Raw genomic sequence first — 144,179 nt, 5'->3', positions numbered from 1 at the left:
TTGCTTGCCACTGTAAACTTGGGGGTTATGGCTTCACTGCAGGCAAAGGAGAAAACATTCTCTATAATAGGCCTAAAAATTAAAAAAAAATTAAAAAAAATTTTTTTTAAAAATTCCTTTCTTAAAAACTGAATGCCTCTAATAATTGGGGATTGTATGATGAGGAGGCGCATGAAAGGTAAAATGGATGTTGTTTAAATGTGGCGTCATTTAAAGAGTATCCTGGTGTTTGAGCTCCTTATTACCATACAGGTAGGCAAGCTCTGGAGGCAATTAAGCTGGCAAGGACATAACTCAGCCCTCTGGGGGACCGGGAAGGGGTCGTGAGGTTTCATTCAGCTGCTGCCACTGGGGGTAACAGTCACCATTTTCTTTTTAAATTTTGATGGTCCTCTTCTCTTCGATTCTACTGAAATAAAAAGAGATGGGGGAGGGGACACAAAGAAGGTTTGAAAGGTTCTTATTAGCCCTAATGGTTCACCTAGGACTTTGGGAGAACTGACTTGTCTCCAGCCTCCATGGATGTTTGGGGCGGAGTGGGAGAACCCTCTTCTCCCCCAGGGCCCTGTATTCAATAGCAATAGGCCCCAACTCTTGGTCTCCATGGACATTGTGGACTGCTGGGAGACAGAGAGGCCCCCCCCCCCCCAAATAAAACACATCTATCCTCCATGTTCTGGGGCTGCTTCCTACCAAGGATTTGTGTCAAAGCAGTCAACAGGGGTCCCTGTACATGGATTCCTTGCACCATCTTGGAAGCCACTCCGCTCTCCTTCCAAGACACAGAGCAAGGCCAACACTGGTCTGGGGATGCAGGGAGGCAGAACAGCCCAGTGCCCTAGAGGCCAGCAGAGCTAAGGGGCCAGACCACAGGCCTGGCCAGCTTTCTGCCTCTCTGCTCCATTGGCTTTGAGATCAAAGCCCCTAAACTCATTAACTAAAAACTTTTGCCCAGATAACTCTACACTAAGAGATGTCGGAAGTGGTATCTCTCTCATTAAAGCATCCTCCAACCGGGAGAGCCCACTGCCAGGGACAATGGGCACTTGGCCACTGCTAGTCTGGAATGAGACTAGAAGGGGAAAAAACCCATGGCAACCGGGTAAAAGCACAAAATTTAAAGCCAGCAGACGTGGACCAACAGACGCATCTTCCATGCTAGGTGTCACTTTAAGCTTTTTTTAAAAAAAGCAGTTTTTAAAAATTGTCCTTCCTGTTGATAATTTTGGGAACACAGGCCCCAAGCCTCCTGCCAATGGCCCTAGGTCCCCTTGCATTAGGGTACAGATATCATTATGTAATAAACTACAGTGGGTACAACTCAATTGTGCCCTTGATGAGACTCAAAGAGGCATCTGGGGACAGAAAAAATGGAGCCTTGGGCCATGTAAAAGGGTAAAACTGATGAACAGTTCTGGGGAACAGAGATCCCTGGAGCCCAGGCCCACAGATCCTTGCTCAGTCGCAGCTAAAACTGACACCTTCACAAGACACTGAGATGGCTGGGGCAGAGACACATATGGTGGCAGCCACCCCAATGGCTATTCCTGAGATAAACATTGCATGTCCTGAGTGGAAACAAGGACTCCTTGGTTTCAGATGCAATTGTAAGCAGGGGCTCCCCAAAAGGCTTAGCTGAAGCAGCACCAGAGGCTCTTGGGTTTTGGGCTTAGTGGGCAAAGCTGTGGATCCCCTACAATATTCGACTGAGCCCTGAAGGTTGGTTCCCTTCTTTTAGTCACTTAACAGGTTGTTCCCACAGGCCTTGAGACATCAGGGAAGAGCCCATGACTTTGGTGATGAGACCTTAGTGGAAAAGTGCAGAGTCAAATGCTGAAACCAAAATTTCCCAATAATATATAGATCCTAGAGTTCTTTCTCATCTTGAGCTCTTGCAGCAGAGCAGTCCAGTGGGAAGAGGAATGGCTTTGTACCAGAGGACTGAGGTTCAAAACCCACTTTCTACCCTTGTGGATCTTAGGTTCATCATCTGTGAAATAAATCCTCGGTTCTTCACCTTTTCGGGGGGGGGCCTTCAACAATCTCGTAGAACCTGTGCACCCCTTCTCAGAACTTTGTTGTTGAATTGTTTCAGTCATGTTCAACTCTCCATGAGCCCATTTTGCTTTTCTTGGCAGAGATACTGGAGTGGCGTACCCCTTCCTTCTTCAGCTCACTTTATAGATGAGGAAACTGAGGCAAAGAGGGTGAAGTGACTTGACTAAGATCACACAGTTAGTAGATGTCCTGAACTCAGGAAGGTGTTCCTGATTCCAAGCTTCATAGTCCATCCAAAGTGCCACCTAGTGATCCCCCTTCTCAGAATAATGTTTTTAAATGCATAAAATAAAATCAAAAGGAAACCAAATACATTAAAATGCATTAAAATTCATATTTTCAAAAGTTCCTAGATCCCATGTTAAGAACCTGAAAAAGAGACTCTCTGAATACCCTTTCTGCTCTGAATCCTAATCTGCATGAGCACAAAGGTCATCCAGTCTAACCTTCCAACCAGTACATGAATCTCTTCCACAATATTCTTCACAGTCAACCATCTTATGCTTGAATATTTCTAGAGACAAGACACTCATTGCTTTGCAAAGTAGCACAATCTCCCGTCAGATGACTCAAACTGTTTGGAAGTTTTTCTTTATTTTGAGAAGATGCTTGCATGTAACTTCTGCTCTTAAGAAAAAGGGACTTGAGAGATCTCTACTGATTTCACAGAGTAGGGGAAACTGAGGTCTAGAATGGTGAAATGATTTGCCCCCAAATCACACTGGTCATAAACAAGAGAATTGGGATTCAGATTCAGGTTCTCACTCCAAATCTGATGGTCTTTCTGTAATATTATATCTACACTTTCCTTGAGCTGCCTAAAGAACAAGATGACATCTTTCTAAGTCCCCAAAGCTTCCCTGTTCTAGTCAGTGTGATGCCACCTAAAGCTATAATAAGAATGAATAAATTCAGTTCCCACCATGAACAAAGATATTGTTGACTCTACTTCCTCTGTTCTCCAGGGGTGGCAAATTAGAGAAAAGGGAGGCAAAGAAAGGAGAGAGGGGGAACTCCTATTCTGTACTCAAAGGGATCAGCTAGGTTTTAACTTGTTCTATGCTGTTTTAAAAAAGAAAGGGGAAGGAAGGGAAAAAGAAAGAGACAGAGAGAGATTTAGAGAAAGAGAAAGAAAGAACACGATGAGTTCTTCTGCAATGTCAAGTATCATATTTTATCGGACATGTGCAGAACGATCCAACTGTTGACCGTCTCCATGATAATAGACACAAACCTTCTCTCAGAGACTACCCCTGGAGGTACTGAAAAGAGCAGCTCATGTTCCTGGCCCAGTTATTTTTCTAGAATCACCTCTTCTGTGCTTCCTAATTCTGGTTCACCCAGAAAAGGAAAAAGATGACAATGATAACAATCCTTTATATTAGCACTGTGCTTTATAGCCTTCAAAAGGTTTCCAAACACAACAGCTCATCTGATCCTTCCGATAAGACTGGGGCTCCCTGGGGCTGATCCATTTGTAGAGTAAGTTAGGGCAGGGTAGAACAGGATTTATTATTATCCCCATTTGACAGATGAGGAAAATGAGAGAAGGTCAGACAACTTTCTGAAGCAGTGGGTAGCAAGCCAGAGCAAACAAAAATCTATTTTCCTCACCTTCTGCCCCAACCCTCAACTAAAGGGGAAACAACAAAAGTTTTCAACAAATAAGCATAATTAATCAAAACAAATTCCCTTATTAGCCAGGTTTTCCAAAAATATGTCTTGTTTTTCAACTTGCTTAAGTCCACCATCAAGATGTGGGGAGCACCCTTCTTCCATTTTCCATCTGGAATCAAGGTTGGCAATTGCACTGATCAGAATTCTCAAGTTTTTCAGAACTCGTCGTTTTTTTAATTTAAATCTTCTGGCTCAACTATTTGTTGTTGCTGTTATAGTATAGTATAAACTCTATGCATCCGGTCCTACAAATCTTCCTGGGTGAGTCTCAAACTGTTCCTTTGATCTTTTCCTTACAGCACAATAGAATCCCATCACATTCATGTATCATTGTTTCGTTTGGTATGGGCACCCCCTTTAATTCCCAATTTTTGTCATGACAAAAAGAGCCTCTAGAAATATTCTTTTGGACTCGTAGCTCCTTTTCCTCTTTCTTTGATCTCTCTGGAGTGATGGGAATGCCAGGTTAAAGGGCACAGTCTGGGGGCACAGTCGAACTCAGATCTTCTGGTCTTTAGAGATGAATGAAGCCCTCAAGTATGTTTTGTAAACTGAGCTAAATGCTGGAGATAACACACACATACACATACACATGGAAACAAGACATCTTTGTCCTTAAGAATTCTACATTCTAGGGGGCGGCTAGGTGGCGGAATGGATAAAGCACCGGCCTTGGAGTCAGGAGTACCTGGGTTCAAATCCTGTCTCAGACACTTAATAATTACCTAGCTGTGTGGCCTTGGGCAAGCCACTTAACCCCATTTGCCTTGCAAAAAAAACCTAAAAAAAAAAAGAATTCTACATTCTAACGGGGTGACACTGTGTGTTTGTGTGTGTGTGTGTGTGTGCAGAAAGAGGGACAGACAGAGTGAAGGAGGAAGATAGAAAAACAGAGAGGACAGAAAACAGAGAGATAGACATGGGGTGGGGGAAGAGAGAGAGAGAGAGAAGGAGAGAGGGAGAGAGAGAGAAAGAGAGAGAGAGACACACACACACACACAAAGAGGGTGAAGTGACTTGACTAAGATCACATAGCTAGTAGATGCCCTGAACTCAGGAAGGTGTTCCTGATTCCAAGCTCCATAGTCCATCCAAAGTGCCACCTAGTGACCCCCTTCTCAGAATAATGTTTTTAAATGCATAAAATAAAATCCAAAGACAGAGAGAGACAGAGAGAGAAAAAAGTAGGAGAGGATACAATATTTATTATGCATCAGATACTGTGGTGATGCTTGTCCTTCATTCTCAAAAAGGATCATGACATCAGAGAGGTGATATCACGATAAGCATGTGAATTGGATTTGAGTGAGGGGGCCTATGCTAAGTCACCAACCTCATTTTTCTCCTTCAGAACCAACTGGGTTCAGTGATCAGATATGAACCAGGATGACTCTGGATGTGAGGCAATCAGGGTGAAGTGACTTGCCCAAGGCCACACAGCTTGTAAGTGTTAAACACCTGAGAATGGATTCAAACTCTCATCCTCCTGACTCCGAGGCCAGTGCTCTATCCACCTCTGGATTAGTCTCACATATACACATACACACACACACACACACACACACACACACACACACACACACACACACTGTCTGTCTGTCTGTCTGTCTGTCTCTCTCTCTCTCTCTCTCTCCGGATTAGTCAGGCCTCTTCCCCAGGGTTTTGACTTTCACAGCCACTAGTGTGGCCATTGACTCCCATGCCAAACACCACCCCAATGATAAAGGGAACTTGGGGAAAGGGAGAGAGAAAGGATTGAAAGAAGAGGCCCAAGAAGGTTCTAGGAGAGTTTGGGGCTCACTTATTTCATGATGGAAGATGAGCTGGAGTCCTGACACCGGCTGCCCCCAGGGGACAACAGAGAGCAGGGAGCCTGGCCAGCCCTGGCAAAGTGGAGGGTGTCGGTGTTCTTCCCTCAGCTTGGTGTCCTTCCCTTCGGCAGGGCCTTGTCCTAGGGTGCAGGAGTTTGCCCTCAGCAACGATCAAGGCAGTTCTTCCCTCTGGTGTGCCCATGGCCAAAACCGAATACAGATACAAGCGTTCCTCTGAGGTCATTATCTGCTGATGAATTAAGGTAACAGCTAAACCATGAAAGAAAAAGGGCACCAGGCTCGACTCTGCCACTCGGCTTGCAAGTAAATACTTCAGGGACTGCCTCACTCATTAGTCAAATACCAACAGTAGCTCTGAAATACAGACTTGCAGCAATCACAGCTCTTCAGAATGAACGAACAGGTCTGTCCTTCCTTATGAAAGACAGGTAAGCATTTGTCTTACACAAAAAACAAAACCAATAACAACCTAAACCATCAACCACAACAAAAAATACGACCTTGCAATTAAAGAGAAATCAGGCTGTAGAAATGCTTAGAAATAAAAATAACAGTACCAAAAGTTCAAATGACCCAATAATTAGCTGGCTGCTAGTACCCAGCCAACTCCAAAGCAAAGTGAATTTAAAAAAAGCATCTTCTTCTCTTCTCTGAAGCCTGAGAAAGGCTTCTACATCCAACATTTTACATTCGACATAATCATTCCCTAAACTTAGAATGTCTGGATTTTTTGGGGTGGGGAGGGAAAGAAACTACTGTGCTCCTATGTAAAGGAAGAATCTGTGCTGCAAAGTCAAAGTTGGGTTTGGATTTTTGTTGGGGGTTTTTTTTTTTTGATGTCGTCATTACGGTAATGAAAGCTTTGAAGTCACCACAAAAAGGAAGATAGGTTTTTTAAAAAAGCTGAACCAAGTTATTATAGCAACTGAGTCCTAAAAGGAATTTTCAAGTGAAAATATAGTATCATGTTAAGTTGTTATGGCAACTGACATTTTAAAGTAACTGGATTTGAGCAAGTTTCTTCTTCCACCCTCTCTGCAAATCTTTGCAGAAACTTCAGGCTAAAATTATGCTTTAATTTTAATTAGCCAAATAGGTCATAAATATAGCTTATCCCCCAAATCCTTATGAATTCAACCCCGTGCTGTCTGCACGCAACTGATCCACTAATGAGAAAATATATCTACGAAGGCCCACTTACTATTAAAAAACCCCATCCAATATTTTTCTAATATCATTTATCAATTTAAACACATTGCATAATGTGATATTCTGTAGCATTCCATTAAGATGATAAATAGCAGCCTGGAAAAACAAGAGATTAAATATATTGCAAGGCAATGTAAGTGTATTTAAATAACCCGGAACATTGTAGTGGGAGACATACTGTATTCCAGTGTGGGAACGGTGTAAAATCAGCTGTATATCCCTGAATGGAAGGTATTAATAGGATAGAAGAAAGGGGGCAATAAGAAATGACAGTCAACTTCAGAGGAAATAAAATTTCTATTAGGTTTTGTTATAAGATTACATCAAAGTACTTCATGTGTTTTAATCTGGGGAGAGAGAAGCAGCTACTTGGGGTTTGCGCCTGGGGGATGTCTCTGTGTACAGGAGCCAGAGTTTGCATAATGAACAGTTTTCATTCAATCAGAATCCTGGGCAGATAGATAGCTCCCTCTCCATGGTTCTGGGTCCAGGCCTGGGCTCCGGAAAGTTCCTATTCTCTTAGCCCCCTCTGCTGGACAAGCATCACGAACACCAGTCAACAAACAAGAGTCCACTCCAGGCCTGACTCCAATCCCCAGGCCCTCAGAGGTACCCGGGAAGGACCGAACTCATTAATACTACTTACGACATTTCTCAAGAGGTCTCCGAGTAAGCGCTCCCCCCTTCACCCCCCAGATGCTATGCTACTGTTTACTTAATTAAGAATATTTTTCACTGGGTATTTATTCTCTCTGATAAACCTGAGGGAGGCTGATGCTGAGCTCCAACAGTCAAGGCTACGTACGTGATGGTGGGCAGAGATGGCAGAGATGGGAGAAGATCTGATCTTTTCTTTTCTTTTTTTTTAAACATCCAATGCAGTTCTTACCAGCCTAAATCATCTGTCAAATTTCCCAGCTGTCAAACTCTAATAAAATAAAATTTAAAAAGCCACCTAAATGGAATGCATTTTCATGCACAATGTAAAATTTAAAAGCTGAACAAATCATCTGTGGCTCTGAGGAAGGTGAGCGGCTGCAGTCTAATCTACCCTGATACAGAGAGGGTTGGAGCAGTCGGGGAGATAGGACTGCTCAGCTCCACATCTCCATCCAGACCCAGGCCATGCTGGCTGCTTCACCGAGGGAAGGAGGAGGGGGGAGAAGAAAGAAAAGCATCCAACCTAGTGATAGGAAACTATTTAGGAAAACCTAGGATGATCATTTGAATGTTTAAAATATGCACATGGTAATTCAAAACTAATTACCCCAAGCACATCTGAAACATTTATGCCATAGTTTCTGGATTCTGCCTATTGATTGTACGGCGCAGTTACACTCTGGCGTTTCTATAAACTGCTTCAGTGATTTTAACTTCCAGGCTAAATCAAATGGCAGCAGGAGCTGCCTCCCACCCCCTTGGTGGAGGGACCCCTTCCCCTGACTTCCTGGAGTGGAGGCTGCTCGAGGCTTCTCTGGAGAGCCATCTGTCATGCTCATGGAGCCTCGGTACTGCAGGATCACCAACCGCTTGCTGTTTATGTTTATCATTGCCCTTACCTAATTTAGGTTAAGAGTGCACCTCTCAAAAAAAAAAAGAGTGCACCTCTCTTCTCTCCAACAGAAGTACATGACCCCCCCCACCTCCCAATTTCTTCAATGATCCATGAGAGGTTGCATATTCTGAAGCCCCTCCCTACTCCCACTCCCCCTGGTCCTCCTGTGAGTGAATCTGGCACATTCTTTGGGAGGAAGAAGGGAGAACGGGGTACCAAGGAGTCAACAGAGCTTGTCATCCACTATCTTGAGAACCAGAGGGAAATAGGGCAATTTGAATACCGCAGCAGCTATTACCAAGCATATGCTATCCTAGCAGAGGGGGTGGATGGGGAGAAACGAAAAGCGAACCCTGCTTGGGCCATTCCAATTAGTCCCAGGCAAGTCTTGAAGCAACCTCATTTCCTCCCTCATTCTGTGTTTCCAGAACAAAATGATGAATCTGCCTCCTTTGGGGGGGTGGGGAGCTCAAACCCACATGCCAGGAAAGCTCACCCAGCGGAGGAGAGGTGATGTCACTGCTCCAAATCACAAATTTGGCTTCCAGTTCATCCAAATAGATTAACCTCAGGCCCAAGAACTGAAATGTAAAGAGGCATCATCCTGTAGCCATCACGAGTCTGGAGCAGGAATGGGACACCGAAGTTATAAATGTGCTTCAGGATACTGACTGGAGTTGGCTGGTTCCTCGGTAGACCTTTAAAGATGGCGGTGCCAAGCTCACCAATTTTAGGGACACAAAACTAGGTTAGCTTGCCACAGCCTGCCGAAGTTTGGATAGAGCAATATTACTGGCTTTAACTAGAGCCATTAAGAGACTCTTCATTATCCCCACACCGGCAACACCAAAGTTATCACATGAGCCATAATGTGAGGGAGAATTTTCATTCCATCAACAAGAGAGGGAGCCAGTCTGTCTTTGTCCAAAGAAAATGAGCGGCCCAGCATGAAGCTTGTGAGGAATTGAGTGGATGACATTCCAATAACATCCCCTGCAGGATTTCCTGGGCTGTTTAGTTGGCCAAGCAGAGTCGGCGTGCAGAGGAGCAGCCCGCCCTCCCTACCTGGCTTGCAACTATTGGCAACCGAAAGGTTATTAAAGACAAGGGATGGCGGCTAAGACCCGCGTTCCACAAAGCCATGACATTTGGCTCTGCGGTGCTCCAGAGGGGTCGTTTTCTGCCCCATCCCTCACATGTCACCAACCTCATTTCTTCCGACACCTCTGCAGGGACTCCACTCTGACTTGGCACTGCCTAAGTGAAATCTGTTGTTCTCACCCCCCTCCGAAGTCATTCCCTCTCCCCTCTGCCAATGCATGCCACTCCAGTCCTGTTCAGACAAACTCCTCCCGGACACCTTCCCTGGTGTGTGCTATCGAGATGCTGCTTGCTCTTCTATCAGTGACCCCAAGGTCACTGAGTGGGGCTACTTTGTCCTTATTAATGCATTTTAAAAAGGTTGATAGAATTAGAGACACCTCCTCCAAGCTCCTAGAAAAGTTTTCTATCTGCTGAATGTGATAGATATGTGATAGTCAAGAGACAGACGACTCCTCCTAAGATCAGAGGCCATCTATAGTGATAATTATTTAACATTTATGTAGCTCTTCCTATTTACCCAGCCTTGGACTGAGCTCTTGACAAGTATGAACAGCCCTATTAGCCAACCCATTTTAGAGCTGAGGAAACTGAGGTAGGAAGAAGTGTCTTGCCCAGGGTCAAGTATCTGAGGCTGAATTTGAACTCAACCACTTTGTCACAAGCTGTTGTCATCAACTGAGTCATCTAGAATGCTGTATCTATTCTAATCTGAATGTCTCTGGAATATAATTAAGGATTGTCACATCTGGAAAGACCTAGATTATCTAGTCCAATTCCTTCATTTTATAGGGTTGGCTAAGAGACGCAGAGAGAAATGGACTCCCCAGAGGTCACACAGATAGTACAGAGAGATTTGAACCCAGGCCTGGACCCACAAACACCGCCTGTCCATGGCCAAGCATCAAAGTCTACCACCATGCACATTCTCTCAGAGTCTCATTCAGAAGCTAAAATTTGGCAGGAGATCAAGTCAGATGTGGAGGATAGTGCTGGGGTGGGGGAGGAGGGCGCCAGTAGGAGTGGATGTCACGGAGGGCGGGGTTCAAGCATATAATTGAAGCTCAAAACCCACCCGCTCAATATTTAACCTAACTTGTAATTTGCTGTGACAATTATGTCGCGAACAACACACTATGACTATTCGGAAACGTCTCCCTCTAATTAAGAGGGCTCTGCCTTTTTTTTTCCCCCAGTCCACACACACACACACACACACACACACACACCATGTGAGCCCTGACTCTGGGAGCTCCAGGTTTCTATTAAAGGCGTGTACAGCGTGGCTGTGGCATGTACATCTGTCTGTAAAATGATGCTCTCCCAGTAAGCCTGCCTAAACACCTCCAATTCTCCCTCAAATGGAGAAGGGAATAGAGCCATTCAGACCGGCTCACAACAGGAGATCCATTTGACTGACAGATGAAAACCTGCACGTGCTTTCACTGTAAAGAGTCGGCCTTCCTGATGGCAGCAAACTCTTCCTCCAGGGAGGGTCTGATTTGTTGTTGGGGGGGGGCAGGGTGGGTAGGGAAGATGAGGAGTTCTTTTAAATAAGATGTACAATACTGAATGAGAGAGAAAAATGGAAATGTAGACAAGGAAGGCTTCATCTTGGTTTGGTTGATGAAGGGGGGGAGTGGGGAAGAGAACGACAAACAGCTGGTAGAGAGAATCCACTCTGATAGGAGATTATTAAAAATCATAGCTATAAAGAGGGATGTTGCTATCTCCTAAATTGACTGCTAGATTCAGAGGAAGTCGCTAGGCAAGACAAACCATTTTCTGTTTAATTAGAGGCTCCTTTATGGAAAGCTTGAAGCCTGGTGAGAGAAGCCCATTAGAAGACATGAGCTCATTAATAAGGATGCACCTTGTAAAGCTATTCAAATTTTAAATAAACAGCAAAGGAGGCAGTTGAGGGGGAATTATGGGAAGGCAAGAACAAGTTTGGGGTTAAAAGCTCAAAAAAGACCTGAAAGGATTGTTTTTTTAAAGTGGCAAACACATAAGCCTCTGAAATTTTAGGCCAACGGAAATGACCTTTGTACTGTGGCTGACTGAAGATATAAATAAATGTTAACATGAACAGCAGTGTCAACTGGAGAGAGAGACAGGGAGAAGAGAGTCCAATTGTGGTTTTTTGGGTTTTGTCTCTCATTTTTTTTTTTAAGTCTCTTGTTCTAGCTCAATCTCAGGGTAGGGTATTCATGAGAAGTTGCCACTACCTGCCGTGTGCTCTCCCACTTCAGTAAGCGCAGGCCCTGGGTTACCTAACCAATGAAAAGAAGTTGTACCACATACAAGTTAAATATAGGTTAGGTTATCTGCATTTTACAAGCACCAAGGATGTTATCTGAGAAATCTGTCATTTTTAATGACAGCACAAGCTCCAATTACCAAATGGGTAATACCCTTGGGAGCTGGGAGAATTTTATAAGAATAGCTTACAGTTATTAAAAAAAGTTTACATGATCACTTTTGAATTGGATATAAATAATCTCACCTGGCCTGTAAGGAACAATCTCTACACATGGTATATTCAAGCCTAAAAAAAAAAAAAGATTCCATTTTCTAGAAAATTATACATTCTGAAAATTATCAATAGGTAGTCCATGGGGGATTGCAAGGTAAAGGAAACAAGAGCCCCCGCAAATTTGAAAAAGCTGCAAATGTGGCCTGGTGGTTTCAAGTCCCAATTACACCCACCAGTTCACTGGAAAGTGATGTGGCATACTCTCTTTATGTGAGAAGACCTCTGGTATTCTCTGGGACAAATTCCCCATTGAATCATATATGACTCTTTATGGAGAGAATATTGTTCTGATTCCTATCTTCTACCACAACATACTTGGTATTCTCATGGCTGCATCTGTCAATCATCTAATCAGCATCATTCAGTGTCCATCAATATGGCGGACAGTCTCCCTGGAGCTGCAAGATTTATATACAACTGCATGGACCCCAGGGCCTGTGACTTTGAGAAAATGATGATCAAAGTCCACCTCCAAGCTCTGCCTTCCTCTGTGAACTCTTATGACTTCTCTTTCCTTTAAGCTCCTATTATTCTTATGGTTTTATAGCATATTCTTATGGCATACCATTCATTATTAGTTGTCTGTTGCTTTGATTCCCCAAACATTTCATGCTTCTCATTTGTCCAGCTTGATAGTAAGCTTCTGGCGTAATGTTCTGAATACAGGTTGCCCACTCCCTATATTCAGCTTATAATTGTGCTTGGCTGATTTCTCACTTGTAGACAGAGAACGTTGTGGGTTCCAACTTACAGTTGCAAAGGAAGTTCATCATGGAAGAATACTGGAGAGATCTGGGCTTGAATTCTGCCTTTGATGTTGGATGTGTGTCCTTAACTTAAACCTCCTTTTCCTCATCTATGACATGGGGAGAATATCTAAAAAACCAACCCCAGAGGATCATCTTTGGAGGGTCAAATGAGCTTAGCAAACCTTAAAAAGTCCCGGATAGATGCAGATAAATACCAGTGGAAGGCAAGAGAATAGAATGGAAAAGGAGGTGGAGAAGAAGGGATGGAAGTTAGAGTTCATAAATTTCAGGTTTACAAATGACCAAGAAGGTCCATTAAGAGTGAGATAGAAAGGGAGTAGAATAGGGAAAGGAACAAACTAAAGTGACCCCATTTAGGTTTGCTCTCACCAGAGCCTCAGAAGCTCCTTTAAGTTCTGGTATTTGTGTACAGGGTCTCCAAAAGGGGGTCATGGTTAAGAACCTGGGTCCCAGTGCAATCAGGAAAGTCACAGGATGCAGGCCAAATGCAGTGGAATGGAACAAGAGATTTGTATTTATTATATTTTATTGGGGTTGGGGAAGTGGGAAGGAAGAGAAGAACATATGTAAATAGGTAAGTACAAATATGATGACTGGAGGAGGGGGAAAAGGACCAGAGACTAGGGGTATCAGAAAAGGCTTCCCACAGACGACAGTGCAGAAGCTATTGTAGAAGCCATGGGGGATGGAATGCCAACTTGGGGAACAGCAGGTAGGCTGGTTTGTCTGGAATATCAAATATGGAAAACTGAATACTGTGAAATGAGCCTGGAAAGACAGGCTGGAGTCAGAAGATGAAGGGCTTGAAATGCCAAGGTTTGTAGGAGGCCAATGAAGAGGCCTCTTGCGCAGATGGAAGAGGTGGTTAGATTTGTACTTTAGGAAGATTGTTTTGGCAGCTGTTGAAGGATGGATTAGGAGGGCGAAACTGGAAGCTGCAGGTCTAATTAGGAGGCTGTTGTGATAGTCTAAGCAAGGGGGAATGAAGGCATGAACTAGGGTGCCATACTGGGTAGGCAGAATTGACAAGACTTGGCCAGTGACAAAATATCAGGGATGAAAGAGAAGGAAAAGTCCAGGATAATTCTAGGCCTGGAGAAGGGCTGGGAGAGATGAGTTCCATGTCAGACACGCTTTGGAAACATCTTTTATATGTCATCTGGATAAACTATTCTTGAGGTGGAGACATCAAAGGCTTAGAAATTAGATGCAGAAAAAAAAAATTGAAGAAAAATGGCTAATGAAGGGTCCTGGTAAACATGGCAGAGTAGAGGGAAGCAAATGTATCTTTTGAGTTCCCATCCACAGTGCCTCCAAACAGATCTATAAAATGCACCAGACCAAATCCTGGAAATGGAGAAATCCAGAAAACTACACATGCATCTTTTGTCTGGCCTAGGTCAGCAGCAGAATAGGGAAAGGAACAAACTGTTCCATGGCAGATCCATGGTTCCATAAGGGCAGTGCCATAGGACGGATGTCAACCAGCAGTTTCATCACCCTTTACTCAACCCTGGGTCACAGTTCCAGAATAGAGTGAGAAGGGGACGCATGCATGGGCACCCTGGGCAGTGTACCAAGAAAGGGAGATTAGAGGTCAGCAGGGCAGTAGTGGCAACAGTGCAGTTCAGATCTCAAAGCTCAGAACAGTCTCACTTCCAGCATCTAGAACAACCTACAGAGGAATAATCAAAGCCAGAAAGTCAGACCAAAGGGGAATCAATGATTCTGCCACTTGGCACCCAATAGAATTTTCCAGCTGGCTAATAAGGAGTGTAGCAGAACTCTATGCTTGTACAGATCTAAACCCAGATCAAAAACTTGCAGAGCAATCAGACTCTGCCCTGGATCAAACCCCTTAGGGAATATTGAAAGCTTGCAAGTCCTGAGATTCCTGGATAACACAATACTTAATATCTAAGAAAGCAGCAAAATACCAGCCCAGACCAGAGTGCTGCAGAGCCTAACCCTAACATCAATTCTGAAGTCAGGAAGTACAAGGGATGAAAGGACCACACTATAATATAAACCATAAGAGAAATCAAGACACAAATGCCAAAGTAAAGAATGACTCCAAAAAATCTATAAGCAAAGCCTTAGAGAAAAACATACTTTGGGCACAACTCAATTAGAATTTCTGGAAGACCTGAAGCAAGAACTAAAAAAATCTTTTTATAAATGGAATGAGAAAGCTTGAGGAAAACATTGGAAAATAAATGAGAGCTATGGAAAAAAGAACTGGAAAAGGAGTTAACAGCTTGGCATGAGATATTCAAAACCCTGTCCAAGTAACAAACTCCCTGAAAATTCAATTGGACTAACAGAAGTCAATGACTTCATGAGGCAACAAGAAATATTAAAATGAAATCAAAAGACCAGGGGAAAAGGGAAGAAAAATCTAAGTCTTTCTTAGCAAAAAACAAGTGACAGAAAAGAAGATTGAGGAGTAATAATTTAAGAATCACTGAACTGCCTCAAAGCTATGAGCAAAGAAAGAGCCTAGACATACAACTTCAAGAAATCTTAAAAGAAGGTCTCTTAGAAGAAGAGAGCTAAGTGGAAACAGAAAGAATCCACCACCCTCTACTGAAACAAAATCCAAAGTGAAAAGTCCTAGGAACATGATAGCCACTATCCAGAGCTTCCAGGTCAAATTAAAAATACTGCAAGTAGCCAAAAAGAAAGGATTCAAAGACCCAAGGAACCACCACCTAGATCAATCATGATTCGTCAATCATTACTATAAGGGGACAATGAACTTAGGAGGAAAATGGGAATTTTAATGCAGGAGAGGATTTCCAAGCATTTCTGATGAAAAGACCAGAGCTGCTGAGAAACTTAGAAGCTCAAACACAGATTTGAAGAGAAACATAATAAGTTAACATGAATGAATAATGAATGATAAAGGATTAAAAAAAAGATAAACTGGTTTCATTCTAATATGTGGAAATGACAAGTATGTCCCCTATGAACCTGTTTTCATCAAGGTCCAAAGAGTGAGTCCAATTAGACAAGGCCTGGGAGTGGTTCTGTTATGTCTTGATGATCTTAAGAAAAGAGTAAAAAGAAAGGGGAAAAATAAACTACAGAGAAAGAGGAAATTATCCTATATAATGAGGGTGCCTAATTGAACATTTTATGCTAAAAAGATGAAGGGTAAGGGGAGAGGAGGTGACATTTGAACCATTACTTTAAGAAGGAAGAAAATACACACACACACACACACACACACACACACACACACACACAGAAACGTGCACATGTATTGGGCTCCGAAGAAATGAACTTCACTCAGAAGGAAAATAAAAGGGAAAATCAAGAAGAGGGCAGAGGAATTAGAGGAAGATTAAGGGAGAAAACAGTTCTAAGCAAAACAAACTCTAAGTATGTACAAAAACATGTCTTTTTGAGACAGCAAAGGAGGGGAATCTACAAGAGGGTTCATAAATTGAGGAATGGATGAACAAGTTATGGTATGTAAATGTAAAGAAATACTAATGTGCTGAACATTTATCAGTGTGTTGACCAATCACAATTCCAGAGGCCTAATCACAGAATATACTATCTATACAGAATATACTCCTGATACAGAGGTTAAAATCTCAATGCAGATTGAGACAAGTTTTTGTTTCTGAATATGCCCAATGTGGGCATTTTTGATTTGGCTATATATGATTGCAATAGTTTGTACTGTGTTTTTGTCTTCTCATGATCTTATTTGTGGATGAGGGGAAGGTGAGAAGTAGATCTTGGTAGATAAAACAAATTTTTAAAAAGGGATAGGGGGGCAGCTAAGTGGCTCAGTGGAAGGGCAGCTAAGTGGCTCAGTGGATAGAGCATCGGCCTTGGAGTCAGGCGTACCTGGGTTCAAATCTGGTCTCAAACACTTAATAATTACCTAGCTGTGTGGCCTTGGGCAAGCCACTTAACCCCATTGCCTTGCAAAAAAAAAACCTAAAAAAAAAAAGGGATGGGGCCCTGATTTTACAAAGTAAAATAAATTGCTCTCTGTCCTTGTGACCCACAAACTTCTCTCTTCATCCGGTTTGACCCTATCCTGTCTTAATCCCCCTCTTGTCATCCTTTCACTGGGCCTTCTGAAACCCTTGCTCTTGTTTAACAAACTCTCTCTCACACCCGATCCTACCTTTTATGATCTTTCTGTGTCCCAGAACTAACTAAAACCTGGCATTCCCTCTGCAGAGCTGGCAGGCTCTCCTCTTGTGCCCTCTTCCAGACCCTGCCTCTGCCATCACCATTCCATCACTGCTGGGAATTCAAGCCATCTGGTCACGTCACTGATATTGAAATCTTTGAGACCCAGACTTGTGGTTTGTTTTCCAAATGTCTCATCAGCCAGCTTCCAGCACATTCTCCCAACTTCTTCAATGTCTTAAGTCACTTCGTTCCCAAATGATGCCATTACCCCTGGTGACTTCCAAATTGAGAATCAGGATTCCCACACTTTGGAACAGGTCAGTTTATCCACTCTCACAATTCCCACCACCTCTATTTTCACTCCACATTGATTCTCCGATAGGGTTAGTCATTAATCATGCTTGCTCTAGACCTCCATAATCTTGTGTTCTCTCTCAATTCACAACTTCTGTTCTTCTATCTTCCCCGTCGTTTCAGTCGGGTGGCACAGAGCATCAGATCTGCAGTTAGGAAGACCTGAGTTCAAAACCAACCTCAGTTACTTAATAGCTGTGTGACTCTGGGTAAGTCACTTCACTTGTTTGTCTTAGTTTCCTCTCTGTAAAATGAGTGTGAAAAAAAGCTACCTCCCAGGATTCTTATGAGGATCAAATAAGATGATAATTCTAGTGCTATATATTAATATTTAGGATGATGATAATGGTGATGAATCTGTTCACCAAAATTTTTCTCTTCAAGCCCTCCCTTTTTTCCTAGCTTATTATTCCCCTTGTTCCTGATTCTCTTCCTTCCCTTCAGTTTAGACCATGTGGATGAGGTATTGCATCAGAAACACTGCAGTCCAAGAATCTCATGCTCCTTTGTCTTTTCTGGCCTGCCACTCCCTACCCCCCCGGGTCATCTCCATCAGCCACCTTCTCCATCTCATGAAGTAGTGCTGAGAAACTAGGAAGCTTGCTGTGTTCCCAACAAAACCATGGACTCTAATCACAGCCATCCTTTTCTTCCTCTATGAGTCCCTATCACAGTCCCAACAGCAGCTAGACTAAATCTTTTTCTTTTTAAGCTTTCCCAGTTCACCCCTGGCCCCCTTTAAACAGATGACTATGAACCTCTCATTTTACTGAGAAGGTGTGAATGACCTTTTCCAATCCCTTCAGAACCTGCTCATTTGTGCTCCTTTGCTCTGGCCTCGGGTAACAAGGTGAAAAGTCCTGGCCAAAGTTAACTATTTCCATCACCTGTGCCCTTGATCCCCTCCCCTTCCATTTCTTCTGAGACCTTATTTCTTCTTCTGTTGTAGAGTACAAAAACTAGAGATTTGGCATCAGAGGACTTGGGTTTTCCATTTATTCTTCATGCGGCCTCATTAGGTCACCTCTCACCTTTAGGCTCCAATTTTCTCATCTCTAAAATGAGTGGTTGAATCAAATTACTGTTAAGATCCTTTCCAGTGCTAGTCCTTTGGTCCTACTGGTCTCTTCCCTTCTGCCTACAAACATGCTAAGGAAGCTGACCCATGTTTGGGGGCAAACAAATCAAAACATACACACCCAGACCTTCCCCAACCTTAATTTCCCTTCAAGATCTTTCCCTAATTTTTTAAAGCTCTACCAGTATCTAGGAAAAGTAGTTTTACACTTGCTGTACTCCCTTTTTTTCTATCTTCTCAAAACATGGAAATCTGGACTTCATTCACACCAGTCTACTAAAATTGTTACAAGATAACTCAGTTGCCAAATACAATGGTCTTTTCTTGGTTCTCATGTTCCTACCCTTTAAATAGCCACTAACTTGCTCTGATCACCCCCATACAGCCTCTGATGCTGCTGATCACTTTCTCCTTGTTCTTCTTTTGCTCAGCTGCTAACATTCTTTATCTTATATGACTACATATTCTTGGTATCTTTGGTTAATTTGCCTTCTTTTCCTAAACCCTAAGAGTGGGTTGTCTCTCATAACCCACAGTTCTATATTTATAGAATCACAGTATTTAAGAGTAAGGATCAATCCCCACACAAAAGGAATCCCCATGTTCCAAAATGGTCATCCATTGAAGACTTCCAAGGAAGGGCAGCCCACCCTACTTTGGGACATCTCTTAAGCATCAGAAACTTATTTTCTAATATCAAATGTAAATTTTCCACTTTATAGTTTCCACTCATTGCTCCTGGTTCTGCCCTAGACTAAGTCTGTATCTCCTCCATTTTACATCCCATCCCTTCATGTATTTGAAAGCAGCTCTCCTCCTCCCCATCTCTTCTTCAACCTAAACACATCCAGATCCTTCAACAGTCTCCCATGACATGACCTCAAAAGGCCTCCATCAAGTTGGTCCCCCTCCTGTTTATCAATGTGCTTCTTAAGATGTGGTGCCCATAAGGGGGCTCCAATCCTCCAGATGAGGTCTAAGGAGGGCAGAGTGTGGCAAGACCATTGCTTCACACCTTCCAATGTAGCCCAAGATCATAACATTTTACTGGGCTGCCCCATGATACTGATATTTCCTGCTGAACCTGCAATCACTGAAGCCTCCAGATCTTTCTTATAACTGCTGTTTAACCATCTCCCTCCCTCCGGAGTTTGTACTTAGAATACTGATTTTTTGGGTACCCACTTTAAGATTGTCTATCTATCCTAATAAAATTACATCTTAATACAGCTCAGATCTTTTTGCATCCTGTGGTCTATTTTGATGTCACATGTGTGTTGGATGAATAGCCTTCTCTAAGTGTTCATCAAAGTTACTAACAAGGACCCTGACCAGCAGAGCTTGCCATTCCCTGGGGGGGGGGGGGGGGGGGGATGGCAACGCCACTGAACCATCAACAAGCAGTTCCAGCCACGTCGTCGATCCAGTGCTGAATCAAGCTAATATTATTATCCAGTTCACCACTCTACAGCTTCTCTATAAGAATGAAAAACTTTGTCAAAGGCTTACTAAAATCTACATAAACTATATCAATAGTATTCTTCTCATTTTCTTTTTTTAAAGGAAGATTTATTTTCAGTTTTACAACTTTTCCCCTTATCTTGCTTCCCTCCCCCCCCCTCACCCCCCAGAAGGCCGTCTGTTAGGCTTTACATTGTTTCCATGGTCTTCTCATTTTCTATACTAGGGTTTTAGTAACTTGTAAAAACACAACCATCCAACAACAGTAAATGAGGGTCATTCCCTATATCTTTCTTGCTCTGCAATTACTCCCTCAATGATTCCCTCTACTCCCAAAGCTTTCAATGACAGCACAGTATAGTGGGCACACAACTGGATCTCAAAATTAGTAAGATCTTGGGTTCATGTCCCAACCCCAACATCAACACTGGCTGTGTAACCCCTGGACAAGTGACTTGAGCTATCATTGCTCCTCGAGCCCTATGTTGATCAACATTCCTCACCAGGAACACCCAATACAAATGATATCACAGGTCCGGGCCCCCGACCCATATGGATGACTACCCTGGGTTGCAAGACCCTAATGATACAAGGACAAAGAATCTGATGCTGTCTCAGGTGCTTATGTTCTGATGGGAGAGACATGAAGTTCTCAGATAAATAGATACAGCATAAATAGAAAGCAAAAAATACAAAGTAGTTCAATACAAGATAATTTAGAGAGGAGGGAGGAAAAGTTGTGCCTGAACTGATTTTTTTTTGGGGGTGGATCACATTCTTTATGGTAAGTCTATCGCAAAAGTAGCTTCCATATTTTTCCAACATTGCCATTGCTGATTGCAACTCCCTCCTTTCTTATTTCTCCACTACCATGTACTATATTTTCTCCCTCCTTTCACTCTGACTCTGCTGTAGGGTCGCTGAGTGGCTCAGCAGACAGATCCCTGGTCCTGGGGCAAAGAAGCCCTGAGCCCCCATACCACCCCTTAGGCCCAGAATCCACCTGGCCCTATGGTCCTGGGCAGGCCTTCCAATCCCAGCCCCTTGCAAAAAGTAAAAAAGAAAATGTGTTATATCTGACCACTGTCCCCCCATGGTCCATCCTCTCCTCCTTTATTCACATCCTCACCCCTTCCCCCTGACCCCCTCCTTCTTACTCCAGATGTCTATACCCCATTGAGTATATATGCTGCTTCCTCTCCTAGCCATCTCTGATGAGAGCAAAGGTTCCCTCATTCCCCCTTGCCTACCCCCTTCCATATCATTGCAATAGCTCATTGTAATCAAAAAAAAATCTTATTATATGAAATATCTTGGCCTATTCCCCTCTCCTTTTTCTTTCTCCCATTTCCCTTTTTTTCTATTGACTCCATTTTTACACCATATTTTATCTTCGAATTCAGCTTTCTCCTGTGCTTCAACTATAAAAGCTCCCTCTACCTGCTCTATTAACTGAGAAGGTTCATATGAATATTATCAGTATCATTTTTCTATACATGCAGTTCATCCTCATTAAGTCCCTCATATTTCCCCCCTCTCCTCCAATCTCCATGCTTCACCTGAGTCCTGTATCTGAAGATCAAACTTTCTGTTCAGCTCTGGCCATTCCAAAAGGAACATTTGAAATTCCCCTGGTTCATTGAAAGTCCATCTTTTTCCCTGGGAGAGGACATTCAGCCTTGCTGGGTAGTTCATTCTTGGCTGCATTCTAAGCTCTTTTGCCTTCTGGTATATTGTATTCCAAGCTCTCTGTGCTTCCAATGTAGTTGCTGCTAAGTCCTGTGTGATCCTGACTGCAGCTCCACGATATTTGAACTGTGTCCTTCTGGCTGCTTGTAATATTTTCTCTTTGACTTGGGAGTTCTGGAACTTGACTATAATATTCCTGGGGGTTGGTTTTTTGGGATCTCTTTCTCAGGGGGATTGGTGGATTCTCTCCATTTCTATTTTGCCCTCTGCTTCTAGAATATCAGGGCAATTTTCCTGTAGTAATTCTTTGAAAACGATGTCAAGGCTCTTTTCCTGATCATGACTTTCAGGTATTCCAATAATTTTCAAATTATCTTTCCTAAGTCTGTTTTCCATATCAGTTGTTTTTTCAATATTTCACATTTTCTTCTAATTTTTCATTTTTTGGTTTTGAAGTATTGATTCCTGATTTCTGGTAAATTCATCAATCTCCCTGAATTCTATTCTTTGTCTTAAGGATTTCTTCTCCTCAGAGTTTTTTCTTATCTCTTTTTCCATCTGGCCAATTCTGCTTTTTAAAGCATTCTTCTCCTCAATAATTTTTTGAACTGTTTTATCTATTTGACCTAAGCTGGTTTTTAGCATGCTATTTTCTTCAGCATTTTTTTGGATTTCCTTGACTAGGCTGCTGACTTCATTTTCATGTTTTTCCTGCATCTCTCTCCTTTCTTTTCCCAGTTTTTCTTCCAACTCCCTCATTTGATTTTCAAAGTCTTTTTTGAGCTCTGTCATAGCCTGAGCCCAATTTCTGTTTTTCTTGGGAGTCTTTAGATGCAGGAGCTTGTGCTTCCTCATCTTCAGGCTGAGTATTTTGATCCTTCTTGGGCTCATATGCAAAATATTTCTCGATGGTATTCCTCTTGTTTCTCAGCTTGCTCATTTTCCCAGCCTGAGCCTGGTTTTGGGGTGCTTCCTGAGCTCTTGGGACACTCCCACAAGGGTCTCAGTGTGTGAGGCTCTGTCCTCCCTCCTGGTCTGTGAATGACCAGAAGCGCCCCCCTCTGGCACAGGGCTGAGTTGGGGGGGAGCCCTGCTGTTCTATGGGGGGGCCTAGACTGGGATCAGGATCTGAATATGTTCAGAGCCCCAGAGTCCTGTTCCAGGGGCAGACCAAGCTTGCAGTTTCTCTTCACTCCCCTCCCTCAGCTCAATGGGCTCATGCCCTGGAGGCTCCTGCTTACTGGCTCTGCCTGCTTCTGTTTCTGGATCAGGGCTGGGGAAAGACCACACTGCTCTCTGTGTGCCCTGAGGGCTGGGCTCCATGTGCTTGCTCTGGCAGAGGTCCCCCGCTGTTCCCCCACTTTGTGCCCAGTGCTCCCCGGGGTGCAGCTCAGAAGACTCCCCCACTGCTGTGAGCGGTGGCTCCCAGCGCCCTGGGGCTGCCTCCAGGAGGCTGATGTCTGGCGGGCCACCCCTCCGACCCCAGGGAGCAGAGCCTTTCTGCTCTTTTCCAGGTTACCTTGAGTAGGAGAACTGCCTCACTGGGTCCCTCTGTGGGTTCTGTCTCTCAAAAGTTTAGCTAGAGTCCTTAGTTTCAAGTTTTATCAGAGAGCTCCTAAGACTTGATCCCTTCTTGTCACCATCTTGGCTCTGCCCCCCTGAGCTGATTCTTAAAGGGAGAAAGGGGCCCTGTGAAGTAGATCTAAGGAGGGCAGCATTCCAGTGGGGGAGGACATGGAGACAGGAGAGGAAGGATTGTACACGAGGAACAGAAGGTCTGGGGATGGATAAGTAAGGCTTTAAAAGTTAGGAGCTTTCCTTTTCTCCTATAGGTAATTGAGAATGACATGGGCTTTTTTTTTTTTGCAAGGCAATGAGGTTAAGTGGCTTGCCCAAGGCCACACAGCTAGGTAAGTGTCTGAGGCTGGATTTGAACTCAGGTCCTCCTGACTCCAGGGCTGGTGCTCTATCCACTGCAACACCTAGCCTCCCTAATGACATGGTCTTATTGAGCAGAGGGGAGACATGGTGACTTCTGCGCTTTCCAAAGATCAGTTTGGCAGCTAGGTGGAGGACTTAAGAGGAAAATGAAGAAACTTGAGGCAAGAAAATTAATGAGAAGCTAAGAGGTGAGACCTAGACGGCTCCATTGTAAAGTCCTAACTAGTACCTCAACCTCAGTATATCAAAAACTCAATTTCTCTTTTCTAGGCTTTGCCCTCTCCCAACATTATTCTTCTTCCAGATAGAAGCACCATGTCCCAGTCACCCAAGTTCATGACTTTGGAGTTACTAACAATCTCTTAATAACCAAATGCAATTTTCTCTATTTTTCTTCCCCTGGAGCTCTCCACAGCTGTTGACCCTGTCCATCCCCTTTTCTGAGACTCTCTTCTATTGAGACCCTGCTGTCTATCTCCTCGTTCTCTTCCTGCATCTGAACCTTCATCCTCATCAAGTCTGGTAACCCTGGGAGTGCCCCCAGGTTCTGTCCTGGGTCATTTTCTCTTCTCTCACTAAATCGTTTCCTTTGGGGAACTCATCAGTTCCTCTGGTTCAATGATCATCTCTATGCAGATAAGAAAAGCTGACAGGAGTAATTTCTGACTTCTTTTTCTTAATCCCCTAGAGTACCTCAACAATAACCTCATGTCCACCTCCCCATCTCTGTTTCCAGGACCAATGTCTCTGTTTGTTACTGCTCAGCTGCACTATCAGTAATAGTCTTCTCACTGGCACTCCTTCACATCAATGCCAAAATAATCTTCCTAATGCACAGGCCTGGTCATGTCGCTGCCAGGCTCAAAAACTTTCAGGGATTTCTCATTACCTAGAGGATAAAACCGAAGTCCTCAGCTCAGTCCTTAACGCACTTCAGTCTGTCTCCCTCCAGCCTTTCTCACCAAATGTATTTCATTCTACTTTCCTTTAAAAAATTCTGTATTCCACCAAAATGGACCATTTCCTGATTTTGCCTTGTGCCCACTCCCCTCCACATTCTTGCACCAACCACTCCCCAGGCTGGGAATGCACTCACTTCCTTATGGCCATTTGTGGAAATTATTTTCTTTTCTTTTTTTGCAAGGTAATGGGGTTAAATGACTTGCCCAAGATCACACAGCTAGGTAATTATTACTTGTCTGAGGCTAGATTTGAACTCAGATCCTCTTATCTCTAGGGCTGGTGCTCTAACCACTGTGCAACCTAGATGCCCCAAATTCTCTTTTTAAGACTTGGCACAGGTTGTAAGACCATGATAGCTTCCTCAATCATCCCTGCTCAAAATGACGCTTCTCATTTCAAATTTCTTACACCACTTTGTCCCTCTGATCTATGCAGGTATGGAGGGCTAGTTCTGGGTAGGTAGACAAAAACCCTTTCCATTCAATGCAGTGTCCTGGAGAGCCCTGGTTTTGTAGTTAGGAGGACCTGGGTTCAAATCATGATGGTTTCCTCCTAAGTAACATAAAGAAAATGAACTTAATGGTCTCAGGGATTTCTTATAACTATCTAAGATTCTATTTAAAAAATTCCTCTTTGGTTATATTTTCCTCTGTGAGTAGTATGTGAAAATGTGCCTAATACATGTTTGTTAAATAAATAAAATATAGAAAAAATTAACAGGTTCCTCTCTCAACTAGGTTTCCATTTGTCTATACAAAATCTAGTGTAATTTTTTTTTCTTCTGAGTAGTCTATCTATTTATTTCCTTTTAAAGGGATGCTGGTTCAGGGGCATGGCCTCTTCCTTGAACAGTACAGCAGGGTTTCCTTGTGTCCTCCACAAGACCTAACAAGCTTTGTGAACATCCTCATGAACGAGGAGCAACAAATACTCATGAATAAGGAAAAACAAATGATTTCACTGCAGACTTTCTGAAAGAAGCACAGATCTGCATGACCTCCCTCAAAGGGTGAGTGAGAGGACCAGATAAGATCATCTACAGAATGAACTACATCAAATGAATTAGCACGAGGTGACAGGGCCATTTGGCCACCATAAGCTTTCTTTTTTTTTAATTTAATTTTATTTAAGGCAATGGGTTTAAATGACTTGCCCAAGGTCACATAGTCAGGCAATTATTGTCTGAGGTCGGATTTGAACTCAGGTACTCCTGACTCCAAGGCTGGTGCTCTATCCACTGTGCCACCTAGCTGCCCCCACCATCTTTCAGCAGAGATGACAAGGCTGTCTCAGGAGAGCATGTCAGTCCAGTACCTCAGCAGCCCCTGCCTGATCTGGACCCAACCAGAGCCCAGAAAGCGTTGGCCCAAGCCACAGCAGGGAGAGAGTGCTAGAGCAGTGCAACACCTGGGATTCACAAGAGGCCTACAACTGACTTCTCAGGTCACAGGGATAAACCACTCTGGATTCAGGACAATGCTAGAAGGAGGAGACAGAGTTGAGTCACCAGGAAACTGGGATGAAATGGAGGAATTCCCAAAGAAGGTGGAAACTAGTCTGTCATCACATCTAACAGGACCTGTTCATACTATCCCAGAATGGGGCACCATGGGAGGGAACATAAAGACCAAACAAGAACCTGAGGTGGGAGATATGTATCAGTAGAAGAAAATGCTATAAAAGAAATACTATAGACTGAGAACAGCCCAAAGAGCATCACTCCACAAGATCAAGGAGAGCCATGGAGAAATTTGGCCTCAGACACTTAATAATTACTTAGCTGTGTGACCCTGGACAAGTCACTTAATCCTATTGCCTTGCAAAAAATAAAAAAATTACCAGAGTCTCAAACCATTATCATACAAAACCAACAAATGCAAATCCACAAACTTCCTGAAAGGCCAACTCTGTCTGCGTGAGCATAAAATAGGAGTTCCGAAACTTCTCCTAAGCTCAGACCCAAGGCCTGGATCATGGACAGCCAGTGACTAGTCCCGTGATGGTGCATAACCAAGTTTGAGGGTGATTTGGAGAAATACAAGAACAAAAAAAAAAGAGCCCAATGGTCAGAAAGATGTGTATGCATGATTACCATGCTCGAGCACATCAACAGTTCTGTCAAAAGAGAATGATTGAGAAATTGCCCTCTTCCTAGAATGGTTTGGAAGAGTACCTTCTTCAAACTGCTGGGTTTTTTTCTTTGACATTACCAAACTTGCATCAGCTTAATTAATAAGTCAAGTGAAATGGATTCTCAGGGACAAAGTTTTCTTTGCAGGAGATCAATAATGATTAGAACTGCCACCTAAACAGAATGTTCCTTCAGAAGAGCTCTGGTCTTTTTTTCAAATGTGTTTACAAAAGAAAATTATCAGTCAAGTAGCTCATGAGGCTAAGAGTCGGCAAGCCTGGCAGAGAAGCCATTAAAAAGAAAAAAAAAGATGAAATTCTCCCACTAAGAGGAAACCTTATGAGAGAATAGCTTTCTAAACAAGTGAAAAGTAGAAAAGAGGGCTGAACTGAATTGCTACCTGAGGAGCAACCTGTTTCATTTTCTATAAATAATCCCAGAAGGCATATTGCCAAAGAAATGCAAGTCAATATAACCTTTCTATAGCATGCTGCCAAATTTCACTTTCAGACAGTATATTAATTACGTAGTCAATAACCGTGGGTTTCATTAGTGTATTAAATACCACGATCGATAATATTTATTCTTTTCAAAGACAGGCCACTCAGAAAACAAGGCGAGGGATTTTGACCCTGCAGTTCAAAAAGTCAGCACAACACACCAGAGACAAGCAGGGCTTTAATGGAAAGCATAAAACACTGGAAATATAGACAGAAATCGGATTATTACGCTTCTGTTTTTTCCCCCCACCACTCACAATGATACTGAAGGGAATTCAAGAACCATTTAAAATAAAGGGAAAATGATTAGATTTTTTTCCTAATTGCTTAACACTGATGTCATGGTAGACGTGACAGAGACATTGATCTATAAGTGAAAGATGTGAGACAGAACAACAGGAACAGCCCTTTGATTGAGACTAAAGCCAAGAGAATTATAAGGACTGTGGGCCAGAATCTATTTAGGAGATCCTTAGGGACTTTAAGCTCTTAAAAGCAAACTAGTGGAGCCAGTTTCTGATGTTTCTCCATTGGTGATCTGATTTCCAGTAGGGAAATCAGCTAAAAATCCTCCCCGGAGGAAGCCTCTTGCAAGAATGCCTCCCCAAATCACAACACAGAAATCACTGGTCTGGTCACATGGTGCAGCAATAGGGACGAGACTCAGATACACACTGGGTTCAATGCTCAGGTATCCATCACAAACACCTGGGTGAGGGAGGAAATCTTTCTCCTCTAGAAGAGTGTAGAGGAGTGTGTGTGTGGGGGGGGGGGGGAGGCAGGGAGGAGCAAATAAAAAGGACTAGTTCCAGGACGGAAAGATAGATCATCCCTTCTAACCCACAATTTGTCAATCCAGAAAGGTGCTGAAGACTATCATTTTCTAGTTGATGCTTTATAAGCAAGGTCACAAAGAACAAGCCTTCTACATTAAAAATCCAGAGGCCTCAGCAAGAGAAGCCAGTGCAACTCTGTTACCACCTTCGGAGACAGAGGCAATTTAAAGAAGGATTCTGGCCAGGCAATTAATGATCCTGAGAAGAAAAAAATGCCCTTCGAGTCCTTTCTCAGAAGTGGAAGCCATTCACCCACAGCTCGTGGACTCTAAAAACAAAGAGGACGCCTCAGGAAACCACAAAGACTGAGCCACGGGCTCAAGAAAGAGCCTCCTTGCTGCCATTTCCATAAATTAAAATCCAGTTCCAAGGGCTGCAGTAGGTCTGCAACACTGCCTGGATAGTCAGGGAGATGTGCAGCAAATGCCAAGCTGCGAGCTGCAGCCAACGGACGCATAATTAATGTGATTAGGAGCATAGAGAGCAAGCGTGCTCCACTGACTGAAAAGCCCAGTAGCATAATTACTGTTTTCTATACTAGCTCACTGTCTGTACAAATTTCAAAGCCTGGTTGGTTTTAGACTGCTGTGTAAACGTCAATAAAATCCCCAAAGTGCCAGATCATCAGCATTCTTGGGCACAAAACATTTTTTTTTCTTTTAAAGATGCATTTCTGGGCTGCAAACATCAGGAATAGAGATCTTGATGCCTCAGTCTAATCTTAGAGTTCGGAATAAGTTAACATCTCCCCCAAGTGAACATTTATTATGAAGGCTAATTAATTGCTTTCCAGTAAGTAGAACCTTTTGAGTTCAAAGAAAGTAGGATTCACAGAAATCTAAATATACTATTTATTGAAACAAAGCAATAGAAACAGAGGGCTCCCGTTCCCCCCCTTTATAATTCTCTACTTATTTAAAAGCAGTTTCAACCAAAATTGAAGAAGTGAAACAGACAAATGCAAGAACTATATACAGGTAGGAAACGTGTACAATCATCAATTCAAAACGTGATGTTAATTGAAGTGAAAACTCGAGCAACGCTTTGTAGGCGCCTAGATTTCCCGAGGGGACAGTGAGTCAATGCTTATCAGCCTTCCTCAGAAGAGACAATTTTGATTAATATCAGACCCATCTGACTCAGTCTATTAAACCCTGAAGGAAGGATATTCTTCAGATATAAGAGATACGTCTTTGATTAATAATTCCGCCGTCTTGCCATTCCAGGCATTCCGGCGACGTGGCACCTCCGGGAGGAGAAAGCCTTTGAATTCCAGGAGTAAACACTTGTGAGAACACGCGGGTCTTTCTCTGACTGCTCTGTAGCCACTGCTTTTCCAATTCCTTCCCTACAACATTCCAGAAGTGTCACCAATTGGAGAAATGAAACCTCAGGTATACCATTTATTTGGCTGTCTGGAGATTGAGGGCTAATTACTTTGAACAGGACTCCAGCCTCAAGATAATGACATCTTAATAAAATCGACAAACGCCCGGAGCTAATGGCAGTGACAACTGGGATGACCCTGTCTGAGATAGCCCCTGAGGTCTGACATGGTTTAAGGGTCACAATATCTGAGCACACTCCTATTTACCTACCAAGGGGTTCCTGGGTTCACTCGACAAAGGAAATTGCTTAGTCCACCATAAAGGGCAGCTCTGCCCACTGCAGCTAAAGCTTAATTGTCACACGGGGATGGGAAGCCATCAACTTCACATCAGCTCTTGGGTTATTCTGGGTAGTTTCAAACTTGCAACCAATGGCCAACGCTCTTCTTACATCTGCCGAGCAGCAGCATTCTTCCTGATGTTCATGATGAGCCTCTTGCCATATTCTCTGTAGTCTACAGGCTTCACGTCTACTACAGAAGCCTTGATTCGAGACTCATCCTGGGAAAGAGAAGAGCAGTTAGTGAGGGGTTCAGGAAGCCATGCCAACCCTTCTACTCCCCAGTTTGGAATCATTAAGTTAACTGTTCCACTGAGGAAAGACCTTGAGAAAAAGTAACACAGGACCTAAGGGGAAGCTCCCATTGACATGCCTCTTGGCCCCGTGCCACCCCTTCTCCCTATTTCTCTTGACTCTATAGTCAAAATGCAGAAGATCATCCTGTCTGAGTTTAAGAGAACCACAGATTTTCCCTGGAAGACACATGTAGTCCAATGTCTTCACTTTACAGAAAAGGAAACTGAGGTCCACAGGTGGGCAATGACTTGCCCAAGGTTGCCCAGTGGTCAGGCAAGGTCTTTGGTAGACCTAAAATTCTAGGAACATGTGATGTCACCTCCTCCCATAATATTTAGTCTGCACAAATGCAGAGAAAATAAGATCAGACTTATTTTGTTTGTTTTGGGGCTTGTTTGTTTTTGGCAAGGCAATGGGGATTAAGTGTCTTGCCCAAGGTCACAGAGCTAAGCGTCTGAGGTCAGATATGAACTCAGGTCCTCCTGACTCTAGAGCCAGTGCTCTATCCACTGTGCCACCTAGTTGCCCTGATCAGACTCATTTTGATAAACAAATTAACTTCCCAGTGCCTCTCTCCTGTTTCCCAGGTGAGTTAAACTTACATTGTAAGTCTCTAGTTTGACTCTTATTCTGAATGTGTAGGAACGAAAGTTGGCATTCTGGAAGACTTCCTCAAATGCCTGCTCATTCTGTAAAGGCAAACACACAGACTGAGATACTGGCAGGAGCAGGATCACATAATTGAAACACAATTCACATGTTCAAAATCAGCTTAACTTTTGAAGTATTTTTCTTTTGACAAGATTTTCACTCCCAAGGCTGATAGAAATTAGTTGCCACAGACAATTAACCTACAGGTAAAATCCCATTACAACAAATTTCATACAAGACTTAAAAGTATTTGGGGTTTAAGTTTTATTAAAATCAACACTTCTAGTAGTCACATTCCAACCAGACTAGGAGATCTAGAGAGTAATTAATTTGTTCAAGACTTTGACAAGTACGTACAAATGGATACTCTTTCTAGGCTCTCTCCCTATCTATCTGAATGTCAATCTCCTTTACCAGATCTTCATCCATGTCACTCCGACAGAGCACATGTCCACCAAAGCTCTATCCTCTTCTTTAATTTGGAGATCTTATCAGCTGCCATTGGCTTAATGATCATCTATCTCTACCTGGACAATTACCAAATCTATATATCCAACCCTAGCCTCTCTCCTGAGCTTTAGTATTGAGTCACCATCGAAATTTTATAGACATATCAAAATGGCCTCTGAACTCAGCGTGTCCCAAATAGAGCCCATTATATTCTCTTTCCTTTCAAACCTTCCTGTCTTCCCATTGCTGTTGAAAGCACTATCATCTTCCCAATGACTAAGCTCAAAACTATCTGACTCCTCACTTGCACTCGCCTCATATATTCAATCTGTTGTCAAATCCCATTTCCACCTTCATCTCTCATACTTATTTCCTTTCCACTCACAAAGCTACCACACTAGAAGTATGGGGCCTGGTCATCTCTTTCCTCAACTGCTGCACTAACTTTGGTTTCCCAACAGATGGGCAGCTCCTTAGCTTTTAATTCTCTGCCACCAAAAAAGAGCTGTTATATTTTTGTACATCTTTCAGATTGTTTTACGTAGTACTCTTAACCTTCTCTCATTCTCCTTTTCCCCTTCCACTTGTCCGTTTAGTGAACTGTATTTTTGTAACAGACTGTATGCATATGCCCCATCCTTTGATCAGTTCAGATAAGATTGAGTTCAAATGTCACTCACCCCCCCCCTTCCGCACTTGTTTTGTTTTTCCTCCCCCCCTTCCCAATCTCCTTTTAAGATGACTAAGACCTAACAGAAAACACTCAGACCCTCTAACTGGACTCCTCTATGACCTCTAGTGATGAAAGGGTCCAGAGGGAACATGTATCATCTCCCCATATGAAAATGTAAACAGTTATCCTTATTTAATCTGTTAGGATTGTTTGCTCATGATTACCCTTTTGGGTTTCTCTCTACTTCTGGGTCTGCACTTCAAAGTTTTTATGCAGTTCTGGTCTTTTCCTAAGCTATGCTTGGGAATCTGTTACATTAAAAACATTTTAAACTCTTGCCTCAGAATTTGTGCCCAAGTTCTTTTCTCAGAGGCTTTGCCTAGAGATATTTTGGAGTATTTTTCTTCTAGGCTTGTGTCTCGAGTATACTTGTCACCATAACCTTTTCATGGTGGGATTTTGGTTGGCACATCCTTCTGGCTTCCCTCCTGATTTCTGACTTTTACGTTAGGGATGGCTCTGTGCACTTCTAGAGGGGAACGTCTGGGCTGATCTTGCTGCTACTTTCTTGGGGTAATAAGTGTTGTTATTTCAGGATCCAAGGACAGTTCAGCCTGGAGATCTACAAGATTTCAGAGCTACCAAAGTGATCTGTTCCAGGGACAATGTGTCACAGCAGCCTCTCTGTTCTGAGCACTGCAAGGGCTGAACAAGGTTTTCTCTGTTATTATCTTTTAAGGCAGCATATATGCTTTTTGGGGGGCAAGGCAGTGAGGTTAAATGACTTGTCCAAGGTCACACAGCTTGGTAATTATTGAGTGTCTAAGGCCTGGGGCAGCTAGGTGGCGCAATGGATAGAGTAACAGCCCTGGAGTCAGGAGTACCCGAGTTCAAATCCAGCCTCACTTAATAATTGCCTAGCTGTGTGGCTTTGGGCAAGCCACTTAACCCCATTGCCTTGCAAAAACCTCAAAAAAAAAAGTGTCCAAGGCCAGATCTGAACTCAGGGACCCCAGCACTGGTGCTCTATCCATTGCACCACCTAGCTGCCCAGCATATATACTTCTGATATACAAATGGGGGCACTTGGTTGGAAAAAAGCATGTAAGGTAGAATTTTGTTCTACCAAATAAAAAATAAATTTTTAGTGACAAGGAACAGTAAGTGAAATAGAATCTTGTACTCTATTTTTACCATTATGTGATGATCGTTTTTTTATACCACTGAAGTCCTTTCTCAACCTAAATTGTCTAGCATTCCAATATTACTACAGAAAGTGCAACCACAATGGACTGGACATGTTAGAATGCCAGACAGAGGCTTCCCAAAAAACTATTCTATGGAGAACTCACACCAGGCAAGTACTCAAGAGGGATCAGAAGAAGTGATACCAGGACACCCTTGAAGAGCTCTTTTTTTTTTGCAAGGCAATGGGGTTAAGTGGCTTGCCCAAGGCCACACAGCTAGGTAATTATTAAGTGTTCTGAGACCAAATTTGAACCCGGGTACTCCTGACTCCAGGGCCGGTGCTCTATCCACTGCACCACCTAGCCACCCCCTGAAGACCTCTCTTAAGAACATTAGAATTGATTTTACAGCATGGGAGACCCTGGCACAGGACCACTCAGCATGGTGTGCCCTCATCAGTGAGGGTGCTGGACTCCATAAGGAAGGCAGAATGGAAGCAGCTCAAAGGAAACATACCCACTCCAGGTGTTCACGCTGACTATTTGTGCCTGACCTGTAGCAGAGCATTCCGAGTTCATGTTGATTTGATCAGTCACAGTCAGACACACTGTCATTTGTCTCAAACATAGTGATGTCATTTTGTTCTTCAAAACAAAAGGACAAGAACCATGTGATGGCAAAGATGTGGTCTGCTGTGGAACATCACTTGTGAAAGTTTGTATATTCCCTTTAATACTTTCAGAAGGGAATTACTATTGCACAGGTACATTTTCTTTAAAATTCTGTATATGATGCAAAGTGAGGATATATTTTGGTAGTGATTAGTTTTTTAACTCTAATCTTTTTCAGTTGTTGTTAATTTGTCCTTCATTTCAAAGAGAACTAACAACACCATGAAATGATATCTTGACTCATGTCTGGGACAGAATTGCACAAAGTCTTCGGCCTCACCCTCTTTTCCAGAGTCAACAAAGTCTACTGTCAAAATAAAAATCAGGACAACTGGCAATGGCCTGGTTTTTGATGTGTGACCAAGCTCTTGAGTGCTCCACAGAACCTACTTCAGCCTTCTTCATGGCCTTTGGAACAAACTCTTCACATCTACCCATTGTGCTGGAGGAAGTCTTCACATGCTTGGAGTAGATACCCAATTACCTCAACAACAGATTTGAGGCTCAATTTGATTACCTTCAACCTATGGTAACCCATCTGCCAGGTTGAGGCCACTGGCAGACTCCTGCTTCTTGGAGTCACAAGTAAGAGTTGGATAAATCATGTGGTCACCAAAGGTAGATGAGCAGCCCTGAAAAGGCTTGGTAAGCCCTCTCATCAGAGATGCTAGTTCTCCTTAAACACCCCATAAATTCCCCTTTTAGTAAGAAGTTCTAAAAGTTTTCTTCTCCTACCCTAAATATCTTGTAAATCAGTCCCTAAATGCCCTCACCTCTAACACACACCACCTCTGTATATATTTAGTCCAACCAACTGGCTTTTCTTATCCAGTCCTTTTTAGTACCATTCCACTAAGTATGTTTGTCCTTCATTTTCATCCACTTTTTTGGGGGGGAGGGGCAGACTTTTTTTTTTTTGCAAGGCAATAGTATTAAGTGACTTGCTCAAGGTCACACAGCTAGGTAATTATTAAGTGTCTGAAGTAGGATTTGAACTTGGGTCCTCCTGATTCTAGGGCTGGTGCTCTATCTACTGTGCCACTAGCTGCCCCAGTCCTTAATTCTTGAAGAGGACCATGACATCAGGAAGGTAGCACCATAACAAGCATGTGAACTGGATTTTAACAAGAGGAAGCTGTGCTAAGCCACCAGCCTCATTTTCTCCTCCAGAGCCATCTGAGTCCAGTGACCAGAAAGGAATCAGGATGACTGGAGAGGGCCCTGGATGAGAGGTGGTCAGCATGAAGTGACTTGTCCAAGGTCACACAGCTGGTAGGCATCAAGTTAAGACAGTCTAGGGCCCCATTCGAACTCCAGTCTTCTTGACTCCAAGGCCAGTGCTCCAACTGTGCCACCTAGTTGCCCTAAGTACAGTGAAAATGAATCCAATAGTGGTGACACAATTAATCTTTTTTTTAACTTTTTTTGCAAGGCAAATGGGGTTAAGTGGCTTGCCCAAGGCCACACAGCTACATAATTATTATTAACTGTCTGAGGCCAGATTTGAACCCAGGTACTCCTGACTCTAAGGCCAGTGCTCTATCCACTGCACCACCTAGCCGCCCCCACAATTAATCTTAATTATGAAAAATTTATTACAAAAAAAAATCCCTGCAGATCTTTTCCATCTTTTATCTATTTACTGTCCTTTTAGTTTCATTATTAAATGCCCTTGGGATGACTTTCTTAACAATCTTTTTTTTGAGGGCGGCTAGGTTGCGCTGTGGATAGAGCACCGGCCAGGAGTCAAGAGTACCAGGGTTCAAATCCGACTTCAGACCCTTAATAATTACCTAGCCATGTGGCCTTTGGCAAGCCACTTAACCCCATTGCCTTGAAAAATCTAAAAAAACCAAACAATCTTTTTTTGGGGTGGGGTGGGGGGAAGGCTGGTTTTTGCAAGGCAATGGGGTTAAGTGACTTGCCCAAAGTCACAACAATCTTTCTTTAAATTGGTTTTCCCTTCCACTCTTTTTTTTTAACTTCATAAAGTAATGCTACTTATATTCTTCCACTAAACTACTCTATAATATTTCACAAACGAATTTATATTTTAAGCCAGTGTTGTTCTGGGTTGCTGTCTGTATTTGGCAAGTGTTTGTTGACAGGTGGTTTCTAGGCTCTTTTAGGCACTTTTAAATGAAATTGTTATAATCAGTGTGAACAGACTTTTCTAAGGATATAATCCCTCTTTTCATCATCAGCAAATTGTTGAAATGGGTCAGGATGGGCTGGTTGCTATCTGCTTTTATCTTTCCCTCATTCTTATTCTTCTAGTTTTGAATTAATAGTGATCTCTGCACTAATAAGTCAGTGGTCTAACTATAAAGAGACAGTGTAGGAATGTCAACATCAGGAACAAATTAATTCCTGTATATTAAAAATTAGTTTCTTTTTTTTTCTATGTCATGCTCACCATGTCCTGTACCTTTCAATTCTTTCCTCAAAGAAAATATTCCCAATGTATGGCTGTCAGGCTTCTATGAAGTCTATAACACACTGTCCTTTATCATTCCTCCTTCCTCATATGCCTTATATATTCTAATATATTTTTTGCCATCGTCACTTATACCCACCTTTGAATTAAAGTGTCAAGTATAAAATAAATGTTGATGTAATTTACAGAGATTTACTTAACTCTTCATAGAATTTCTCTACCTCTTCATCTTTTGAAATATCAATTAGCTGTTTCTGACAAAGGACTCATTTCTAAACTGTACAGAGAACTGAGTCAAATTAAAAAAAAGCCATTCTCCAATTGATAAATGGTCAAAGGATTGCAAAGGTAATTTATAGATGAAGAAATCAAAGCAATCCATAGTCATATGAAAAATTGCTCTAAATCATTACTTATTAGAGAAATGCAAATAAAAGCTTCTCTGAGGTACCACCTCACACCTCTCAGATTGGCCAATATGACCAGAAAGGACAATGATCATTTTTGGAAGGGTTGTGGGAGATCTGGGACACTAATACATTGTTGATGGAGCTGTGAACTCATCCAGCCTTTCTGGAGAGCAATTTGGAACTACACCCAAAGGGCAACAAAAATCTCTATATCCATCCCCAGTCTTTCTCCTGAGATGCAGTAGCCAAAATCAACAAAAAATTTGATCCAGCAATACCACTACTGGGTCCATACTCTGAAGAGATGATGAAAAAGGGTAAAAACATCACTTGTACAAAAATATTCATAGCAGCCCTGTTTGTGGTGGTAAAGAATTGGAAATCAAGTAAATGTCCTTCAATTAGGGAATGGCTTAGCAAACTGTAGTATAAGTATGTCACAGAACACTACTGTCTATTAGAAACCAGGGGGGACAGGAATTCAGGGAAGCCTGGATGGATTTTCACTCCTCAGCTGAGGGGCCTGCCCCTCAGTTCTCAGCAAACAGAAACATACCTGTCACTAGTGCCTTCTCATCATGGTAGAACCTGCCAGAACCTGAACAGTCATCAAGAGCCTAGGATCCTCTCCATGGTGCGTTGAAATGACTGAAAAGACTGAGTATAGAGAGACAAAAACAAAACAGCCCCTGTCCGCAAGGAGTACCTTCCCCAGCTAACACTCAGACAAGAATCAGGAAGCCCTGGGTGCAGATCTGGCCTAGACACCTATTTCTGTGGCCTTGGACGAGTCACTAAATTAGAATAATAAAAGTCCTTCCCTCAAGTGAATGTTTGGGGAGAAGCAAGCACCATTTATTGAGTAACTTCAGGCTAAGTGCTTTCCACACATCAACTCCCGGGTCCTGACAACAGTAGTAGCAGGGGGCTACAATTACCCTAATTTTACAAATGAGGAAACAGAGGCAGATGGCGGCTAAGTGACTGGCCCAGCATACCCAGAAAGTAGAATGTTTGAGGCCAGATCTGTCCTCAGGGCTTCCTGACTCCAAGTCTGGGGCTCTTTCCTTGAGCTGTTTGTAAACTGACCCACAGAGCTTTAAGGGCGGGAGGAGAGGAGAGCACTAGCAATGAAGAGGTGGGAAAAGGCAGGAGAGAGGAGGCCCACTGTGGCCATGCAAGAAGAGAGACAGCTGTCGTGTGGAGCTCAGGGACAGCAGAAGAGGAGTGAGCCAGGGGAAGGCCAGCCTGGAGCCCCCATCCTCAAGGCTTCAGGAGCAAGTGAAGATGTCTGAGCAATGAGGACAAAGACCTGCTCTGGGAAGGAGGGGAATCCAGAAGCTCAGAGACCTATCAGAACGGCTGTCTAGAGCACAGAGGAGGCTGAGTGTCTGACTTGAGGAGGGGGACTGTGTGGGGAGACAGCAGAAACAGGAAAAACAAACCTGAGGGATCAGAAAGCCAGTGCTACCTTCTACAGGGAGAGATCCAAGTATGAAGGAATCCTCCTTAGCCTTGCTTGACCTCTGCACAGGATTTCCTCTGGTGTTTATGTCTCTTCTGATGCTAATTATGGGGGGGGGGTGGAGGGAGCATTCCTTGAACAAGGTTCTTTATGTTAAACCTGTCAAGGAATCTTGTATCCAGCAGGTATGTGGGGGACACCTTGCTTGAAAATATAACCTTTAAGTCAGAATTTTGTTAGACTAAGCAACAAACACCATCCACTGCAGAATCTTGGATTGGACTGGAGAAGGAAGGGAAAATGGAGGTAAATAGAATGAATTCTGAGTTGTTTTGCAGATGCTGAGGGGGGCCTAGAGCTCACGAGACATGAAGCAAATTTGTAAGTTAGGAGAGATCATCAATGAACTATTCTCACCCTTCTACTACATTTGACACTACATGGTACATGTACATAGTACAATCCCCCTCCCCACACACTCTGGATTTTCCTAAGACTGCTCTTGGCTGGCTGGCTCACTGTGACAGCCCCCCAAGTTGGGATATTACATGAGCTTGAATCCTAGACCTTCTCTTTTCCTGGCCCTCTCTCTCAATATAAATTCTCCTGTTTAGCTTTTAAAGCCCAACACAACCTGAACCTTTGCAAAGTAGCATTCAAGACTGAGAAGAGGAAGGAAAAGGAACGAGTCTTTACTGAGTGTCTACTTCATAACAAGCACTATGCTGAGCGCCGGACAAATATTATCTTGTTATACTCTTCACAGTCTAGAGATGAGGACACTGAGGCAGGCTGGTTACCCAGCTAGTAACCCCAGGAGGTCTTCTGGGGCTCAGGGCTTCCTAGCTCCAGATCCCCAGTTCTGTCCTCTGCACCACAAGCTTCCATATGACTCCTCACTTTGGACTCTTGGATCCAACCCTATACCTGCCACACCCCACACTACCTTGCCTTGATCCCGAAGAGTTCCTGTCCTTTAACCAAAAAGTACAGAGCTTAGGTGCCAACTTCTGCAAGAAGACCTCCTGAGTTATCCCCCTGCCCATCCCTCCCTTAAATGACCCATCTTTATTTGCTCTGTACATTCACTTTAGAGCTCTGCCACAGACAATTTGAGTCCTTGCCATCTTTCACTCCTGGTCCTCAGATCCCCAGCATTGAGCAGGGCCTGGTGTGTACCTGGTGCCTAATCAATACTCAGGGGTGGATTCTGGGGTAAGAATCTGACAAGTGGGGAAATGGAGGAGTTCAGAGGAGGCAATGGAATTGGCTGTGAAAGGGAGGAGAGATAGAGGACCAGAGCCTGAGGAAGTAGAAGCAAATGAAGGCTTTAAAAAAAAAAAAGTAAATATGTGCTAATCTTTTGTTTTCATATCATCCACATTTCCCAATGTATATCCTTTCTAAATCCATCCCTCATAACAAGGAATATAAAAAAGCCCAGCAAAACTATCCAACACACCCACCATCATGAAGCCCACCATGATCCACAGCCACACCCAGTTTCCCCAGTCTTAAAAGGAAGAGGGGTGTAGGTCTGTAAGTGAAGGTGGAGAGGAGCCAGGCAGATTTGCAGGCAACAAGAAGTCTTGGAGATTGGACCGACTGAAGATTAAAGGAACATGGAATAAAAGTGCCGAGGAAACAGGAAGAGAGGCTCAAGTGTATAAGTCAAAAGGCTGGACTTGGTGAGAAGAAAAGCCATTTCTCTGTGACATACTGAAACCATGGAGAAAAACCAAGATATTATATAGGACTTTGAAGTTTAGGGAAGAGGAGATCATGACAGAATCTCTGTAGAGGAGGAGACAAGGTCAGTAGAAGAAGGGAGTAAAGGAGGCTAGAAGAGAGAAAATGTTTGGAAGAACTGTCAGGGAAGCACCATAGTTAGGCCACCATTAGAACCCAGAACAGGGTTAGGAAGAATAGATCAAAGGAGGTTGTGACTTGAGAAAGGAATTTCAGAATCTTGAAAATGTGACCTTTTGGGAGAGGAAAGGAGAAGGATACACCATGATACATAGGTGATATCAAAACAGATATGTTCAATGAAAGAAACAGTGATAGGGCAGCTAGGTGGTACAATGGATACAGCACCGGCCCTGGAGTCAGGAGTACCTGAGTTCAAATCTGGCCTCAGACACTTAATAATTACCTAGCTGTGTGGCCTTGGACAAGTCACTTAACGCCATTTGCCTTGCAAAATTCTTAAAAAAAAGCAACGATAAATTTTAAAAAATGATTACAAAAGTGTGGCAGTGCCATGAGAATGGTGATGAGAAATGCCAAAATTCAAAATGAGCTAAGGAGGAAGAAGTTTGGGAGAAAAGAAGAAGACTAATAGAAGGCAGATTGCTTAGGGTGAGTGAAACAAGGATGAAGGAAAACAAAGAAATGGTCTGGTTTCTCAAGTCACAATTTCCTTTTAAGGACAATAAATAGTTTTTAAATTTTTTTACTTCCATTGGTGCAATCATTTAGTGCATTGTTGTCCAGGCTCAGCTTACTTCACTCTGCATCAGTTCCAGAAGTCTTCGCATTCTTTTCTACATTCACATTTATTGTTTCTTTCAGAGTAGTAATATTGAATTTCATTCACACACCAAACTATTTTAGACAAAGTACTCCTCAATCAATGGACACTCACTTTGTTTACAATTTTTGGCTAACTCAAAAACTGCTGCTATAATCTCTTTTTTCTTTCTAATCAATGACCTTCTTGAGGGTATACATCTAAGCAGTGGAATCTTCAGGTCAAAGGATATGGATCTTTTTATCACTGTCTTCTTCTAAACTACTTTCCAGAGTGGTTAGACCAATTTGCAATTCCTCCAACAGAGCATTAATGTGTCCATCTTTCCACAAATCCCTCTACCACTAACTATTCCCATCTTATTATCTTTGCCAGTTTGTTGGGTATGAATAAAACCTCAGAGTTGTTTTGCTTTGCATTTCTATTATTAATTATTTAGATGTGTTCTTTCATATATTAGCTTGCAATTATCTTCTGAACATGTCTTTTTTAAAAACTAAATTGGTTGATGAGTTCTTTGGATATCCACATCTTTTTTTTTATTTGACAGCTCTTAATCCCAATTATTTCTTTTGTGTCTTTAGAATTGAGAACTTGCGATTCATCCAGGATGCTTCCTCTATAGAATTTTAGGCCACAAGAGCCTGCATCCTTTCATAAACATTTTAAAATCTGTTCCTGTAGTATCTAGGGGGCAGGTCTGACTATGTCCATCATGCCTCTCCTCAATCACAAATAAGATCAGAATAGATACTTCCCTGTCGGGTTCCTATGTCGCCACCATTGTTACTGAGACTCAGAATGGAAGCTGCCCTTTCTAGTAAGAATACTTGCTTCATAATATGAAAAAAACACTCCAAATCACTAATAATAAGAGTAATACAAATCAAAACAACTCTGAGGTTTTACCTCACATCTTCCAAACTGGCAAAAATGACAACAGTCAATGCTGAAGGAGTTGTGGAAAGACAAGCATATTAATACACTGTTGGAATAGCTGTGAAATAATACAATCACAATGGAAAACAGTTTTGAATAATGCAAGTGAAATGACTAGACATACCCTCTGACCTAGATTTATACTCCAAGGAAGTCACTGGTAAGAAAAAAGTTCCTCTGTATTTCAAAATAGCAGTACTTTTTATGATACCTAAGAATTAGAAACAAAAGTAGATACCTATTGGTTGGGGAATGGCTTACCAAATTGTGGTATATGAACATAATGCAATGTGACTATGTGTAAAAAATGATAAATGTGATGAATAAAGAGAAAAATAGAACAATCTACATGAACTAATGCAGAGTAAAATAAGCAGATCCAAGAAAATAATAATTACAGCGAATACAACTAAGTAAATGGGAAGAACTATATGTGCAAAAAACAAAAGCAAATGCAACAAAATTATAAAGATTAAGCAAAATGAATGAACAGAAGACTCCTCACCCTATACCTTATAAATAGTTCATAGGTATCACACAGCACAGGTTTTCTGATTTTTTTCCCCTCTCTAAAAAATATCTGTCATATGGGATGGGCTTTCAAGAAGGGGAGGCCTAGATGTGATACTGTGGTAATGTAAGAAAAAGAAAATATCAATAAAGACTTATAAAAACATGTTCAGAGAACACAGTAAGTGCTTCAGCTAAATGCTTTTTGATTGAATTGCTAAGATAAGTAAAGAAACGGTAGTTCTTCTTTGGGCAAGGGAGACCATGCCAAGAAATGTCCAGATAATTGAAATTCCCCATCACTCCCTCCATGCCAGGACTGTATTCTACATCTCAAAGTTCACCACTCTTTCTTCTTTCTATGAAGGACTCTACTCTACCAGTACTCTACTTCGATGACAGAACATATTCTGTTTGCTGCCTCAACAATACTTTCTCCCTTTCTAGTTCCTGGAATTCCTCACACAAGTCTAATGTTTTCATCTAAAATACTGTCTTGCTCCACCCTCCCACATCCCACTCTTTCATCTATTCCATTCCATCTGAGTATGGTATATTCTTTTCAGAAGCAAATCCTAGCCCTGAGCTTCATCTCAAGACTGTTATATGAAGTCAAATTTGCCTCATCATATTAGGATCATTAAATTACCTTGCCCATATTATCCCTGCTTTTTACATAATTATCTGAGGTCACAGTCTCCTCTGCTGGCATTTTTCTTGGACTTTTTTTTCCTCTTGTGAATTTCTGGTTTTCTTGACTACTATCCTTCTTTCTACACTGTAGTTTACTCTCTATGATATTTAGCTTTACAGATCTATAAAGACAGTTTTCTACTTTATTTCAGTCAGATCAAACTCTTCTGATAATTTATTCACATTTCTCTCTTAGTTACCTTCTTACAAAAAGAATAAAGTTTACATAAAGCATTTGAAACTTTTGAAACACTATTGGGTAGATGAAGGGATGGGAAGCACATGGGTGGCACCAAAGTAGAACTGGGTCTAAGAAATATGGGAGATGAAAGATGGATGATTCTCTCTCTCCCTGCTTGCTCATTTATAAAGGCCCTGGCTATTATGTGTGAAATAGGTTGTTGTCTGGAGGTTGTGACCAACCAAACTAAAAAAATGAGCTCTAGTAGAAGTGTATAGAATTCCTTCACTTAGCTAAGTGGAAGTTAAATTTGAAACCTAAGTAGGATCACTTAAAATACCAGCATAGTCCAACCATTCCAATGGTTGGATCTCTCTGGCAAGAGTTATTTGTTTATTATTCTCAGGGGAACAGGAATATAAAAAAGATTTGTTCTTGTTGGTCTATTCTTTAAAAGTTATTTTTTAGGGAAAAGCTATGAATATGTAAACTGAACAGTCAAAAGTACAAAAATTAAATCATTTTCTATCTCCTTTTAAGATTAAGGTAAGTGTCAGGCTGACACTGCAAGCATCTGATGGCTCCTATGGGGAGGGGTTTCTATATGTCCTCATTCAGCAGCAGTGAAGGCAGTTAAATTTAATAAGCTAATAAAAAATCCTGAAAGGCCTGCATTGAGTCTTACAATCTGTTATGAAAACAGAGGGCCAAGAAGAACAGACAATGAGGATAACACTACACTTTAAAGCACATTTTAGATGTTACTGGTAAAGAGATGTAACAGAATATTTTCAGAAAGCTAGCAGACAATTTTAGAAATGGGGTAGAGGGATGGGACAAAATGGACAGAACTAAAGAGGAGGACAAGAAAAAGAATGTGCCAAATAAACAGCAGATAGACTAAGATCACTAGAAAGGATCACAACCTACTTTAAGCCTGCTTTGGGTGAAGGAAAAAAAAAATCAATTTATCAATGCTCTTCTTTGTATGCTTCAAGAATACCAAATTCTCCTTGGGCTTGTTCTGATACTGCCTGTCAAGTTCACAATCATTAATAAACCTTTGTGGAAAGTGTATCACATTAGAATAAAATAGAACTTGGCAACTGGTAGATCTAATCTAAAAGGCTAACTTCTGGTGTATTCCACTTTAGTTATCAAATATAATTTGAAATCCAAATTTTCAATCAAAAACATAATAAAATATGAGACTGATTATTTACTTTGTAAAAGAAATATTCATTCTACAAGATCTTAACAAAGGACCTCTCTGCCCACTTAAAAGTGGTTCTGCGCCCTGAAGGTCTATTCAAATGTCCTTCCCTCCAAACAGTAGTCTTTGTTGATCTCTGTTGCCCTGACCAGTAGCAGTCTCTTTTCTTTTTGGTCTTAACTTGATTTACACTTTGCTTTTTTTTACATTTTTTTTTTTTTGGTGCCTCATTCTCCCTACTAAATTGTAACAGTGGATTTAATCTTCTATCTTTTACCTATCCCAAAACATAGTCCAGTACAAATAATAGGAGTTTAACAAATATTTGGTTAAATTGAATTTCCTTGAAAAAAAAATGCCATTTACGCACTGAAAATGTGATTTGAGAATATCTTAAATAACCAGAGAAATATTCAAAGTTCAATGGCTGGACTGAGCTATATAACAAAAATAGAAACATCATCAAAGTTACTTTACAGATTTAATGCTGTACCAAAGGGATACTTTAAAGCTAGATAAAATAAGAGCAAAATTCATTTGCAAGAGCAAAAGATCTAGAATATCAAGGTAAATACTAATAATAAAAGCAATAATAGGGGAATGCCAGTCCTCAAACTATATTATAAACTAATAATCACCCAAATCTTATGGTTAACAGTTTTAAAAAACGATCAAAGGAACAAACAGACCAGATGATGAAAGTGGAAATAACTGAACACAATAGTTCAGTGTTTGATAAAACTTGAAAATATAAATGATCAAGCAGAGAACACTTTTATTTGACAAGAACTTGTGGGGGAAAAAAGAGAGTAGTTTGGCAGAAATCAGGCTTGGGCCAATATCTTACACTGTGTTCCACAATGAAATTCAAAATGGATGTGACCTGAATATCAGAGATCATACATACCATAAAAAAATGAAGAGTAGATATTTATTTATCTTTTGAAACTATTAGTCAATGACTTTTTAATGAAGAGAAAGATGAAGGCAGTAGATAATTTTGCTTACATGAAATTGAAACATTTCTACACACGTGAAGGATAAAAAACAAATCAAGAACCATTTATTAAGTGCTTATGATGTAGAGGCCCTGGGTACAAAGATAGCCCCAGCTTTCCAGGAGCTTAGCAGGATGGAGGAAGCAGTAGGCAGACAGCTGTGTACAGACCAAGCTAGAGTTAACTGGAGGTAAGCAACAGAGGGAGAACACTGACATTAAAGGAGATTAGAAAAGACTTCTCAGAGAAGGCAGAATTGTAGCTCAGCTGTGAAAGAAGTCAAAGAAACCAGGAGGCAGAGGGGAGGAGGAAGAGAATTCCAGGAATAATTGGGTACCACCAGTGGAAATGCATAGTCAGGAGATAGGAATGTTTTGTGCAATGAAAAGCAAAGAGGCCACTGTCACTAGAAAATGGAAAGGTAGAAAGGGCCAGGATAAAAAGGGCTTTGAACACCAAATATAAGATTTCATAGTTTTTCTTGAATGCAATAGGGAAACACAGAAGTTTGAGGGAGGGAGGGAGAGGGAGGGAGAGAGGGGGGGGGAGGGAGGGAGGGAGGGAGGGGGAGAGAGGGGGGGGGGGGGGGAGGGAGGGAGGGAGGGAGGGGGAGAGAGGGGGAGGGGGGAGAGAGAGAGAGAGAGAGAGAGAGAGAGAGAGAGAGAGAGAGAGAGAGAGAGAGAGTGAGTTGTCAGTCAGTCAGATCTTTGCTTTTGGAATATTAACACCTCATTGCTGAATGGAGAGTGGGTAGAACTCAATGCAGGAAGGCCAATCAAAAAGTTACTGCAATTGTTCAAGTAAGGAACTGTACCAGGGTGGTGGCAGTGTCAGAGTATTACAAAGAAAAAATCAAAAGGACTTAGCAAAAGTTTCAATTTGGGGTGGGGAGGAGTGAGGAGTTCCAGCACTTTGGTTTGATGCTTGGGTGACTTGTAGGCTAGTAGTGTCCAAATTCAGAAGGGGGAGAGGGTTTGGAGAGAAAGATATTGATTTCATCAAGATGTCCAAGAGGCAGATGAAGATTTGAGTCTCGAGGTCAGGACAGAGGTTAGAGTTGGAGAAGGAGATTTCAGAATCATCTCCATAGAGAAGATCACTGAATCCATGGGAGCAGATGAGATCAACAAGGGAAATAGTTTAAAGGGTACTAGGAGAAGAGGAGAAGGAAGGAAAGGGAAAGGAAGTTAAGGGAAAGGGGTTTCTGATAGAGCCCTGAGAATTAATCACTATTTTTTAAAAAAATCTATGTAAGTAACATCTCTACAAGGCACAGATAGACAAGACAAACAGACAACCAAATGAAATAATACTAAAAGACACTCTGAATCAGAGAAGTAATCAAAGGGGCTAAATAATTCTCAAAAGAAGTATAAGCTGCTAATAACATGAAAGACTATTGCAAATCATTAATAAGAGAAATACAAATCAAAACAACCCTGAAGTTCCCCTTTACATCTAGCAAACTGGCAAAGGTAACAAAGGATGGAAGAGTCAAAGTGGAGGGATTTAGAAAGACAGGCTCACTGGTGCATTGTTAGTGGAGCTGTAAACTGGTACAACCACTCTGGAAAGCTTTATGACTATGCTGCATCAAAAAATGAAAATGATAAATTCAGAGAAACCTGGGAAGGCAGATAAATGGAAAGTAAAGGAAATAGAGCCATAAAAACAATTACACCATGACTGAAACAATGTGAAAGGTGTTCACTTTTTGCAACCCTAACAGAACTGAATGTTGCTAAAGAATAAAGACTAAGTTTAGTCCCAAAGTAGAGATACAGGAAAACATTCCCCTTACTCCTCTGCAGAAGGTAAGGTCACAATGTAGATCACTGCATAAAATATCAGAAATTTTTGATATGTTGATTAGTTTTGTTATTTTCTCAACTTTCTTTTTAAAATAAAAATCCTTTAATAAGGGTTAGCTATCTGGGAAAGAATTCAGGAAAAATTAGATGCAATGTAAAAACAAGATACCAATGAAATCGATGATTAAAAAGTGATTTGATTTTCTAACCAGTTTTTTGGGTGTCAGCTGTGTAAAACCAGGTTATGCTCATTCATTAGATGATCTTAGAATCGATGTTGAACTGAGTTACCCTGGCATCAAAAGCACAGAACTTGTGCAAGAATCAATCTATTACATTTATACAGTGCTTTTTACCTGATTACCATAATCGGATCTCTTCCAGGGCATCCAGGGTCAGACAGAAGCTGGGCATCAAAGTGAATTGGACTGGTAAATAGGACACAAACAGAGGAAACAGTCTAAAGAGGTGGAAATCATCTCTTAGAAATGAATGGTGCAGGGGCAGCTAGGTGGCGCAGTGGATAAGCACCGGCCCTGGAGTCAGGAGTATCTGGGTTCAAATCCGGTCTTGGACACTTAATAATTACCTAGCTGGGTGGCCTTGGGCAAGCCACTTAACCCCATTTGTCTTGCAAAAAAAACAAAAAAAAAACCCTAAAAAAAAATGAATGGTGCCCACCCAGAAGGCCTCTGGGAAATCTGTATCCTTCAAATCATGAAGTTGACTGACCTTGTCTTTTAATTCCCCAAGATACGCAGCGTTCTGCCCAAGAATGGCCTCTGCAGATTCCTGGAAACAAGTCACCCATTGATTCTCCTGGAAATCTGCAATATTGACCTGAAAAAACACAACTCAAGTTATTTCCCTCAGAGAAAATAAACAGAAAACACAAAGGTGCTTTGGTGATTTCAAACCCTGTCTATTAAGGCTGTAATTGTTTTATTAAGACACCATTACAGGGCGGCTAGGTAGCACAGTGGATAAAGCACCGGCCCTGGAGTCAGGAGTACCTGGGTTCAAATCCGGTCTCAGACACTTAATAATGACCTAGCTGTGTGGCCTTGGGCAAGCCACTTAACCCCGTTTGCCTTGCAAAATCCTAAAAAAAAAAAAAAAAAAAAAAAAAAAAAAACCAACCAAACACTATTACTATTTTTTTTGTTTTGGTTTTTTGCAAGGCATTGGGGTTAAATGACTTGTCCAAGGTCACACAGCTAGTTCAGTATTATGTGTGTCTAGGGCCAGATTTGAACTCAGGTCCTCCTGAGGCCAGGGCTGGTGCTCTATTCACTGCACCACCTAGCTGCCCCTTAAGACACACTTATTAGACACCCATAGCCATGTCATAAGAAGAGTCTGTTTTAAGTCTAAAATCTAGATGAAAAAGAGAACCTGGTGCTATGTAGAAAGATGTGAAGATATGCACTCTCACATCCCCTAACCCAGAGAACTCAAGTTTTCCTATATCCATCTGCCACTAACCTTGAATCCTAAGCCTCCCTTTTACAACATGAGAGTTTATGCCTTTGGCTTTTTATTTCAGTAGGATTGCATGCTCCATGGGTGATACAGAGAGCTGCACCCAAGGTTCTTAATTGGCGGAATGGGGGGCAGGGGTGTTGCCAGAAGGATGGACAAGACGTAAATGTGAGTTGAGAGGTTTAGTCTGGACTTAAAATCCTCTCAATTGTGAGGCTGCCAGAAAATTTACATTCAAACCTAAGTGAGCAAATGAGATGAGAACAAAGCGTTCCCAACTTGGACAGAGTACAGGAAGCTTGAATCAGCAACAGCATCACCACAAGTAAGCGAGGGTGGGTGGAAGGGTGGGGATGGAGGAGCAGGCTGCAAATATCAGCCTCAAAAGTAAAGTAAGAAAGGGGAGAGGAGCCAAGGATAAGATGGGAGAAAAGGCCTGACCTTCCAAGGAGGAAAGGGACTGCCATTCTATCTTGGCAACCAATGACATGAGTTGACCACAGACATGTCACCCTCCCTCTCTGAGGCTCAGGTCCCTCATCATTATATTCGATGACTTATTGGCATGTGACTAATCCTGGGGGTTCTGGAGGGTTTATAAGAAGAGTTCATTGTGTTACTGACATGACATGAGAGGTGAAATCTGGTGAATACCTCTTTGTACAATAACCATAAATCACAGAGAGCTTGTCTACCTGACTCCACATGCAGGAGCTTACCCAGTTTCTAGGAGTGGAAAAAAGAATGGCAATGGTGTTGGTTGAACATAAAGGTCCAGGGGACATAAGTGACCATGCATGAGAATTCTGCCATTTTAAAATTTAACAAAAAGGCTTTTGTGAATGAAAACTGTCTACAAAACAATTTGTTATCTCAGTTCTGCAAAAAGTGCAGGATAAAAAACTTAAAATAATAAACTGACAGTAGAAAGAGCTTTTCTGCTAAGATTCTGCATGGCAACTTAGGGTAGCTAATACCCTTAATTTGTAAAAGGTTTTTAAAATGGAAAGAAGCTCAATTCTAGCAGAAGACACCACCATCTCAACATCACTCAGAAACGTTTTTCCTCTGAGGCAGGCTCCATTAAGGCCTGAGAAACAGAACATTACCTACAAGAAAATGAACTAAATATAGGGATCAGCTGTACAAGTGCAATTACTGCTCTCCAGAAATGCCATTTCAAATTAATTTATCTTCATAACTGTTAGCAGGCAAGGGCCACCGATGCTCTAATTGCACTGCAGGCCATGCTTGTGGATGAGAAGCAGGAAGGGTCACCAAACTCAAATTTCTAGCAAGAAGGACTTTTAGTATGAACAAAGTATGCCACTGAGTTCATCGAAAGCCTCCTCGCATTCTCTCCTCCTTTCTCATTTCCAGGACCTTGGAAAAAACTGTTTAATGCTTGCCCATCCCTGAGGTTTCTAGCTGCTTCATCCCACCAGACACTGGTCGGTATCAGGGTTGGGCCCCTGTGGAAAGTAAGAAACCACTGGTTGCCCCAGGTTTGAATCAGGAAGCCTGGGTTCATATTCTCCCACTTATTAGCTGTAGGACTGAAGAGAAAGACTATTGAGTATCCTGAGCAGAGAGAGAGAGACAGAGACCTTGTGGCCAAACATCTCACCCCCTTCAGAGAATATCACAACACTCCAAATACAGTAGATGCTTAATAAATTTCTGAATGACCTTCACCTCAGGACCTATAAATTGGGTTACTCACAAAGTAAACCATCACACAAGGCTATCATAAACAAAATGCTCCTCAATTATAAAAGGATCTATATGTGAATGAGCCTCAGCATCTTACCGACAGGATCATTCGGTACTTAAAGCTGGGGAATTCCCGATCACACTTCTCGCAGCGGTAGAGCCCATTCTGCTGGTCGATCACTTTCTTATTGCAATCCTGAGAGGGGCAAGCCTGGTACATACAGCTCTCCTTGCGAAGGTACACCACCGTTGCCACACAACTAAAGTAATCCGCCTTTGAGAGGGAGAGAAGGACAAGTCATTGGTTCAGCAAACCTACCTTCCAGACTATAATCACAAGCAACTAGAGTGCTTCAGTGACAGACTATCATGTAGCACATTGAACTATTCAAAGTCTTAAAGATCCCAGGGCACAGAGGGAAAGATTTCTTCTCGGGTGCTGGAGTTCCAACATACCAGTGCAAAGTCAACACCAACCCCACTTCCTATAAATATAAATTTAATATAGGCAAACCAGGTTCTAAGGAAAATCACTTCATAACACAAAAACTGCACCAATGTCTCTAATGGATTATGCTGGAAGCATTGAAGAGATGTTCTCTCTCCTTTCTTCCACTTGAAGACTGAACAAAAGTCACAATCCACAGTTTTCTCTTTCAAAAGACAAAGATTTCTGTCCTTTGCCTTCTTTGGAGAGTGATGAATCACCAGTTAGCAGACTACTGAAATAAGAGTGCTGCAGACTATAAAATCGAGTAAAGCTACAGTCAGCCAGTCTTCAAGACAATTTGTTTGGGGGTGTGGGGGGAGGACAATGAATCCTGGGGTCCAGTGTAACCTTTGTCTTTAATTCAGCAGACGTGAGAAGAGAGAAGCCAGCTCTCACTCCTGAGTCTCTCAAGTCCTTCCTCCCTAATTCCCATGAGAGTTCCAAAGGAAGAAAACAGAGTCTGTAATTAGCAAAGACCAAGATCCAAGGTTTAGCCCCAATACTTCCAAACCCTGAACCTCAGTTGTCTCACTTATCAAATGATATAAAAGCAGAGATAACTACCTACTTCAGAGGGTAATGAGAAAAAAAAGCACTTTATAAACCTTAAAACTTGATACAAATGTGATCTACTACTACAATCAACCTTGAGGATCTCTAAGGTCTCTTCAAATTCACATTTTGAGAGGAAGAGGATAATCTAATAGAATATAAAATTAACAGGAAAGAATGATGACATATTCTCTAAGTCCTAGTAAAATGCTAGGAAATCAGTGCCATGTAAATCACTATGAACTAAAAACCTGTGGGGCTTCAACACCACAAAGTGAAGCTTGGTGTCCATTTAATTGTGGGTGTGTCAGCCAAGAGGGCCTTTCACACCACATCCTGAATTCTGAGAAATCTCTTAGAAGTCAGGGACTATTTAGGACTGAATATTTTTGTTTTTCCTTTGTCACAAAGCTGTATGTGTATGCACACAAAATGGCTGTATGAAAAAACAAAAAGCCATCAATAAAATGTATTTTTAAAAATATGCTTAAATTTAAGAAAATGTTTAAAAACACAAAGAATTTTGGCCAGCTTTGGGGTGAGTTTAGGCCTGGGACAACCACATGAAAGCTCTAGCCTTCCTGGGGTTGTCTGCTCTAGATCCAAGTTAACTTCTAAGATCCTAGAAAGGGACATTGCATCCAACCCTCTCCAATCCCTAGTCACACACAATGTTCTTCCTTTTCCATCTGAGCCAAGTCCAGAGCATATCCTGGAGGAGAGTTCTTATTCTGTACCAGGGCATAAATGGGCTCACAGGGTGGCTGCCGTGAGGGGCGAAGAGGCAAAGGGAAGTAGTTGCTAGGTGACAAAACAATCTGTCTAATGCTTGATCCTCAAAATCAACACATGTTGATGCAGACAATGGTGACAATAAAGACAGGTAAGGGAATGCAATGAATGGAGTCAGATAGTAGAGAAAAGAAAGCAGTAGGGGCTGGAGCTTGTGATCTACCGGTCTGGAGCAGATCTTCCCAAGCCACAAAGCCTGAGGGACAAGAGAATTATTCTTTTTATTTATTTTTTTTATTTTTTTATTTCTTTTTTTAGTTTTTACAAGACAGTGGGGTTAAGTGACTTGTCCAAGGCCACACAGCTAGGCAATTATGTATCTGAGACCACATTTGAACTCAGGTCCCCCTGACTCCAAGGGCCAGTGTTCTATCCACTGCCCCACCTAGTTGCCCCTGAATTCTTCTAAAAAAGCAGGAAAAAGTCATCTGGAAAACCAAGCTCCATTCTGGAGACATCCCCCTTAGTAGGCGATGTGAATGGCTACTCTAAGGCTAACAGCTGATAGCACCTGGCCAAGGTATTAACTTCAAAAGCCCCCAAATGTTCAGTGTAAATAAAAACATCAGAATCTACCTACTTGAGGAGAGAACACTTAAAGGTTCAAGATCGATCATATTAAAGAACCCCATGGAATCAAAGGCATTGTCATCCCTATTTCAGCCTTTGCTTGATCTAAGTTCGAAGCCAACAGGAGAGTTCTTGAAGTTAATGTCTGATGTCACTTCTTTGACATCTGAAACAATTGCTCTGTTGAAACTTAATGGTGACACAAACTCCCTAGGTTATGGAGTGAAAATCAATAAAAGGGAGAGGAAAGCAGAGGGAAGGAGAGGAGAAGAGGCTGAATCCTCCAATCCCCTATCTGCTGCTGTCCACTTCTAGGACTGACAGACAGTGAGGAGTCTAGCTTACCTTGTCACCTTGTCCCAGGTTCTCAGATTTAACATCATACAGAGTTTTCCAGTTGACATTATTCCCTCCAGTTCCTCCACCCCTAGCATCAGAGATCGAAACAGCTTCTAGGGCTTGTCCTTCTGAGTCAAACCTGAAGAACCAAGAGAACTAGAATAAAGTAACAGCCCTGAAAATGAAATCAATGTCAGCTTTTCCAAAACCTGACTTGTTCCCTGAGGCTAGATAGTGGATCTTTATTTTCCCTCTTCACAGAGTTTTACAAGCAACAGACATTTGTATATAGGATAATCACTCAAACCACATTTGGGAAAAAGTTAGTTCCATTTTGATTGTACTTTGAGGGCTATTAACAGCAGTTGTAAATGACCTCAACACTCTTATCTCAATCATTCTGATGCCACCCAGTGGTCAAGGAACACACTGCAAAGTCCTAAGTGTCCTGGAGCCACTTCCCACGAACCTAACAACACAGGTTTTTAGGGGCCTAAGCCCTAAAAATAATAATCCTCTGAAACAGCAAGATTCAATTAAAGCAAAAAAATTCTGAAGCTCTGCTAAGAACAAATAAACTCCCACACACGTGGCCCCAAAGGTATAAAGTTCCTCCTTCAATGCTAACCTCCATCAGACTACGAATACTCAGGTGGCAGACCAGCACCACCAATACCATGAATAAGTGCATCGATATATGGCAAAAATCCTCTTACATCAAAATATTTTTTAAAAAGTTGAGATGGAGAGTCAAAATAGCAGACGATTACATGCTTACATTAAATTTTAAAATGAATTGCACCCTTCCCTCCCATCACAGACTTAGTTCTTTCCTAAATGAGGCCTTTATGTTATTATAAAAATTAATTTGTGTTCCCTAAGCAATATGAAAAAGACAGAAACACTGCTTCATGGAACCTGCCAAGCAACAAGGAAATGCCAATCTGAGATTAAAAACATCGAGAAAGTGGCTAACAGAGAGTTGACCCCCCCCCCCCAATTGCCCACTCATGGCAGGCTACCTTGCAGGCTGGCTGCAGACAAATGCCTTCTTGTTCAATCAGGTAAGTTATGAAATCCCTCACCCAGAAGCATCAGTCCATAAATCTGTCTCGGCACCACCAGCAATACGAGTTTACTGTCTCAAAAGCTCCAAGGAGACATTTCCCACCATAGACAGCTCATCAGGAGTCAGCAGAGCAAGGAGAGAACAGCCCCTCTTACAATAAAAACTCCACGATGTTAGAGCTGAGAACTAAACACACCCCTCTCCATCTTAGCCGTTCAACTTCAGGCCAACTCATTGGATGGACAAGAATTTCCTAGCTGACCCCTATCATCTATTTAATTCTAATGGCTTTCATGTTGACTGAGATCAGACCCCTCAAAAAATTAAGGGAAAATGACTTAGTGTGGCTATGCCAAATGGAGGTGGTTCATAAGCTCCTGAAAATAGTACTCACAGCCCTAGGCCTTTTGGGTTCAGGTGAACTAAGATATATTATTAAGTGTAGGGTGGTGGTAAACTTTTTTTAGAAGTTATCTATAAAGCTTTAAAAGGCATGAAAATTAACGTATAAAAAGTTTCATTTATCTCTTTTTTCTAGCCATTTCTCACTGTGTCTGTCTCTCCCTCTCTCACACATACACACACACATACACACACTGCCTTTGCTAATGTCTACTAATGATTTCCTAGTTAATAATAAAACATTTTCTTTAAACCTTGGTGGGGCAGCTAGGAGACTTAGTGAATAGAGCACTGGCCCTGGAATCAGAGGACATGAGTTCAAATTTGACCTTGGACACATCACTTAACTCTGTTGCCTTGTAAAAAATCCTAAATGAATGAATGAATGAATTGACCTTGGCCAGGAGTGGATGAGAGGGAGGCTGAGAGTCCCTGTCTTAGAATCATTCTCACTTTAACCTCTTAGGGCTTGCTGCCCCTCCTTCTGACAGGGGGCTGATTGATGCACCCAAGGTGTGGGATGAGGTATATTTGAATTTAACTATGCCTCTTTTAACAGGGACTGTTTTTCTTCTTGTATTGAAGGATTTATCAAAATAGTAGACAATCCCCAAATAACATTAAATTTTAAAATGCATTGATAGTACTATCCAAAAAAAGAAAGAAAAGAGGGTCATCACAGAAGCATTTTTTTAAAATGCAGAAGAGCCCTGAAGAAACACAGTCAAGAAAGGACAGACTTCAAAGGAATATGTAAACAAGCTGTATACAAATAACATTTTCACACATTATTTTTTCTTTCAGTTCCCCCCTTTTAAGGTTTTTTTTTGCAAGGCAATGGGATTAAGTGACTTGCCCAAGGCCACACAGCTAGGTAATTATTAAGTGGCTGAGGCCGGATTTGAACTCAGGTACTCCTGACTCCAGGGCTGGTGCTCTATCCACTGTGCCACCTAGCCACCCTTCAGTTCCCCTTTCTAAGAAAATGTTTTGGGGAGGTTCTTTTTGGGGGGGAGGAATGTCATCAAATTCAGAATTGTAAAAAAATCTTTTAAAAAGGTTATCTGGATCAGACCCTTCATTATTTACTGGGGGTAGGGGAAACCCCTAAAGCTCATCCAGGAAAGATGACTTGTCCCAGATCACAAAGCAGTGTAGCATAGCAGATAATGGACTGGATTCCAAGTCAGTAAAAAGCTGAGCTGAGAAACAGCTTCAGACACTTCCTGGGTGCTATGGGATCATGGCTAATCCTCTACTTCTCTAACTTAATTCACTTCCTTGGCATTACCTGCCTCACATAGCTGCCTAGAGGCTCAGACAAGCTTTGCCCATCTCAGAAGGCCACATAAACATCAGCCATCATTGCTGGTGACAGAACTATTCCCTCTCACTCTCCCCTGGTACCCTGCAGTAAAGACTTAGAACCCACAAGATTTCATCTACAATCAGAGTGAAATGCTTCTTTATTTAAAAAACCCTATGGCACAATCTCAAAGTCATGCACTTCTCCCCTTCAACCACAGCCACATAATTTAAACTAAAGCTAGTTAAAATGTTTTCTTTAACCAAACCAATTCTCACAAATCATGTTTCAATTGGAGGTGTTCTTTGAATGTGGAATTCTAACTTTCTGAAAAAGAAGATATATTGCAGAGACCTTAGCAGGCTTTCCTCCTCCCCAGAGTGCCTCAGGAACGTCAATGGCCTGCTGATAAAAGCCCATTGTTCTCACTGTATTTTATCTCGGAGTCCAATGAAAACACCAAAGAAGAAGATGTACTCCAACACTGAATGTTTCAAGGAGTCAGAAAGCATTCCCTTCCCCCACACCCCTAAAAACCTTAAGAGACCCATAACACGGATCAAATCTCAGGAAGAAAAATGTTCTCTCCACTAAAGCTCCTCAAAGCAGAATTGCTAAAGTCTACTGTGTCTGCTTTGGGAGGATCTGGGTCAGCTGGCAATACTTTCACTTTAATTGCCTCCCTCCGACTCTTCAAGGTTTGTCATGGGATTACAGGTTTGTCAGTTTAAGAAGCTGAAAGCCGCCCTCTCAGAGGACATAATGCCTCCCAGAAATAGAGAAACAAGCCCCCTGCTCAGCCGGCAGGTCACAGGCCTGATACAAGAACCACAAAGAGAACCCAGTTCCCTACTAGGAGAGGAAAAAGGGGCCCTCTTTGTTGATTTCCACAAAAACCTACCATCCACGTAGTTTAAAGGCCTCTGGAATATCGGGGTTCACAAGAACAGTGCTTGAAGAGAGCACTGATAGGCTCCTCCCACCAAAATCAGAGACTCGGGCTCCTTTGATGGCCAACACAGGCTGTCGAGACCCGTCAAATCTGTCAGCCTGCAATCATCAACAAAGGCACATACACACACAGTTATTAGGGCTGTAGGACATACTCTGCACTCCCACAAAGTCGTCTTGCCCAACTCAACCACACCCTAGAAGCACCCACTATGCTGAGATACTCTCAGAATCTTTACAGGCTCAAGATCACCCCAGACACCATGAGGGAAAGCTTTCAAGAGCAAGATGATTCCATAGAAAAGCATTTTCAAACTGATTCCTAAGACAATCCCCCATTCTGCACACAGACCCAGTATCTATAAATCAAGAGTTTGGAATATTGTTTTTTAATCACATCCCATGGGATGCATCTGTTGAGACTCCTGAGCAGCAACTTACATCTTCTCCCCACAGAGTGGTTGTCACCACCTTCCCAGAAGTGTCCATCAAATGGATGTTCCTTTTGGAAACTTCTCTATTGGAAGACTTCACAACAACTTTGCCAGCATCTTCAAAGCTCTTACAGACTCCAATGATGTCTGAAATGGAGGCACCATATTTTAGTGAGGGATGCTTACAAATCTCAACTGAAGAATATCACTCTCAAAGATGAAACCTAAAGGTCCCCAGCCTTGCATCCCCCTGTCTTCCTCACATATTTGCATAATGACAGCCCAGTATCACAGCTTTTTTTTTTTTAATAATCATATGCACTTACCTACAAGTGAATCTTTAGCCTTGTTCTCCAGGTCACCAATCTCCGTGAAGTCAAACTGAACTGTAGGTAAGTGATGAGCATCTTCACAAAGCACCACAGAGGTCTCATTATTGAAGGTCATTTCATAGTCATTCTTAACAGCTGTGAACTGCTTATTAGCAATCTTCAGGGTGCCTTTGGAGAAGTAATACACCTACATAGAAAGAGATGTCAAGCCATGAGATCTCAAACTAGGGCTGTGAACAACTTTAACAATCATCAAACTCATTCTACCATTTAACTAATTTCTATGTGAAAGTGCGACTATAGCTCGATACTTCAGTTCCAAGACCATACCTTATTCACATCGATGAGGGGAAAGAACTTGTCTACTTGATCATTGAAAGCAGTAGCTCTGATCTCACCCTGCAAAAAAATATAAGAAACAGAATTAGCCGGTTCTATGCAGTCTTGCCAGAGCAGTCACCACAAGTCAAGGAATTTCACTAGTGAGCTTGAAACAGGCAGCCAAGACCCAAATGTATATCAATTCAGTTCGAAGTAGGGAAAAACTCCCTCACAATTACTCTGTGGAAAAATGGAATGGGTAGTCCCATAAGGCTATACCCTTCGTCAAGAACTCTTCAAGTAAAAGCTGCCCAGAACCCTTGATGAGCAGGTTGCAGAAAGGATGTGGTTTTTAGACAGGGATGGAGAAGATCAAGTACAAGGTGCTTCTAATGCTGAAATTCAGGGTTTCTGAACAATTTACAGTTTTTCAGTTATTCAACTAGAAGATATTATCTCCAAGTTTTACTGATTTGGGGTGAGGAATAACACCTGAATAGAAATAGTTAAAACTAGTCCAATGCTCCTTACCCTTCACTCCCATAAAAAAACTCTTGGGAAATTAGAGATTAAAGATTCTGCTGCAAATAAAGCTTATTTACTTTATATCTGCCAAATATGGTGTGACAACTCATTCTTAAATACATAGCATCTAATGCCAGATCAATAAATTGATTTTCAAAGTTGCTAGCAGCATAGTTTTTACTTTCCCTGTCAGTTAAAATGCTGCTGATAGGTCAAAAAAAGGAAATAAATGGCTGAAACATTCCACAAAAATAGACTGGAAACATAAACATTGGAGCTGAAAAAGACCTAAGAGTTCATCTATTCTCATCAGTTATTCACTCAAAGAGCTAAGGAGGAGAGCTTCAGTGACTTGCCTAAGGTATAAATATCTTGTCTCATGAAATCCCCATGTGAAACTAAACTGTGATGCTCCCAGAGGTCAGAGTGACATATTCCTTAATGTCTGACTTAGTCCCCAGGTAGTTTCTGGCAGAGCTGGGATTAGAACTCAAGTCTTTAGATTCCAAGGTCAATGTCCACTCTAATGTCCTCAAAGAGCCACTGTTGGACTGCCACAAGACCTACAGTCTGACATCTCTGACAGAAGTCTTTGCTCCTGGCCCAAACTAGGCCAGAACTTCTCATTCCACTAACACACCAATTGTTTGGACAAACCATCTGAAACCACAGGCTGAAGTCCTTTCACTAGCAAGAGGGCTGTGGTCCACCCAAGGGACCCTGGGTGCAGCCCAAGCATTGCAGTGTTCCTCTGCTCTACCAAGCAGAAAGCATTCCAGCAAGGCCACTTTGCTTGCCAAGAGCCAGACGATGCTTCTTGTTTCTTCTACCCAAGGGACCCTTTCATGCATTCAGAAGGTTAGTTCCAACTGTTCTAAATGCTCTCATTTAAGACTAAGCTGCAAAGTCTTATTTATGACTCTCAACCAAAGGCAGTACCAATATACCACAGAATGGGTCAAAAGAACCTCAGCTATCACATTTTCTTTGGCCTATACTAGCTTTTCACTGTACAGATAGGAGAGAAATGAGTCTTCTGTTGGTCAAGGGCTCAACTGCTTCTGTTTCCCCAAATGACAGACACAACTTACACTTTCATCAACCATTTCTATAGAGAAAAGCTTTCCTTCCCCTCGGGAGTTGCTCCAGGTGCGGATCTGACTTTTATTAGTAACACGAGCACAAATAGTCCACCTGGAAAATAAATTGGTATCAAAAATTCAGAGAATCCTTTTTTGAAGAAAACGTGGCAGCTCCCCCTCAACCCCAAAATGGCCTCCCTGACCCAGGTCATCCCTGCCCATTGGACAGACATTTTGAGCAAAATATACAAGGTTGTCAATGTTCAGAAAAAGCAAAAAACAAAGACAAGATGATAAAATAGTAACACTTGTGGTTTATCAACTCTTTTTAATTCCTTGAACTGTTACAAATGATGTAAAATTCAGGTCCTGCCTCTGATGCATGGCGAAGTAAGGTCTATGGAATCAGTCACACATCTATCAAAATACCCAAAGGACCTCATGGGATAGATCTGATTTTTAGATCTAGCCCAGTCTTCTAAATAGGATCTTGATAATGACAGCAATAATAATAATAATAGTTATGATGAAAATTTATACAGTGCTTTAAGGTTTATAAACAAACTCTCATGTTCTCTTGAGTGAAGACACTAACTTGCAAGGAAGGCCTCTGACAATCCTTACAGTTTCCTACCTCAAAGGGAATTGTAAAAATAAAATATCATCCAAAAAAGGGCCTTGAGAAAAAAGGTCTTCTTTTATATATAGCTCAGGTTAATCTAATTTAACAGATTAATCTAGATGAACAAGACTTCACTGAAGTCTACAAGACACAGGCAATTTTAACCAAGACCATCATCATTATCTACATTAAGAATAACAATCTCCCACTGCTAATGGGTATCCAGAAGCGAAACACTGTCAATGGATAGCAATGGTCATTATTGGTTTTATATAGGTCTGAACATAGGCTGTAATTTTCACCTACTTTAGTTTATATGAAATCCAAATTTATTCATAATATTTGTGTTACACACTGGAAACTAAATTTTTTCCTTTCAAGGAGACTTCATTTAGGAATGGGGCATATCATCCATATCCAGACAAAAAACTATGGAAACCAAATGTAGACCATGCACACTACTCTCACTTTTTAAAACTTGCATGTTTTTTTTCTTTTTTCCCATTTTTTTTTCTCCTTTAGTTCTGATTCTTCTTTCACAACATAACTAATTTGGAAATATGTCAAACATGATTGCACATGTATAACCTCGATCAGATTACTTCCTGTCATAGGGAGGCAGAAAAATGTAGAACTCAAAATTCAACACCATGTTATTCTTTCAATTACTACAAGATCAATTTTTTAGAAAGATTAGTAATTTTTCAGTATAATAATCTCCATTATTTGCTTGCTTTATGAAATTTACACCTCTTCTTTACAATCTTAATTGTCTTGGAGGTTTTTTTAAATCTGACACAGATTCTTCAAAAGATAAGAAATTAAATCTAGTAACAAAATATCAACAAATATCTAGTCACCCTACATTTGGAACACAAACTTCTAAAAAAAGACAGAAAACCACTTTAAATGACAAGGAAGAGCATCTTGAACTTGGTAGGTTTCACAACTCACTTGGACTGGTATGGGTTCAGGCTGGCGATGGGTACAACTTTCAACTGGGATCCTCCAAGAGTGCTCAGATTAGCGCTTCCAACTTTGCCAAATGTCTTTGAAACACCATAGCTTTTAGTTGCTGTGGAACCTTTAAAATATACAAAAACACCAAAAATTCTCAAACTATTTAGCCTGTATGACATTTGTATTTATGGTCAGCTCTATGATGAGAACTGTATAGTCTTCAGATTACTTCTCATTTCTATTCATCCAACAATGGCTGAAAATTGCAGAGGGAGGGCTGGAAAGAAGTTTCCAGGAAGAATAGAGTAGGGGCTTGAGAAATGGTGTCATTAGGCTCTAATCCTTTCCAGTCCTATTCTATAAACCTTATTTGAGAATTATGGCCATGCAGAAGATCACAGAGAAGCAAATACACATTTTTTTGGTTATTTCTTTAATGAACAAATATGATATTGGGGCAGTAATAACAAGCAAAAGAAAAAGGTGCTGTGAACCTGTGGGAAATGAGGCTGTCACTCAGATAAATGAGTTTACTACCTGGCAAAAATGCCATTTTGGCACAAGAAAAAGTCTCCAATCTTATAGTCATATTGAAGATTATGACACGAAGTCAATGGTGCAAACCAGTCTTTGGGCACAGGACACTGTTGGCAGAACAGCCCAGCCTAGGCCATGCCACATTCTCTGCTCCCTGAAGAGAACACAATAGTAACTAATGTTCTTTAGCAGCTGAGTCTATTCTCTCTGAGGCTTTCTGAGTCTCTTTCCATAAAGACAAGAACTGTAAATTAACAAAATATCCTCAGGAAAAAAGCTCGGTTAAAAAAAAACAACTGGAAAACCCTGTCATTCATTAAACAAGTATCTATTGAGGTCTCAGAGTTTTTCTTCTACCAGGATTGTCAAGAGACACAAGTGTAGAACCAATAGCAATAGTTCTCAACAATGCAAGCCCACAACACCCACTCACACTCTCTCTCTCTCTCTCTCTCTCTCTTTTAGTTTTTGCAAGGCAATGGGGTTAAGTGGCTTGCCCAAGGCCACACAGCTAGGCAATTATTAAGTGTCTGAGGACGGATTTGAACTCAGGTACTCCTAGCTGCCCCCCACAACACCCTCTCTTAAGGCAACATTTGCAGTCAGTTTGGTTTCTCCCAATACAAAACATCACATTCAGGCCTTCTCCTTCCACTCTCTAGCTAATGAGGGTTTAGAGGTGCATGAACTAATTTTAAGATTAACTGAAGATAGTCATGGGCATAAGTAGATTATAGGACATGATCAGTGATGATGACTTGAACCCAAGAAAAGGTATAAAAGACATTTTATTGTGTATGTATATGATGGAAGTGGGTTGGTCCTGTATCAAGAATAAGAGATAACAGATGAATAACACAAGAGAACCACTTTCCCCCGAGATACCAAAAGAACAAGAGAATAGTATCAAGATTTATTAACAACACAGGCAAGAATTGTAGAATTAGAAGCTATGAAGGGGTTTCAAAGTGTCAAAGAAATGATTACACTCACTGATGAAATCCTATATCCAAAGTATCAAAGATACTCCGAAGGTATGTCTGAGGGAAAAGCTTATGAAACAGTCTAAGTGGAAATGACGTCTGACCTCTCCTCATTGTGATGGCCATAACACTGAGGCCATTCAACAGCACAAAGATTTGGGAGCTGATTACACAAGTAAGGAGAGGAACAGAAAAGTGCTAAGAAGAGTTAACCAGTTAAAAGTCCTGGAAGTTGACTTTCCAAGGAGAGCAGGAAGACTGTTCCAGAGAAGCATTCTGTTCACTAAATGCACCTAATGTCAATGGCAATGCGTCATACACATCCTGAAAATGTCAAGGCTTTCATTTTGTTCCTCTCAGAACACTGGAGTTCAAAAACAGAAAACTACTACTCTTAAGAGGGATGTGGGGGTAGGATGGGGGAGATATACAGCAATTTCTGGCAAAGCAGTGAAAGGAAAAAAAGTTCTACCTAAAAATAATCCCAACCAAATTCTACAAATCATGGACTCCACTTTGGAGATTCCTCTAGGAAAGGCTAAAAAAAGCAAACAAAATGATTCGATTAAAAGTCTTCCTGGATCTTCTATAAAGTCAGAAGAAGAAAATATTGTTTTCAATGAAACTGAAAACTAGACTTTCTGACCAATAGAGATGATATGGTTTTTCAAAGATAAAAACCCAAGAGACTAAAATGGAAAACAGAGAGAAACCAAATATAATGAAGCAGATGGTGAAGAACTAGCTTAAAAGATAAGAATTTTAAAAGATATGCAAATGAACAGAAAGAAAGAAGATAGAAAACCCAACAATGTGTGAGAAACTCTAAGGTAAACTCTGAAATGCTAAAAGTACTATACATTACTTAAAATGATGGATTAAAGTTAACTTTAGAGGTCTTTTCTTTCCAGCATGCACTTTACAATTGGAATCGGAATTATTTTTAAATCTTCCAGTGTCCTTTGCCCTAGATTCAATGACAAGCACTACACAAAGGCTTTATGATCACAATGGACATCTCAAGCTCATCCAGCAGCAGGACTTACCCAGTCCTGAATTCCCATTCTGTTGCTGGGGCTTGTTGGCTACTGGATTAGCTGCTGGCCCTGGAGCTGGTGCCGCTTGCTGCTGCCCTTGTCCTAAGGATGAAAAGGGAAAAGGCAATTCAATATACAGTTACTGAACTGACTTAAATCGTACTGAGTCAATGAGAAATTTAAAAAGTCTCGGTTTCACAAAAGCTGTTTCTGGGCCCGAATTCATGCTGGGACAGTCAAATATGTGCAGTGAATTAGCCAATGTGAAAGGGGTGGGGTGAGGGGATGAAACTTTATGTCTTTATTACAAAAAAAAGCAAGGTTGTCTCCATTGACCTTTCACCTTCTCACAATGGATAGCTTTCAGTTTTAATAAGGTTCTTCCCCAAAGCCTACTCCTTTCTCCTGCATGAACCTGCAGTCAAGTCACCAGGCTGAAGCTGTGACATTACCGCTATTTCCATAGCAACAAATCGATGTCATCAACAGAAGTACGTGTTCACTGCAGGCTTTAGCAGAAGAAAAAGCTGGGAGGGAGGAGGGAAGTCTGAGAGCATCTCAATTGTCTCTCAAGTGCTCCAACTTCAAAGGGAGCGGCTACATTCGGAAAGGCTTCTCTCTCTCTCTCTCTCTCTCTCTCTCTCTCTTTTTCCCCCAAACAAAGCCACCTTATTTTGCAACAGACAGTTGATGGAAAATAAAGAGCCGAAAGAGTCGTGGTTAACGGTGAAGCACCAGTGAACTGTCTCAGCAGGGGGAGTTGAGGATGGGGCTCAGAAGCTGGGGTGTCAAGGAAATAGCCAGATCACTAGGAGCAGGAGGTTAAAAGAACAAAGCTCTCAAAAAGAAAATAAGAAATGACTTACTAACAATAAAGGTACTCATTTTTCTCTCCCTTATCATTTAGACTACTTTTCATAAAGTAGAAAAATAGAATTTAATCATTTTCAAAGCAACACATTTGATTTTTGTAGATTTAACTGTGACTGGGCAATATTAAATATGGCATTCAGCTACTCTAGCTTTTTTCAACTAGAAAGTGCCAGGGAGAGTCTGAGTACTCTTAAGGTACTATGGCAACTGCAATAGGCAGCAATACTGGAGAGATGCTTGCAGGGCTCCCCAGGCTGCAGCCCCTTCCCCATTACTGGCTGCTCCAACTGGGGAGGCAAGAATTGGATTCCTTTTTCTGGGCAAGGCAGTGAAATGGATGGAGTGCCTGGACTGGAAGCAGGAAGATCTGAGGTCAAATCTGGCCTCAGACACTTCCTAGCTGGGTGACCCTGGGCAAGTCACTTCACCCTGTTTGCCTCAGTTTCCTTCTGCAAAATGAGCTAGAGAAGGAAATGGTCAACCTCTCCAGTATCTCTGCCAAGAATGGGGTCACAAAATCAAGCACAATTATAACAACTCAATGCCAACACTCTAAAGAGAAACATTCTACACCAAGGCTCTCGAGCCCTCTTTCATTGCTAGTCAGTCAAGAAGAGCAAGCCATCAAGATGAAATAATTGAACAAAAAATGGACAAGGTTAAAAAAAACAAGTTTCCTCACTCCTAGCAGTTCTGCTGTAGCTTTCTTTTGATTTGGGGGATGAGATGGTTCATAACTGTGACTTCATTGATTTGGGGAATGCCCTCAATCCCCAGCTCTTCCTCAGAGTTGACTGAGGTTAAGAGTGCCACAACCACCACCTATATGTCACAAGTAAGACCCAAGCCTTCCAAGTCTTCCCGAATTCAAGGACGGCATTCTATCTACCAGCTACTAAGCACTACTTTTCCCTCATTCTGAACACTTGCCCACTCAGAAGTCACCACAGGCCCACATTACACGGTCATAGCCAAAGTAATTTCACAACAATGTCCTAACCAAACCTCATTTTTATAACACATTACTACAGGGAAGAGTTCTTTCTGCAGGCTATTTATACAACATTTCTCCCACAAAACATTCAACATCCCTACAAAATTGCTTGATACTTTTGTAAACTTAGCTAATGCCATATATAAGAAGTATATTTAAATATACAAACTGGACACATATTCATGTATTTAATTTTATACACACACACACACATATGTATACACACACACACACACACACACATATATTTACATTTATCATCTTAACATCATCTCTATTTCCCAGTGTTTCCACCCCCCCCGAAAGAGACCTCTTATAATAAGTTATAAAAACAGAAAAAATCTGACAAAACTATCCACTACACCAAAACGGATTGGTACTGTACATAATGTTCCCACCTCTACAAAGCAGCAGGGCAGCCTCTTTTCCCATTTCTTCTTTGGTCCACAGTGCATCCTGATTTCAGTTTTCAATGTACATCTTGTTTCTCTGTCGCTGATCTGTCCACTTACACTATTGGAGTCATTGTGTGCCCTGTTTTCATGCCTTTCTACATCCATCATATTTATTATTTCTAACAATGCAGCAATATTCCATTATATTACTGTTTCCCAACTTGCCCAGTCAATCTCCAGAACGATGTCATTATCAAGAATGGCAATCTCCTATTTAAAGATTTTTTTCATTCTTCTGTGCATATCAAATTCACAAAGGTATTTGTAAAGCATGACTGCATTTCTCTGATGATGTATCATGAGAAAACATCTATAACATGACCCAGTTCATAAGGTATACCATGTGAAAAAATTTTTGGAAAATATCACATTTAAAAACTCTAGAGTCTCACAGTGAGTCTGTTCGCCTCTCCTGTGAAGTCCCTTATCAGATACTGTCTAAATTTCCTGATTCTCTCAAGTAATAAACTAAATTGGTTAAACTGGTTTAGAAAACCAAAGCAAGCCCATGGAGACTCTGGTATTAAAGCATACTTTCCCTGAGTCAGGCAGTTGAAAAAAATACAAAATCAAAAACAAATAACTTAGACTAGTTTTCCCCTAAAAAATGAGCCTCAGCAACACAACATTTTAAGTTCTAGAGTCATACCCAAAAGCACCAATTGTGACAGTAGAAGGGCCCCTTCAAAACCAGTTGTCCAAATCCCTCATTTCAGATGACAAAGTCTGAGAGATGGAGACATCACCTGCGCAAGATCACCCAAGCAATGGACAAGCTAGGACACCATAAAGATCCAGATCTTATAATGCGTGGAGCCAAAAATCTTAATGTTTTAACGGTAAAAAACTGTACTCAAAGACTTTGGAGACATCATGAACAAACACTGGAGCAGAATGTCATCCTCAGTACCATGACCCAGTTCTGGGTTACAGGAAGTGCTTTCAAAAACCACACCTTAAAATGAGAATTAATTCAAGTTAAAATGCACATTGTGCCACTGGATAACAGGTAAAGGTATAGTGTATCCTCATTGTAGTTCTAGTTCAGGGATGGGGAACCTTTTTTCTGCCAAGGACCATTTGGCAAACATTTAATTTGATCACCCTAAAAAACTCTTAGATTACTGAATTTCATGTCCCACCTGCAGTTGTGGTAGCACCAGACCAAATGATTTGGCCCACAAGTTGGACATTCCCCACCCATTCTAGAATATTTATAACATAAAAAATTCAACCAGGGAAGCACATTCCAATACTTATTTAAACACCCATTCACACAGAGGTATGCAAACAGAAGAGTCAGTCTCAAATTTACTGATAACTTAAATCTAATAGAATCCAACTGAAAAAAAAATCCATCTAATCAATTTTCTTTGTATTTCAGTATGATCTCAACAATGAATCATATTTCCATCAACACAGCTAAGTACTGTATGAGACAGATTAATTACAAGCAGTAACAATTATATTTTATTTGCTCAAGATAATGTACTAAGTTTGAAGATACAGACACAGGCAAATAGGCAATGTTAAACATAGGCGCCTCAAAATCCAATAATCGTCAAATTCAATAATTGTCCAGTGTCTACAGTATATGAAACATGAATTAGTACCCTTGTGCATTAAAGCTTTATTACTGGCATTTTGAAAACTCAATAAAAATTACTTTATTTAAAGTGGAAAAATGACAGCATAATGGGATTAAATGAAAACACTTCAATCTACATTTCAGCATTCCTCTGCCCACTTCTTGAACTGAACTAAATTATAAGGAGGCTCTAAAGCATGGGTGTCCAACCTTTCAGCTCTTCTGGGCTGCATCACCCAACAAAAACTTGTCAAGGGCCACAAAACAGAATTCAATATTTATGTCTACAATGTAACCCACATTACCAATGAGTATAATAATAAAATGTAATCATGCTGCATAAATAGGTTTTGAGGGCTGCAAGCATCTTGTGAAGGTTGAAAACACCTGTGAAAGTTTCCCCTACTCACTCATCCCACAGTCAATGCTTCTGCATTTTCAAAATACAAATAAAGTCTCACTATTGTGGAATACCACTGCAAAAAAGTGCTCCCTGTAACTGAGTTATTCTTAAGTCCCCAATGGATGGCTCAAAGTAATAAGGTTTTATTGATCTAATTTCAATGATTCTTTACCACAAATAATCCTGAACAATAAGTGTCTTTTTGAGTCCCCATCTACATGTAAAACTTTCACTAGAAAGAAGAAAATAATGACTTAGGGTTTCCTGACCCTGAAGTCAGTGAGAAGAAGTTTCAGGATAGGTCTAATGAAGAAATACCCACTCTTCAACTGTTTTTACTCACACCTCCCTCAAACATCTCAATCATCACACACACACACACACACACACACACAGTTTCAACATTTAAACCATCCAATAAATAGATGACATTTGTGTAACACTTGAAGGTTGGCAAAGTAATTTACAAATATAATGTCATTTCTTCTTCACAACAATGCTAGAAAGAGATTCTATTCTATTAATACTCTCACTTTACAAATGAGAAATTGGGGCACACAGAGGTCACTTGACTTGCCCTGGCATGGTGCAAGTGTGAGAAGTCAGCTTTGACCTTAGATCTTTTTTTCCTTCCCTTGTAACAGGCTTTTTTCTAAAATTTCAAGTTCATTATCCATTGAGTGTTAATTTTTTTAACTGAATGCTGAATTCTTACTCCCCCCCACTTCTCCTTTACCCACTGTAAAGGCAAGAAATGTGATATCAAATATATATGTGAAATTATAAAGAACATATTTCCATATTAGCCATGTTGTCAAAGAATAAAGCAAGAAAAATAAAGTGAAAAAAATTATGCTTCAATCTACATTCAGGGTTCCATCAGTTCTTTTTCCTGGAGATAGATAGCAGTTGAATGGTCTTAGATCACTGTTTTACTGAGAATAGCCAAGTCAGTCACAATTGATCATCACACAATCCTGCCAATACTGTATACAATGTTTCCCTGAATCTGCTCACTTCACTTTTACATCAGTTCACATAAGTCTTTCTAGTTTTTTTGAAACTATCCCGCTCCTCATTTCCTACAGTACAACAGTATTCCATCACCATCATATACTACAACTTGTTCAATCATTCCCCAACTGATGGGTATTCCCACAATTTCCAATTCTTTGCCGCTTACAAAAAGAGTTCCTAAAAGCATTTCTGTACACAGAGATCCTTTTTTAAAAAAATTTTTTAGAATGTTGAACTAATAGCAGTATTCTAATCAAAGGAATGCAATTTTATAGCACAACACACTGGTGTCAACTTATCCATGTGTCCTCCAACATGTCATTTTCTTTTGTCATGTTAATCAATCTAATACATCAGAGTTGTTTTAAGTTATGTTTCTCTAATCAATAATGATTTAGAAAATTTTTTCATATGGTTATAACTTTGATGACTTCATTTGAAAATGCCAGTTCATATCTTTACTATTTATGACTTGTATTCTTATAAATTTGATTCAATAATCTATGTATTTAATAAAAGAGATCTTTATCAGAGAAACTTAGTATGTAATTTTTTCCCCAGTTGTATGCTTTCTTTCTAATCTTGGTTGCATTAGTTTTGCTTGGACAAAAGCTTTTAAATTTAATGTAATTTGAATTATCCATTTTACTTCCAGTGATCCTTTCCATCTCTTGTTTGAAAATAAATTCTTCCTTTATCCAAAGATTTGACAGGTAAAATTTTTTTCATGCTGCTCTAATTTGCTTATATCATCCTTTATGTCAAAATCATATACCCATTTTGAAACAATTTTTGCAACTAGTATTTCTGACAAAGGACTCGTTTCTAAAATATACAGAGAACTGAGTCAAATTTTCAAAAAAAACAAACCATTCCCCAATTGACAAATGGTCAAAGGATATGCAAAGGCAATTTTCAGCTGAGGAAATCAAAGCAATCCATAGTCATATGAAAAATTGCTCCAAATCATTACTTACTAGAGAAATGCAAATTAAAGTTTTTATCTCACACCTCTCAGGCTAGCCAATATGACCAGAAAGGGCAATGGTCAATGTTGGAAGGGATGCAGGAAATCTGGGACACTAATACATTGTTGGTGGAGCTGTGAACTCATCAAACCTTTCTGGAAAGCAATTTGGGATTATGCCCAAAGGGCAACAAAAATGTGCATATACCCTTTGACCCACCAATACCACTACTGGGTCTATACCCTGAAGAGATAATGAAAACATCACTTGTACAAAAATATTTATAGTAGCCCTGTTTGTGGCGGCAAAAAATTGGAAATTAAATGAATGTCTTTCAATTAGGGAATGGCTTAACAAACTGGTATATGCATGTCATGGAACACTATTGTTCTATTAGAAACCAGGAGGGACAGGAATTCAGGGAAGCCTGGAAGGATTTGCATGAACTGATGCTGAGTGAGATGAACAGAACCAGAAGAACATTGTACACCCTAACAGCAACATGGGGTTGATGATCAACCTTGATGGACTTGCTCATCCTTCAGTGCAACAACCAGGGACAATTTTGGGCTATCTGCAATGGAGAATACCATCTGTATCCAGAGAAAGAATTATGGACTTTGAACAAAGACCAAAGTATTACTGTCAAATTAGAAAAAAAAAAAACCATTATATTATTATGTAATTTTACTATCTCATACTTTATTTTTCTTCCTTAAGGATGATCTCTCTGTCATCACATTCAACAGTGATCAATGTATAACATGGAATCAATGTAAAGACTAACAGAATACCTTCTGTGGGGAGTGAAGCAAGAATGGTGGAAAATTTGTAAAACTCAAAATAAATAAAATCTTTCTTTAAAAAAATCATATACTTTGGGGAGGCTAGGTGGCGCAGTGGATAAAGCACCGGCCCTGGAGTCAAGAGGACCTGGGTTCAAATCCAGTCTCAGGCACTTAATAATTACCTAGCTGTGTGGCCTTGGGCAAGCCACTTAACCCCCCATTTGCCTTGCAAAAACCTAAAAAAAAAAAATCATATACTCATTTTGACCTTGTCGTAGTATATACAGTATAGTCATAGTGTATTCATTAATGAGATCATACTGTTGGTCTACATCTAATTTCTTCCAAATCACTTTCCAGTGTTCCCAGCATTTCTTGTTAAGTAGTGAGCTCTTGTCCCAAATCTTGGATCCTATGGTCATTTTCTTACTGATCCATTTTCTATTTCTTAGCCAATACCAGACTGCTTTCATGACTGCTATATAATAAAGTTCGGGCAGTTAGGTAGTACAGTGAATAAAACACTTGGCCTGAAGTCAAGAAGACCTGAGTTCAAATCTAGCCTCAGACATTAGCAGTGTAATTCTGGACAGGTCACTTAATCTTGTTTGCCTCGGTTTCCTCATTTGCAAACTGAACTGGATGGAGAGAGTAAAGCACTCCGAATATCTTTGCTAAAAAACCCCAAATGGTTTCATGAAGAGTTGGACATGATTGAAATGACTGAACAAAGAAAATACAGTTTGAGATCTGGTACTATTAAGTCACTTTCCTTCACATTTTTTTCATTGATTATTTAGATATTCTTGACCTTTTATTCTTCCAAATGAATTGTTTTTATTTTTTCTAACTCAATAAAATAACTTTTTGGTAGTTTGTTTGGCATGGCACTGAATAAGTAAATAAATTTAGAAAGAAGTGTCATTTTTATTATATTTATTATACTGGCTCAGTCAACTCATGAGAAATTAATATTCCTCCATTTGTTTACATCTGCATTTATTTATGTAAAAAATATTTTGTAAGTGTGTTCATATAGTTCCTGGATTTATCTTAGCAGGCAAATTTCCCAAGTACTTCATATTACCTTAGATCCACTTGACTCCAGGTCCAAGACTCTAACAACAGTGCTACCAGTTGATGAAAACAGAAAAAGAAACCAAGAACACGGAGGAAAAGAAATAGAAAAACCAGGACGATTCTCTTTCTTTTCCAAATACATCAAGGAATTTAGTGTCCCTAAAGAAAGGGAGTTGAGCTCATTTTTGGACTAACTCCTATAGACTGGTGTTACGATTATTATTACCATTGCAGGTATTTTAACAAGTTACATACAAAACCATTTATGATCTTCCAAAGAAGAATTCATTAATTTTTACTGGCACTCTATTTCTAAATTATATTTCTCTATTTTCTAGATTGACACCAAGTTACCACAGTCTAAAGTGGGTGTAAAAAAAAATTTTGAAACTGCAACAACTGACATTTTATGTTAATACTCATTAAATATTTTTTATAAAAGCTTCTCTAAATTCATTCTCAAAACACATTATGATTCAAATATATCATCACAGAACAAGATGACCTATGACTAGTACAAATCATATCTGAGTTAATTTTTTCAGTAATTTTATAAATAAATGTCACAATAAGCATATTAATAGGACAAATGGGATTTTATTAGGGCATCTTTCAGTAACAGGGTCAATCCTTAATTGATAAAGCAAAAAAACTGACTATGCCTTGAGATTCTAATCTGCTTCTATGCAAAAGAGCCCTAAAGCATGTTTCCATCTCACTTAATCCCTCTCAATAAATCAACCAACTAACAAACCAGCCAAGCTTCACATTTACTAAGCAGTTACCAAGAGTAGGCATTATGCTAAGCACTAGAGAGAGGGATGCAAAAATGAGGCCAGAAATTCTACCAAGGACTAACGTGCACATCATAAGACACAAAATCAAGAGTCATTAAGAAAGATGACACTCTAGTCAGGCACTCAAGGTCCTCCCTGGACAGAATGGTCTGGCATGCTACGGACCACAAATTCAGAGTCAGACACAGCTAAATGACTGAACATCTACAATTCTCTCCCAACATTTTACTGGATTATCTGTTGTAGAAGCTCTTGAAAAACCATATTAGTCCCCCATTTCTATGAATTTCCAAAAATGATAGAAAGAAGATTCTCCCACTGCTGACTTAACTACTTTCCAAAATATTTTACCTCTTTCAGTCCCCAACTTAAGTACCATATCCCGCAACACTACAATCTTCATGAAGCCTCCCCTAATCTTCACCCCATATGAATGTGGCAATGTCCCTCACACAGATCCAAATTTTCCTAATCCAAATCATATATTAAACTTATTTGTGAATGTGCCATCTTTCTTATTAGATTGCAAACTCTTTGTGGTCATGGACTATTTTCTAATCTTTGTATTCCAAATGTCCTTTGACATAATGAATGGATGACCAAACAACTGACTAACACCAATGAACTCTAGTGAAAATTACAAACATTTGTATTGAAAGATAATTTTTTTTTGGAGGCTTAAGTAACTTTGGAGGGTAAATTACTTGTCCAGGGTAATAGAGACAGGAAGTGATTGAGGCCAAATTTGAACTCCGGTAACTTGACTCTAGGATGCACTTGTTCATTAAGTACAAAAATATGCTCAAGAAAATATATAATAATGCTGATATGTTAAGATTTAATCACATATATGTTGTTTTATTAATTATAGTTTTCCAAATGAAATATGGCCAAAATATCCTCCCCAATAGCCATGATAAAGCTGTTGAAATTAAAATCTACTTCTCAATAACTTCACAATTGTTGCATCTACTTCAGTTAGCTTTGGCAAATAAAATAAAAAGAATTTAATTTTAAAATCTGCTCAACCATGAAGTGAGCCCTGAGGCAAAACAGACTAGGCTGTTGCCTAGATGCCAAACCCGGAATTTCCCCCTCCCCCCGACCACCAGGCAGAACTAGAGCCTGGCCTTCTGCCACACTTTGGCATGTGGTCGCTCTATACTGGCTTCCAGGTTAAATCTCCCTCTCTTTCTCACAGCCTTCACTGCTCCCCAGCATCCTCCTTATACTTGGGGACTTTGACTTAAATGCTAACATCCCCCTCAAGTAGCTTCTCATTCACTTCCAAAATTCTCATGAACTACACCTCTGCTCCCATGAAGTGACTTACTTGCAGGAGGTGACACCCTTCATCCCAAGACCATCTACAAGGGTTCTCACTCTACTCTCCAGAATTCTGATATTCCTCTGACCACAATCTCCTATCATTCTTTGGTTCCTAGGCCTGGCTCACTTTAGATCCATTCTGTCCTCACCACAATCTTATCACTGAACCCAACAAGACTCACTCTCATTCCTTCTCCTCCCTTCAACATTTTAACCAAATTCTTATCCAGTTCAACATTATACTGCCACATATATTTGTGCTGCCTTATTTCCACCACTCTGCTGCTCATTCCTTTCCCAATCTCATCTTGGATTTGGATTATTCTCATCATCTGCCTCCTCTGCTCCCACACACAGGTTGCTGAATGAATATGGAGGACTAAGTGCTAGAAATCTGTGACCCCATCTCACTGGAACCTTTACTGTTATGCACCCAGCCTTTAACTCAAAATTCTTGTCCCAATCCTCTGTCCAAACCTGTTCTTCTGGGCCATCCCTCTCAGCAAAGGACAGAGTCAAATACTCTACTGGAAGAAACTGAGGTGGCATGTCACAAGTTACCTCTTCATTCTTCAAATCCCCCAACCTTGGCCTCTCAGTCTTCTTTTGCTTCAAATGCAGCCTAGGCCTCCATCTCACTTGCTCTCTCTTCTCCCCTAGAGGATTGCCCTAGTGATCCTTCTTTCTCTCTCTCTCCAATTTCTTTCCTCATTCTCCCCTTCCACTTACATTGTGCCCAGACTTTGCCATGCTCAAGCTCTTCTCACTATCAAACTCTTAGAAAAAAGCAGTCCATCATAATAACCTCCAATTTGGCAGTTTGACCCCTTGCACCCTGACCCATCCCTCAACAGAAACCACTCTCCTAAATTATGAACCATATCTAATGGACTTTTCTCAGAGCTTCTCTTTCTACACCAGCCCATAGAATGTAACAGTTGGCCCCCGCCCCGATTCTCTCTTCTCTGAATTTTAATAACACATGTTCTCCTGGTTCTTTTATCTGTTTAATCCTCAGTTTCCTTGGAAGAATCATCATCCTTTCCCACATTCTATTCACGGCTGGTGGTGGCTAGGTGGCACAGTGGATGGAGTGTTATGTCTCGAATTAGGAAGACCTGAGTTCAAATCTGACCTCAGATAGTTAATAGTTGGCAAGTCACTTCAACCTCTTTGCTTCAGTTTGCTCATTTGTCAAATGAATTGAAAGAAAATGGCAAACCAGACCAGTATTTCTGTTAAGAAAACCTCAAATGGGGTCACAAAGAGTCAGACACAACTGAAAAAAAAAATGAACAACTGAACATAATGGGTGTGCCCCAGTATTCTTTCCAGAATCTTCTTGTCTCTCTCTAAATTCTTAACTCCATAATCTTTTCAGTTCACATGGGTTCAACCATCACCTCTATGCAAACTCTGAGATCACTATTCTACTCCCCAAACCCTTCTCCCACATATCATTGCCTATTATACATCTCCAACTAGATATCACATGCTGCTGCTGTCATTCAGTTGTTTCAGTTGTGTCCAACTATTTCTGAACCCATTTGGGGTTTTCTTAGCAAAGATTTGCTACTGCTTTCTTCAACTCATTTAACAGATGGAGAAAAACTGAAGTAAACATTACAGTGACTTGCCCAGGGTCACACAGCTAGTAGTGATGGAAGCCAAATTTGAACTCAGAACTTCCTGTCTCCAAGGCATTCCATGCACATTGTGCCACCTAGTTACCTTAGATGGCCCATAGCTAACTAATTCAGCAGGTCCAAAACAAAACTCAGGGTCTTTCTCTGCAAAATTTTCTCATCTTCCCAATTACCCTATTTCTGTAGAGAGCACCATCATTTTTCCAGTCACCAAGATTTGCATCCTGAGGATCAGCTTTTATTTTCCTCTCTCCCCATCAGCTTTTATGGATTCTCCCTGCAGTTCACATCCATCTCCCTTTCTATTCCCATGGCTGCCATTTCAGTGAAAGTCCTCATCACCCCTCTCTTAGATGACTACAACAGTCCACATATCTGACCTCCCCCCAACACCAATGCACTCTCCACACAACTAACAAAATGATATTCTTCAAGCAGAGCTAGGACCACATCACATCCCTGGACCCCAAAACTCCTCTGTTCACCTGGCTGTCGCAGCCTGGCCTTCCCAGCTCCCTGGTCATCCCCACCCATCGTGCGCTTCCCAACGCTGCCTGCTCCCTGCTCACACTCTTCCATTGTCCCCTGCAGCCCTTGTCCAGGCTATCCAGTCCAGAGTCTACACCACCTCTCATCTCTCAGTTTGCTTCTAACTTTACCTCTCACTGAGCCCCAATGTGACATTGCCTAGAGGGGGACAGTTGGTTATTTCCTGCATCCATGCTGTTCTCCCCAGAAAAAGAGCCCTGAGGGCAGGGGATGTTTCACTTTCATCTCAGCACATCCAACACCTAGCAAGGTTTGGGGCACAAGGAGGTATCTGATAAATAATTGTTAAATAGAACTGTTGAAAATAACCAAAATCATGAGGCAGCCTCAGAGGCCCCTGGGCTCTGCTGGGCATATCCCCAGCCCCTCTGAGCTCTCACCATACCTGGCTTTCTTGTTTGTATCTCCCCCCTCCTCCCCCCAGAGTAAACAGGAAGTACTCAGTAAATGCTTTGTCATTAAACTGAGTTAAACACTGATGATGATTTACATCAAACAAATTTCTATCAAGCAGCAGTATACCTCAGTAAGAAAAAAGAGATTAAGTTTCCCTGGCACTCATTTAAATTCTGAATGAAATAACCCTATCATACTCTTGGCACTTACTCCATCCTCCCTAATATTCAGTCTTGTCTCATCTTCAGTCTTCCCTCCAGTCCCCGGTTTCCATCGAGCATCTTCGGATGCCTCAGTCTCCTCACCAACTCTCAGAATTCCAATGCCTGGAGCCCTGGTTTCTAGCAGTATTTTCCCAAGTGCCACAATTTTATACTATATATAAAATTGCTAAGAGGACTCTTCACGCATTTGAATATAATTTGCACATATTTACATAGATGTGTCATCAATTTTCAAACTAAAATTGGGTACCCTGAAGGTAGCCATTCTTTCCTTTTTTCTTTCTATTCATCATTCCAGTCCTACTATAATGACCCAGATTCCTTCCGTGGCATAAACGCACAATGGGGAAAAGGGCCAAAATATTTTTAGCAACATTTAGGGAGACTAAGCAAGTACTTCAGACCTCAGGACATCAGAGTCAGGTCATCAATAGCTCCCAGGCTCAGGAGACAAACATTTTCCCTTAATAAGATAACACATCTTCATCAGATTTAATCCCTAGCCTTTCAAGAGTCAACAATGAAGACAAATTAAAACAGAAGCTCACATTAATATACAACTACACTTGTATAATAATCATGGTCCTGACATGGTCCCTAGTCATTCAAAATAGCGGTGATGCTAATCACTCTAACTTATAGATCCCTTCATAAACATCCATAAGATTCCCCAGAAGGTTCAAAATCAAGAATTGTCCTATATAAAATATTAATCTATCAGATATATCTTTTCAAAAAAAACATAAAGGTCAGCTTGATATCAAAGTTACTCTATATCCGAAATTGAAATTTAACATTTAGCACAAGATTTCATTAGACTAACAGTTTGAAGAATTTCTAAGAATGTTTAGCTAAGCAAGATAGCAGTTGCCTCTTAGCAACAGTAAGTGATACAGAGACAATTTCAACAGATGACTAACTATAGCTCACAAGAAATATGCTGTCACATTAGTCAAGAACCTGGGGAGAAAACAATCATTTATGTAAAATAAGCTATGGATTGACTTTTCAAATAACAATAACACTTTAATTTGGGATTAGTCTCACTAATGTTAATTTCCCTTATGTAAAAAAAAAACTAAGTTTTTAAGCATTTAAAAAGAACTGTAGATTCTTTTATTCATGACAGATTTATATTAACTGTGCTTTTTACCTGCCCCCCACCCCCCCCACAAGAAGACGTATGAAGAAAAATGGTTGAATTTAAATCATATCCAACACTAAGCAGAATTTTCCTTTTTTCTTAACCCAACACATAAGATTTCTTCAGAATTGGAAAATAATGTCAGTATATTATCAAGAGTCAAGAATCCTCTGGCCTGGGACACTTAATAATTACCTACCTGTGTGACCTTGGGGAAGTCACTTGACCCTATTAATGGTCTTACAAAAACAAAACCCAAGAATGCTCATTTTTTCCCATTAATTTATTAAAAAAAAAAAGACAGGGATCAAAATGATTACCCTCTAAACACCCATTCCATTTGATGATATGAACTATGCCCTACCTTCATTGTAGGGCACTGGATTACCAATCTTTCCTCCAACTTCATCAGCAGATTGCAAAACTTCCAAATCCATCAATATAACCACTTTCCTATGGGGCAAAAGAATACAAAGTTAGAATCGGTAGGAGAAGCATATGCAAGCCTAAGACCTCAAGCTATCACACAAGCTGCTTCATAAACATGCAATCCCTACTGACTATTCTGATAATGACTTTCTCTGCATTAACAACTTTTGAAATGGCCAAATAACTTGGGAAATAAGTTATTTTAACAATTCTCACACTGAATATTTCCCTAATTTTTTCACTGCATACTTTGTGTTCCATGAGCCCATTATTTTCCCTCATAATAAAACCCTTCCTCCCACTTCTTAAATCATACAAATGTGCTGGATTTAATAAAAAGCAGCTCTCCATGGAGGAAACTGACACAAGAAGGAAGAACTACAGCACTAAATTCTCAACTTGAGGTTCATGAACCCCTCGGGAACTCCAGTGTTACTGCAAAGGGTCTACAAATACACACACACGCACACAAACACACACACACACACACATGCATGCAGACACACACAGCAAGATGATTCTGATCTTTATTTAGCACCAACATGCAGTGTGACTCATTAGAATAAATATGCTTTCCATATACTGAATGTCTCACACATATATACATTGTTTTTCAAACGAATACAGACACTTGTAGTTAATAAAAAAACAAATTCATTTTACATCATTGGTGAATGCAAAACCACCATGTTATCATTTATTTTCTCAATGTATACAAATACTATTACTACTATCATATACAAGTCCATGAAACTTTTTAATGTAAAAAAAAAATGATCCTTATATGAAAAAAGGGTATAAACTATAGGAAAGAGTAGAGTATTAACTAGCTCTGGCAGAAAGATTTCATTTCCAATACTATCTACATATAACTAACTGATATGCTGTTTAGATTTTCAGCAAAAACTGAACTTATGCCAAAAATTATGAAATCAAAATCAGAAAAATAATCAAAGTAGGCATTTATAAATTGTTTTTAAGGCCATGAAACATTTGAATCAATAGTTTCATAAACAGTATAAGTATTATAACCTCATCTGACAGAAGAGGAAACTTAAGGCAAAGAGGTTACAGATTCAACTCAATATCACAAAGCTGGCAAGTGAGGGGGTCTTTACCAGAACTTAAGTATTCTGACTCTCATTTCTAACATATGATACTGCCTTTCTCAAAATACTAACTTTTAAAGTCTTTACCAGCAAAAACAAAGAGATGAAGATACACCGGACTCTCCAAGAAAGCCTGAGTCTACTTTCCAAAATCTACAAATATGACTCTATTTAAAGAACCTTTGGTCAGTGAACCAAAATATGACACTGCATTCCAGAACAGGAAGTTAAGGTTTCTCTCAGAAAAAAAATAAGGAATGGACAGGACTTCAAAAATGACTATACTACAAAGCTTTACTTTCTGAAATAAATTCTAGCTTGTTTACCCTTGTTCCTAGGTTAGAGGGTTGAATTCTTCAAAAAAGAAAGGATTATTCAATCAATTAGACCTTTGTTTCTCAGGAAACGAGGAGTAAAAGGTAAGAAGGATGGAGCACATTTCTCAGAAGAACTGGTAATGATCTTTTCTCAATTTGCCTCAATTTGGCATCTTGTTTTCACACAAGTGAATAAGTATGAAATCCAAGTTGATTGCTAGTCATAGTTATCATTACTCTCTCCCCAAAATGCCACAAGATCTCTGGCCTGATATCTTTCTACAGGCCTTTGTTCAATTAGTCTGTTTTTATTGGAAGAACACAACTGAGAGATGCAGCCTGGCTTGTTGAATAAAGGAGTGGCCTTGGAGTCAAGAAGGTGTGGGGGCTTCCCAAGCACTACCTCTGACACATACCAGTTTTAAATCCACAGGCGAAGATTCCTAACCTTGAAGGGCCTCAGATAATCCTCTCCAAATATAAGCCATCAATGAGATGAACCAAGAATTTCCCCTGTTCCTCCTCAAGAAAAATTTGTCAATTGTTATCAATTAGAAGAAAAGAATCAAGACTCTGGATAAATTAGAACTCATGTCCCCCCGTCCTTTTGCAGATGCAAGAGAAGCTGTTATTCACCAAGGACAAAGAGGGTCAAGGCACAACCAGGAAGAGCCAACAAACTGAATTCCAGTACATGAGCTCTTGGAGGGGAGAGTTAGTACCTGAGCCCTAGCTTGCACTTAACAGAAACCTACTAAATAGAACTCTAAGTTTGGAGAGATCTGCGACTCACAGAAAGAATGCTTCCATCATGGCCTTGCACTCCAGAGCCTGGAAGGTCACCTGGACATCAGATCTTAGCATGAGGCAAAAGGATGTGGTAGGGAAGACCACCCACCTGGGAATCAGAATCTTTGGGATGAAGTCCTGGCTTGATCGAAGACTGTCCCTAAAACTTCAATAAGTACACCCCTCTCTGTTCAAGCCTGTAAAATCAGATTCCTGAGGTCTGTTCTACTGAATTATCAGAAGGCAGCATGGTGTCACAGCCTCAAATCACCATGCAGATACAAGCATGCTTCATCACAGAAGACCATTAACAATAGGTAGACACCACAAAAAATTACAGGTATGAAAGTTAATTTTTCACCTAAAAACGTGCTTTTTCTCTCAAATGAAATATGGGCAGTCACAGACAACTCTTACTCAGAAAAAAGTTTCTAGTAATATGTATTACTCAATTCTGAACTTTCAGCATATTCTTCTATCCATTGCCCTTTACAATCCCATGAAACCTGAACTCAGGACAGATTATTTATTAAAATGCTAAATGTAATTAAATGCCACCCTTACCTATTTAAGATAAAATACCACTGATGATTCAAGTCTAATACTCAAACAGTATCTAATACACTCAAGACACTAGAAATACAAAGACAGCCTAAATATTTGCTCCCCTCAAAGAGCTTACATTCTAAGGCTGATGGTGTGGGATAAAGATGGACCTTACAAGATATAGTCCAGAAAGTTTGAAACTTGGGTTCTTTACCTCCAGTACTTACTACCTACATGGCCTTGGACAAATCAAGGGGTCCTAGTTAACTCATCTGTAAAACAAGGGAACCAGAAGTCCCTGAAGAAGGCCCAGGATGATCCCTGAGATGTCTTCAAGGTCTTTATCTATGATCCCCTGAACACAAGTATAAAAGTATAAACCAAATTCAAAAGAATTTTAAGAGGGAAAATATTGACAACTTGGGAGGAAGGGAGGGGAGAAGTAGAGAATCACAGAATTTGAGAACAGGAAGTTAATTATCCAGTCCAACTCATACACAAAAGGATTCTCTACTATAGCATCTGTTAAATGGTCATCTAAGAAGGAAGACCCTAAGTGGGTGATGGTACTTGAAATGTGGATTTACACTGGGGTCCACATGAAAATGAGACTGGGGGGGGGGGGCGGCTAGGTGGCACAATGGACAGAGCACCAGCCTTGGAGTCAGGAGTACCTGGGTTGAAATCTGACCTCAGACACTTAATTACCTAGCTGTGTGGCCTTGGGCAAGCCACTTAACCCCATTGCCTTGAAAAATCTAAAAAAAAAAAAAAAATTGAAAAAAAAAAGAAAATGAGACTCTACCTCTTAAAAGGCTGGATCCTTAATTTAAAAGCTCCAGTGAGAAATAATAATATAAAAGGAAGTCAAAATGATAAAGGGGCCCTTCCCTCTGCTACCAAAAAAGGCATAGAGCACCAGCTGGAATATACCTTGGTTAGTGCTGAGTAACCAGTGTGTGTGAGGCCTGAATAAGTCCTGTGAAAACAAATCTAAGGGTAATCAATTTTATAGACCTAGAATGTGGCATATGTCCTTGTTTTTTACAAATTTATATCCCCACTCAATAAGACAATAAAGAAGGGGGGGGGGGGGGGAACCACCACAGACCTTCCAAATTTCAGGGTATTAACAATGAACCGGTTAACTTGGCAGATGCAGTTGCTTGCCAAGCGCTCTTCCTCCACCAGTACATTCAGCTGTGTTGCCAACATGAAAGCTGAAAAGGGAAAGAGATTTAATCTCCACAACATGCCAAGTTGTCCTCTTAACATTTCAGTCCAAAGAATACAAGTGCTGATCATGTTTGGGGCAAAAGTCCTATACCAGTGGAACAGTGATTGAGGGAACTAAAAACAGATGTTTTCTAAAATTAAGGCAAATCGCAGATTCCCTGCCCTAATTTCTGTTCGACAAATGATTCCAGAATAGTCATTTGCTGTTAGCAACAATGCACCACTCAATTTGTACACACCTTTATCTCAATGTGCCCAAATGCACCTTTTCTAATCATTCTAGTTGCAGCACAAAAACAAAAATCGGTTAGCAATCTCTCGCACTGCAGAACATGCACCCTCCCCAAAGTCTCTGTGTCTTTCAGCTCCAAACATAGAACTTAAATTCAAGAAAGGCAGGTATAGGACAACTAACCCATCACATTTGCTTAAAGTCGATATCATCCTCAGGGAAATTAATCACACCGAAAACATATAGAGCCAGTTAGAGAAAATTAATTAAGCCAAGTGGCAGCTTTCCACTTGGACTGTTCTATTGTTAAAAGGCTCTGCCAGCTGCAATTCTGTCGGAATTATACTGCCAATCTCATATGCCTTAAAATAAGGCACTTGAATGTCATAAAATAGTGGATTCCAAGGTGATGAAGGCACTTTTGTCACTTAAATGCAATCAAATTCTGGATTTTATCCACTGTACTCACAGGATACAGTATTCAATCCATCACTCATGAGCATTCGATAACGGGGTGGGGAATTTCCTGTAGCAATTGGCCGGATGTTCTAGGAGAGAAAAGTTGAATTATTAGCCTGCCCTCTTATGGACTCTCCTGAGACATCTCAAGAGAGTGGCAGGAAAGTAAATCTGACACTAGCACAACATGGGACAAAAATGTTTGCCCACTCTCCTGGATACCTAAAAAGAAGTGGAAAGAAACTGGATTGAAGAATTTCTTCTTCATTCCCTGCCAAGATCTTTGTTGCTTCCCTTCCCCTAAATCAAACCCAATCCACAGCCAAATCAATAAGCAAGTGTTTACTGAGGACTTGCTGCTGTAGGGAGGGAGGGGAGGGAAGAAGCTGCAAAGGCCCAAAGCTGCCACAAACTCATCCCTCCTGTCTCCTCACAAAAATCGATCTGAGTACCTTATACAAATGAAGCTCGAATTTCATTTGCATTTTTAAGTTGGAAAGGTAACATGTTATGTATCTGGATACTTACGATGACTTGGAGTATAGGTTTTATACTGGTATCTCCTTGTTGCATTATGAGCTGAAAAAAGACAAAGATAATTTCAGCTATAAATGGAACTGATATTGTAAAGTTTTTTTCTGCATGAACATAAAAAAACTTGTAGAAGTTTAAGCATCAGAGACTTCAGAGAGGGTAGTTAGAAGAGAGCACTCACATCTTAGAAAAAGTTTCTTGTTTAAAATCAACTTGGGTCTTGTCAACCCTCCCCCATCCTGACCTCCACATACAACCCTTCCCCGCCCAAAAAGATCACCACATAAGCTCAATTTAAGCTAAAGCAGCACAAGGCTCTTCTTGCTTTCTTTCCAACATGCAGAAGATACACATATACCATAAAAGGTGGCTCTTAGTATTCAGACAATAACGCTATCAACAATGTGGCTTTATGTGACACCTAACTTTTGAGATAGGTTATTAATATTCCACACCACAGTGGCTAGCTACATGCATAATCTCTTTTGCTATCATAGGAGTTCCGGCCTACAGATTGTGATCTGCATGTTTTGGCTCAAAATCTTTGCTAAGTGCTTCTGATTGACAATCAAGGTTGAAACTGGACAGATGGCAAGGATGAAATATAGGCGTATTTACATTTCAAATTGACTAGAAAAGCTCACTAAGAGAATTCCATGTGAATCTCATGCTACAGTGATGAATTAGACCTACTTTACTTCAGAACATATCTAATTCACTTAAAACCAGATACCTGGATTTCCAAAACAGCAGTCAGTCTACTCTAGTCATTTCTCAATCCTCACAACCAATGCTTCAATCCCTATCCCTGTGCCTCTTCTCCACAGCTCCAACCCCATCTTGGTACCCCCACCCACTCCACCAAGAATTCCCATCCCTCAGGGTCAAAATGAACCAAGAATGAAATCTGTTACTCTATACAATGAACACAAATGTTCAGCACATCTCAAAAAGGTGAATTTGACCTTGCAAGTTGACTGGACACCAAATCTGAATATAATTCTGGAAGGATGTACCTTATTTAAAAACTATTAGGTGTGGAGTGGCTAGGTGGTACAATGGATAGAGCACTGGCCCTGGAGTCAGTAGTACTTGGGTTCAAATCTGGCCTCAGACACTTATAATTACCTAGCTGTGTGGCCTTGGGCAAGCCACTTTAACCCCATTTGCCTTGCAAAAAAAACCCAAACTATCAGGTGTGGAAAGGGAACAAAATGACAATGTGTAATTTTTAAAAATAAGCAATCAATTCATAGGCTCTTATCAAGCACCTAACAAGGCTCTAGACACAGGAATCTGAAGACACAAAGACAATGCTGAAACAGTCCCTGTCTTCAAGGAGCTTCCATTCCAGCCAGAAGGGATAGTTAACATACAAAACAATTTAGGAGAAGAGACCAGTAACTCAAGGATGGGTTAAGGCTCCATGTGAGTGCTATCTGAACCGGGCCTCCAAGGAAACAAGAGAATCTGAAGGGCAAAGAAAGGAAGGCAGAGCACACCAGGAAAAGTCTTTGGTGAGACCAGATTTCATGAATGAAAATCATGGGACATAAGACCAGGATATCAAAAAGAGATGACAATTAATCCTAGATGCTTCAAGGGAGCCTAGCAGTGCAGACCTGCACATAAACAAAATCACCTTGGAGGGAAGTGGGAAGACCAATCAGGAGGCCGAGTATCACTGGGTCAGAACTCATGGAAAGGAATAAGCTGTAAAAAGGCTGCTAAATTCAGAGGAGCTTTGAATGCCAAGCATTTTATGTTTGATCCTGGAGGTCACAGGAAGCCACTGGAGGTTATTGGGGAGAAGGTAACATAATCACACCTATGCTTTAATGAGTGAATGGAAGATGGACTGGGGCCCATCACCAGGCATGAGGTGATGAGGGTCCAGCCTAAGGTGGAGACTAGGAGGGGAGAGATGTTGCAAAGGCAGAACAAGCAGGTCATGGCATCAGCTCAGATATGGAGATGAGGGATGAGACATAATCAGGAACACACTAAGTCGCAAAATGATGAGCTCACAGCTGAGAAGAAATATCTGAAACATTGTGGAGGCAAAAACAAGAAAACCAAGCAACTCACTGAACACAAGAGTGAGGAGTTGGGGAGGACATAAACCTGAGAGACTTTGACAGAAAGAAGATTATGGAGGGTGAGAGTCAGCAGGGACTTCCTGACATTAAGCTGAGCTATCTGCAGTAAAAATCCAGCAATAATGGTATGCCTCACAAATGGGGAGCCAGCAAGTTACCTAAGGAGTCAGAAATGGAGGTCAGAGCTCTTATGCTGATCATGAGTAGTCCTGTACTTCCAGCTTCAGTGGACAAGATAGAGCCTCAGTTTCTCTCTTTTTAAACTTAAGGGGAAAAAAGAACAAAACCAGACATAGGGAACCCAGAAGAGAGATGGATTTGAGGGGGAAATGAGTCTTCTTTAGGACATGTTGAGTTATAGATGCCTATTCAACACCCAGCCAAAATGCCTAGCAGGGTACTGGTGATGTGAAACTGGAGTTCAGGAGAGAGACTGGGGTTAGATAGAGAAGTCATAAGACAGAATTAAAACCCCCTGGGAAGGGGGCGGCTAGGTGGTGCAGTGGACAGAGCACCAGCCCTGGAGTCAGGAGTACCTGAGTTCAAATCTGGCCTCAGACACTTAAAATTACCTAGCTGTGTGGCCTTGGGCAAGTCACTTAACCCCATTGCCTTGAAAAAAAAACCTAAAAAAAATCCTAGGAACTGATGAGGCACAAATCTCCTAATTTGAAGGAATCTAGGAACCAAAGGGACAAAAGCATGATGGAGAACATCCATTTAAAGATTTAATGGGGACAGAAATAGACTAGTTACAGAGAAAGTCAGAGTAGGAATACAGGTCCCTCCAGTAATCAATATAAGGAAAACACAAGTCTGACTGAGGCATAATATAGTTCTAACAAGGTTTTTCAATTATCCAGTCATCTTTTGAAGTTCTATTTGCCTTAAAACAGAGCAACTAGAAATTACTTGACCTGTCTTAATAATTTCTTTCTTTAAAAAAGCAAAGGAACTAATAAAAAAAACTTGTTTCCGGGTGCAAATGACCTTTCTAGCTTATACTTTATAATAAATAGTTAAATGGTATGGTAAATCATATACCCTGGACTGTGGGGAAGATTTCAAAGCATTCAGAGAAAGAATTGGCTGCCTAGACATGGTGTAAAAAAATTCCTTCCAGCTCTTTGTCTCTGATCCATGAAAATCACTATAGTTAGTGAAAAGGAAGAAGAAAGAAGTGATGGCGGAAAAACAAGAATGGCTTCATCCAGAACAGGTGCTGCCAATTGACATTGTCCTTTTTTAAAACCTACTTTTTTCTAAAACATCTGACAAAGCCTGGGATGCTCTTCTTGTAGAAAATGTGGAGAGATGTGGACTGCAGATTCTCAGACAACTGGGCAAATTAGAAATAGATTGAATGGGTGGGCCCCAAGAGGAATCAATTACTGGCTCCATGTAAGGCACCCTGGTAGAGGGCCCCAGGAATGGGGCTTGGGTCTGTGAGCATTCTTATCAATCACAGGAAAAGGCACAGATGGGCATGCTCATCAAATCTACAGATGACATAAAGCTGGGAGGGAATGGATGAACATTCTGCTGGATCAAATAGGATGCAATTTAATAGGGATGAATGAAGTCTTACAGTTGAGTTTTTAAAAAGATCAACTTGACAAGTACAAGATGGAGAAAGAAGCATCACTAGGCAGGTCATCTGAAAAAAGTTAAATTGAATTGACTATAAACTTGATATGCACCAATGGTGTGGCATGAAAGGTAAAAAAAATAGACAAAGAAAAAGCTGACACACTACTTTAGGTTGTCAAGAGAAGCCCAAAACTCAACCCTGGAGGTGTATACTCTGCCTGCTTCAAACCATATCTGGCAAATGATGAATCTTGGAGCCATATTTTAGCTAGGACCTTAACAAATTTAAGAGTATCCAAAACAACCAAAATGGTGAACTCAGTTATTAAAGGTTTAATATGTGGCAGGCATTGTGGAGAATAAAAAGGCAAAAATACCACACACATGCCCCCGGTTGAAGGAGCTATCATTTTAATGGGGAGACATGTAAGTAACTGGTACATAACAAGACCTCGACAGTGTAAGGGGTTCAAAAGGAAGGTGAACATGCATTTACTTACTGGATACCAGTCACAGTGCTAAATGCTCTACCAGTATTATGGGCATACGATGAATTTGGGAGGGGAAGGCACCTGCAGGAAAGGCCTGCGGAAATTGTAACTTGAGTCCTTAAAGGAATTAGGGAAAACTAAGAGGTAGGGGTGGCTAGGTGGCACAGTGGATAGAGCACCGGCCCTGGAGTCAGGAGGACCTGAGTTCAAATGTGACATCAGATACTTAATAATGACCTAGCTGTGTGGCCTTGGGCAAGCACTCAACCCCATTTGCCTTGCAAAAAAAAAAAGAAAAGAAAAGAAAACTAAAAGGTAAAAGTGAGTAGATGGAGTATTTCTGGGGGGGGGAAGCCCCCCACCACCAAGTCACCAAGAGGAGGGAGGGGCCTTGTGATTGGAAGGGGGGGTCAGAATAGAAAATGACCTCAGTGGGCACAGGTTATGGACCACTTTTAAGGCTGGTCCGAGGCGCCTCTCTGCTCCTGGCTCAGGTGGAGGGAGGTCTCTGGATCAGCCGGGGAGGGGAAGCCCCGGGAGGGGGAGCCCCGGGAGGGGGAGGGGAGCCCGGGGAGGGGAAGGGGAGCCCCGGGAGGGGGAGGGGAGCCCCGGGAGGGGGAGGGGAGCCCCGGGCCTGCCCCGGAGGCTGGGCCTGGGCCTTGGCAGAGGTCCCGGCCGGGCCGAGGAGGTCCTGGGGCGGGCGGGGAGGGGGAGGGGTGCCGCCGAACGGCACAAGGGGGGTCTGGGGGTCCTCCCGGGGAGGCGCAGCCGCCACTTGTTGGGGGGTCCTGCTCTGGCCTGGAGGGTCACGGGGGAGGCCTTTCCAACCCGGATCCCCGAGGTCCCCCCAGAATGCTCCCCCACACGCGTCGCCCCGCCACCCCCCGCCCTCGGGCCCCCAACGAAGCCCCGCGCCCCCCGGGGGTATCCCCAACTCTTAGGCCCCCGCACGGGCTCCTCCCGCGCCTCCCGGGGGCCCGCCAGCACGGCCCGCAGCCCCCTCACCCCGATGGCCCCCTCGCTCAGCTGCCCGCTCATGGCCGCCCCGGGCTGGCTGTATCCGGCAGGGCCGAGGCTCCCGCCGCGCTCTCTCGGGTCCCGCGGATTCCGGCGGCAGCGGCGCGCTCAGGGGCGGCGGGGGAGGGGCCTCTCCCGCGCGCTCGAGCCTGATTGGCCCGGCCGGGCCCGAGGCGCGCGGCGCTCTCGCGCTCCGGACGCGGGCGGCGTGGGGGGCGGGCTCAGGGAGCCGAGGGGGCGGCCCATTGGCCACGGCTCCCGGAGAGCGGGGACGTGCGCCCCGCCCCCCGGCGTCGGCCCGAGCGCTGAGCGTCGGGGGGCGGGAGCGCGGGGCCGGGAGCCGGCGGACCCGGGCCCGGGCGGGGAGGAGCCGCCCCGGCCTCGTGCAGGTGAGCCCCCCCCCAGGCGTGACCCCTTCCGCCTAGACCCTGGCAGGTGGGTGCGAGACCCTCCCCGGGGTGCCGCCGCTCAGGAGCGCCCCCGCGAGGCCCACGGTCCTGGAGCGCCCTTCCAGGCACTGGAGGGGGAGGGGAGCAACAAGCATTTATTAAGCGCCTACTGTGTGTCGGGGAGAAAAAGGAGCTCCCAGTCTAACGGAGCAGGCAGCAAGCACCTCTAGGAAGAGAGGATAAATGGGGGGGATGAAGAGGGGGGCTTTGGTGCCAGGGGCATCGTGCCTGGCGCAGCCATTGCCACCGGATGGAAGGGCAAGGGGAAGAAGACTGGGCGGGGAATGAAGGGGGAGGGCCCTTCCTGATGGAGTAGCAGAGACAGGGGCAGGCCGAGCCACGCGCAGGGGGAAAACCAGAAAGAAAGCCCCCGACTTCGCCAGCAAGCAGGAGGCCCTGCAAAGTAAGTGCCCGATGGTTTGGGGAGAGATGGCAACCAGCCCCAAGCCTGTTGGCTGAATCGCAAAGGGAGCTAGGGATGATAAGAGGCAAGGAAGGGGGAGCCCATTGCAGGCATGGGAAACAGCCTGTGAAAGGTGACATAGAACCAGGGAGGGGGGTCTCCTGTAAAGGGAGGCCACGGCCATCTTGCCCTGAGGGTGAAGTGACTGTGGGACCCCCACATCACTGATTTAAGGCATTTAGCTGCTTACTAGAAGAGCTAATATAAGAACTGGGGGCAGCCAGGTGGCACAGTGGATAGAGCACCAGCCCTGGAGTCAGGAGCACCTGAGTTCAAATCCAGCCTCAGACACTTAATAATTACTTAGCTATGTGGCCTTGGGCAAGTCACTTCACCCCATTTGCCTTGCAGAAAAACTAAAAAAAAAAGAATCAAGCAATTGGAAAAATGCAAAGGTCTACAATACATCAGTTCCAGGATTATGATGTCATTGATATGGTTGTTCTCCTCCACTTATAGAGATTGCAACCCCTCAGCGACTTAGTAGATAGTCTGAGAATTGCTACAACTGAAAAATTCAACATGCTTTGGTCCTCCTGGTGATGAACTTCTCCAAGCATAACTTATTTGGCCTCAATTTTAGAGCTAAAGAAAGGACTCTGGTGACTACTCAGTGCAACTTATACTTGAAAGAGAATCCCCTCTTTAGCCAGAAGGTTTTCTTCTGTGGGTCCTGGCCTCCTTGGGCAGCTTTCTATCTGGTGAAGGCTATGGATCCCTTCTTAAAATCTGAGTTTTAAATGCAAAAAATAAAACATGAGATTACAAAGGAAACTGGTTGTACAGTAATACAGCTATCTAAATTTTTTTTTGCATAGCATTGGGGTGAAGTGACTTGCCCAAGGTCACCCAAACATTTTTAAAACATTCACAAGAGCCTGAGTTAAGAACCTCCACTCTGCAGCACACTTGATGGACAGGTCATCCACTGTGAAGGAATCTAGTACTCCTGAAGGTAGTCCAGTTCACTTTAATCTCCCGGGACGGTTTTTCATACCCCAAGCCCAAGTTTGCTTTTTTGCCACATCTACCCCTTGCACTTGATTCCCCTAAAGGCTCACCTGCAAGAAGTCTTCTCCAATCTTCCTTAATGCTAATACTTGCCCTGTTGATTGTACCAACTTATCCCATAGAGATCTTATTGGTATTTTGCATTGGTTATTTGCATTAGATTGTGAGCTCCTACAGGGAGAAAAGTTTTTTGATCTTTCTTTGCCCAACACAATCTATTACCTGTTGCTCTTGTGTGAATAATTAAGCCTCTGGAATGGTCACATGTATTCAGATTGGCACTGTTCAGAGTCATAATTGTGTTAAATATGGCCATTGAGCCCAAACCTATAAAAATATGCAATACTGGTTTGGATAATGGGACTACTTCACAGGATTCCTTGTTCAAACTAATGGAGACCAACTTGAGTATGTTAGTTGATTGGCTGAATAAAATGATCCCTTCTCACAATGACCTTACAGTCCAATCAGGAGACAAGCACATCTAAGTAGATATTAAAAATATTAATAAATATATATGTATAAAAACTAATACAAGTGAGAGTACTAGCCATTGGGGGATCAGAAAAGGCTTCAAGTAGGAAGTAGTGCCTAAGCTATATCTTAAAAGGGAGAGAAAGATTCTAGGAAGCAAAGATGAAAAGAAAGCATTCAGGATTAGGGTGATTTTTTTTTCTCCCTGTGGGCTTCGCCATCCATTAGCAGTTTCTCTGGAGCCTAAACCATAGAAGACTAGAGAGGGATGTGATGGTTGCCTTCAAACATCTATAAGAACTCTCATTTGAAAGACAACAATGGGAATGCTTGTCCCCAGAAACAAATTAAACAGTAATATAAATTATAAGTTGCATAAGATACAGATTTAGACTTGCTAAAAGGAAAAACAGCTAGGTGGACACAGTGGATAGAGAGCCAAGCTTGGAGTCAGAAAGATCTAAACTCAAATCTGGTTTCAGACACTTAATAGCTATGTGGTCCTGGACCAGTCACTTAATCCTGTTTACCTCAGTTCTCTCATCTGTCAAATGAATTGGAGAAAGAAATGGTCAACCACCCTGGTATCTCTGCCAAGAAAACCCCAAATAGGGACAGGAAGAGTTGGGCACCATCATACAACAAAAAAGAAAAAGCCTCATGACAGTGAGAGCTGGTCAAAGTGGATGGAAATCTGCAGGCAGGAGCTGGTCGATCACTGGCCATCATGTACAGGGATTCCCATTCAGTTTTATATTAGATTTGGTGGCATTTGAGACCTTTTACCATTCTAAGATTTTATAGTTCTATGGACTATAGGGGTAGGTTTAGCCAAATTTTTTCTCTCCATAAACTCTTCATTTCAGCCAAACTGCCCTCTTTGCGATAACCTTTGATGTGCCATTTTCTCCTTGCCACCCTTCTTGGAATAGCCTTCGTCCTACTTCAGAATACTTTATGTTTGTCTTTCTGAAGCTGCCTGCATTTGTGCCCCTTATTCCCTTTAGATTTTAAACTCTTTGAGGGCAAAGTTGGTTTTGCTTGTCTTTGGATCCCCAATCAGCAAGCATTCATTAAGCACCTACTGAGCCCTTACACACTCAGCAGCTGTACCAGTACCTCTTCTCTGTTCTTTGGAAAGGGGGGGAAGAGTTGTGAGTGACATAAGGGCAGGAAGCCTCCCCAAAGACACCCCTCTATGCTCTGTCACAGTGTGGCTGAACCAGTAGAGGACCAGAGAGGCTCCAGCCACAACAACGGGGTGGTGGTATTGGGGTAATCACCCACAGTGTGGTGCTTTAAAGTGGGTAGAACCTGATGAAGGAGGGTACTACAAATTGTACTGTACCCATTTTCCAGACTGAGGAAACTGAGACTCAAGAACTTGAAATGTCCATGGCCACCTACTTACTTTCAGAGGACTTGGGTCTTCCTGAAGCTGGGTTCAGCCAGGTCCTCTTTTACCAGACTGCCTTACAGCTACAGAGGGGTAGGGAGGCTGCATAGCAAAGTCAGGGCTTCAAGAAATATAAAGGAGAATATCAGCGGGTGGCGTTCTGGGTCTGGAGTCTGGAAGACGGCTCTGTTATCTTAGGTTAGTCATTGAACCTCTGTTTGCCTTAATCCACTGGAAAAGGAAATGTCAAATCCCTCTAGTATTCCCTCCAAGAAAATCCCCTGGATAGCATGCCACAGTCCACAGGACCACAGAGTCAAACACAACTAACAGCAACATTCTGACTTTGTATCTTTCTCCTCCCTTCACAGGTCTGAGGTAGCATGGACCTGCCTGTGGAGGAGTGGCAGGCCCATGTACACAGGAGGTGGCTGCAGCTCCTGCCAGCTAGGCAAGCAGCATTCTCCACCTGTACCCTGCAGGAGATCCTTCTGCACTGCTCTTCTCTACTCCAGTAAGTCTCTGGCAGGCCAAAAAAAAGAGGGATCAGCCCCAGAACCTGCCCCCATTTAGATCGACACACACTCAGACAACATTCAGAGCCTGTTGCTTCACTTCCCCTGGGTTACCCTCATTTAGGATTAGTCATGGGACTTTAAGACATCAGAGTTTAACAGGCCTAAGTCCCTTATTTTAAGATCTGAGGGAACACGGGTGCTCTCGGTTTTTGTTCCCAAGACCCCTTTACACTCTTAAAGTGTGCCCCCCCCCCCAAAAAAGAGGAATGTCTTAATAATAGTATGAAAAGCTGTGACCTCACAACCTGGAGCCAGCAGTGGAGACTCAACCATGGTTACAACAGTCCTAAGGAGAGATGACATTTGGGCAGGGCCTTCACTGGGACCAGTGCTTTATACTCACTCTTCTGAGTCTTACATCTTCCCCTTGAGATTAGAAGAAACCCAGGCCAAGAAACGCAAAGGAGCTTGCTCATGGTTATGTCACCAATAGATTTCAGAGATGGGCTTAAATCCAGGTCTTAGACACCCCAAATCCCTTGACGTGATCAACACCCCCACCCCTCAGACCACTTCTCTGGGTCCTGTCATGACATCCAGGCCATAAGTCCTGCTGTGGCTCAGCATGGACCAGAAGCCATCCTTACTGCTAACATGGCAAGGTTGAAGTTGGTTGTGGTAGCGTGGGGTGGGGGTGAGGGGATGACAATGGGATCTCCCACTAGAACCATTTGAAGTCATTGGCACACTGGGTAGGGGGGCACATCTGGAAAAAATGAGGTTTGTGCTCCATTCTGCGTTCAGCTTTGCTGCTTCTGGTGCTGAGGGCAAGCTGGAGCATGTGGGTACTTTACAGTTATGTGGGAAAGAGAGGTTAATGGTTGCATTTCTTCTCTTATTGTCCCCTTCCTCACCCCTGCTGCCATGTCCTCATAAAGAGAACCTCAGAGGCAGGAGTGCAAAGGAGGGCAATGGGCTTCTCAGAGGGTCATTAGACTCTGCACACGAGTGACTGCCGAGTCCAGGATTTTCCACTGAGCCCTAGCCCTGGGGAATGTGAGCTTTGCTAATGATGCAGCAAGTTACCAGGGAGTTTCTGATCTGGCGCTAGCCCCTGTTGGGAGGGGAGCCCTTCCCAAAGTCGTTTGAGGTTTCAAGCTGAACAAGTAAACTGAACAATTAAGTTTCTAAGCAGAGTGTTTTAATTGATGACAATTTATACTAACCAAACTGCTCAACCCGATGTTCCCCATCTCCTGTCTCCATTCCTTTGCACAGGCTGTCCGGCATGTCTGGCCCATTTGCTCCTTCTTTCTATGTCATAGAATGATTTGAGGGGCTCCCTCCTGCCACAAGTCTTTCCTCATCCCTCAGCTGGCAGGGCTCTTAGAAATCACTTAGGTTTGGTTTGATAACTGCTTTTCTGTCTAGATATTGTTCCTCTCCCCAAAAGAATGGGAGCTTCTTCACGAGGACTAAGACCTTTCAACTTTTGTCTTTTTCCCTAATATTAATTGAAAGGAATAATGGTTGTAGAAGGAAACCCATTCATTTGAGTTAGACCGCTAGAAGTAGGCCTATCGGCCTCCCTTCTTACCCACTTCTTGGCACGATCACCTTCCAACTTCAGTCTCAGGCCGCAAGAGCCCTTCCCATCCCTCCTCTGCTATCTTTAACAAGTGATCATCTGGCCTCTGCTAAAAGAGCCTGGATGACCTGACCATGTCTGTTTTGGACAAGTCATCACTTTCTTCCATGTCATCTGTGGGAGTCTCTTGTGTTTGCTCCTCCTCCTCCTTTCCATGCCCACAGCCACCACCAACAACAGGGCTGTGTCACTACTGCTGTCACCTCACTGGCCTCTCTCCCTCTGTCCCCCTGCTCTCATCCACTCTCCCCCCACTGCCCAGGAGAGTTTCCTAAAACCCAGATCTGGCCACACCATCTCTTTCCACGTGATAAACTAATGGCCTCCTCTTGCTTCTCAGTTTGTTTGGCTGAACAATTTTTTTTTTCCTTTTAGCAAGGCAATGGGGTTAAGTGACTTGCCCAAGGTCATACAGGCTAGGCCATTATTAAGTGTCTGAGATGCGATTTGAACTCAGATCCTCCTGAGTCCAAGGCCAGTGCTCTATCCACTGTTCCACTGAGCTGCCCCTTTGACTGAACAAATTTAAAGATCTTTCTTACCTGGCCCTTCCTACCCTCTTTGGTCACAACCACCAGCTCTAAATACAGCATTTACTAGCCTATTTCTAGACCTAACTCAGATGCTATCTGCAGAAGCCTCTCCTGCCCAGGTGACCATCCATCTACTCCGTCTGTATCTGAACAGACCTCATTGTTTACAGGTTGTCTCTTTCATTGTCTCCCTCCTTGAAGGCAGAGATTGGTTTTGCCTTTCTTTCTGTTCCCATCCATCAGGACAGTGTTTGGCACATAGGAGGCACTTTCTCAGTGCCTGAAGGATTGAGTCCTTTTTAGCCATTCCTTCCTGTCACACAGCCCTGGCAGGAAACATTTCCTGAGTGAAGAATGTTGTGCGTCTTTCTCTCTGCTTGGTGCCCCAGGGTGACCATGGAATGACTGGCAGTTCACTGGCCTCTCAAGAGATGTAGGTGCACCAAGTCAAGCTCTCTGACTTGTGAGTGTCTCCCAGCCCAGCGTTGTGCTCTTCTTCCTATGCTCTCTCTCCCCTCCTCGGGTCTCAGGGATCCAGCTTCTCCTGACTGAGGGTCTGGGGAAACAGACAAGTCATCACTTTCTTCCATGTCATCTGTGGGAGTCAAGAGTGATCATGGAACCATAGGAAAGGCCTGAGACACCATCTTGTCAGTCGTCTCACTTGACAGGAGAAGCAGCCAAGGCTCCAGGAGGCAAGGAAAGGACCTTGGCCCCAGTCAAATGGCCCAGACCCCTTGGCCCCCTCCCCAGGACCAGCTTTCCTAGAAATAGGGTCTGCAGCCAGGTGAGCCTTTTCTCCTTTTCTGCAGATCTGAAGATGAGGCATTTTTACAAAGACTTGCTGAAGATTACCCAGTAGAGAAGGATCCAAATGCCTGCCTTTTTTATAAAGAAGAAGGAAACCAGGCATTCCAAAAGAAGGCCTATAGAATGGCTGCCATACTCTACTCGAAGGTGAGGAGCTGGGCAGGGCAGGGCTGGGCAAGACTAGGCAGGGCAAGGCAGGCCCAGCAGGAGGCACCACAGCCACATTATGGCTGACTCTGCCTCTGTAGACCTGCAGCTGCACCAGGGGATGTCGTCACTGTACTAAGACCTGGTCTATAATTAGAGGTTTGGGTAGAAAAGAGGACACTTGGCAGCATTGTCCTTGGTTATGTTTGGGAAACAAAGGGAACTTTGTACTGTGGGTCCTACATTCCATAAAGAAATCCCTGTGTTCTTAAATGCCTAGCTCCTGTACATGTCCCAAGCTACAGGCCACCTGGGCCTCCCGCCAGGCCTTGTCTGGCCGTGACTGTCAGCCCCATTGGATCATAGGCCATTTTTATATGAACGACTCATTTTAACCCTGCAGGGATCTTTAGGGCCCTGGGTTTGTGAACACAAATTGAAACCCTGTATGACTTGGTTGATGGCCTTTGGGAGTTGCTATGGCAGGAAACCTTCTAACTCTATGGCCCACCTGGCAAGGAGCCTCACTGAGCTTAGCTAAGCTGGTCCTCAAATAACAGAGGTGCCTGGGCACCTGCTCAGAGATTGCTAGGACCTGCCAAAGCTTGCCCTCCATTGGCAAAGTCTTTAAGACCCCGGAGCCACCTCCATGTCTCAACAAGGCATCAGAGGATGCCCATGGAGCTTATAAAAGAACTAATTAGTGAAAAATTCTAGTTTGTTCATCCTATACAGACAGGTCTTTTAACTGGAGAACAAACAGATCATAGACAGTCATAGCCAGCGCTCAAAATGACCAGGACTCAGGACATTTCCGGAGTGGCAAGCAATCATCCTGTCCTTTCTTGAGCCTGGAAAAATTGGACTCTCCTTCCATGCCTCTGGCCTCTGGTCAGTGTTCCCCCACAGGGCACCCAGGACAAGAGAAGCTTCCCTCACTTTCTGTCCAAGTGAGGGAAGAGAACTAGATTAAGAGTAAAATCTAGAAATTCTAGATTGTAGGAGGATCTTCTGACTTTGGAATTAGTGGATTGAGAGCAAACTTGAGATGTGGGCCAGAATACTGAACTTGGAGAGAGTGGAAGCCCTCCTTACCCCAAAGGCAACAGCACCCTGAGAACTTCCCACTCAAGTCCTTTAGGAGTAGAGAAGAAAGTTGAGCCAAAAGTGTGACTAGTGGGCTCACCATCCCTGCCTCAGTCCTGAAGTTGGTCCAGAGACCCACACCTGCAGGACAGCCAGCATCATATTGAGCTGCCCATGTCTGGTCACAACTATGAGCTTTTTTTGGCAATGGCCCCCATGACTCCCTTTTGCCAGCCCCTCTAAGAGCCATTTTCTCAGAGATTGTTCAAAGCATTATTTTCAGTACTGCCCCAGCAGATGGCCCCTACATGAAACCATAACAACTTCATTGTTTTTGTGGGAAAGTAGACCTCCCTAGATGGTCCTCTGCTCCCTAGTGGTACAATCTCAAATGCTGATTGTCTGCCTTCTGGCCAGTCACTGGGCTTGTCTGTGGAGATCTGATCATGAATTGAAATGAATCCAATTCCCCCAGGGCCCTGGAGGATGGGTCTGCTCACTGATAACAGTGGATGTTACTATCCCTGTGTTGTGAGATTGACGCTCTAGGGGTTATTTACCCCATTTTACAGAGAGAAAAACAGGCTTAGAAAATGTAAGCAACTTGCCCACAATCACAGGGCAGAGTCTCTCTTGGCTTCAAGTTTGGTAGCTTCCCACTCTCCCATATCCTCTAAAATTGCTATCTAAATGTGTGACATGTAAAAGGGGGACAGGTGGAATTCAAGGAAAAAAATACGAACTAAAAGCAAACATTAAATGGAAAAATAAACCATCTTCCTAAAGCTAGTTAGCTGATCGTGGTATTAATACTTTGCATTTAGGTTGCTTTTATTTTCCATCAGCTAACAAGCATTTATAGATCCCTAAGTGATTGTCACTGTACCAAGTGCTAGAGATACAAAGAAAAAGCAAAAAAAATCTTCCCTCAAGGAGCTTCCCTTTTAATGCTGTGCTCTTGTCCTCACCCCAGTAAGATGAAAGATTTTGCCCAAATAGGCCTGTTGACAAGTAGCAATAGTGGTAAAAGTAATAGTAGTAGTAGTCGTTGGCCTGACTCAAACCCTTTTTCCCTGAGAAAGAAAACTCTTTTCAATCACTCTTGCAGGGAACATGCCACGCTAGCCCCAAGACTCGGGAAATGTCCTTGTGTTTGGCCAATCGCTCGGCAGCCTTCTTCCATCTGGCTCAGTATGAGGTGAGTACCAACATGCCACTATCCTGGCAGAGAAGGAGCCAAGAAGAGCTTCAGGAGACCCAGCTCTCCAAAGATGTGAGCCTGGAAGGCCTCTGAAGGAATGGGAGAAGTGGGGGGCAAGAAGGCAGCAACTGTAAAATGGTTTCTGGGATTGTAGGGGAGAGAGACTAGTGGCTGTAGGAAGCCCAGGAAGGAGGAGGGAGTCTGGGGTGGATTTCCCCTCGGAGACCTATGTTTCTTTCTGCTGTTCCCCCTCCTGGAGGGATGGAAGCAGGAGATGAACGATGTTCTGACCTTCCCACACGGGTACGGGGTGGTCCTTTCAGTTGGGGACCAGGGAGCTCTGCTTTCAAAGCCCACAGCTCTGGCTCTGCTCACCACCCTTCCTGGCCTGGAAAGAAGAAAGGAAGTTTGAACCTTTGTGAGACTCTTGAGGTTTGGTTGTAGCTTCGGAGGCTCTGATCTCTCTGCCTTTCTTTGTCTGAGATTTCCTCAACTCCTTCATCAAACAAGTATTTCCCATCAAAGGAAAGCAGCTCTCTTTTAGTCTTGGCTTCCCCTGAGACCAGGCCTAGACAAAATCAAACATGGCTTCTGGCTTTGAGTGGCAGGGCGGTGTAGTGAGAACCTGGGAGGAGGAAGCCACTGGATTTGAATGCAGGAGGTCTTGATCAGATCCTGCCTGTAGCAGCAGCTGGGCACCAGGAGGAGGCTGGCACCTCTGCTCTCCATCACCCCCTTCTAAATGGGATTGAGGACACCTGGGCCCTTCCCTGATAGGATCATCAGGAGGAAAGCACTGTAGGATGAAAGCGTCTCCAGAGAGGGGGCAGCTAGGTGGCTCAGTGGATAAAGCACCGGCCCTGGAGGCAGGAGTACCTGGGTTCAAATCCAGTCTCAGACACTTAATAATTACCTAGCTGTGTGGCCTTGGGCAAGCCACTTAATCCCATTTGTCTTGCAAAAACCTAAAAGAAAGAGTCCCCAGAGACCATCAGCATGAAATGAGCAGCTAAGGTGTATGGACAGAGCAGTGAGCTGGAGGTCAGGAAGATGATGGTTCCTGCCTCAGACACCATCAGTCAGTCAGGAAATAAACTTTCATTAAGAGCCTACTGCTAGAGGTCGGCTAGGTGGCATAGTGGATAAAGCACTGGCCTTGGAGTCGGGAGTACCTGGGTTCAAATCCGGTCTCAGACACTTAAAATTACCTAGCTGTGTGGCCTTGGGCAAGCCACTTAACCCCGTTTGCCTTGCAAAAACCTAAAAAAAAAGAGAGAGAGCCTACTGCTTATCAGGCATTGGACATACAAAAAGAGGCAAAAGGCAGCCCCTGCCCACAGGGAGCTTACAGTTCAATACAACCAGGTCTGTACAAAGCAAGCTGTAGAGCAGGTAATAAGACATATTGACCAGAGAGAGGGAACTGGGATGTAGATAGGGTGGGAAAGGCTTCCTGTGGGAAGCTAGGAAAGTCAGGGCTTGGAGTGGAGGAGGGAGAGTTTTGTATAGATCTGTTGTGTAGGAACCTTCTTGGCGGATCCTGGAGCACTCATTCTAGGGAGTCATCCAGGGTTGTATAGATCACCTGAAGTTGCTTTGTGCCATAATGGGTTCTGGACCTTCACCAGAAGTGACCAAGAGATTGTCCAAGCCAAGGGACAGTTCAGAGGAGCTCCCTTTCCCATCACAGATTCTATCCCTAAAAAGAAAGTTTATCCCCAGTGTACTTCTGGGGATGCCATCTTACTGGTAATTGGAGCTTCTCCTAAAACCAACACAATGGGCAGTTTGGATAGGACAAGTGGATGTAGCATGATGCCACAATCATTTTCTGGGGTAGCTAACTCTTCTTAGCTGTCTCAACTGTTACAGAAATGGGTTCAGTGGGGCAGAGACTGAGCTTAGAGGGGAAGCAAGCAACTTTAAGAAATAAAGTTTAAATAAGATTATCACATTGGATTTCAGTGGGGGCTTTTTTAGTTTGTTTTGGTTGGGTTTTTTTTATCAAGGCAAATAGGGTTAAGTGGCTTGCCCAAGGCCACACAGCCAGGTCATTATTAAGTGTCTGAGGTCAGATTTGAACTCAGGTCCTCCTGACTCCAGGGCCGGTGCTTTATCCACTGCGCCACCTAGCCACCCCATGGAGTTCATTTTTTTATAAAAAAAATCTACTTTGGGTAGAAATTAACTCTGATAGTTGGAAGACCAATCAGAATCATTTATTAAAAATCTACTTCTAAAAAAATAAAAATAAACACCTACCATTCCCCTCCACTAGAGCTACAAAAGCAGAAGTGAGAGAGTGCCTGTTCTCAGGGAGCTTCAGTTCTACTGGTCAGATAGAGTCCATTCATAGATAAGTAAATAGAGGCTATATAAGAACCACTACAAATCATGTTGCAGTGGCAGAGCACACCTACATGGACCTGTCAGGGATGCCACCTGGAGGGGAGGAGGGATTCTCCAAGGTGAGGACAGAGAGAGCTTTCTGGGCTCTGGAGGAGCCAGATTTGAAGGGTCCTGCACCAGGAACAATATTGCTAGAATCTGGTGTAATTATCCTGGAGAGAGAGGCTGGCACTAGAGTGGGTAGGTTTTAAATGCCCAGCAGAGGTGGTTGGTTTTTCTCCTCAAGGCACCAGGGAGCCCAGGCAGCTTCTTGAGCAGAGCAGTGACACAGTCAGAAGCACCTTATGACCTCCCCCCCTCAATGCAAGGACTGTTTGTTTGCTGTAAGTTGGGCTCTTGATGTGATGTGTTTATCCAAAGAAAGGTCCCATTATCTTCTACTTGTAGGTTGTGTAATTCAGGAAGAAATGAAGGTTTTCTTGATAAAGCATTTGTCAAGGTACAGATCTCTCGCCCCCCCCCCCCCACCCCAGAGCAGACTCATCCCATTTTCTTTCTAATTTCAGACTTGTCTTGAAGACATTGATAGAGCGCAGATGCACGGGTACCCAGAAAGCTTACAAGCCAAGCTGATGCTGCGCAAGGCCGAGTGTCTGGTGGCCCTGGGCAGATTCCAGGAGGCTGCCCTAGCCATCCGTGAGCTGGAGCAGAGCCTGGCAGGTCAGCAGGCTCACACTGATGCTCCACATCTCCAGGCCCTTCAGAGGAGACTCGGTCCTCTAAAGACAAGGGTGCAGGAGGACAAGGGCCCTGCAGAGGCTCGAACTGTCAGTCCAGAACACGCCTCGAAGGAGTTTGAGCTGAGGGTCAAGAACCAGTGGATTCCCAGTGCGTCGTCATCCGTGAGCTTGTGCAGTGACCCTTCGAGAGGACGCTACCTAATTGCCAACCAGGACATTCTTCCCGGTGAAGTCCTCGTGAAAGAAGAGGCTTTTGTGAGCGTCCTCAATCCTGCAGAGACACCATGGCTGCGGCCAGGCCCGGGAGCCAAGCAGGACAGCCAAGCACCCCCTGGGGACCTACATTGTCACCGGTGTCTGAAGCCTGTCGTGGCTCCGGTTCCCTGTCCAGGATGCAGCTACGCCAGGTACTGCAGCCCCCAGTGCATGCAGCTGGCCTGGGATCGCTATCACCAGACCGAGTGTTCCCTGGGGGGAACACTTCTGGCCTTAGGAGTCTTTTGCCATGTGGCACTAAGGACAGTCCTTCTAGCTGGATTTGAGGTTGTTGGCCAACTCGTGAACAAGTTACAGGAAACAGTGGGTTCTGAAGCCATTTCTGTACCTGATGGCCAGCCGCCAGTGGAGAAAGAGAATGCTCAGCCCCGCCTGGGGGAAGGGGATGTGTCTGGATCACTGCTGCCTGGGTGTGACAGGGAGGGCAGGTATCAGAGTACCTACCATGCTGTCTTCCACCTCTTGCCCCACACCAAGAAGCACAGCCCAGAGCGCAAGTTCCTCTGTGGCCTAAGTGTTGTGGCCTTGTGCAAGAAGCTGGGAGAAGCCTATTGGCCTTCCCTGCCAGGGGAGCAGGAGGCAGCCTGGACAGCGGGGCGGTCATCGCCACCAGGCCCCAGCATCTGGGCAGTGGCCATGCTGAGGCACGTCTTCCAACTGCACTGCAATGCCCAGGGAGTGACCACCCTTCAGGAGGCAGGTAAGTGGGCAGCTTGGTCTTTATCTATAATGAGAGATTGTCAGGAAAGTCAGCTTAAAGGAGCATCCAGGAAAGAGCCAAGGGGCAGCTCAGTGGCGCAGTGGAGTCAGGAGGACCTGGGTTCCAATCCGGCCTCAGACACTTAATAATGACCTAGTTGCCTGGGGGGGGGGAAACTTCGCCAAACATTCTTGAAAAGCTGGGGGGGGAGAATGGGAGAGAGAGAGAGAGAAGGAAAAGAAGCAAGGGAGTGAGGAAAAGGGGGGGGTAAGGAAAGGAAGGGAGAAAGGAGGGAGGGGGAGGAGAGAAAAAGGACGGAAGGGACGCCAGGAAGCAAGAAGAGGAAGAAGGGGGGAAGAAGGCTGGAGGAGGGGCGGGGCCTGCAGTGGGCGGGGCCCGGAATAGGCGCCGCCCACCCTGCCCTGGGAGGCCGTAGCCAAGCTCTTGCTCTCAAAGGTCGGGCCTTCCCCTCCGCCCCACCCTCCAGCCATCAGCCAATCAGCAAGCGGCGCTTAAGCGCAGCCCCCCCCCCAGCAGCGCGCTGGGCCCTGCCCTCCCCCAGCTTCCCTTCCACTAGCCCGGTGGGCGGGGCTCCCCGGTGGGCGGGACTCCCCGGTGGGCGGGGCTCGGGGCGGAGGCACTAAGAGGTCGCTACAAACCCTTGCAGGGGCCTGAGCCTCGCCGCCGGGTAGAAGGTGAATGATGCCAGTGACCTTGGAGCCGAGGTTAGGTGGTGTCGGAGCTGGAGCCCTGGGCCTCATTCAAATTCTACCGAGGTCTGTGACCCTAAGCAAATGGGCCCACCTCTGCCAGCCTCAGTTTCCTCATCTGTGAAATGGTGTTGACTGAGCTTGGTGGTGGTGTGTGGAAGTGTCTCACCAGAGGCTCACCTCCTGACAGGGTGGGAGCTCCAGAAGTGAAGCTCATCCCGGGCTGCCCTCTGGCACTGCCTACCCATCTCTGTTTCTTCCTAGGCCCATCTTGCTTTCCTGAGCCGCCCTAGTTTTCTAGCAGCATCCACTGAGTAGATTTTCTGACTTTTATTTTTTTCCTTCGGTATATTCACTTGCATTTTCTAATTAAATCTAATTTGGTTTTAATCTGCCCATATTTCTAATCTTGGTTTTATCCCTTTTTATTATTTCACTGGGGCTCCAACACCTCCCAATTTAGTGTTCTCATTGAATTTCATTAGCAGCTGTGTCATTAGTAATACAGAAGGAGGATTAAAGTGTTAAATAAGAGAGAGACTTTGACAAAGAACCTCAGAGGCATTTGTTGTGCTATTTGCAAAAGTCCTCTTCCTGAAGTTTTTGAAGAAACCTCTCTCTAATGTTGTCTCAAGGGGAAGAACTAGTCTCTGACTTGCTGAGTTCAAGAGCTGGTAGATTGGGGGATGCAAGGGTCTCTACAATCACCCTGACTCTGCTGCCACTAACCAGCAGAGAGACCCTGGGAAGGCCACTTCTCTAGGTGTCTCTCTCGAAGGCCCCTATTATGACTTCTGCCACAATGGGATTTTCCCAAGGGTTCCCTTCACCTACATTTCCTTTTCCCATGACCAAGGACACAATCTATAGCCTGAATTCTAGCTTTGGGGGGCTGGGTTTTGGCATTGTTTTTGCCTTCTCAGTTTCATAGCCAATTGAATCTTTTATTAAAGGCAGGGAAGTACTTGCTTGTTGAGAGCCCGACGAGGACAACCAGCACTTGACATGTCACTTTAAAAGTTTGTCAATGTCTTTACATAATCATTAAAAGATCAGCCAATTCCAGAGTAACTCTGTGAGATAGATGCAGCCTATGGCATTAGCCTCATTTTACAGATGGCAAACCTGAGGCAGACTAAGTGGCTTACCGAGGGTCTCACGGCTATATAAATGCCAGAGCTAGGATGTGAGCCCATGTGTTCCCAGTTCCCAGAGGAACCCTGTAGCTTCTTTGTCAAGCTGCCTGTCTGAATTGTAGGATCCAGACTTAGAGCCTGCAGTGATCCCAGATGCCATTTAAGCAAATGAGGAAACTGAGTCCCAAAAGAGGGAAGTGACATCTGAAGGGTTCATCCTCAGGGTCTCTAACTAAAACCAGCATTCATTCCATGAGACCAGGGAAACCTCCCACAACCAAAAAAGTCATTAAGTTTTATTGGCTCTCAATCCACATTGTTGCTCCCACCCATCTTCCTCCTCTCACAACCACCTGGATCTTTTGGACCACCTCTCCCTATGAAATCAGTCTCTTCCTGCCTCCTCCCCCAATCCATCCCAACCCTCACTATCCAAATCATCATCTTGACCCTTCTCTGATAATTAGATAATTATGATACACTCAGAGTCATAATTATGATTACACTCTGATAATTCTAGAATAGAATGATATAATTAAATATATTCTCTGATAATGTCACCCCTCTCTTTAGAAACTTTGAGTGACTCCATTGTTGGTGAAAGTATAAATTCCTGATCCTGACATTTAAAGCCCTTATCTCTTTACTAATCCCAGCCAAACCAAAGGACCAACCTTCCCCTGTCCTTATCCGGCCTTGTCCTACATCTTTGGGCCTTAGCTTTTTCTACCGCCTGTCCTTACAATGACCCCTACCACATATCTGCTCCTATCCCTGTCTTCTCTCAAGGCCCAACTTACATGCCCCCTTCTTCACTTTTTCTGTTTTTTCTTTCCCTCCCACCTCCTCTTCCTCTCCTCCTCTTTCTGAAAGTTTTCCTGATTCCCTCAGGTGAAAATCATCTCTCCTACCTATTTTCCACAACTCTTCTCTTAGATTCTTAGCTGACTCTAGTTCTGTGAACATGCAGCAACACTGCCCATCTCCTTCCCTCTCCTGTACTCTGATGCTGCTCTTCTCCAAAGCCCAGCCATGGGCTCTCAGGGAGCAGGGTCTGTGTGGGTTCTCTGTGTCTCTCTCAGTGTGTCTCTCTGTCTCTCTCCTCCTCTCCTCTAATTCTCTCTCTCTCTCTCTCTCTCTCTCTCTCTCTCTCTGTCTCTCTGTCTCTCTGTGTCTGTCTGTCTGTCTCTCTCTTTCTCGCTTGACTGCTGCACTATCTTTGTAAAAGTGAGAAAAACACTCCTCCCTAATTTCTTTTTTTATATTAAGTTCATATTTTTTGTAGCTTTCCTGTATCAAATAGCTTTCCACCAGTATTTTCACCTTCTCCTGTCCATACTACAATAAACCCCTTTGATGCAGCCCTTTATAGTTTCCAAAATGCTTCCCTCCCAGTTCAGGAGGGCAAATAAATAATCTTATGCCCATTTTATGGAGGTGGAAACTGAGACTGTTGCCCCCCTGCTGCTCTATACTCTGATGGAAAGGAGAGTGACTCAGTTAAAAGCAGGATGATTTTTAAATCACGTTTTTTGGAACCCAATCAGAGACACACCCAACTAACACTCATTTCTGTTCCTAAGCCCACTCCTGTTGGAGAGAATCCATAAATAATTTGCAAAACTGATATCTCTGACTGGAATGTGATGTTTTTAGGGAAAAATTTTAGCAACTGCTTTCCTGTCAATTGTCAGCCATCACTAGCTGAGAAGTGGGCTAGTCCCCTTGGAATTATTCAGAGGCTGCTCCTCCAGCCTGGGCACTGCACTGGCCCTGCCTGCTTTGGAGCATTTTCTCTGCTCATTAGCACCTCCAGGGAAGAGAAGAGGAAACAAAACTCCCATCAGTCAAGTGGATGCTTTTTTGATACTTTAGGGTCCTTAGGGGACATTTCCAATAAAATGTGTTATTTGGAAACTGGGAATCACACTCACCTGTGTCTTCCCAGGACCCCATAGTGGAATGGGTCATGGAGGGAGCCTGTGGGCCCACCCTCACGCTGACTTAGGTGAGAAAGGTCTTGCCCATCTGGCACCATATGGGAATGACAGTAGAACCAACCATTGGCAATAGAAATCTTTCCTATGTGCATTTTCCTCTGACTGTTTAAGCAGAGCAAGCCATCACCTTTTCTTGATGACTGGGGGTCAGCTGTATGTGTGCCGTTAATGTACTGTCAGGTAATAGAGCAGTGCCCTCTGGACTGTTTGCCTTCCAGTGATCCCGGCCCTCAGCTGGATTCTGATGATTGAGGTTACTGGATAGCTGACCTTGGATAAGTGAGATGTTACTTGTAAAGTAACTGCTGAAAATATCAGGCTCCTGCTCAGTCTGACCCCAGACTGCTAGAACCTTTTTAAGTTTTTTTGTCGATTAGCATTTTTCTTTCCTCTCTTTCTTGGTTAGTTGACACATCTTGCTGTTCTGGCATGCCTGCCTTAAGCAACTGTTCCCTTCCCACTAATTTGCTGCTTTATGTGCACTGACCTGGGAAAACAGTTTAAATAAACATGTTAGAATTGTGTTTTAAAATAAGAGTAAACCATTTTGGAATGAGGGCCTGAAGCCAGATCCAGGAATGGAGATAGGCAAGGTTAGGTGGTCACCTAGAAGACACTCAATGAAGGATGCTTTTGACTGTTGCTCTTTGTAAATAAACATATTTTTAATACCAGCATTCTTTGAGGCATGACATTTATTTTATGATGTCAAATAGCCTGAGTTTCAGCAAAAAAAAAATAAAGGCTTCTTCCCTTAGACAGTGAGACCTAGCATCAGGGACAGAGGTTTCAAATCTTGATTCTGGCATCCCAGAAACTTGTTCCAGCTCTGTGGGAAGGGCTGTCCGGCAAGGAAAGAACAGGAGCTTCCTCGTCAGCACTTTGTGACATCTGCTGTGGCTCCTCCCAGGCCTCTGTCCTTGTTGTTGGCTGGGTTCTTCTGGGTGGTCATTTTGCCAGAGAAATGACCTTCAGAGAAGCGAAGAGATGGTTTAAACATCAAAGCATCTCAACTAGTGTGAAGGTTAAGATTTCTGTCAGGGAGAATTGATGTTAAACCAATTTCCCAGCAAGATGCTGGGCAGACCCACAGAACCTGGTAGCTTTTGAAATAGATTGAATGAGCAAATCCAGTCACCTTACTGTTCTTGTAGAGGGAGATGTCTCAAGGATGTGCTGTGCGGATCTATACTTAGCCCTCTAGTGAAGAAGGTAAGGAGAGCTGCTTGTCAAAATTGTAGACTGCCAAATGTAGAAGAAGAGATCAAACACACTGAATGACAGAACCAGGATCCAGCAGATCGTGACAGACTAGGATGTTAAATCAGATCCAATTAGATAAAATGTATAGGAGACAGTATAAAGCCCTCCTCTTGGTTTCAAAGAACCAGTTTCCCAGGGACAGGATGACTAGACAGGAAGGCAGGGATAGACAATAGCGTGTGCGAAGAGATCTCAGGGTCTTAACCTGACTGCAAGCACAACCTGAGCCAACAGTGTGGTGTGAAGGGAGGCAGTGTTACCCAAGGCAGAGTACCTATAAAGTGTTGGGTTCTGTTTTTTGAAGGCCATCACTAAGCACAAGAGAGACCAGGAAAGGTCAGCCAGGATTAGGTGGGAACTCAAAACCATGGTGTATGAGATCTAACAAGAGAAGCAGACACTCCTGGAGGGGAGAAAAGTTAGGAGGAGTTCTTCTCAGATCTTCAAGTATTGAAGGGTTGTCATGAGGGGAAAAAACCTCGTTCCCCTTGGCTCAAGTGGGCCAGCACCTGGAGCAGTGGGTGGGCCCCTCTGGAAGGGAAGCATTCCCACCATTTAGTGCTCACTTTGAGAGATGGCAGACTCCCTTGACTTCTGGTCTCCCAATGGAAGCCAAATGTCATTGAAGCGATGGTCTAGAACAGACTTGGGGAGCGGGAAGTGTTGGGCTCAATCTAAGGCTCCTTTCTGGAGATTCTTATCACTCGGAGCTTCTACAAAAGACTTAGGATCCTTTCATCTGTTTAACCTACACATGTGAACAATGTACTTAGATAACAGCCAGGACACTTGTTAAATTAACCAACCAAATGTCTGACACATCAAAGCGTCTGCCTTACAATGATTTGGAACATCTCTGGGAAATTACTCTGACAGTTTCTCTGGTCTCTGGACCCTTGTGAACATTCTCCTACCACCAGGCAGGAAACTTCCCTGCTGATAATTCCTTCTGATTATGATTTAAGAAATTTTAATCTTTGGGTTCCTCTTCATGGTAATGAAAAAGAATGATTAAACTTCCATGACTCCAGGGGACTTTTGCTTTAAATGTGTTTGTCCCCTTTGCCTCCTGAGGACAAGAGAATGCTGTGAGTCATGTTCCCTCCTATTTATACTGAATCCGCTTATAAAGACATGAGTCAGATGGGCAAAAGGCCCAATTTCCTATCTCCATCTTCTGAGAAATGGGTAGTGAGGCTAGAACTGGTGTCCTGATGTGGTTGTTTCTTTTCCTTGGGTACTTTCAGGATCTGAAGGGGGCCTTGTGACAGAGCACAAGCAGGTCCGCCTCGCCACAGGCTTCTTCCCTGTCATCAGCCTGCTGAACCACTCATGCAGCCCCAACACCAGCCTGGCCTTCAGGGGCTCTGTGGGCACTGTCCAAGCATCACGGCTCATAGCACGTGGGCAAGAGATCCTCCACTGTTACGGTGAGCCACCACCCCCACCCCCACCTCTCCTGAGGAAAGGAGCCCTAGGAAGCCCTCTCCTTCCTGTGCTTCCAGGAGAATAGCAAGGATACCACATCCAGGAAGAAGGGTTGAGCTCTAAACAGAGAGAGAGCCTTTCACTGACCCCCTTGTCATCTCCCTTATCCGACTCTTGCTTTTCTGAGAGTGGCCTGGACAAGTGACCTGGACAAGTGATCCTTTGGCTCCTACATTCTCCTGCGCCCCTCCCCCTGTGTTTAACTGTGGTGATTCACAAAGGGAGAAGTTGTCACAGACCCTCCACTGGGTCTTTCCCGCCTTTTCACATTCCCTCTGGGTTGTGTCTTACACAGGACCTGATGAGTGCCGCATGGATGCTGTCACAAGGCAGCAGAAGCTGAGATCTCAGTATTTTTTTGACTGCCACTGCCAGGCTTGTCAAGAGGAGGAGACACATCAGGCCAGCCCCACACCAAAGCTAGACAGGTTCCGTTGCTCCACCTGCAAGGCGGCTCTGAAGGTACCTTTCTCTTCCTCCTGCCCATGGACTGGAATTCCTGGGAGGGAAGCATTCTCTGGAAGCATTCTCTCCCCCCACCCAGATTCTCCCACTAGTAATAAAAACAAATAGCTGCCTTCATATCCATTCTCATTAAGCCTCACATCCAACCAGGAGAAGCTCTGCTGGGGGAACAGTCATGACAGATGAGGAAAGAGAAGGTCAGAGAGAAGTTTGCCCACAGCTAATGGGTATCAGAGGTGGGCACCCAGAGCTCTCCCTCCTCCAAGTCTAGCATTTCCTCCACAGAACAATCCAAGGGTGCAGCTCCAAGGAGCAGCTCCCCTTCTTGGCTCATAAGGCATGGGGGTGGGTGCCTTAGTGAAGCAAGGCATTGATTGGTGATGGCTAATGAAAAAGGCAGTGGTTTGGGAGCCAAATCTTGTCTGTCACTTACTGATGCCTTGCCCTCAGCCCAGGAGAGGCTTGGGCTGTCTGGTCTCTAAAGCCCTTCCATCTCTAAGTCTTCTCATCTTAGGGAGGCTCAGAAAGCTAGGAGCCCACCCCACATTCACACCAACTCCCTAAAAGTGGCTCTACTTTTTAGTGACATTCAGGTTGTCACCTGCCCATTTTGAATAACAAAAAAACTGAGGCCTGTGTCACTTGAAAGGAATAGCTGTTCTGGGCTACAATCACCGGGGTAAAAGACTCAGTCCTCAAGTGGGATCCACCTTGGATCTGAGCAGCGCAGATGCTCAGAGTACTCAGCCTCCTTTGTGAAGCAGGGCTTTAGAGTTGGAAGGAACTTGAGAGACTATCCAGTCCAACTGCCTCATTTTACAAACATGGGTACCTGAGGCACAGAGAAGTTAAGAAACTTTCCCAGGATTGTCTTGGTTGTAAATGGACTGCATTTGATTCAAGGTTTAACCGCTTAAAACCAAGATAACCTTGGATAGATTTCTCTCCCCTGAACCCGTGTCTCCTTCATCCAACTCCTATCTCAAGAATCCACAGCATCTCCATCCAGTGGTCACTTAGGATCCACTTGAATGCTTCCTTTGAAGAATAAGTCATTCCCTACCTAGACAGCCTGTTAAGGAAATTAAAAGAATTTTAGACAAATTAGATTTGATAGTGCTCTGGAGAAAATTGGGAATAGAAAGGAATATATTTTTGTCTCCATCATATTCACCTTCACAAAAATTGACCATGTGTTATTAAAGCATAAAAGAGACTCACAAACAATGTCATAATGTTAAATATACAGAAAGGTTAAATATACACTTTTCAGGCCATAATGCAATAAAAATTCTATTCCGTAAAAGGCCTTGGAAGCAGAGACTAAAAATTGATTGGAAACTAAATAATCTAATCCTAAAGAATGCGTGGATCAAAGAACAAATTCTAGAAACAACCTTCCAAGGCTGGCTATTTCAGTCTGATGCAGCACTCTCACCATATTCAGCCAGACTTTAAGCCTGGTATGTAGACATGTCCCTGTCACCTGCAATGCCAAGAACTTCAAAGGCGTCTTCTGATGCCAAAGACCAGGGTGTAAGCCCCTTGAGAACAGAGACCTTCCTAACCCAGTCCCTAAATACTGGTTGAATTGAGTCGAGTTGGCCCCAGCCCTCCTCACATTAGTCCTCAATGGGCTGCTGCGCCTGTACAGAAATGAAGGTAAGTAAAGCTGCCTTCTCCAGGGAGATGATCCTCTGTGCTGCAGCAGTGGAGACTGCGGGGACTTGGTGAGCAGAGCTCACCTGGCGACCAGGTTACAGGACCTTCAGTGCCGGGTAGAGGTGGCCCTGGAGCTGCTCAGAGAGGACAAAACAGGTGAGAGTCCCTTTCCTCTTCACAAATCCCTGCTGTTGACACTCAGGGACTCAGTCAACATTTATTGAATTGAATGGGATTATCCCTATGTCAGCCACAAGGTGGCTGTGTCATCCATGGAGACCAGAACCAGCTTTATTGAGGGCTGAATAATGTGGCTTATCCAGCCAGGTTGGCGTACCTCCCAGTGACGTAAGAGCTTTCTCTGACACATGTGGGCCCATGCGTCATTCCCATTTGCTTGGATCCCAAGGCCTCACTGACTCAACTTCCCAGAAATGTGGTTGTATCTCAGACAGGGGTGGATGCTTCCAGAGGGCAATGGGGAGAGGCCATGGCCCACTGCTCCCTGGCCCCTGCTTCATGGTACAACTCTGTAGGGCTCAAATTTGGACTCTAGCCTGGAATGGCACCACAAACTATTGTGGGAACAGAGATGTGCCCCCTGCACACAGCTAGCTGGTCCCAATAGGCAACGTGGTGCTTGGTTGAGAAAGTAGGCAGCTCACTGGACTTAGTCAGCTGCCATAGAAGACAGGTCCTGAGTTTCTGCTGCCTTGTTTTTGTTTGCATCAATAGCTCCAGCCATCCACCTTTTGCTGGGGTGCCAGCAGGAGGCTGAGAACTTCCTAACCTCGGAGCACATGTTGATGGGACAGATTGAGGACCACCTGGCCCATGCATATGCCAGCCTCGGTAGGGCATTTTCCCAGGAAAAGAGGGCAGGTCATATTTTCTCTTGGCTTAATTGTCTACTAATTTAAACTCCCAGACTGTCACCCCTAAACTCGAACCTTTTTCCCCTTTTCTTCACCCTCCCCACCCTCCCTCTGAGTAGCCTTGGCTGTAATCAAGTGAGCGTGGCTCTTCCTGGAATCAGGTTGTGTTTCCTGACAGGGGACTGGCCCAAATCTGCGGCCCACTTACGAAACAGTCTTCGGGTGGTGGAGGCCCAGCACGGACCAGCCAGTGTGGAAACAGGTCATGAGCTTTTCAAGTTGGCCCAGGTGCTCTTCAATGGGTAAGGCTCTTCAGGCCCCTCCCGGGCCTCCTCCCAAGCACACACCATTCCCCCTCCTGGAAGCTTCACTAAGTTCTTTAGGTTATTTTGAAATTCTGAGTAGCTTTCTCATTTCCTCTTCAGGGGAAAGCTGAAGTGGTTTTCTTTCTAATACAATACAAACATTTGTACCCCTTACCCTCTGAGCCCCAAAATGCACTCCCCAAAGAAAATGTCCTTCCCACTTCAGCCCACCCTTCCTGCTTAGTGCCTCCAGTCAAGCCCTGTGGACACCAGGATGGAAACTAACCCGCACCTGCCCTCCTGTCATTTCTCAGCAAGCCTGGGCTCCAGCCTTCTGACTTCTGTCTCTCCTCTTCCCTTCCCCACTAGCTCACCCTTTCTTTTATCGATGGTGTTTATCATGCCTTCCACTTCCTTTTGTCCCTCTCTTTTATAGAAGCCTTGATTTTAGCCTTTCTGAGCAGGGCCTCCCCAAAAACATACTGTTGGCAGCCACTGAGCAAGTAAGTCTGTAAAGGGAGGCTTCTTGTCTACTTTTGAGAGGTAATAGAGCTTGGTAAGGAAAGTGCTGGACCCAAGGCAGGAAGGCCTTGGTTCATATCCCTGCCTTGGGCAATGTGGGACCCTGGGCCAGTCCCTTGACTCCCCTGGGGCCTCTCCCAGGGGCCTTGAGAGTCTTTGAGACAAGAGTTTAGAAAGGGAAGTCACAGGCCTCTGCTTCTTACTGAGTGAGGAGGGAGCATGGAGAGAGTCCCTCTTCTGCTAACCTGAAAGAAGAGTGAAAGTTAAGCCCCCAGGCAGGAAGCCATGGGTCAGCCACCCTACTAAGCAGGCAGGGTACAAAAAAGGCAAAGACTCTTCCTGCCCTCGATGAACTAACTCCCAGTCTGCCGGGGAGGCAGCATTCCAATGAACAGGCACAGAAACCTCAATCAAAAAACTTCTTTTTTTTTTCTTTTTTAAAAAATATAGCTTTTTCATTTTCATGAATAACATATCAATTACAAAGACAGTTTGCTCATCAAAATTACAACACCATCAATTCAAGATATCCAAATTAGGTTTTATTAATAAGACAAGTAAAAATTGATTTATTGGGGCAGCTAGGTGGTACAGTGGATAGAGCACCAGCCCTGGAGTCAAGAGTACCTGAGTTCAAATCCAGCCTCAGATACTTAATAATGACCTAGTTGTGTGGCCTTGGGCAAGCCACTTAACCCCATTGCTTAGCAAAAAAAAAAAAAAAAAAAAAATTGATGTATTATTCTCCAAATAGACCTGCAGATGAAGCTAAAAAAAAACAAGGTCTCATTTTTAAACCAAAATGCATTGGCAGGTGCTTCTACAAACTTCTCTTGAGAAGAGGGATGAGATGTTAGGCAGACCTGTTCATCCTAAAAGAGGGTGCTGAGTTAGAAACTTTGGATTGTTATCCCTGAAGGAAGATGCCCCGCTCTCTCTCTCTGGCTCCCAGTGGGCCCTTCTGGCTTCTTCAGAGCTCCTTATCATTCACTGAAGCCAGACCAGAAGCTGCAGGAAGGCAGTGACCAGACATTGGCCATCCAGAGCCTTCCTACCGCTTGCGAGGCCTCAGCCAGGAGGACGAGGTCATGCTCAGGCACATGATAGAGGAAGTGACCTCTGCTTTCCTCTTTTGGACCAGGTTTGCAGTCACTGAAGCCAGGAGTGTAATAGAGAAGGCAGAGAAGGTTCTGTCCATACACTACGGACCTGAGAATGAACAGGTTCAAGAATTGCAGCAGATGAAAGCCTGCCTCTTGGAGCTCCCAAGCCTCCTTGCAGGGCCCACCACAGAGGGCTAGGCCCACCACATCTGCATGCGGCTGACATACAGTAAGAGAGTCCCCAGACACCTTTACACTCCAGGAAATGGAAACAAACATGCCATCAGATTGCCAGTGAATTGCTACTGGTGAAGAATGAGACTTTAAACAGTGTGGAACTGGGGGCCAAAGAGGCACTAAACCATCTGTGCCCTTGGACCATGTAACCCCACTTCCAGCATATGTCCCAAGGAGGCTCAGGTACACAAAGCTATTGCTCACAACAAGTTTTCTTTTGTTTTGTTTTGTTTTTGTGGCATAAAACCAGAAAGCCAATGGGTATCTGTCAGCTGGAAAATGGCTAAATGAATTATATATATATGCCTACAAACTAAGAAATGTTAACTAGGAGGAATTTCTAGCCACTGGGGGGAGGCTTTTGCAGAGTGATGCAGAGGGAAGTAAGGAAATCAAGAGGAACAGTTTATACCCAGGTCATCATAACAAAAAAGAACAACATTGAACAACATTGGTGACCAGGCTCAGCTCCCAAGGATGAGGATCTTGTGGACCTCTCTCACTTGGCAGAGAGGTGGGGAACCTCAGCTATAGAATGGGACATACATTGTTAGAGGAGACCAATATATGGTTTGTTTACTTCATTGTACCTCCCTGTTACAAGTTGGAGTAGATCCAGTATTGAAAAATGACTAGGATTTTTTTTAACGTGTCAAATCTTTAAGAAAAAAATAAATGGCTTTAGGGAAATCTCATTTCTGGTATGTGATGTGAGGAAGAGTCATGGGAACAGTTACTTCAAAATTACTCCGGTGAGAGAGATGGGCTTGCAAAGGTTGCCATTGTTGTGAGTACTGTTCCATGAAATGAGAGAACATCCCAGACTAAAAACTGGCCGCCTCAGAGGACTGAAGACAGAAGCCTTGAGACATTGTGTTCCTTTGAAAGGAGCTAGACTCTCCCTAGAAATCAGTCTGAGCCTCTGGACTCATGGCCCGGGGCCAACCCTCTAAATTGTTAAGAGTCAGCTTTAGTGGAACACGCCTGCCGTTTCCAGTGGTCACATGATGCTGTGTCTGCCCTAAAGGGAATTTAGCTAATGGCAATGGTGTCATTAAGAACAAAAAGATCATTATAAGAAAACATAGAGTTGATGTGGTTTCTTCCCTCTAACAAGTACATCAGTCTTCGCATATGGTATCTCTTTTCACTGGGGGTCAGTTTATTTGTGGGATGGGCTATTTGGCAAGTCCAATTTGTCTTGTCATTTTTCAAGTTCTTTCTGTCTAGTTTCCATTCTGTTCCCTAACTCTACCTACTGAGCAAACCAATAAAACAGAACCTGCCATTATGATTTAATAATACTGGTGCCTTTTTGTATATTTCCAAACTTGGAAGCGACCCTGAAAAAAAGGCTTTGTCATTCTGGAAGGGCAGACCACTTCAAGCCCAAACTCACTGTATGGGTATCCAGTGCGGGAGGGATAATCACAAGGGTCAGCTGTGGTTTCAGACCAAGAATAGAGTGAGGCTGATGACTGGTTCCCACCTAGAGGCATGAGGGTGGTGAAGCCCACAGCCCACCCAGGAAGCTAGCAAACAATGCAAGAGTGTCAAGATGGTCACTAGTAATTCAAAAGTTTCAGGTGGACAGAAGAGTGGAAGTGAAGATCAAGAACTCTTTCAAGGCCAGTTAGCCACCATTTTGATGTGAACTAGACAGTTCAGTGGATAGAGCACTGGCCTTGGAATCAAGAGGATGAGCCTCTGACACAAGTTGTGTGACCTTGAGCAAGTTACTTAACCCTGATTGCTCCGCATCCAGGGCCGGCTCCAGTCATCCTGATTCAGATCTGGCCCCAAGAGCCAGATGGCTTTGGAGGAGAAAGTGAGGCTGGTGTGGCCTAGCAAAGTAGCCCCTCACTCAAATCCAATTCATGTGCGTGTCATGGCATCACCTCCCTTATGTGGTGGTCGTCTTCAAGAGCAAAAGACAAACATTACTATTTAATGTGAACGATTTGATCATGTCCAAGTAGACACAGTGATGAGTAGGGTTCCACTGCCAAAGAATTAGGTTCATAGATCTCAGATTTGAGGGGAGTCTGGAAACATGGATAAGGGAAAAAATGACACCTTTCTTTTCACATCCCTAAATGAAATGAAGCATTTCCTTCCTTGATGAATGGAAATAACAGACATTCTGAAAAAGGATCAGTAGATGTTCTCTGCCACAAGGGTCCATGAGCCCCAGAAGGTAAAAAGCCCTGCTGGAGGCCTTGGAAGTGGTAGGACTAGTTTGTTAAAAAAAAAAAAAAAAAACAGAACATCCATTTTCTCAGCTGTTAGCCTGTTGTGTGAGAGACACATTTGAAGTACACAGGATCATCTTTTGGCCAATTCTTATTCCTTGGCTAGTTTGGGGGCTGTTTTTCTTCTAACCTCTCTAGGTCCCAGAAGACCCAAGCAATACTCTCCTAGTGATTTGACATTAGAGTTGTGCTCCTGAAAGCCTTTTCCTTTTCACCTTTTGAACAGGGACTTCACATCTCTTTCATAAATGAAGAATTCTTTCAGGAAAACAAATTCTTCCTGTATATCTGGCTTTTCTTTCCCCCAACTATGTTCCTACTTACTTCTCTGTGACATCATTCCACATACATAAAACCATAAAGTTATCTTTGACCCCATTAAGTAACCAAATTCATCTCATACATAGGATCTTCAAACCCAGCCCCATTGCTGCCTCCTACTGGAAAATCAACAGAGTTTTCTTTGGAAGCTCTGATTGTGATGCAGTATTGTGTATGGTGGTGATTGGGGTGGTCATAGCCACTTCAAAACTATAAAGGCTATACAGGGACAGTATCTTACCAAAACCGTGTGTGTGTGTGTGTGTGTGTGTGTGTGTGTGTGTATAATTGATATTTAATAAAAACTAAAAGAACCTGGGCCTGAGCGGGCAAATGTCCCAAGGCAGATTCATAGGGATGGGTATTAGAAATGAGGAGGAAGCAAATGTCCTTCTACATTAGAGCTAAGTACTATGGAAAATCCATCACATGACTCCTGGGCTACTGGTCAGCTCATGGATCCTGTGTAATGATATATAAAATGACTTCCAGGCTCAAATTTTGAAAACATTGGAGTCCCAGCCCTGCCCCTTACTTTGAGGGAAGGGGTAGTGTAGAGTAGGCCAAATGTGAAGTCAGGAAGTAATGGATTCAGTGCCCCAGAACCTATTCTCTTTGTAGTCATGGGCAAATCCCTTTTCCAAGCCTCAGTTGTCCCATCTGTGAAAAGGGAATAATGATAGCACCTATCTCATATATCTCATAAGGTGGCTAGGGAGATCCAACAAGGCAAGGTCATATAGAAAGGAGGACATCTAGGTAGTCCAGTAGAGAGAGCACCAGGGCTGGAGTCAGGCAAGAATTGAGTTCAAATTCAGTCTCAGACACCAGCCAGGTGACCCTGGGCAAGTCATTTCATCCTGTCTGCCTCAGTTTCCTAATCTGTAAAATGAGCTAAAGAAGAAAATGGCAAACCAGTGTCTTTGTGAAGAAAACCCCAAATGGAGTCACCAAAAGTTAAACATGACTGAACCACAATACTAGAAAATATTTTGAAACAACCACTGTATAAATGGCAGCTGTTGTGATTACATGGCCTTGGGGAAGATCCCCAGTTTCTTCATCTGTAAAACAGGGAAAACAACATTCAGGCTACCTCCCCTAAAAAGTTATAATAAAGCTCAATTAAGACTTGTTTTTTGAATGGAATGGCCCTGTAATTTCATTGGGATAGGGATATACAACTCTTACTCTATACAAAAAAAATGTACTCTGTACATTCATAGCAGCCCTGTTTGTGGTGGCAAAGAATTGGAAATCAAGTAAATGTCCTTCAGTTGGGGAATGGCTTAGCAAACTGTGGTCTATGTATGTCATGGAACACTATTGTTCTATTAGAAACCAGGAGGGATGGGAATTCAGGGAAGCCTGGAGGGATTTGCATGAACTGATGCTGAGTGAGATGAGCAGAACCAGAAAAACACTGTACACCCTAACAGCAACATGGGGATGATGATCAACCTTGATGGACTTGCTCATTCCATCAGTGCAACAATCAGGGACAATTTTGGGCTGTCTTTGATGGAGAATACTATCAGTATCCAGAGAAAAAACTGTGGGGTTTGAACAAAGACCAAGGACTATTACCTTTAATTTAGAAAAAACAAACTGGTATCTTATTGTCTGATCTTGTTATCTCTTATACTTTATGTTTCTTAAGGATATGATTTCTCTCATCACATTCAATTTGGTTCAGTGTATACCATGGAAACAATGTAAAGACTGGCAAATTGCCTTCTGTGGAGGGTGGGGGGGAGGGAAGTAAGATTAAGGGAAAAATTGTAAAACTCAAAAATAAATAAAATCTTTTTTAAAAAAGTAAAAAAAAAACTCTTACTGACAAAACTCCCTCTACCAGTACAGATCAGTCACTACTCTTTTTAAAAAGTTGGGGGAGGGGGAGCTGAAAGACCTAGGACTTGCCCAAGGTCACATAGTCATTATGTATGAGAATCAAGTTGGGTAAAAATCAAATGAGCTAGATGATGGAAAGCTTCCTAATTGAAATGTGCCATTGGAATATTATTCATCACAGAATTTTAGCAGCAGACGGGACCTCAGTCCATGCCTATAAGGAAGTCCCATTATAATAAACCTTTCTCTTTTCTCTTCCCTTTCCCCCTCCTTTCCCTGCTCATTCCCTTGTCATTTCTGGTCACTCAGCCTGATGAGGAAGGGAGGAGAGAGAACCGTTTTTCATTTTCTCTTTGTATCTCCGGGGCCTAATTTAGTGTTTGCACTTAGTAGGCCCTTAATAAATACTTTTGGGGTTAAATTGGAATTGGGAGACCCACCATCATTCAAGGCAATTCATTCCTGTATCATCAAGCTTAAATTTCCCTTTTGGCTACTTCTGCCCCTCGCTCCTTGTTAAATAGCAAGGGTCAAAGAGCAAATCTGACCCCTCTGCCATGGATGTGAGAGCCCTTGAAATGCTTCAAAGTGCCTTAAGCCAACTTAAAAAAAAAAAGGTAGACCCAGGGGAGCCCACGTATGCCCATGTTGTTATTATGAAATTCAGCCAACTGAAGTTAATGCAACTGGTGACTTCTCCAGGCTTACGTGGACCGAGCAGGAAATAGACCCCATAGCTCAGGACAGAGGAAAGGCAGGCAGTTTTCAGAGGCTCACATGACCATCTTTATTGAAGAGCATGTGTGGGAAAATAGTCAACCCATGGAAAGCATGAGTGCAAGTTGGCCTGGGCTATCCTCTTTGCCCTGGGCCATCTAGGGGCCTCTGGGGTCCAAGACTTTGCCAATGAAGAGAAGGGCCCCAGTGTCCGTGTCCCGGAGAACAAAGATGAAAGGCTTATTAATGTGGTAGTCCAGAGGGAAGGTGAGGCGAGCAGGTTGGAGGCTGGAGCTTGGGGCCGTTCCTGCCCCATCCTCATTCCATTCGAAGGCCGCCCTGTGTTCCACCTGAGTGAGCTTAATGGATTTGCCTGTGATCTTGCTGAAATCCGGGGAGTCAAACAAAGACTGGAGTTCTAAAGAGAGAAAAAATTGCCATGAAAACCCCCTTGTCCCCAGAAGCCCAGGGAGGGGTAAGACCTAGAGCTGGTGGGGCCTTTGGAGTCATCTCTAACTTTCTCTTTTTTTTTCTTTAATTTCATTTTTTTTATTTTTGCAAGGCAATGGGGTTAAATGACTTGCTCAAGGTCACACAGCTAGGTCATTATTAAGTGTGTGAGGTCAAATTTGAACTCAGGTCCTCCTGACAACAGGGCTGGTGCTCTTGCCACCTAACTGCCCCTAACCTTTTACAGAAGAGGAAAATGCAACCCAGAAAAATAAAAGGTCACATAGATAGAAAGGAGGAAGTCTCCTATAGTGGAACCAGTTCTGGATCTGTAGCAACTTGACTGCATCCTAAAACCTGTGAATTAAATCATTTAGCACCCCCCCTTTCTCATTTGTAAAATGAGAAGATAAATTGTTAATCTCAAAGTCCCTTCTAATTATAAACCTGGAATCCTAAATTTAGGGCAAGGATTCCTCAGCTTCCAAATCTGAATTTGGGATCTTAGAAATCGAAGGGATCTAGAAGCTCAAAAAGTTAGAGCAGGAAGGAACCTGAAAAGTTGCCTAGTCCAACTCTTTCCTTTTACAAATGAGGAAACTGGCCCAGAGAGAACCAAATGAGGCCAAAATCACACGATACTACCACTATTACTAATAATCATTGCCATTTATCAAGTATGCCAAGGTTGGCAATATGTGTCATATGCCTTATTTCCTTTGTACTTTGCAACAACCCCATGAAGGAAACTGAGGTTTAGTGGCTTAAAAAGCAGAGGAGAGGGGCAGTTAGGTCGCTCAGTGGATAGAGCACCCGCCCTGGCATCAGGAGGACCTGAGTTCAAATCCAATCTCAGACACTTAATAATGACCTAGCTGTGTGGCCTTGGGTAAGCCACTTAACTTCATTGCCTTGCAAAAAAAACCTAAAAAAAAAAGCAGAGGAGAGAGAAGAGAGAGAGGGAGAGGAAGGGAAGAAGGAAGGAAGAAAGGGCAGGAGGGAGAGAAGGAGAAAGGTAAGGAAGGGAGAAAGGAAAAAAAGAAGAAAGGAAAGAAGAAAAAAAAAGGTCCTCTGAGTCCAAATCCTTGCACTTTCTATTTTTCAAAAAAGGACAAGCTAGTTTAGCTACTGACCATCAACTGACCTTCATTTAGCCTTGATTATGTTCTCTGGACTGTGCCAATCACTGGAGATACAAAGATAAAGATGTAACAGCCCTTGCCTTCAAGGACTTTCCATTGTGTGTGTGTGTGTGTGTGTGTGTGTCTGTGTCTGTGTCTGTGTCTGTGTCTGTGTGTTTAAACTGACCTGGTTCAGACTAGTACTTGAGGAAAATCTCTCTGGCAGTTGAAGGAAGGAGGAATTAGCATGGGGAGAGGCTGCAGGGAGGAATACCAATATGGAAACCTTGGCTATAGTTCAGGTGAGTAGTGCTAAAGGTTTGAAGGAGGGCTGGGCTGTATCTCCAGGAGACTTTGGGGTGAGGACTCAGAATAAGAAACCATCTTCATCCTACATGGCTGGTTCTTGGCTTGTCCCCTACCATGTTGTAGAACTAGGGGCCACCAGACCTCCGGACAATCGGGGGCAAGCCACTAGACCTCCCTCCCATGTCCAGTGGTAATAAAGATAGTTGTGTCCCCTCTCTGGGCCTCACTTTCCTTCTCTATAAGCTGGGGGTGTGATAAGGTTTTACCACATCCCTCTCTGAGTTGTTATGAGGTCTCAAATAGATAATGCAAACTTAAAAAATAAGAAGTTCAAGTATCAGTTATCGTTATTTATTTCCTGCCTCCTAGGCCTGGGGTGAGAAAAGGGCTTTGTAAAACCTAAGGCACCCTAGAAATACTCGGTAGTTCCCTCACACCTGTAAGACCACATACAGATTCCCCCACTTGACCTGAATTCTTTCATGATGGAGTTCCAGATACACACACATGCACATTATATCTATGCTTATTGATACACATACATGTAAATGTGTACATATATATATATATATATATATATACTCATGCCATGTATGTCCATGTGTATAGACAGACAGAGATTTTGTGTACACATTTTATATTCCAGCCAAACTGCCCTCGTGAGTGCAGAGGAAATGGTTTCAAATTTCATTTCTGTTCCTCACTGTCTTGTATGAACTTGGACAAGTCACCTAACCTTTGGGGGCCTCAGTTTCCTCCTTTGTCAAATGGCATCTAAGGTCCCTCCATCCCTACAATCTGCTCTCTGCCCCCTTTGCTCATGTCCCCGGGGCAGGGTCTGCTGCTCGCCCACTCACTCAGCTGTTTCACAGTTTCCGTGATTGCACCATCATAGGTCATCCTGATCTTGGGCATGGTCAGCACAGCCTGGACGGTCTTCAGCTCCCTGTCGATATCATGGACAAACTCAGAGGTGAGACTCTCCTCTATCAGGGTCAGGTTCTGGGTCACTTTCACGGGCAAGAAGAAAATTATGGTCATGCTCCCGCTCAAGGGCAACTGGGCTATCTGAGAAGGCAGAAGGAAAGCATTCCAAGGTTAACAGTGATGGAAGTCCTGTGCCCATGGGCACACCTTCCCCTTGCCAGAGTTTCTGAGTAGGACTCACCTTTCCTCATCACCCCCACCACCACTGCTCATAATCAGGTTGACAATTATCCCAAGTTCTCCATAAGAGATAGTGATATTGTCAGCAAATCAACATTTATTAATTTATTAAGCACCATGTGAAATGCTGGGAATACAAAGAAATCCAAAAGATAGGATGTTCTCAAAGAACTCCCAGTCTAATGGAGAAGACAGCATACAAGCAATTATGTGCAAACATGATACAGAAAGGAGAAAAAGGAAGCAAACAAAAGAGGTATTGATACTGGACAGAGGTCAAAAGAGATTAGTTTGATTCCCAGTTCTGCTGCTGTGTGGCCTTGGGCAAGTCCCTTATCCTTCTTGGGTCTGGACTTCTACCTTTCTGTAGGATGAAGAGTAGGGCTCCATATCCTCTGAGTTCCTTCCAGCTCTGAAATCTACTTTTTTTTTGAGCTCATGTCTTCTGACTTTTTTTTTAGTTTCGTTTTTAGGTCTTTTTTGTTTTTGTTTTTAGTTATTCAAGGCAATGGGGTTAAGTGGCTTGCCCAAGGTCACACAGCTAGGTAATTATTAAGTGTCTGAGGCCGGATTGGAACTCAGGTACTCCTGACTCCAGGGCCGGTGCTCTATCCACTGGGCCACCTAGCTGCCCCACTCTTTTTTTTAAGAAAGATTTTATTTTGAGTTTTACAATTTTCCTCCAATCTTGTTTCCCTCCCCTCACCCCCGAAATCTAATCTTTAACCAAGCACCTAAGTGTCCTACATGGATTCCTGTTGCTGCTGCTGCTACCCCAAACAAGCCTCTTGTTTTTCCTTGGGAGAACAGGAAATGAGATATTCAACTGCTTTCTTCCCATAGCCTGAAACCAAGAAGACTTGAAAGGAATTCTCAGCTAAAACAACAATGGACAAGTGGAGCTGGATTGGATTCCAAATCTCTCATTCCACCCCCCCAAGGCCAACCAGCTTGGAGGAGCAAATGCCAGCTGCCCTGTTTAATATTTACAGCTCTTCCCAATTTGGTATGACCAGTCTTTCCAGGATACTCATCCATCATTGACCCTCCCCCCACCACTGAAGCATTCAATTCTTCCACTGTATGGGCTGCTCCCCATCTTCCACTCCTCCCTTTGCCTTTGCCCAGGCCATCTCCTCAGCCTGGCATTCTCCCTTCCTTCCCTGAACCCTTCAAGGTTCAACTCAAGTGTCACCCCCAAAAAGGCCTGGGCTGTTTCCCCATGGTGGTATTCCTTGGTCTAGAATTCCATTTATTTCTATCTATATCTTCTATTAATTTTAGTTAGAAAGGAAGATTCTTAAGGGCAGGCTCTGCCTTGGATCTCCAGCACCTAGCTGAGTGACTGGCATAGAGTTGGCACTTAATAAATACATGTTGACTTACTTAAAAACAGATCGGACACTCTGCTAAGTACTTTGGAAAAATAACAGAACAGGGTGGCTAGGTGGCACAGTAAATAGAGCACTGGCCCTGGAGTCAGGAGTACCTGGGTTCAAATCCGACCTCAGACACTTAATAATTACCTAGCTGTGTGGCCTTGGGCAAGCCACTTAACCCCATTTGCCTCACAAAAATATAAAAAAAAAATAGCAGAGCAACCCTAGACCTAGGTCCCTGGGTAAAGAAGAAACCTACACATGACCTACCTCCAACACATACACAAAGAAATGTTGCTCTTTCTACTTTGACTAAATTGGAGTGAATTTACCCAAGGTTGCTGTTCTTATATCTTGGACAACATTAGTGAACTGTCATAAGGAATAGAATGCCATGGAAACAAGACCAGAGTGGAAAGTAGAGCTCAGGTGCCAATCCATGAAACATGGGGCACATCACCAAACTTCTCAGACAAAGAGGAGAGTTGATGTGGATGGAATGCCCTCTGAGGTCACTCACAAGGACTTTGGGCTACCCAGGATCCCTTCTCTCGACCTCCCTTCTTTCCTGGGGTCCCTTTATTTCTTTCTCTTTGGAAGCTGAGGGTGTTTCTGTTTGGGGGGAGAAGAGGAAGGCCCACTGGTTCATTTTGCCCCACTTTTGTTCTTCCCTTTTTATCTTCTCATCCCCCTCTCTACCCCTCAACTCTCAGTCTCTCCAAGTAACACTAAAGCCTTCCCCCATCATCTTCAACGTATCTTACCTATATCTGGTTTGTACATAGGGGTTTGCATAGTGCCTTCCCAACTGTGAGATTCTCCAAGAGAGGGTCTGTCTTTTGCCTTTCTTTGATTTCCCCAAGTATATAACATATAGTAGGTGCTAAATAAGTGTTTAAATGCTTCCAGTACTGGATCTATAGTGAAAGAACTCCAACATTTCAGGGGGAACGATGAGCTAATCTCTTCTCCTCTGAACCTCGTTCATATAATCTATAAAATGAGGATAACAGCACACTGGATTTGGAGTCATCCAGACCACTTGCTAACTATGCCATCTTCCCTCTCTGACCCAACCCCACTGCCAGACAGACCTTGCAGTTGAGGTCAGAGTCTAGACCATAGCGAAGAAGGGCTTTGGGATCTGACATCATGGGGACCTTGATTGTCCTGTCGTCATCCAAGTGGAAATCCTGAAGTGAAGTCTTTCTGGAGTCAAACTTTGTCACCCACTGCCCTGAAAAGAGACATCAGACAGTGGTTTTGCAGCTGAACAGGAATAGAAGGAACCAGGAATGTCAAATTAAATGAAACAATGGGTTCATTCTAAGCCTTAAGAAAATTGGAGGGGAGCTAGGCAGTGTAGTGGATAGAGTACCAGCCCTGGAGTCAGGAGTACCTGAGTTCAAATCCGGACTCAGACACATAATAATTGCCTAGCTGTGTGACCTTGGGCAAGTCACTTAACCCCACTGCCTTGTAAAAAAAAAGAAAACTGGGTGGTTGGAAATTGTCCTGGTTAAAGCATTGTATGAGAAGCATAGAATGGTAACCAGAATCCTGATTATATCATATAATCCAGAATGTGTGCTCCAAAGCAGTGTGTAGAGGACATTAGAAACATTTTTTTAAACCTAGAAAGATATGAACTGAGGTTGAGTAAAATGAGCAGAACTAGGAGAACATTCCAGCAATATTGTGTGATGATCAACTATGATAGACAACTCTTCTCAGCAATACAGTGGCCAAAGATAAGTCTAAAAGATTGTCATGGAAAATGCCATCTGCATCCAGAGAAAAAACTGTCTGAATGCAAATCAAAGCATACTATTTTCACTTTTTTTTTAAATTTGTTTTTCTTTCTCATGGTTTTTCCCTTTTGTTATGATTCTTCTTTCACCGTATAACTAATATGGAAATGTTTAACATTATTTTTGTATGTATAGTCTATATCAGAGTGTTTGCTATCTTGGGAAGGGGGGAGGAAAGAAGAAAAACTTACAAAAATGAATGTTGAAAACTATCTCTACATGTAATTAAAAAACAACAGTGGTTTAAAAAATAATATATATTGACTAAAAATTGCTTATGGAGAGGGGAATTGAGGAAGGGTGGGAGGGAGAAAATCCCACCTTTTGGGACTAAAAATTATTTTTAATGAATGTTAAATTGAGTGTGTAATTGAGAAAAAAATACTTTTTTAAAAAAAGAAAATAAATAAAATAGATGGATAACTGATTGATGTTTGTCCTTTGGTCTCAAAGACCATAACATGATATGACACGATTTGGAGTTGAGTGAGGGAGCTGTGCTGTCACCACCCTCATTTTCTTCTCCAGAGCCATCTGGGTCCTGTGACCAGACAGTAATCAGGACAACTACAGATGGCTCTGGATTCGAGGCAATCAAGGTTAAGTGACTTGCCCAAAGTCACACATCTAATAAGTATCAAGTGTCTGAGATTGGATTCAAACTCCATCCTCCTGACTCCAAGCTCAAGTGTGCTATATCTACTATGCCATATATTGATAGATTGATAACTATGAGAAAAAAAAGAAGGAAACTTCTCAGGGTTCTGCCTGGAGCAGCTTATTTCTTGTTGTTTAGTTGTTTTCAGTCATATTTGACTCTTCGTGCCCCTTTTTGGGGTTTTCTTAACAAAGACACTAGAACAGTTTGCCATTTCCTTTTCCAGCTCATTTGACAGTTGAGGAAACTGAGACAATTAGGGTTAAATGACTTGCCCAGGGTCACACAGCTAGCAAATATCTGAGGCTGGATTTGAACTTCCTGATTCCCTAGCTTCCTATGGAACATAGCAGGTGCTTAATAAAAGTTTGTTGGCTTAACTTGACTGTTTTTGATATTGTTATTACAGAGAAGGGAAGCCCAGAAAGGGAAACCAGTCTGTCAATACACATCTATTAAGCACCATCTCTAGTCGTCCTGAATCATATCTGGCCCCTGGCCCCTGGTGGTTCCAGAGGAGAAAGTGAGACTGGTGACTTAGCCCTACATCACTCAAATCCAGTTCACATGCTTGTCATCACTTCCCTGATATCATGGTCTTCTTCAAGAACTAATGACAAGGGGGCGGCTAGGTGGCACAGTGGATAAAGCACTGGCCCTGGAGTCAGGAGGACCTGGGTTCAAATCCGGTCTCAGACACTTAATAATGACCTAGCTGTGTGGCCTTGGGCAAGCCACTTAACCCCAATTACCCTGCAAAATCCTAAAAAAAAAAAAACTAATGACAAGGGCCAGCTAGGTGGAGCAGTGGATAGAGCACCAACCCTGCAGTCAGGAGGACCTGAGTTCAAATCTGACCTCAGATACATAATAATTGCCTAGCTGTGTGACCTTGGGCAAGTCACTTAACCCCATTGACTTAAATAAATATTTTTTTTAAAAAAAGAACAAATGACAAACATCATCAGTACCATCAGCATCAGCATCAAGTACCTACTCTGTGACAGGAACTATATTAAATAATGAGAATACAAAGGTGGGGTGGGGGGAAACGATGTATGGATTTAGATGAACACGATTCATACAAAATTAATAGGAAGCAATCAATGAAGGGAAGACCTTAGAATTAGAAGCTGAGAGGGAGGGAAATGTCTTGCTCCATCAAATAACCAGCACCCAGCAATGCTAGGATGAGCACCTCAGGACCAATTTTAGGCTGCTTTGAAATGCTAATCTTTCAACTATTTCTCCCTCCCTGCTCCCCTGCCCTAGAATCTGGAACTAATATCTGTTCTTAGGAGTTCATGTTTGAGGCAAGGGCGCCATCCAGTTGTTTTCAGAGGACCTCCTCCTGCTCCTTCCGGCAGAGTGAAACAACCCTAGAATGTCCATCATTGTCAAACACATGGCAGTCTGGCCCAGGCTTCCTCCCCCCAACCCTCCTGCTCAGCTGCCAAAAGAAGACTCAACCCCATCTAAGGGCATCTTCTTCCCAGGGCTGAAGGGACAAACCTGAGATATTCTCTGAGTCCACTATCACTGGTAGGCCGGAAACACTATACCACCTCTTCCTGAAATATATATGTGTGTGTGTGTGTGTGTGTGTGTGTGTGTGTGTGTGTGTACATACATATATATGTATGTATGTGTGTATGTATATAGTTTTATATAGAGTTATATATGCATTTCTATATAGTTTCTATATAGTTATATATGTAATTATGGATTTATATAGAAACATATATGGTAATAGTTATATATAGCTTTATATACAGTTATATATATATAGTTATACATAGATTTATATAGTTATATATAGATTTATATAGTAACATATAGTTTTATATATACATAGTTATATATAGTTTTATATATCATTATTTATATATTTATATAAAGTTTTATATACTTATATATATTTATATAGTTATATATCTATATAGCTTTATATATTTATGTATAGTTTTATATAAATTTATATTTAGTTATATGTAGTTTATATATAGCTATATATAGTTATGTATAGTTTTATATATAGTTATATATAGTTTGCATATTAATTATATGTAGTTATATACATTTATATATAGCTATATATTTCTATATAGTTTACATATTTGTATATAGATATATAGTTTATATGTTTTCTATATAGTTTCTATATAGTTATATAAAGTTTTATATATATAGTTTATATATAGTTATATATAGTTTTATTGTAGTTTTATATATTAATATAGTAATATATAAATTTATATTTATGTAGTTTTATATATTTATATAGTAATATATAGTTTTTATAGGTATAGATAGTTATATATAGTATACATATAGTTATATATAGTTTATATAATATATAGGTATAGTTATAGATAGTCACATATAGTATACATATAGTTAGATATAGTTTATATATAGTTGTATATAGTTTTTACTTAGTTATAGATAGTGTAGATAGTGTATATAGTTATATATAGTGTATATATATGTTATATATAGTTTGCCAGTAGTTATCTATGATATATATAGTCATATATAGTTTTATATAGTTATATATAGTATATAGTTATAGAAAGCTATAGATAGTTATATAGAGAATAAATATAGTTATATATAGTTTATATTGTATATAGTTATATATAGTTCACATATAGTTATAGTTTTTATGTTGCTATATAATATATAATTTATGTATAGTTAAATATAGTTATATTTTTAGTTATGTTTAGTTTATATATAGTTTGTATATAGTTGGATATAGTTTATACATTTCATATAGTTTATATATAGTTATCTATAGTATATATAGGTATAGATAGCTATAGTTATATATAGTTTACATATAGTTATATATAGTTTATATATAGTTCTATATAGATATATAGTATAGATAGGTATAGATAGTTATAGATAGTTCAAATATAGTTACATATAATTATATATATTTATATATAGTATATATAGTTATATATACTGTTATCTGCATGCACACATACTATGTTGGCATGTTTGTTTGCATGCACACACTGTACACTATACTTGTAGTACACATGTGTGTATATCCATGTCCACGTACATACATTTCTGCATACGTGTACATTCACGTCTCCATGTAGACACCTGTCTTACACTCATGGGCACACATGCACACACATATCTATATGTCCATGTGTGTCTGTGTATGCATGGATTGGTCAGGCAGCACCAGGCAAGTCACCTAACCATTCAGTTCCAGCAGTTCTGTAAGATTGTGTTGCACAGTGAGGTGGTATATATAGTGGAGAGAACACCAACCACAGAATCAGGAGGACCTGTGTTCAAATCCAGCCCCAGACATACTAGCTGTGTGACCTGGGCAAGACACTTAACCCCAATTGCTTCCACCCCCATTTCCAAAAAAATATAAAGACTATAAATTGCAAAGCACTGTGATGGGAAGGGTGACTTCTTCACCCGAACCTGAAATCAGAACAGTTAAAAAACAACCAAAAGCCCAACCAGAGAGAAGTCACTCTTCTCAAGGATATCACAGTCTAGTAGTGAGTTCTCTAAAGAAGGAACTGGTTTCTCTTCCTCTTCATATCACTAATGGTCTTTACCCTTTGACATTGTAAGTACTTAATGCTTTTTTATTCATCCATTCCCCCTTTCTGAACTTCCCATCACAAACTTCAGCCTTACCAATAGGCTTTCTTACTGTGTCCCTATACATAACCTTCTTATCTCCCCTCTCCAACTCTGATGTGCAATTAGGAGTCTAAGCAGTAATGTACTGGTAAATGTTTAACAACTGGCTTTTTTGCAGGAAAGGGGAATGTACCCATGACACACTTTCCATTTTAATCAGCATTATTTACGTTTTCTCAACTACCTTCTTAAGTCTAGACAGGGACAGAGAATGGCAGCTCATGTAAGACTGGGGGAATCATTTGCTCTGGCTCTGCTATGGCAACCGCAGGTAAGACTCAAAATTCAATCGATCTTGGAGCTTTTTACAGGGGAATTAATGAAATGTTTGATCAAATATAGCAGGTCAATTTTCAAGTTAATTTTGTGTGACCCGTGAATGATGTCATAAATATCCAAATGGCCCTTGGCAGAAAGAAGGTGATCTAGGCAATCAAGAAAATGCCCTGATTTGAAGTGTTTGCTAATTTATGGGGTATAAATGATCCCAGTGAAAATTTAACAATCAGCTCTGGTACCTTTGACCTGGCTCCAGCACACCCCTGATTTGAGGTCTGCTTTTTTGTTGTCATGCTCCTGGAAACTTATTTATTGCAAAGGACTATGAGTGAATTAGATATTATTTCCCTGAAGGACCATAGGAAAGGCCCTACTCGCAGGAAAATTTGCTGTCTCTAAAGGGAACACATAAAAACGTTTACTTTGTTTAGGGAACTTACTATATAGTCATTCATAGTTTTTTCTTTTTTCATTAAAACTTCAAAAACTTTCCAATAGAGATTTCATTTTGGACTTTTTGTTGTTGTGCAGCCATTTTTCAGTCCTGTCTATCCCTCCATGACTTGGCAAAGATGCTGAAGTGATTTGCCATTTCCTTCTCCAGGTTATTTTACAAGATGAGGAAACTAAGACAAACAAGCACAGCTAGTAAGTGTCTGAGGTTGAGTTTGAACTCAAATCTTCCTGACTCCAGCGCTGCCACCCATCCACTGAATACCCCCTTAATACCCTGCATTTTTATGACTCTTTTATCTTATGCCAGGAGATCCATTTCATTTATTTTTTAATCTCCAAAAAAATTTACCAAACAGTTAACCCTTGCACAGCCTAGGAAAAGCAGCTCCTTAAGCCTCCTCTGCATTCTGGACACTCTCCTTGCCACTTTCTATAATAAAACTTCCCTTGAACAAGCTGGAAATGGTCTTCTCCACAACCCTTCTTCAACACTGAGTGGGGCTCTTGATTTCTCTGAATTCAGTTTCCTCAACTGTAAATAAGATGAAAACAGACCGATGGGGTCCCTTCACCCACCCCTTTGCTGACAACAAGCATGACTGAATTCTCACCTTTGAAGTGCGCCACAGCGAAGAGGAGGATGCTAATGTCACTGGGAAGCTCTCTCGAAGACCTTGAGATTTTCCCTTTCATCTGAGCCTGAACCCAGTTGTTCATCTCCTGAAGATCGATCCGTGAGTTGCCTGTCAAGATCCTGGGCCTCGTCCCATAAGACTTTTCCAGTGGCGCAATAAACCCAGATTTTATCCGCAGTTCTGGGAAGCAGAAGAGACAGTGAGCGTGCAAAGTCTACCTCTTTGACCTTGAAACACGATGGGCCAGGCCGTGGGTCACCATCCATGGGCTTAGACTCGCCACCCAGGCACATTCTCAGTCTCTTCTTATAGCAAGCATAACTCTGACTTTCTGACCCCAGCACCAAGTATGTTGACTAGCATATAATAGGCATTTAATAAATGTTTATTGAAAATTATAAAGACTGAACATGGTGTGAAACAAGAGATATGAGAAGACCCTTCATCCCATCCCTTTGCAGAATTGGGAAGTCGATGAGAGAAGAGCATTGTTCACACTTTCAGACTTTTTAGGAGTATAAACTAGTTTTGCTAGTTGTTTTCCTCTTTTTTCTTTCATTTATTTTTTATTTTTTTATTCACTTTGAACTTAAATACAAAAATACTAAAAAAAAAAAAAGAACATTTCCATGCATACAACACAGCATTAAGAGAAGATTCTATATAAAACCATGAAATTCCATTTCAGACTGTTTACTTTTTATGTAGTAAATGCTATACATTGTTTTCAAAGCTACCCTGATTTTCAGTGCTTCCTTCTAAGTTTTGTTCTCTGCTGTGCACATTTTTTCTCCCTGCTTACCCTGCCCTAGAGAGGGCCACAACTAAATGCACTCTTTTTTTTTCCTCTAAAAAATATTATTCATTTTATAGGATTATTTTATGGGAATATGAAAGGGAATAAAAACACATTAAAATAAATGAATGCTTGCTGAGTGGTTGATTTCTAAAAGGGTTTTTTGAAGGGGATTTTCCTGCAACAGACCCATCCCACTTATTTGCTATTCCATCCATCTAAATATCATCCTCAAGCCTTCCATGCTCTCCTGGCTGGTACCCAGGGCTACCCCTGCTTCCTCCCCACCCTGGCCAGTTTCATCAGAAGCCATACTCCCTAACCCCTTCCTATTGCTCAGTAGGACCAGAGGAGTGCCAGATCTGGTACTGAAGGATATATAGAGGACCTGGGGACCAAAGAACAATCTCTTTTTAAAATTTTTTTTTTATTTATCTAAGGCAATGGGATTGAGAGTGACTTGCCCAAGGTCACACAAGAGCTTTATTATCATTAATTATTAAGTGTCTGAGGTCGGATTTGAACTCAGGTCCTCCTGACTCCAGGGCTGGTGGTCTATCCACTGCACCACCTAGCTGCCCCAACTTACTTCTTTCTAAGACAATCCGGGAAGCACTCTTTAGATTCTTCTGAGAAGCGGTGACAGAGGCCAGGAGTTCCTTGTAGGTACTGTGAATGTCTGGGTTGGTAATCAGGTCATAGTAGAGGGCACGATGAATGGTAGATTCTGTCCTCTGACCAGCACCTGTGGCATGGTGATCATAGCATCAAAAACTTGGACTGGGAAGGGACCTTTATGGGCAGATCATCACATCCAGTCCCCTCATTGGACAGGGTAGAAACCTGAGGTTCAGAGGAATTAAGAGACTTGCCCAAGGTAACATGAGTTAAGCAATCTAGACAAGATTTGAATCCAGGGTTTGCTTTCCACTTTACTGAAGGATGTGGGGTTCAATCAGTGAACTGAGAGGAAGAGAAGGATCTTGGCTGCAAGAAAGGGGCTTTGTTGTGCATTTGTTTTTTAGTTGTGTTCAACTCTTCACAATTCATTTGGAATTTCCTTGGCAAATTCACGTGGGTGGTTTGTCATTTCCTTCTCTAACTCATTTTGCTGATGAAAAAACAGAGGTAAACAGGGTGAAGTAAGTTGCCCGGGGTCACACAGCTAGTTAAGTGTCTGAGGTCAGATTTGAACTCAGGAATGTGGGTCTTCCTGATTTCAGGCCTGCGCACCTAGTTGGGATACTAAGCAAGTATTCCCTAAGGTCCAAAATAGATCACACAAGGAAAAGATTCTAGTTGAACGCAAGGAAGACTTTTTAAAAATTGTCAGTAAGATGAAGCATAGGTGACAAAGGAAAGGTATGGAATACCCAGCCCTGGGGATTTTCAGTAAGAAAATAAATTACCTTTGGCTCTAGATGTGGGGACATAACCAAGGGGACCAAGGGGAAGAGAGACAGTTCACCTGAACAATCAGTTGCCCAAGATATCCCTCAGTCAGCAGGTAGAGGCTGATCATAGCCTTTACCTAGTGAGATGATAGTGTTAGCATAGCCCTTCCCTTATACTCAGACACAATCCAATTCTTGGGCCAGACTCTTTTGTCCCTTCCTACCCTGAAGTGGTGCTTCTGGTCCTGTCTGACCAAATTCTAGCTTCAAGAGTCATCTTCATGTGTTTGGAAGGCTAGGTCATAAATCAAGGGGACCTCAGAGACCTAGAACCTAATCCCACCTCTGATTTTACAGACAAGTAAACTGAGACTCAGAGGGAGACTAAGTGATTGCTCACACAGACACTGAGTATCAGGGAGAATTTTGAATTTAGAACCTCTGACTCCAAATCCAGTGTTCTCTCCACTCTACTATTCTGCCTCCCATTTAAAATCATTGGACTGTTTTAAGGTCCACTCTGCTCTTGAAGTCCTACACCAAGATTTCTGCACCATTTTTCTATCCTGGATCCCTCTACCAGTCTGGCACATCAGAAGACTGTTCCACAAATGTACAAGATAAAAGAAAACCAAACCTATTTAAAAAAGAGTTCTCCAGATATCCAAAAGAAGTTGATGAAGCCTAGGTTACGAACATTTTGGCCCAAACGGGCTCTTGGAAGACTCACCCAGCGAGAGCGCCGACAGAGCCGTAGCCACACTCAGCGGAGACATGAGCACATTGTTCGTGGGGCTCTCACTAGATTTCTGGCGGTAGAGGTCATAGCCAAAGTTGGAGACAGCCGCCGCCAGCTTATTTACAGGGACTTTGAAGAAGGGGTCCTCTTCCTCTACCACTGTGGCCCCAGTGGCATCAGGCCCTGGCAGAGGTTCCTAGGAAAAGCACCAGAGGTGTGGATTGAAGTCATGATCCCCAAGCCCAGGTAATTGAAAAAAACAGTTTCTCCTGGGTTTGGGAAGGTGAACAGGACAAAGGCATTCTAGCTGGGGTGGTTTCTGTTATTGTTGGCTGAAGGATTTAACTTTTAATTATGGTCAGTCTGATGGGTTTTTTGGTTTGTTTGTTTGTTTTGCAAGGCAAATGGGGTTAAGTGGCCTGCCCAAGGCCATCACAACTAGGTAATTATTAAGTGTCTGAGGTCAGATTTGAACTCAGGGACTCCTGACTCCAGGGCAGGTACTCTATCCACTGTGCCACCTAGCTCCCCTAGTCTGATGTTTTATCCTTCATTATTGACATCAAAGAGATGATGCCATGAGAATTGGATTTGAGTGAGGGGGTCTGTGCTAAGTCACCAGCCTCACTTTCTCCTCTAGAGCCATCTGGGTCCAGTGGCCAGATAAGAAATCAGGACAACTGGAGATGGCCCTGGATATGAGGCAATCAGAGTTAAGTGACTTGCCCAAGGTCACACAGCTAGTAAGTGGCAAGTGTCTGAGGCTGGATTAGAACTCCGACTTCCTGCTCCAAGGTCAGTGCCCTATCCTCTGCATCATCTAGCTGCCCCTTGGTCAATCTAGCATGTTAAAAGAAGTTCCTTAAGAACTCACCAACTGGATGGATAGGGAGAGGCCTCCCAGAAGCAGGCTTATTAGCAATCAGTCAACCAGAATGTATTAAGTGCCAACATGCTGGATCTATGAGAGGCCCTAATGAAATAAAACTGACCCTGTTCTTCAAGGACCTTACTTATTAAGAGAAAAGCAATTACCCAGGTGAACCTTCAGGCTAAAGCTTGGTCACACAAGGCAGGAGGGCCTAATATCTCAGGGTCTGGAGGGACTGAGGGGTCTGCACAGATAGAAGTACTCTACAGAAGGAATACAGAATAAACATCAGGTAATTAGTACAAAGTAGTCAGGGAGGGAGAGAGCACAGCAGCTGTTAGCAGAGAAGCCAACCTGAGACTCAAGATGTGTGCCAAAGAGATGATCCACAAAGTCCACATTTGGGAATGAAAAGTGAAGGGCTGTGTACAAATGAGAGGGAAAGAAGGAAGCAAAGGAAAGAGAGAGGAGAGGGGGAGAGAGGCAGAGAGAGAGAAGGAGAGAGAAAAACAGAGAGAGAGAGAAAGGGATTGAGGGCACAGAGACAAGAGAATGAGGGGGGAGAGAGAAGGGAGAGACAGGGAGACACAGAGAAAGAGGAGAGGACAATGAGAGGGAGAGACAGAGACAGAGAGAGGGATGGAGATGGGGAGAGATGAGGTGAGGGAGAGACAGACATGGGGGACAGAGACAGAGAGAGAGAGGGAGAGAGACACACAGGGAGAGGGGGACAGAGGCAAAGGAGGGAGAAACAAAGAAAGGAAGAGAAAGAAAGAGGGAGAGATAGAGACAGAGAGACACAGACAGAGAAAGGGATGGAGAAAAAGGGAGAGAAGGAGAGACAGAGACAGAAAGATATAGAAAAAGAGAGAGGGACAGAGATAGACAGAGACAGTCAGAGACAGAGAGACAGAAAAACAGAGAAATAGAGACAGAGAGGAAGAAAAACAGAAAGATCCAGAACAAAGTGAGAAGGATGAAATCAGAGCGGGAGAGAGAGAGGAAGAGATAGGCAGAGCAACACAGAGAGAGATAGAGACAGAAAAAGAGAGGGAGAGAAAGAAAGAGACAGAGACAGAGAGACCCCCAAAAGAAAGGGATAGAGGGAGAGATGAACAGAGAGAGAGAGAGAGAGAGAGAGAGAGAGAGAGAGAGAAAGAGATAAAGAAAATTCATTTCAATAATTCCTAAGAGCCTAGCACTGTAGCAGATGCTTAAAATTCAAATACAACAATGAGAAAGCTCCTGTCCTCAAGGAGCTAGGAACCCAAGGCCAGGACCATTTAGGCACTAGGTGACAGAGTCAGAATTCAAAGTTGGACTCCCCCTTCCAAACCCAGTGTTCCTTCCACTCCATAAGACTCAGGAAGGCCTCAGGACAAAACATTCCTCTAGCCTCTTGGCAAAGATGTGGCGGACTCTAGGGAAGAGTGAAGCATCTGTTTTTCAGACATGGCTAATGAGTTGAGGTGTTTGTTTGGTTGTACTTATTTATTACAAGGGCATTCTATTGGGAAGGGAGAATACCATCAGGAAGTGAGAATGATGTTCAAAAAAAAGAAAAAAGTTCAGAATAAAGTATTTTAAAAGAAAAATGCTTCTTCTGCACCCTTTGCAAGGAGCATTTCACTCTAGCCAGGGGTTAGTTTAGGTCACCTAATGGGCAGGACAGTCCTGGCGTGCTCAGTGGCTTTGCTTTCCAATATCCTTTCACAGAAAAACAAAGCAGGAGGAAGGAAAAGGAAAGAGATGCTCCTGTAGGGCTTTACAGTTAATGAAATACCCCGAGGTGGGTTTTAATACATTATTATCCCCATTTTGCAGATGGAGAAGTGGAATGATTTACCCACAATCCCCAATAATAGCCAGGAATTAAACTCTTTCAGGAACTCCCAGTGTCCTGGTCTGGTTCCCCAAGGTCTGAGACTTTTGAGATTCACTTGCCCTCCCCTACCCCCAAATTCATCCATCCCCTGCTCTTCACTCACCTCAGCCCCTGCTGTGTTTTGAGAGTCACTGTAGCTCACGAAGGCCACGGCCCACAGGAATGCCATAAGGATCTTCATCATGGGGCCTGTAGGGGAAAGGACTTGTGAAGGAGTGCCAACTTTAGTGCAGTTCACTGCCTAGGACTTCTGGGTTCTCCTAGGAAGAGGGTGGTGTGGGGTCAAGTCTGAGTCTCCACCCCAGACAGCTCCTATAACCTGAGAATGCCTGGATCAGTTTGTCAGTCAAGAATCATTTATTAAACTCTTATTATGTACCAGGCCAGCTAGGTAGCATAGTGCACAGAGCAAGGACTTTGGATTCAGGAGAATCTGAGTTCAAATCTAGATATTCACAAACTGTGTGATCTGAACAAGTCACCTAATGCTGTTGGCCTCAGTTTCCTCATCTATAAAATGAGTTGGAGAAGGAAATAACAAACTACTTCACTTTCTGCCAAGAAAAATCCTAAATGGGATCACAAAGAGTAGAAAATGACTGAATAATAATTTATTATTATTATTATTATTGAATCATGCAATCTGCTGGTAAAACTCACAGGTAGAATATGAACCTAGAACCCCTGACCCCAGAGCCATTGTTCTTTCCACATGTTCCTTCTATCCCAAACCTGTTTTCTATCAGGATTTATGATGGTTCCTCCCCTGTCACTTGGGCACTTTCTCCAGGCTATTTATTTACTTAAATTTTATTACTTTATTAGTTTGTTTGTTTTTTACAAGGCAGTGGGGTTAAGTGACTTGCCCAGGGCCACACAGCTAGGTAATTAGTAAGTGTCTGAGGTCAGATCAGAACTCAGGTCCTCCTGACTCCAAGGCCGGTGCTCTATCCACTACACCACTAGCTGCCTCTCTTTATTGGTTTTTGCAAGGCTTAAGTGACTTACATGGGTTAAGTGACTTGCACAAGGTAAGATGGCTAGGTAATTATTAAGAATCTGAGGATGGATTTGAACTCAGGTCTTCCTGACTCCAGGGCCGGTGCTCCATTCACTGCCATCTACCTCTAGCTGTCCCTGACCCTCCCCCCCTTTTTTTAGGTCTCCAGACTATTTCACACTATCCAAGTCAAGGAAGCTTGTGGTTTTTAGCTTAAAGATAAAACTACTAGTTGAAAGTTTAACTGTGGATTGTTAGTAACGAGTTACACTGATTGTTTCAATACCCCCAAAGAGCTCAAAGAAAGAAGGAAAGAGGGGCAGCTAAGTGGCGCAGTGAATAGAGCACCGGCCTTAGAGTCAGGAGTACCTGGGTTCAAATCCGACCTCAGACACTTAATAATTATCTAGCCGTGTGGCCTTGGGCAAGTCACTTAACCCCATTGCCTTGAAAAATCTAAAAAAAAAAAAGAAAATAAAAAAATAAAAGAAAGAGGGAAAGGACCCATTCTTATGCATACAACTATTTATAATAACATTAGTGTTGTAGCAGAGAACTAGAAGTGAAAAAAGGGGGTGGGACATCCCTCAGCTGAGGAATAACCCAATCGATTACAGTAAAGGAATGTCATGAAATATTATTGTGCCACGAGAAACAAGAAATGAATTCAGAGAAACCTATGAACACTTCCATGAACTGATTCAGAGTGAAGTGAACAGAACCAGGAGAACAATTTATCCAACACTTACAACATAAAAAATAATCTAGAAAGATCTAAAGACATGAGTTCTTAAATAGTATAATTATATTATAAAAGACAAAGGTAAGAATTAAGAATTCAATTTTTTTTTAAATGAATGTAAAAATAGGGGCAGCTAGGTGTTGCAGTGGATAGAGCACAGGATCTGAGTTCAAATGTGATCTCAGACACTTAATAATTACCTAGCTGTGTGACCTTGGGCAAGCCACTTAACCACATTGCCTTGCAAAAATTATATATATATATATATATATATATATATAATTACTTTTTTTAAAAAATTAATTTGGATCTGATTAATGTGAATAATTAGTCTCTTGAAATAGTCTCATATACTCAAATTTGCACTATTTGAAGTTGAAATTGCTTAAAATATGGAAATTGGTTCCAGATTGATGGAAATATATAATGGGAATTCAAATACTGTGACTACTTCAAGAGATTTATTATTCATCTTATTTAGAGTAACAAATTGGCAGCTATGTGGTAGATAGATTGGAGAAGACAGAGACTGGTGGTAGAAACAACCAATTAAGAGATTAGAGAAGTAATCTAGGCTGGAGGTGATGAAGACCTAAATTAGGTCAGTGGTCTAATGTCTGGCAAAAAGGAGATGGATGTGAGAAGTAGAATAGACAAGATATGACAACTGTTTGGCTGTGGTAGTGAAGGGAGAGGAGAGACTGGATGCTGACTATGAAGTATGAACTTGGGTGTGACTAGAAGGATCATGATATCTTCTAAAAAATAGGAAAGTTAGAAAAAAAGGTAAGATTTGGGGGAAAAGATATATTCTGTTTTGGAAATTTGGTTGAATTTCAGATCATTGGATCACAATTCAGATCTTAAGTCCAAACTCTTCAGTCTGCAGGTGAGAAAACCAAATCCCAGAGAGGATGAGTTGCCCAGGGTTGACGGCAAATGCTTGGAGTGAGATTCAAACCCAGGGCTCCTTGATTCAGAGACCCCTAGATATAATAGACTATAAGTGCTAGACCTGGAATCTGGAAGGTTCAATTTCAAATCTGGCCTCAGACACTTACTAGCTTAGCTCTGAGACCCTGGGCAAGTCATTTAACCTCTGTCAACCTCAATTTCTTCAAGTAAAAAGTGGGAATCATAATAACACCCACCTCCCAGGGTCCTAGTGAGTAAAAAATGGGTAATATTTGTAAACTCTTAACAGAGTGCCTGATATGTGTAGTAGACCTTAATTCCTTCCCCCAGCACTCTATCTATTGCACCACAGTGCTCCATCCCCAAATGGAGACAGACATCTAACAATTTGCATTTGGTAATACAGGGAGAATTAGTCCACCAAGAGCAGCTTTAGTCTGTGCAAGATAAATGCATTCCCCTGGCCTCCAGCTGCCCACTCCACCCATGGAGGAACCCCACCCAGAGCCTACAAGACCTTCTAGCCAGCCTCAGTTGGGAATTCATGCCAGCAGAGGTTGTGATCCAGGGATGCATTCAACTGAACAATTTAGTATTGGGAAACGAAGCATCAGAGGATCCAAACCTGCCCCCTCACCAAGAGGAGAAAAAAAAGGCCTTCTGCTCTTTCCCTGGAACAAGCCTTGGAACCCAGTGCCTGGGACGGGAAGGAAACTGAATAGTTCAGGGACTTAATCATTCCCCCCATGCTGAAAAACAGTCCCAAAGCATCCAAGGGCGGTACTCTCCCTGGCTAGACTCATCTGAAGCATTTATCCATCTGTCATTTAGAGCTAAAACTGCAAAGGAAAAAAGAGGTCATCTAGTCCAATTGCCTCCTTTTACAGATGAGGAAACTGAGGGTCCAGAAAAGTGCCTAAGGTCTTGCCTAAGATCCCATAGGTAATAAATGGGAGAGCCAAGATTCAGATCCATGACCTTTGAATCCAAATGCAGCAGTTTCCCCATTGGAGTCAATAGCACAGACTCTTCATACCCACATTGATTATGTCCCCTCACTGGAGGTCTCCAAGCAAAGGATGGAAGGTCACTTGTCAGGTCAATATGAGAGAAGGGATCCCTATTCGGGTGAGGGCTGGACTGCTTGCCAGCTGAGGAGCCTTCTAACTCTGACATCTTTTGACCCTGTGACTAAAATTCATCTAAATGATGGTCTTCAGACAACAAATCCATTGTCCACCATTTCCAGCTTTTCCAACCTAGTAGAATTACCCAGATGACCTTGAGCAGATCACTTCACTTTTCTTGATCTCAGTTTCCTCATATGTAAAATGAAGGGGCTGGATTAGAGGATCTCTAAGTTTGAGTCAAACCTCAAGAGTCTAGCATCATTTCCTTAGAATGAGAGAAAATGTAGAGTGGACAAACCTAAACAAATCATTTTGTTGATTGGTTCTAACCCCCCCCCCCCTTCATGCTGGAGGTAGCGATGGTAGAGAGGTAAAGAAGAGATTCTATTCAACATCACCCACCCCACCCCAAGGACTGTGAAATAGAGATACTGGTGTGTGTATGTATTAATATATATATGATGGTGGGGGGGGGGCGGAATGCTGTTCTAAGAGCAAGAATAATTACTTAGTCTGCCCTCCCTAGAATATATTTCCTCATGGTCAGATAAAGGTCACACAGTTTGGCAAGAACAAGAGGTTGTTATCTCCCTCTGCTCACACGAGGGGGGGAATGACACGGTCCCATCCAAAGGGTACTGGCTGGACCTGGCACCCGGGCAAGCTGGGAGCACTGGGGACGGGATTGGGGGAGTTGGCCCCAGAGTTGTCCAACTCACTTGTGAGACCAGGCCTGGTCTGGTCTAGTTCAATCAAGCTAACGTAAGGGGCCCACCCTGAAGCCACATCCTCCAAACCCAGACGAGGCAGCTGGTATTTAATGAACCTCCTTGTAAGCTGGGAAGACAAGTAGGAGCCGGCACATGTGTTTTTAATTAAATCCTGTTGTACAGAAAATACTCCTTCCCCTCCTCCCAGACCCACAAACCCCTGAGCACCATATGGAGTCTGAAGCAGAGGAAGAGTCTAACCCCCTGCCTGAACAAGAAAAAGATTCTTCCCCTCCACAGGGCCCTGGGAGAGGTCAGCCCCTATTGGACCATACCCCATCCAAAGCAGGGTCAAAGAAGAATTATGGCTCCCTGGGCAAGCATCAGGAAATGTATCCGGGACAAGCCATGGAGAAGAGGCTTCCAGGTCAACTGTTTAAAGACAAAAAGCAGGACCTAAGGGTGGTGATCTCAGACTCATGGCAGGAGGACATGGGTCGGGTTGGCTCAGGACACCTTAGTCTCCTCACAGGCCCCTAGAGCTAGCTAGCACTTTCAAAGTCGATTAGTTCAACCTCCTCATTTTACAAAGGACGAAAGTGATTCTCAGAGAGGTGAAGCCCAAGGTCATTGTTGTTCAGTCGTTTTAGTCTTGGCCAACTCTTTGTGACCCCATTTGGGATTTTTTTTGGCAGATACTGGAATGGTTTTCCATTTCCTTCTCCAGCTCATTTTATAGATGAGGAAACTGAGACCAATAATGTTAAGAAACATCCAAGGTCACATAGCCAGTGAGTATCTAAGGAGAGATTTGAACTCAGGAAAAAGTGTCCTAGAATCACACAAGTGACAAGTGGCTGAGGCAAGATTTGAACCCAGATTGGCTGGCTCTTTTCGCTTCTCTTTTTAACAATTTCTAATTAGAGAGGTGATGTGGATAGTGGATAGAGAGCCAGACTCGGGAAGTAAAAAGAGTTGGGTTCAGGTCCTGCCTCTGGCACATGCTGACTATGTAACCCAGGAAACTCTCGAAGACTATTTATTGTACAGAAGATATAATTACTTCTACACTGGTAGAGATAGGATCCTCATTAGCAATCTCTCAGCTAATGAAGTTATATATAGATCTAGCCAAAAGAGCCTGTTAATTGGATGCTAAGCTCACACTAATGAGGAGTTCAGTGCAGTCTAAATATCTGTTCCCTAGGTTAAAGCCCCAGTTGTCTCACCCTAGTTAAGGCTCTGACCCAAAGGTACACTCCTCCCTCCCCTGAGAACCCGGGCAGTTGGTCAGCTCTCTCAAGGTCTTCTTCTGCTTCTGATTTGAGACACCAGAGTGGATCAAGCTAAGTCCCAGGTCTGGAAGAGGCAGACAGGGGAAGAAGAGGACTCTCCTGCTCTCTGGGGGGTGGGGGGCAGGGGGTGGACCCCAGGGCTGTTTCTCTCCTGTCCCTCAAAGGGGCCAGGTGGGTGGGGCCAAACACTCTCCCACCAGGGGAGCTGCCCTCCCACCATGCTCCCCCAGGGAGCCACGGCTTTTGGCAAGGGATCCACCCTCCCTTCCGTCCTTGGCCAGAGAGCTAAGCAGTATGGGGTAGAGCCAGGCAGTGGGGTTTCTGGGAAGCCAGTAGATTTTCTTTGGCACCGGATCTAATCTCCACCGTGGCTTCCCCCTGGGGAGTAGAAGGGGTGCGGTGATCTCTGGGCTATTGGCTCACCAGCATCCCACATCAGATATCCCAGGCTTGGCCAAGACGCAGCTACTTTGGAGAAGATTGATGCCCCCCCCCCCCAGGATGTTTTGCTCCAGCACATCTGGAAATTGTTTGGCTGGCACACCGAAGCAGGAAGGGGAGACTGAGGATGGCCAGGGTCCAAGCCCCAGCTGCACCCTCCCCCACCCATTCCCCCTTAGGCAGAGTTCATCTGGACAGCTGCTTGCATAGTTCTGGGAAGTTGTCTTTGAAATCAGCACCAGCTGATGTGGAAAAGGAAGAAGAGAAAGCTGGACATGGTCAGGGTTGGACAGAAGAGGGAGGCCCTGAGGGTGCCAGAAGGCTTTCTCTCCTGTTCCACGTGGGAGCCCTTCCCCAGCCCATCTTCTCCTAAAGGAGATGCTAAACGCCTTTGGTTTGCAGAGTGTGACGATCTCATGAGAGAATCTATGGAAAGCACTTAGATGTGCATACCTCAACCTACCTCTCTTTTGCGCTGACTCTTCCACTCTCTTGGGAGGCGCCCCAAGCTTTCTCTTATAGCAAATTTCTGGCCCCACATCCTGCCCCTCTCCCCTAGATTCCATGGCCAGAAAGCATCCATTCCATTCTTGCAAATATCCAAGCCCTGGACACTGCTGCCCTCTTCTGTGAGGATCCCCTTCCCCAGCCTATTTTTCAACCCTTTCCTAAAGGTTTTAGGAGAGAGACCTTAGGAGAGTCCCCCATCATACAAGCCCCCTTCCTGACTATGCAGGCTCCTCTGGTCTCTTCTCATTAGCTCTTAAGTCCAAGGAGTCCTTCGCTCTGTCCTAGCCACGGGGGGAGCTCCCTTACCTGGGGATCCTGCTGGTCTTGCTCTCAACTTTGGTCAGACCAAGCCTGCACACAGTGAGGGGTTCGTTCTAACCAGTACATTAGCCTTCTTTTTTTTTCCCCGGCCTCCCAGTCCAACAGACAACTGGCTTCAGATTACAGCTGTGTCTTTCTTAAAGTAACCCACTCTCAATTTGGATGTTACTATTGCAAAATAGGCTAGGGTGAACTTTAAACTGGACCCATCTCTCCCTCCAGCCCCAGCACCCTCTCACAAACAAGGGCCTTCCAAACCAATCACTTATTAATAGGGAAAGAAACCCTCTTTCTTCCCTCAAGGCCAACTCAGGTCCCAAGTCAAGGGACAGGGTAGGAAGCAGAGGCAGAGAGAATGCCTCTAGAAGGATACAGTTCTGGAGACTAGAAGCTCAAATGCTTTATTTTTCCTCTCTGGGACTCTGTCTCCTCATCTGAAAAATGAATAGAGGGTCAGATAGATGGGGCAGGGGATGTCAGGAGGATTTGAGTTCAAATCTAGCTTCAGACAATCATTACCTAGCTGTGTGAC

The 144,179-nt window shown here is 42.7% G+C and overlaps 3 protein-coding genes across 3 annotated transcripts; 1 reads left to right on the top strand and 2 right to left on the bottom strand.

Annotated features, from left to right (window-relative positions):
• Nucleotides 1–28,509: 28,509 nt before the first annotated feature.
• On the bottom strand, nucleotides 28,510–88,364 carry RPA1 (replication protein A1). The gene is made up of 17 exons (XM_074189195.1): nucleotides 88,224–88,364; nucleotides 83,033–83,083; nucleotides 82,515–82,593; nucleotides 81,689–81,797; nucleotides 77,752–77,840; nucleotides 63,146–63,238; nucleotides 60,574–60,703; nucleotides 59,007–59,109; nucleotides 57,400–57,468; nucleotides 57,064–57,256; nucleotides 56,745–56,884; nucleotides 56,254–56,402; nucleotides 52,582–52,714; nucleotides 49,930–50,106; nucleotides 47,370–47,477; nucleotides 30,417–30,503; nucleotides 28,510–29,738 (listed from the first exon to the last, which is right to left on the bottom strand). Exons 1-17 carry the CDS (start codon nucleotides 88,254–88,256, stop codon nucleotides 29,625–29,627), a joined length of 1,857 nt encoding a protein of 618 aa, XP_074045296.1. The 5' UTR covers nucleotides 88,257–88,364; the 3' UTR covers nucleotides 28,510–29,624.
• Nucleotides 88,365–88,556: 192 nt separating this feature from the next.
• On the top strand, nucleotides 88,557–116,069 carry SMYD4 (SET and MYND domain containing 4). The gene is made up of 11 exons (XM_074189194.1): nucleotides 88,557–88,624; nucleotides 92,400–92,542; nucleotides 95,540–95,684; nucleotides 97,879–97,968; nucleotides 100,887–102,036; nucleotides 108,393–108,575; nucleotides 108,929–109,095; nucleotides 110,784–110,916; nucleotides 111,496–111,612; nucleotides 111,814–111,937; nucleotides 113,604–116,069. The coding sequence occupies exons 2-11, from the start codon at nucleotides 92,412–92,414 to the stop codon at nucleotides 113,761–113,763; spliced, it is 2,400 nt and encodes a 799-aa protein (XP_074045295.1). The 5' UTR covers nucleotides 88,557–88,624; nucleotides 92,400–92,411; the 3' UTR covers nucleotides 113,764–116,069.
• A 2,922-nt stretch (nucleotides 116,070–118,991) lies between these two features.
• On the bottom strand, nucleotides 118,992–143,789 carry SERPINF1 (serpin family F member 1). Its single transcript, XM_074189193.1, has 8 exons — nucleotides 143,633–143,789; nucleotides 136,687–136,772; nucleotides 133,819–134,023; nucleotides 132,284–132,439; nucleotides 130,875–131,078; nucleotides 124,467–124,609; nucleotides 121,684–121,894; nucleotides 118,992–119,364 (listed from the first exon to the last, which is right to left on the bottom strand). Exons 2-8 carry the CDS (start codon nucleotides 136,765–136,767, stop codon nucleotides 119,105–119,107), a joined length of 1,260 nt encoding a protein of 419 aa, XP_074045294.1. The 5' UTR covers nucleotides 136,768–136,772; nucleotides 143,633–143,789; the 3' UTR covers nucleotides 118,992–119,104.
• Nucleotides 143,790–144,179: the final 390 nt, after the last annotated feature.

The sequence above is a fragment of the Macrotis lagotis genome, chromosome 5 (assembly GCF_037893015.1).
Source record: "Macrotis lagotis isolate mMagLag1 chromosome 5, bilby.v1.9.chrom.fasta, whole genome shotgun sequence".
NCBI classification, from domain to species: domain Eukaryota; kingdom Metazoa; phylum Chordata; class Mammalia; order Peramelemorphia; family Peramelidae; genus Macrotis; species Macrotis lagotis.
Note: the sequence above shows the minus strand (reverse complement) of the source record. Positions and strands in the feature narration are given on the sequence as shown.

Bases quoted from the DNA above. Each gene is read 5' to 3' on its own strand.
- SMYD4 (XM_074189194.1), top strand. From the start codon at position 92,412: ATGGACCTGCCTGTGGAGGAGTGGCAGGCCCATGTACACAGGAGGTGG. The intron at 97,969-100,886 runs GTGAGTACCAAC...TTCTAATTTCAG, and splicing joins TCCATCTGGCTCAGTATGAG to ACTTGTCTTGAAGACATTGA. The intron at 110,917-111,495 runs GTGAGAGTCCCT...TTGCATCAATAG, and splicing joins GCTCAGAGAGGACAAAACAG to CTCCAGCCATCCACCTTTTG.
- RPA1 (XM_074189195.1), bottom strand. From the start codon at position 88,256: ATGAGCGGGCAGCTGAGCGAGGGGGCCATCGGG. The intron at 56,403-56,744 runs GTAAGTTGCTGC...TGATGATTGCAG, and splicing joins CCACTCTGTGGGGAGAAGAT to GCTGACAGATTTGACGGGTC. The intron at 29,739-30,416 runs GTAAGTTTAACT...TCTCTTTCCCAG, and splicing joins TCAAACTAGAGACTTACAAT to GATGAGTCTCGAATCAAGGC.
- SERPINF1 (XM_074189193.1), bottom strand. From the start codon at position 136,767: ATGATGAAGATCCTTATGGCATTCCTGTGGGCCGTGGCCTTCGTGAGC. The intron at 134,024-136,686 runs GTGAGTGAAGAG...TGCTTTTCCTAG, and splicing joins AAAACACAGCAGGGGCTGAG to GAACCTCTGCCAGGGCCTGA. The intron at 132,440-133,818 runs GTGAGTCTTCCA...ACCATGCCACAG, and splicing joins TCTGTCGGCGCTCTCGCTGG to GTGCTGGTCAGAGGACAGAA.